At 37.2% G+C, this 121,965-nt stretch overlaps 19 protein-coding genes across 24 annotated transcripts; 14 read left to right on the top strand and 5 right to left on the bottom strand.

Moving 5' to 3' along the window:
* Positions 1-4,074: 4,074 nt before the first annotated feature.
* LEP (Integrase-type DNA-binding superfamily protein) lies at positions 4,075-4,868 on the top strand. Its single transcript, XM_059596623.2, has one exon. It carries the CDS (start codon positions 4,075-4,077, stop codon positions 4,768-4,770), a length of 696 nt encoding a protein of 231 aa, XP_059452606.1. The 3' UTR covers positions 4,771-4,868.
* Positions 4,869-10,492: 5,624 nt separating this feature from the next.
* Positions 10,493-15,664, top strand: KUP3 (K+ uptake transporter 3). Its single transcript, XM_059593644.2, has 9 exons — positions 10,493-10,626; positions 11,569-11,797; positions 11,907-12,152; positions 12,702-12,752; positions 12,881-13,141; positions 13,343-13,395; positions 13,707-13,821; positions 13,919-14,173; positions 14,319-15,664. Exons 1-9 carry the CDS (start codon positions 10,582-10,584, stop codon positions 15,401-15,403), a joined length of 2,340 nt encoding a protein of 779 aa, XP_059449627.2. The 5' UTR covers positions 10,493-10,581; the 3' UTR covers positions 15,404-15,664.
* Positions 15,665-16,410: 746 nt separating this feature from the next.
* LOC132180576 (Bifunctional inhibitor/lipid-transfer protein/seed storage 2S albumin superfamily protein) lies at positions 16,411-17,017 on the top strand. The gene is made up of 2 exons (XM_059593451.2): positions 16,411-16,747; positions 16,829-17,017. The coding sequence occupies exons 1-2, from the start codon at positions 16,426-16,428 to the stop codon at positions 16,969-16,971; spliced, it is 465 nt and encodes a 154-aa protein (XP_059449434.2). The 5' UTR covers positions 16,411-16,425; the 3' UTR covers positions 16,972-17,017.
* Positions 17,018-17,806: 789 nt separating this feature from the next.
* LOC132180575 (DEAD/DEAH box helicase) lies at positions 17,807-27,341 on the top strand. 2 transcript variants are annotated; one of them, XM_059593449.2, is made up of 14 exons: positions 17,807-18,645; positions 18,729-18,954; positions 19,194-19,439; positions 20,070-20,204; positions 20,599-20,723; positions 21,633-21,772; positions 22,139-22,209; positions 23,011-23,172; positions 23,753-23,839; positions 24,094-24,267; positions 24,656-24,700; positions 25,329-25,685; positions 26,424-26,834; positions 26,929-27,341. In XM_059593449.2, the coding sequence occupies exons 1-13, from the start codon at positions 18,035-18,037 to the stop codon at positions 26,523-26,525; spliced, it is 2,481 nt and encodes an 826-aa protein (XP_059449432.1). In that variant the 5' UTR covers positions 17,807-18,034; the 3' UTR covers positions 26,526-26,834; positions 26,929-27,341. The 2 variants fall into 2 exon arrangements, with proteins under 2 accessions (XP_059449432.1, XP_059449433.1); XM_059593450.2 differs by having other exon boundaries at positions 26,920-27,341.
* Positions 27,342-27,427: 86 nt separating this feature from the next.
* LOC132182255 (syntaxin-21) lies at positions 27,428-30,884 on the top strand. The gene is made up of 7 exons (XM_059595442.2): positions 27,428-28,024; positions 28,107-28,200; positions 28,307-28,452; positions 28,567-28,638; positions 29,134-29,291; positions 29,389-29,489; positions 30,654-30,884. Exons 1-7 carry the CDS (start codon positions 27,840-27,842, stop codon positions 30,717-30,719), a joined length of 822 nt encoding a protein of 273 aa, XP_059451425.1. The 5' UTR covers positions 27,428-27,839; the 3' UTR covers positions 30,720-30,884.
* A 1,337-nt stretch (positions 30,885-32,221) lies between these two features.
* Positions 32,222-33,436, top strand: LOC132181164 (plant viral-response family protein (DUF716)). The gene has a single exon (XM_059594251.2). The coding sequence runs from the start codon at positions 32,397-32,399 to the stop codon at positions 33,321-33,323; it is 927 nt and encodes a 308-aa protein (XP_059450234.1). The 5' UTR covers positions 32,222-32,396; the 3' UTR covers positions 33,324-33,436.
* A 1,421-nt stretch (positions 33,437-34,857) lies between these two features.
* LOC132181421 (putative trehalose-phosphate phosphatase J) lies at positions 34,858-38,279 on the bottom strand. Its single transcript, XM_088516469.1, has 9 exons — positions 38,058-38,279; positions 37,234-37,374; positions 36,933-37,004; positions 36,730-36,855; positions 36,379-36,429; positions 36,101-36,202; positions 35,922-35,999; positions 35,652-35,795; positions 34,858-35,330 (listed from the first exon to the last, which is right to left on the bottom strand). Exons 1-9 carry the CDS (start codon positions 38,175-38,177, stop codon positions 35,181-35,183), a joined length of 984 nt encoding a protein of 327 aa, XP_088372595.1. The 5' UTR covers positions 38,178-38,279; the 3' UTR covers positions 34,858-35,180.
* Positions 38,280-42,805: 4,526 nt separating this feature from the next.
* Positions 42,806-50,357, bottom strand: LOC132180685 (putative trehalose-phosphate phosphatase J). 3 transcript variants are annotated; one of them, XM_059593589.2, is made up of 10 exons: positions 50,017-50,357; positions 46,142-48,151; positions 45,319-45,459; positions 44,682-44,753; positions 44,460-44,585; positions 44,318-44,368; positions 44,030-44,131; positions 43,861-43,938; positions 43,588-43,731; positions 42,806-43,253 (listed from the first exon to the last, which is right to left on the bottom strand). In XM_059593589.2, the coding sequence occupies exons 2-10, from the start codon at positions 46,247-46,249 to the stop codon at positions 43,104-43,106; spliced, it is 972 nt and encodes a 323-aa protein (XP_059449572.2). In that variant the 5' UTR covers positions 46,250-48,151; positions 50,017-50,357; the 3' UTR covers positions 42,806-43,103. The 3 variants fall into 3 exon arrangements, with proteins under 3 accessions (XP_059449572.2, XP_059449573.2, XP_059449574.2); XM_059593590.2 differs by lacking the exon at positions 50,017-50,357 and having other exon boundaries at positions 46,142-47,817; positions 48,030-50,010; XM_059593591.2 differs by lacking the exon at positions 50,017-50,357 and having other exon boundaries at positions 46,142-47,769; positions 48,030-50,010.
* Positions 50,358-52,686: 2,329 nt separating this feature from the next.
* On the bottom strand, positions 52,687-54,423 carry LOC132180686 (uncharacterized; the record flags this gene model as incomplete). Its single annotated transcript, XM_059593592.2, has 2 exons — positions 52,687-53,554; positions 54,141-54,423. Coding segments are annotated over 2 exons (879 nt in total), but the record flags the coding sequence as incomplete, so codon positions are not given.
* A 1,731-nt stretch (positions 54,424-56,154) lies between these two features.
* ATMAK3 (Acyl-CoA N-acyltransferases (NAT) superfamily protein) lies at positions 56,155-61,988 on the top strand. The gene is made up of 4 exons (XM_059594690.2): positions 56,155-56,438; positions 56,557-56,677; positions 60,112-60,167; positions 61,509-61,988. The coding sequence occupies exons 1-4, from the start codon at positions 56,244-56,246 to the stop codon at positions 61,752-61,754; spliced, it is 618 nt and encodes a 205-aa protein (XP_059450673.1). The 5' UTR covers positions 56,155-56,243; the 3' UTR covers positions 61,755-61,988.
* An 873-nt stretch (positions 61,989-62,861) lies between these two features.
* On the top strand, positions 62,862-73,882 carry SUVH4 (histone-lysine N-methyltransferase, H3 lysine-9 specific SUVH4-like protein). Its single transcript, XM_059593860.2, has 16 exons — positions 62,862-63,550; positions 63,639-63,704; positions 63,895-63,951; positions 64,154-64,219; positions 64,808-64,862; positions 65,015-65,124; positions 67,588-67,764; positions 68,131-68,229; positions 68,939-69,037; positions 69,171-69,220; positions 69,306-69,394; positions 70,827-70,986; positions 71,126-71,231; positions 71,372-71,554; positions 72,351-72,605; positions 73,476-73,882. Exons 1-16 carry the CDS (start codon positions 63,134-63,136, stop codon positions 73,587-73,589), a joined length of 2,103 nt encoding a protein of 700 aa, XP_059449843.1. The 5' UTR covers positions 62,862-63,133; the 3' UTR covers positions 73,590-73,882.
* Positions 73,883-76,298: 2,416 nt separating this feature from the next.
* Positions 76,299-78,482, bottom strand: LOC132183377 (midasin-like protein). Its single transcript, XM_059596807.2, has 2 exons — positions 78,049-78,482; positions 76,299-77,390 (listed from the first exon to the last, which is right to left on the bottom strand). Exons 1-2 carry the CDS (start codon positions 78,451-78,453, stop codon positions 76,461-76,463), a joined length of 1,335 nt encoding a protein of 444 aa, XP_059452790.2. The 5' UTR covers positions 78,454-78,482; the 3' UTR covers positions 76,299-76,460.
* A 948-nt stretch (positions 78,483-79,430) lies between these two features.
* Positions 79,431-89,449, top strand: LOC132180469 (alpha-mannosidase At3g26720). Its single transcript, XM_059593306.2, has 29 exons — positions 79,431-79,840; positions 79,973-80,056; positions 80,183-80,271; positions 80,441-80,615; positions 80,756-80,875; positions 81,009-81,092; positions 81,186-81,257; positions 81,635-81,748; positions 81,909-82,009; positions 82,113-82,206; positions 82,310-82,477; positions 82,574-82,663; positions 82,921-82,986; positions 83,096-83,152; positions 83,670-83,889; positions 84,012-84,151; positions 84,414-84,482; positions 84,642-84,701; positions 84,826-84,897; positions 85,713-85,760; positions 85,888-86,007; positions 86,337-86,402; positions 87,128-87,240; positions 87,365-87,449; positions 87,815-87,925; positions 88,000-88,095; positions 88,199-88,246; positions 88,944-89,012; positions 89,089-89,449. Exons 1-29 carry the CDS (start codon positions 79,607-79,609, stop codon positions 89,302-89,304), a joined length of 3,081 nt encoding a protein of 1,026 aa, XP_059449289.2. The 5' UTR covers positions 79,431-79,606; the 3' UTR covers positions 89,305-89,449.
* A 614-nt stretch (positions 89,450-90,063) lies between these two features.
* Positions 90,064-102,861, top strand: LOC132182254 (putative alpha-mannosidase At5g13980). Its single transcript, XM_088516222.1, has 29 exons — positions 90,064-90,537; positions 90,629-90,712; positions 91,432-91,520; positions 91,705-91,879; positions 92,055-92,174; positions 92,371-92,457; positions 92,549-92,620; positions 93,316-93,429; positions 94,249-94,349; positions 94,440-94,533; positions 94,629-94,796; positions 94,900-94,989; positions 95,722-95,787; positions 95,881-95,937; positions 96,557-96,776; positions 96,897-97,036; positions 97,360-97,428; positions 97,551-97,610; positions 97,695-97,766; positions 99,018-99,065; positions 99,280-99,399; positions 99,789-99,854; positions 100,711-100,823; positions 101,119-101,203; positions 101,620-101,730; positions 101,821-101,916; positions 102,129-102,176; positions 102,289-102,357; positions 102,451-102,861. Exons 1-29 carry the CDS (start codon positions 90,337-90,339, stop codon positions 102,676-102,678), a joined length of 3,063 nt encoding a protein of 1,020 aa, XP_088372348.1. The 5' UTR covers positions 90,064-90,336; the 3' UTR covers positions 102,679-102,861.
* Positions 102,862-104,611: 1,750 nt separating this feature from the next.
* Positions 104,612-110,516, top strand: LOC132181143 (RING/U-box superfamily protein). Of its 2 annotated transcripts, none has more exons than XM_059594229.2 (9): positions 104,612-104,934; positions 105,462-105,508; positions 105,761-107,065; positions 107,776-107,864; positions 108,401-108,503; positions 108,645-108,749; positions 109,263-109,380; positions 109,799-109,966; positions 110,180-110,516. In XM_059594229.2, exons 1-9 carry the CDS (start codon positions 104,727-104,729, stop codon positions 110,332-110,334), a joined length of 2,298 nt encoding a protein of 765 aa, XP_059450212.2. In that variant the 5' UTR covers positions 104,612-104,726; the 3' UTR covers positions 110,335-110,516. The 2 variants fall into 2 exon arrangements, with proteins under 2 accessions (XP_059450212.2, XP_088372293.1); XM_088516167.1 differs by having other exon boundaries at positions 104,613-104,934; positions 109,799-109,975.
* A 601-nt stretch (positions 110,517-111,117) lies between these two features.
* On the top strand, positions 111,118-115,678 carry MGP2 (MALE GAMETOPHYTE DEFECTIVE 2). Its single transcript, XM_059594227.2, has 11 exons — positions 111,118-111,400; positions 111,514-111,590; positions 112,059-112,145; positions 112,232-112,309; positions 112,386-112,477; positions 112,581-112,782; positions 113,138-113,228; positions 113,629-113,687; positions 114,098-114,246; positions 114,487-114,568; positions 114,685-115,678. Exons 1-11 carry the CDS (start codon positions 111,274-111,276, stop codon positions 115,075-115,077), a joined length of 1,437 nt encoding a protein of 478 aa, XP_059450210.2. The 5' UTR covers positions 111,118-111,273; the 3' UTR covers positions 115,078-115,678.
* Positions 115,679-116,295: 617 nt separating this feature from the next.
* CCL (CCR-like protein) lies at positions 116,296-117,265 on the top strand. The gene is made up of 3 exons (XM_059594228.2): positions 116,296-116,580; positions 116,809-116,967; positions 117,054-117,265. Exons 1-3 carry the CDS (start codon positions 116,390-116,392, stop codon positions 117,127-117,129), a joined length of 426 nt encoding a protein of 141 aa, XP_059450211.2. The 5' UTR covers positions 116,296-116,389; the 3' UTR covers positions 117,130-117,265.
* Positions 117,266-117,775: 510 nt separating this feature from the next.
* Positions 117,776-120,604, top strand: LOC132183017 (Pentatricopeptide repeat (PPR) superfamily protein). 2 transcript variants are annotated; one of them, XM_059596405.2, is made up of 2 exons: positions 117,776-118,529; positions 118,659-120,604. In XM_059596405.2, the coding sequence occupies exons 1-2, from the start codon at positions 118,013-118,015 to the stop codon at positions 120,464-120,466; spliced, it is 2,325 nt and encodes a 774-aa protein (XP_059452388.2). In that variant the 5' UTR covers positions 117,776-118,012; the 3' UTR covers positions 120,467-120,604. The 2 variants fall into 2 exon arrangements, with proteins under 2 accessions (XP_059452388.2, XP_059452387.2); XM_059596404.2 differs by having other exon boundaries at positions 117,776-120,604.
* Positions 120,605-120,766: 162 nt separating this feature from the next.
* On the bottom strand, positions 120,767-121,637 carry LOC132183025 (uncharacterized). Its single transcript, XM_059596416.2, has one exon. It carries the CDS (start codon positions 121,509-121,511, stop codon positions 120,942-120,944), a length of 570 nt encoding a protein of 189 aa, XP_059452399.2. The 5' UTR covers positions 121,512-121,637; the 3' UTR covers positions 120,767-120,941.
* Between the last annotated feature and the right edge of the window lie 328 nt (positions 121,638-121,965).

The following is a 121,965-nucleotide window of genomic DNA, read 5'->3' as shown; positions in this document are numbered from 1 at the left end:
TTGTCCCCCGAGAAATACCTTTTTTCTTGTTATGTCTTTTCTAGTGCTACTCAATTTTTAATTTAGACAAATCTTTAGAATAACAATTTTGCGTTCTGAGCATTAAGTTGGGTACGTTGAAGTTTATCTATAAGATTATATTAGTCAATTTTAATTCAATTTATTTAATTAAACGGATCAGTTCTTTTAATCATAACCTATTTATTCCATATTGAATCAAATATGTGGGTTGTATAAAAATTAACTGCCTAATACTTTTCAAAGGCATTGAGAGTAGAATGCATTTAGACAAGCAGAAAAGACAAGATTCTCAAATATCTCTCCAAAATAAGATAAAGGAGTGGTTTCAAGCCCCATAAATCCAAATCCCAACGGAACTTTCATCAACCAGGGTATGCATAAGGTTGAAATGATAAAGAATTAAGAGTTTGTCCCTTTCTAGTCTTGGTAGGTTTTTGACCCATTGTGCTTGGGTTGGGTGCATCAAAATTCCTATCTCCCTGTCTTTTGTTTCTTCGATCTCATGCTTTAGTAATAAAACATCAAGCGCTATTGCCTTCTGATTTTTTTTTAAAAAAAAAACTTATTATTATTATTATTATGTGTTTTGTGAAGATGATATTAGTATATTATACCATAAGGTAACCCACTTATCATACAATTACTTGTTTTTTGTACTGGGAATTGAAAGAGTGGACCATATCGTAGGGCAGTTGGTCGAAGGCCAATAGATAAGTCTCACAATTTTTCTCGATACGCGACTAATATTGCCTTGTGGTGGTTATTGTTTTCTTCAAGAAAGGCTTCTATGGGTTGCAATGCGCTTCCCATCATATATATGTATGTTTGTATGAACTTTTATATTTCTCCTTGTAATCATGTATATGAGTTTGAATTATATTTTTAATTAAATATTTTACGTTTTGAATCTCACTTATTAAAAAAGAGTTTATGCTCACAAGTAAAGGAGAATATTATAATTTTAATAAATAAAAAAAAGAAAAAAGAAAAGAAAAAGAGGAAGGACAATAATAATAATAATAATAATAATAATAATAAAATGGCCCATCAAGAGAAACGGATAGCAAAAGGAAGGTGTTTGAGTTTGAAAAAAAAAAAAAAAAAAAAAGGGACGAAAAGCGTGGAACTTATCATTGGTTTTCTTTGTTGAAATTGGAAGCACATGGGTGAGCAATGATATTCCTCAAACACCTCACCTAACAAAGTCCAAATAAATAGGTGACATAATTGTACATAAAGCCCTTCAATAATCACCTCCTCAAAACATGATGCCAATTTTATATGCATCGAACATCATCCTTGTTAAAGCTAAAAGAGTTTAATCACCACAATCTCTTAATTAGCCTCTCTTCAAGTTCTTGATTAAATAAATAAATCTATGAAAAATTGCATGCAATGCATTATTAATGACTTCATCAGAGCGAGGGGGGAAATCTATATGGCTAAAGAGATGAGTATCATCATTGAAATGGGTATTATATGACAAGATGTGTTGGAATATTTATCAATGGCATGCGGGATATCTAAGCAGATATTGCCCTAATCATGGCCTTGCTTCATCATCTTGTTTCAATATTCTTGACACGAGACAGGCTATGGATGTGCTAACTCAGTAGTTAAAGTAAATTAATAATTAAGAGCATTTTTAACAGAAGATCTCATCTTTAATCATGGGGATCGTGCGGTTAAATTCTTCTTTTTTTTAAAAAAAAATTATAGTTAATGATAATTAATAAGTTATTAAGCCCAGAGAGAAATTTCGATGTGGCTCTACATCAAAATTTTAAGTGACTACGAGGGAAATATTCTTGTAGCTTCCGCCAAGCGGCTCGTCCTAGTCGAAGCTTTTATTTGGGAGGCCCAATAAAAGTTGACCATCTTTGGAGTTGGAGCGTTTTTCATCCTTGGAGGAGACTCTTTGTCAATACCCCTCATTAATTCTGACATTTATGATTTATCAGCAGTTTCTCCTCTTTAAGAAGTTGACCACTTTCAAGACTTCTATATAGGTCAACTTTTGTGCACACCAAGTAACAAAATGAGTCGCTTTCTACCGCGTATTTATAAGCATTTATATTCACACACTTTTTATTTCTTTTATTAGAATTAGGAGCGGTAAGAACCCTATGTAATTTTCGCTTTTTCTTGTATTAAATAAATAAGTCATCAAGCTATAGTAGAGAGAGATATCATGTCCATCCTTTTTCGTTTCTTTTTTATTTTCAGAGAAAATTATAGAGAGATGTTTTGATGTAATTATATGTATATGATGGTTTATCTCACAGGCATGGGAGGTCCTGGCGTCCGTAATGATAATGGGAATGTGCAGTTAATTAGTCTTTTATGGTTTTGGATGATACCAAAAAAAGTGATTTTATTTCTTATTTATATCGACTGTAGGGTCCATTATGAGCCTCCCCCCGTTCATGCACACTCCATATATAAGTTTTTTGTTTTTTTTTTTTAATTAAAAAAAAGAAGACATCACATGTAACTAGTTTGGACTGTAGCGTGTTCAGAACTCGAAATTCATGGAAAATAGTAATTAATTCCACTAAAGAAGCCTTGATTGAAGAATAATCATGAAACAGGGTATCTAAGAGAACATGCAAATCATGACCATTAACATCTCTAATCATGCCAACCCCCTTATCGAGCTTTCTGTTCTATTACACATCTTCGATCTCCATCGATCATTTGAAACTCATTTCTTTCACCTTTTTTTTTTTTTTTTTTTTGTGGCAATATGCTTGGATTTTTATTTAGTAGGGTAGATTTCTCCCTAATGCAAATATTACTCAGAGTCTAATTACCCATGCATCTTTCATATATATGTAATTCCATGTTTGACTATCAGAGAAAAGATGGATTTTCCTTCCCTCTTATAGTAAGAAATGATCGATCAAAAGAAAACTTCCATGAGGGCCGGCCGGGACCCATATTGCTTATTAACTTCACTAATCTCCATTAATTTATACTTGGTTAAAAAAATAACCCCAACTTTCCATCCAATAGTGGACTGATTATCGATCGGGATGTTGTTGTACGTAGGGGCCAAGCTGTATTATTCAACAAATTAATTAATTTCTTGTTACCTATTTTTTTGGCACAATGCGTGGGATTTAATCAAAGAAAAGTCACTGGATGAACGTACAAATGATTAATTAATGACCATCTTTGTATGCTTGAGAATAAATGGGACCACGTACAGTATATATACTATATATACCTGGATTGGATCCAAATATTCATACCGTGCAAAGACATGAAGAGATTTAGGGTCAAACTTGATTTTTTAAGCTTAAAATGCACATATATTTAACTTTAAAAAAAAAAAAAAAATCTAAAAGAAAATTTGAAAACCAAACCTTGCATGTACTTAGTTCTCAACCTAAAAGCTTAAAGCATATGAATTTAGACCAAACTAATTAAGCTATATATACTCACACATATATATATACACTTAATATATATTTAAGGGCGCCATTACAACTACATTAATAATTTGTTGCATCTTAGCATAATTTTTTCATACATGGCTGCTGCCTTATCTTGAAAAGTCCGTGTGATAAGTGGTGCATGCATGGATTCTAATAGTGGTTGTTCTAGATATATCACTGCGAAGCCGTTTTGCCCCCCCTCATCTTCATATAATTCCGTTGTTGTAGAGAATTAGCTAGAGACAGTACTACTTGGTCATAGACTCATATATATATATATATATAACATTTGGTGATCACCACGAAAAATTGTTTCTTCCCCCTTTTTTAAAAAAAGGCTTAAAAAAAGTGAACAATAATCCAAAGCCCTACATGGAATCACATGAAAAAAGTGAAGGAAATTAAATACTTAAGCTAGGGAATAGAATACATATGTATATATTATATAGGGGGCCGGGGCAAATTAAGGCAATCACAGTGATTGAGAAGCTGATCGAGTAGTCTTATATATATATATATATATATATATAAACAACTAAACAAGACTGAGAGCAACCCCAGACAAGGCCTCCAAAACAATCACTTGTTGATTTGTTTCACAAAGAAAGACATGATGAACCCATCTACGCCGCCCAAGACCAAAAAGAAACAAACGCCAACGCAAGAAACAACTACAGGGACAGGGGGGAGGTTTCTGGGTGTTCGAAGGAGGCCATGGGGAAGATATGCGGCCGAGATTCGAGACCCTTCCACCAAAGAAAGGCATTGGCTGGGCACCTTCGACACCGCCGAGGAAGCCGCCTTGGCCTATGACAGAGCCGCCCGCTCCATGCGAGGCCCACGTGCTCGCACCAACTTCGTCTACTCGGACATGCCACCTACCTCTTCTGTCACCTCCATTATCTCTCCTGATGAACCCCAACAAAACTTCTCCTCCCTCTTTGTCCCTTCCACTCCCACACAACCCCTTTCAAGTGGTTTTCCGGCTATCGGAGACCACCAGCTCTGGGCTTCCAGTTATTGTCATCAAGAACCCGTCATTGACAACAACCATTCAACCCATAATCAATATCACACTGAGCTCCCTCCTTTACCCTCCGACGACATTTCTGGATGCCTGAGTGTGCCGGAATGTGGTGATAATATTAATCTGATGGGGCCGTACTCGGAGCAGACAACAACGGGGTTCGAGTACATGGGGATGGAGTCAATGGAGTACATGCATAGCCCACTTTTTAGCAGGATGCCACCCGTTTCGGATACGCTGCCTGATGGTTTTGATTTGGGCTCTTCATCTTATTTCTTCTGAACCCTTCAATTCTACACGTACGCCGGAGTGGACCTGTTCATTCTCTTTCAGCTTATTTGGGTTTTTCTTTTCTTTTTCTTTTTTTGGTGTGTATGTTACGGTAATTAATTCGTGTTTATAGCATGGTACGTAACGCATAATTGTGCATTTCTTACTTTTGAGTTTCAGCTGATTCCGTATAAGATAGTGTTCCTCAATGTTATGTCTATATATATATATATATAGAAATAGCGTCATTTGCCATCAATGACATGGAGTTTTTTTTTGGGGGCAAGATAACAAATAAACTACAACGAAAGCCTCCTCAATAGCAATATATGATGCAATTAATAATAATTTCTCTTTTTTTTAAAAAAAAAAAAAGAAAAAAAAAAAGACTGAAAATAAGGGTGCACGCAATGACATGGATTGGTTTGAAAAGATCAATATGGAGCTGACTTGCCCCCAAAATGGATCAGTGTTAGCTAGGCTTATCTTTGAAGCCCGCCCGTATAAGAACTAATGGCTTGTGATTGCTTTAACTGAGGCCCGGAAGGTAGCAGCAGCAAATCCACCGAAACTCAGCCCATTTTGCATCCTTCCTCTTTCGGCCATTGAACTAATCCACCGCCCATTTTTAGGCGTGAGGTTGTGTTGTAGAAACGCCAGCGGTTTAAAAGCATGGACAGATGGACTGGAGTCTTGTATTGGATTGTTCCAATTTTATTATTATTATTTTTTAAGAGAAACAAAAACAATAGGAAACAAAATTAATTTGGGGAGGGGAGGGGGGGGGGGGGGGGGGGTGATCCTTCCCACTACAAATGGGAAAAGAGGGAGAATGGAATAAGTGAGTGAGAATGCAGCCGGAGTGAGCTCTAGTTGCAGCCCAATAAGCCACGTGATGGCCTCAAAAGTTTACACTTCTGTGAACTTTTCTTACCTTCCAAGAGGAAGATGAGAGAATCATAGGAATGAAATCGGCGACAATGTTCTCAATTTTCCAATCTTAAACTAGGGTCGGGTGTTGAAGCACCATGATAACTGTGAGAGAGTCCCTTTCCAAAATAAAATCTAAGATGTTGAGAGAGATAGCCAAAGAGACTCCAAGAGACATGGCCAAAGCCTCCCCATAAGTGGGGTCACATGGAGGCCTGATCTTTGAAAGAGCCTTAATTATTTTGCCACTTGAATCTCGGCAGACTGCACTTTGAGCAGAAAAAGCATCTATCACAAATGTGTCAAAATTAATCTTGAAGGAATTCGCTGCAAGAGGGATCCATTTTTCTGTAGGAAAAGATGAGAGCCCTTTCCAAGCCAAGAGGTGATCCAAAGAAATTTTTTTAATGGTCCAAGATAAAGAAAGAGCATCTGGAATAATTCCATCATGAACCACCTTGTTCCTGTTAAACCACAGCAAATCACAAAAAACAGAGGCAAAAATTTGAAAAAGGTGAACATCAGATATTTTTTGGTAAGCCAATAAACAAAAAAAGGGTTGAGAATACAATTCAACCAATCTGACATACTAAAAGTTGACCAAACTAAAGAGTCTAAAGGCCAGAAAGAATCTCTCCAAATGATCCTATCGTTAATCATTATCTTAACTTGTTAAAAAATATAATAATAATAAAATAAAAAACAAAAACAAAAAAGAGACTAATATGTATCGAGATATCATTATTGGAGAAACTAAAACCAAGAGAAGGGACGTACGACAAAGAAATGATACAAGACGGCTACCAAATACCAATAGCTGACGAAAGCATAATTGATAGACATTAGAGAATGTGGTACTACTGTAGCTTGATGTGGTGCTGGTGTGGCTCGATGAGAAGCATGGTCCTCCATATATTATGATGTTATCGACCTTTACAACTTTATTTTTTTACATTAAAAAAACAGATTAGTAGGTCAAAATGATTGATTATAATATACACTTTTATTTCTCTCAACACATGTCAGTTAATCCGGTGTCTTGTCATTGGTGAGAATTACATACAATATAAATACATGTCAGCTAATAAATTGAATTTTTTTTCAACCCAGTTAATTTAGAAGGAGATGGGTTGAGGTCTAAATCACATATGATATTTTACCATTTAGGCTCTATTTAGTTTGTGGAATAGGTATTCTATTAGGAAAAATGAATAGATATTATTGTGAATAGAAGATGTTGGAATTTCTCAATAAAAAAAAAATGTTGGAATTAATAATTATTTCAATTCTTTAGTTTGTTAACAACATACATGGTCTAACTGAAATTGAATCAAAATTATTAAAAACCCATCACATTATTAATTTTTTTTTTTTTCCAATTCATATTAGAAAAAAATAAAAATAAAAACCTAAAAAGCCACCCACAGAAGCTCCCGAGGTGGTCACACCACCCTCGAAGCAGATCTTACGAGATGCCACGGGGGAGGTCGTGCCTCGGGAGTGGTCTCACAAGGCGTCCAGGGGTGGTGCGACCCCCCCCCCCCCCCCCCCCTCTTCCTTGTTTAATTTCTATATTTTACTTTTTTTAAGTTTAAAATAATATATATAGGTATTTTGTGTTTGTGTAAAATGTATTCAATTCCTCAATGAATATCTATTCCTTTTATTTTTTTAGAAAAATAGTTATTTATGTGTGTATGAAATTAGTGATTCTCACAAAAATAATTATTTCTAAAAATAAATCATTACCAAACAAAATAATAATTATTCCATTGAAATAGTCATTATCTTTTAAGAGTCTATTCCGCAATTTAAACATGCCTTAATTTACCCTTGATTTTTCAGCTTTTTTGGGGCATCGTTGCGTAGAAGATCATGATAATGCTTGATCATTTGTTAGAAATGAAAAAGATGAGGTTCAAAATTTGAGATAAAAAAGGTGTGTGGATAGGGGATAATCTGGAATTAATTTACAAGTAATTATCTCTTTGTTCATTTATCCATTTGATAGTCTGGATTTTTTTTTTTTTTTTTTGTATGTCGCAGATTGAAAGGGACAGATTATATATAGGTGAGCGTGATGCACGTGGACGTGGACAACATACAGATTCGGAGCTACTATGGAAATAATGGAATGGAAGGTGCCAAGAAATTACACGCGTGCTACAAGACTAAACCTGCAGCCCCATCATATTACCTTTGGGCCCTCGTCCGCCTACCTCCAACGGCCCATAAACGCACACGTCACCCTTTTCTTAGGCTTTGCACTTATTTATCCCCTCTATTTTATATCCGATTAAATGACTTTGTTTTAATGTCCGTTTGGTCAGCAGAATATGCTCTTGAAATTAAATTACTATTTTTTTTTTTATTTAGTAATGACTTATTCTTATAAATAGTGATTCGTCATATTATTCATCTAAAAATAAGTGATTCGAAATATCTAATCACTTATATAGAAGAATAACTATTCATCTAAAAATAAAATAGAGAAATAACTATTCCTGAAATAATGAAATATATTTTCAAAAAACACTCATATTATTTTTTATTTTTTCAAGCTTTAGGAGTGATGCGACTACCCCCGTTGCTTATCCGGAGTGGCCTAGATTTGCAGTCACCCGGGCTACTTCTTTGGGTGACTGACCACCCCAATGGGTACTCACCGGTCAGCCACCCACTTTATTTTTTAGGTCTTTTTTTACTATTTTTAATGTGATTTGAAAAAATAAATAACGTGGAGGTTTTTCGTAGTTTTAATTCAATTACAGCTAGAGCATGTGTGTTGTTGACAAATTAAGAAATATGAATAACTATTTCATTCCGCTCTCTTCTATTCTCAGTAACAACTATTCTTTTTTTCTAATAGAATACACATTTCATAAATCAAATGAGCCCTAAGAAATTAAAATAATTATTCAATTTCACTATCTTCTATTCTCTGTAATAGCTATTTTAGTTTTTAATAGAATACATATTTTGCGAACGAAACGAGTCATAAGTGGTGTTTTATATTACATTTAAACCAAAATCACTTAAAAAATTAGAAATATAAAAAGAAGTGATAATTTAAACTAAATAATAATAATGAGATTGATTCATTTGAAAATTCTAATAATAATGAGATTGATTCATTCGAAAATTCTTTCCATCACCATGCGTTGGGTTGCCTTTTCCACACGCCATGAATTCGTGTGATGTGCACGCTCCTCTCAGATAAGCCACCACATTCCCGCGTCCAATGCGTGGCACTTGGCATTATGTGATGGTAATTATTCTTCTACAAGTAAGGATTATTGACTCGTGTTTGTTAACTTTGCACAAAATCACACGAAGCTGGTTAGGAAGAGGATTTGAAAGAGGAGGGTTGAGGATTCTTTGAGAGTGACCCGGCAAGACTACTCCGATGCTCAAATCCATCTAGTCAGGTTAATGTAGCATATTTCTAAGGATTAAGAATTCTTCTTGGTGGCTTATTACTAACTCGAAAATTTATTCCCCAAGTTTGTTAAAAGAGTAGAGAATCGGTTGTTAAGAATGCACTTGGATCCTTGCTAGCAGTTTGGGCCACAGGCCATTGGGCCTTATAAGCTCTAGTTGTAGGTCATCGGCACCTTAAGTCCTTCGGCTTTGGCCCTCCTGATGCTTCGGTAGATGACCTTTCAAGAGCTCGTTAGTAGCCAATCTAAAGAGCCAATCTCTCTTCTCTCTCTCTCATGCATGCACACATGCATAAAATTAGTAAGGTATGTCTAGACTCCAAACTATGTTGGTCGTGGTGTTGCATGTTCAAAAAAAATGTTGAACAAACTACGAACATTTTACAAACTGATGTAACATAACATGATTGGATATAAGATAAATTTGAATTTTGAAAAACCTAATCATGTTGTGCCACATCAGTTTGTAATTTTTTTTTTTTTAAAATGTGTTTATAAGCCTAACATTTTCCAACTACAATTTTAAATTTCAAAATTTGAACCATTGCTTGACAAGTGGTCGCACGTTAACTTTCCCACCTCCTAGGTGTGACGGATCACCTGATAATCGAAATAAGATCCTCTTGAGTTTAAATGAACTAGAAAATATCAAATTAGTTATAATGTAAGTGTATTTTTGTTCCATTCAAAAAGTAAAAAGATAAAAATGTCATTCACAATAATTAACTGAATATTTTTCAGTTCAAATGAACTAGAGAAAATCTTATTCCTGAGAATGGTAATTGTAGTGGAGGAGGACCAAAGGGTAATAAATAGGATTACATCATTTGAAAAAATAAGGATATTCCTTATTATTTTCTAAATAGAGAATAGATTATTTGAAAAGAAAACTATTTTGTTTGTATCAAATGAACGTTCTTGCCACTTGCCAGTTGAGCTGGATGATAACAATTGTGGAGCGACAACGAGGCAGTGCGGCAGCACCTTTTATTTATTTATAGATTTCTCTTGTTTGTGTTCCTATTTGATATTATATTCTTTGGGGCATTAATTTGATGGGCATTGAATTGTATTGTCGAAGAGTTACGTTCAGTAGCGATATAATTACACGTTGGAAAGGAGTGCAAATAGTCCTACACATGTCCGCCATATGTACATGGTGCGTTTTTTTATAATTTTCGAAGGTGGATGCCAAATTGCGTATCGGGTATTGCCACTTGGCTGGGTGGAGATTGGAGATTGGAGATGGCATTACACGTGGGCAAGGACACGCGCGTTTCGTCCGCGTGACGCGCTAACTAACTAAGAAGGGAATACCTGGACATTCTTTTTCAAAGGAGAAGGATTGAGATGGGAGAGAGAAATTGGGAATGATACTTGAAACTTTTTCTGAGCTCCGCATCGAACTAGTTCAAACACACGCATAGAGCGCACAGGCTTGGCTGTCTTGCCCATGGAGCCTGAGTCCGGAATTCCGGTTCCTCGAAGCCCTTCCCCTGTTCGGCTTCTCTCTCTCTCTCTCTTTCTCTCTCTCTCCAAATTCCTAGTTTTACCTTTGTATTTCTATTTGCATCCGGGAGTTGTTGTTGTTTGAATGTTTGATCTCGTTTATGTATTGCTTTTCTCATTTATCCGTCCTTCGTTTGATTTTCATTCTCGTATTTGTTTGTTCTGTTTTCTGGCTTCTTCTTATGTATGAACTCTTTGAAGGAAATCATATGCTCGTTGTTGTCTGGGATAAACTAAATGGATTCTTAATTTAAGTTTGGTTCAGCTGATTTATTTTGTCTTACACAAACAAAGAACACATGATTGTCTGCGTTTTTGTATAGAACGGTACGCGCTTCAGTAAGTGAGAACTGAGAATTTGAGATTCTGGTGATTTTTCCTGTAAGATATAGAACTTCTTCCACCTTTTTTGGCGGAGTCCAACTGGGTTATGGTCCATTCGTTTGGTCAACTTGTTATGGGTTTTGTTATTATTATTATTTTTTAATACAGTGGGTGACGTTAGCTTTCTAATATGATATGAACTATTATGCATAAATTACTTTTGACTTTGAGCATTGTTGTCCTGTTTACATTTTTTAGAGGGAGAGCTGAAACGTGTACTGTATTTGGTAGATTTTTTTTTTTTTTTTTTTGTGGGTTTGGGTGTTACTTGTTTTAGTGATCCTTTGATAAGTTATAGGCTCATTGTGCACTAGAATATCTACCTTGGCTTTGATGTTTGTATGGCAGGGACTCAACTCAAGTATAGTTGTTTAGCACCGTTGTCATCAGTAAACAACCAACTCTACTCTGAAGCATAAAATTTATGACTGGCTTCCCAACTTTTTTGTTTTGGCTTTCGGATATAGCATCACCTGTGGCATGATTCAGATGCTTTTTCTGAAACTATAATTCATTGAATTTTATCAAAAATTTTGTTTTCTTGCAGCTTTCATGGGTGAATATCTCCAAGAATCTAATATTAGCTTATCAAAGCTTTGGTGTAGTATACGGGGATCTGAGCACTTCACCTCTCTATGTTTATACAAGCACACTGCAAAAACATAAAAATGAGGCAGCAATATTTGGTGCCTTTTCCTTAATTTTCTGGACACTGACATTGATACCCTTGCTCAAGTACGTCCTTCTTGTATTGAGTGCAGATGATAACGGTGAAGGTGTGGCAATAAGTTTTATTTACTTGATATTATCCTTTCATTACGTCTAGTTCAAATAACCTTTAAATCAAGCCTCGACCAATTCTTATTACATTCCAACTGATGCCAGGTGGGACATTTGCACTTTACTCACTGCTTTGCCGGCATGCAAAGTTTAGCTTACTTCCCAATCAACAAGCAGCTGATGAGGAACTCTCAGCCTATAAATATGGCCCATCAACACAGGTTGTAGCCTCTTCCCCACTGAAGAGATTTTTGGAGAAGCATAAAAGGCTGCGAACTGCCCTACTTCTTGTAGTATTGTTAGGTGCTTGCATGGTCATAGGTGATGGGGTGCTTACTCCTGCAATTTCAGGTAAGGTACTGATAAGAAGTTAGTAAACTGGTCCCAACACGTTATTCTCATGTCCAGTGTCATGCTTGCTAAGGAGAAAGGGAAGATGTTCTCCTGCAGAACTTCCCCATAGTGTGCACTTAATTATCAGATCCATCCCACGGATATAGATGACTTGGTCCATTTTCTAGCACTGATCTAGTTTTAATTCAGATGGTTACAAATGTCTGGTTAGTTCCGTATTTCGCCTAATCTTGTTATGGGGATCACTCATCACTTAAGCAGCTAGAATTGAAGGTTGTGGTGCTATCGACTTTATGATATATTCACTGCTTTAATTCGTAGCATTAAGGTCATATTTCCCAGCTAAATGCCATTTCATAGATTAGTTGTTTCTCATAGTGGAAAGTGATCTATGTGCTCTAATGCCGATAAAGGATTATTCCATAGGATCTTCCATTAATTTATTGCTATACCTTGTGGGGATTAGAGATTAATAAGCTTAATCTTCTTTAACCACAATATGATTTTTTTTCTGTGGAATTAAGGAGTGTTGGGCATATTTTGCAGTTCTATCATCGGTATCAGGACTACAAGTCACTGAATCAAAGTTAACTAATGGTAAGCAGTCATCTTTATCTGCAGCAACTTGATGTTTTTGATTCATGATGCCTTTTGATAAATTTTTTTCAGGGCATCATTCACTGTTTTTTTTTTCCCTAACATATTATATTACTTATTGTTCGTAGGTGAACTCCTCTTGATTGCTTGTGTAATATTGGTCGGTCTGTTTGCTCTGCAGCATTGTGGTACCCACAGGGTAGCATTTATGTTTGCACCAATTGTGATCGTCTGGTTGTTATCGATTTTTTCCATTGGGCTGTACAACACAATACGTTGGAATCCAAAGATCGTGTATGCATTTTCCCCACATTATATTATCAAATTCTTTAGTCAGACTGGTAAAGATGGTTGGATTTCTCTTGGAGGGATTCTTCTTTCTATAACTGGTATGTTGGATCTAAGAATTGTTCGAATATTATCTAGCATGCATGATATGCTCACTTGATCTTTACATCAGATGGTGCAATCCATCTTTTTGGTTTATTAGAAACAAGTAGTTATTGCTACCTCAAAATACCATTGTAATTGTGGGATATCGCTAAATTTAAGTCACTATTGACTTCTTAGCTTTTTCTGTGTCTCACCAGGTACTGAAGCTATGTTTGCAGATCTTGGTCATTTCACTGCCTTGTCAATAAGGGTGAGTTTATTATTTGACCTGTGTTTAATGCACAGAAGATACAAAAAATTCCAAATGGGAGGTTGTGGTGATGGGTTTGCTTGCATGAATGAGGGACTCACTTGTTATATTCCCATTTGGCAGATCTCTTTATTGAAATCCAAATGAGGTCATAATTATTTGTTAAATCTTCGTTCTGTTGGATGGTTGGAAAACAAAGCACTTAGTGTAGGAAATATGTCTACATAACCCCAACTCAATTTTTTAGTTTGTAGGTTTCTTCATGTGGATTTAAATAAGTGAGAATCTTTACTTTATTTTTGCCTGTGCAGCTTGCATTTGCATTTGTTGTATACCCTTGTTTGGTAGTCCAATACATGGGTCAAGCTGCTTTCCTATCTAGAAATCCGAATTCCATTCCTAAAAGTTTCTATGACTCAATACCTGGTTAGTTCATTCTGACATTAAAAGATATTAGTACCAGAATTCTGCTCTTGAACTCGGCTCGGTCTTATTTTGCTTTCTATCCTTGCCTGTCTTGCAGATGCTGCATTTTGGCCTGTCTTTGTTATTGCTACCCTTGCAGCTATTGTTGGGAGTCAGGCTGTTATTACTGCTACTTTCTCCATCATCAAACAATGCCATGCCCTGGGTTGCTTTCCGCGAGTCAAAGTTGTGCACACCTCAAAACATATATATGGGCAAATCTACATCCCGGAAATAAACTGGATACTCATGATCCTTACTCTTGCCATAACTATTGGATTTCGAGACACAACTATGATTGGAAATGCTTATGGTAAGTCATTCTTTGAAAGAACTCTCTATCTAAGGCAATGTGCCATTTTTGCCGTAAAGGCAAAATGGAACAGTTATTTTCTAACTTTTTATTACCCCCATGACCCTCTTGTGATCTTGATTCACTTTTGGTTTTTGGTTCCCAGGGCTTGCTTGCATGACGGTGATGTTCATCACAACATTTCTTATGGCACTTGTCATAATCTTCGTTTGGCAGAAAAGTGTCTTTCTGGCTGCGGCATTCTTTTTCTTCTTCTGGTTTATTGAGGGCGTATACTTGTCGGCAGCTTTTATAAAAGTGCCTCAGGGAGGATGGGTCCCCCTTGTGCTTTCTTTCATCTTCATGGTCGTTATGTATGTCTGGCATTATGGGACTCGCAAGAAGTACACTTTTGATCTGCACAACAAAGTTTCGTTAAAATGGTTACTTGGCCTGGGCCCCAGCCTTGGTATTGTCCGTGTGCCCGGGATTGGCCTCATATACTCAGAACTGGCGACAGGAGTCCCTGCAATATTTTCCCACTTTGTAACAAACCTCCCTGCCTTTCATAAGGTGTTAGTTTTTGTTTGTGTAAAATCAGTTCCAGTCCCTTATGTCTCACCTGAAGAACGTTTCCTCATAGGCCGGATTTGCCCAAGACCGTATCGTATGTATAGGTGTATAGTGAGGTATGGGTATAAGGACATTCAGCGGGATGAAGACTTTGAGAACCAGCTCATACAAAGCATTTCAGAGTTCATCCTGATGGAATCAGTAGAACCACAGTTCTCAACCTCCGAAAGTTCTTCATATGACGGGCGGATGGCTGTTATAAGTACCAGAACTCTGGAATCAACCTCAAGCCTAATAATATCTGAGCAAGAGGATGTTGGTGTGAGCAACTCTATTCAAAGTAGCAAGTCTTTAACCCTCCAGAGTTTGCAATCTGTATATGATGACGAGAACCCGCAACTCAGGAGGCGCCATGTGAGGTTTCAGTTGCCTCCAAGCCCTGGGATGGATCCTGCAGTTAGGGAAGAACTGACGGATTTGATTCAGGCAAAGGAAGCAGGGGTTGCATATATCCTGGGGCACTCATATGTGAAGGCAAGGAGATCTTCCTCGTTCTTGAAAAAGATTGTGATTGATATTGGGTACTCATTTCTGCGGAAGAATTGCAGGGGTCCTGCTGTGGCGCTTAACATTCCCCACATTAGTCTCATTGAAGTTGGCATGATATACTATGTCTAGTCCTTTGAAGCAATTTATTGTTGTTGATCTTGGTGGTTATCTTTCCTATGGTTGAACAGGGAGGTAGCTATTGCCTTGGTTGGGGGAGAAGAAATGTATGCTTGATGCAAAGCATAGGATCTCTGGTATTTCATTACAAACCTTTCTTGCTTCTGCTGCGCTCCTTTCAACCTGTATAGATGATATCAACAGTCGATATGAGTTTTACATTAACGAGTTAATTTGCCTTTGGGCCGAATGCAACGACTCAGCTCCAACCTATTAGTAGTGCACTATGTCCTATGAATTTGTATAAGGGCACCTTTATCAAATGAATCCTTTCTAGAGAAATGCTAGAAACTACACTTCGATCCCACTATTGCCCCACCGTGCTATTGTGGCAGTATCATCATTTTTTTAAAAAAATACAAATAAAAAATAAAAGTGTTGTTTCTAGCATTATTTTTCTTTCTAAGGGCAAAGATCTAGCTGAGCGAATTGCATTCCCGCTCAACAACATTGGCTCGGTATAGTGCCAGCCAGGATTGTGCTAGTTCTACCCAAACCTGCATTTGGAATCAGGCCCAAAATGAAAATTATTAGTAAAGAAGATATTATAGTAAAAGTTGCAACACTTCAAACGTTTTTCTCCGAGGCCTACTTTTTTGGTTGATAAATGTCGTAATAAAAATGAATGCGACTATATAGTTTGACAACTTTTCTTTAAGCTACCCCCATTGCCTTAGCGCATACGTATCTGCCTGCTGCTTGCTGCTTACACGAGATTAGGTTACTGGGCTTGTTATTTTCTCTTGAAGCTAGGTAGCTTCACCTGTCCAACAGCAACAGTCACTATCACCGCCTTCTATCAACTCGGTCAGCCCCCTACGTCCCCTAACAAAGCAGTCACCAAATTACAAGAGTCAACTTGTCACCCACGAGTTGGAATGTTGGATCACCAACTTCCTTCATATTCAAACATCTCTCCCTCTCTGTTCGTCTGTTATATATGAGCTGGTGTTGATAACAAATTGAAGCAAAATATGGAGAAGAAGAAGCTTTGGGCATGCTACGGGATTGCATTTCTGGCCTTGGCCAATTTGGTGGCAGAGGGATGGGCTCAGGACACCTCTTGCCTTAACCAGCTTGCTCCTTGCTTAAACTACCTTAATGGAACCGAAGACCCTCCGGACAGTTGCTGTGATCCTCTGAAATCGGTGATCAAGTCCGATCCAAAATGCCTGTGTAGCTTGGTAAGCAACAAGGGCAGCAGTGAAGCTCAGCAGGCTGGCATCGATGCCAGTGAGGCCCAGCAGTTACCCGGAAGATGTGGACAACATGTCAACCCAGTCGCCTGCCTTGCAAGTATATACGCGTCTTATTCATTTTCCAAGTCCACCGCTCTCTGTGTTTCTTGCCTTGTTTAAACTTCTTTTTGTGTTTCAGGTTCTCCAGATTCGCTTCCAAATTCTGCAAGCATATGCTCATTCCCATCTCTGGCCACTATTCTAGCTGCTGCTTTACTCTTTATCAATAACTTCTCAGATTTTGTGGGCGCTAAACAGAATACTGACTTGACCACCCGATAATAGTTTTGTACGCGACTGTATTGTTTGTTCGTTTTTCTCATTACAAAGTGTATCTCTATCTGTTCTGATCCTAAATAAAGGTTATTTTTTATCTGTTAATCTGATTTTATTTTGGGGCCAAGGCCGACAATTTTTTATACGATCTACGAATTCAATATGAACCAAACATGAAATTAGCAAGTTATAGTTTAAGTGTTTAACCCATTTAATTAAATGAATTATAGTTGACAAATATGATCTTATATTCATACCTTAACACGTGATATAAAGGCTTACAATTTATGACCCGACTCGCAAACTTGAGATGTATCCAAAACAAAATCAACAAGTTAAGATCAAGAGGTTTAAATCATTTAATTAAGGAAAATGTTAAGTGCTCTTCTAGTGTTCTCTTGGTGTTCTCCCAACTGTGATGTGACTTTTAAAATCATCAATAGATTAAAAGTCAACAATAATAATCTTAAATTCAATGGTGATTTTAAAAGTCACGTCACAATTAAAAAGACACAAGAAGAACACTAAAAAAAAATACCTAACATTGCCCTTTAATTAAATAAATAAAATTAAAATTTAAGCCTCGAACCAAACCACATATACCATACAAATGGTAACCTCTACTTAAAAAGATGGGTCTTTGCAAACCCCGGCCTTGTTGTTGGGCCTCAGTGATGTGGTTTAAAGAAAAGCCCACAAACATTTAATGACGTGACAGACGTCACGTGGTTGTTGGTTGTTGGTGTGGTGAACAAAAACCTTGGGAGTCCAATCGCAAGTCTAAAAAATATCTATCTACACTCTCGTTGGTTACATGCATATCATACATCTTCCACACAAAAATCCAACTCACATTTCGTCTAAAACTAAAACCCCTCCAAAACCTCCAATCTGATTATCCTCTCTCTGAGCTTGAACTGTGTCTGTGTGAGTAGCTCAAGGCCGAAGCTCCCATTCCCATGGTCCAATCAATGTCCAAATTCTCTATTCCCTCCCTTTTTTTATTAACTTCCACACCGCCTTAAACTCTCTACCCATTCAACTTCTAACTTCTTCCTCTTCTTCAATAATGGCTTGTGTGCTCCCAGTACCCGACATTTCCGGACCTCTTGTCTTGAAGCTCAGCTCGTCTCCGAGGAATTGGACACTGTTCGGGGTCCGGTGCCGCCCTTTCCACTGCAGAACCAAACATTCTTCACTTTCACTTCCACTCACCAAGGCTGTCTACACCCAGGGCCTCTTGGTCTCCGGACCCGCCAAACCAAGAGAGAAGACGGAGCCCGACCCAGATCCCATTTCGGCGCTGAACGAGAGGATTCGCCGTGATCGCCGTGACTATAGCGAGCGAGATGCTTCCAGAACGGCTATGAACTCGGAGGAGGCCGAGAAGTACATTCGGCTGGTGAAGGAGCAGCAGCAAAGGGGCTTGCAGAAGCTCAAGGGTGGGGGCGGGAGCGGGGGCGGTGGTGGTGGGTTTAGTTACAAGGTGGACCCCTATACTCTTCGTTCTGGGGATTATGTTGTGCACAAGAAGGTGGGTATTGGGCGTTTTGTTGGGATTAAATTCGATGTTCCCAAAGGCTCTACGGAGCCAGTTGAGTATGTGTTTATAGAATATGCAGATGGGATGGCAAAGCTTCCTGTCAAGCAGGCGTCTCGTTTGCTCTATCGATATAATCTGTAGGTTTTCCCTTACATTCGAACATGAAATTAGAGTCATCACCTGCTATTTGTGATTCTATAACATTGTTATATTTTTGCAGCCCAAATGAATCAAAAAGACCCCGGGCATTGAATAAATTGAATGACACTAGTGTATGGGAGAGAAGAAAGAGTAAAGGAAAGGTAGCGATTCAGAAAATGGTTGTTGACTTGATGGAGCTGTATTTGCATAGGCTGAAGCAAAGAAGGCCTCCCTACCCAAAGAGTCCTGCTATGGCTGAATTCACAGCTCAATTTCCATATGAACCCACACCAGATCAAAAACAGGCACTACTACAAATTTTCGTTCATTTGCTTTGTTAAACGCGTTTAAATGTTTTGGGTTTTATTTAATTGTAGTCTGCAGAGACTGGTTGATGTGGAATTAGGTTTTCATTCCCCATCTTGGCGGTTGCTTCAAAACTGAAGTCTCTCTGTCTTGATTGTATAATAGATTAAAAAATTTCAAGTTTACAAAAATGGATGAATGCTGTTTCTTCCCCTCACAAATTACATCCTTACTACAGGCCTTTGTTGATGTGGAGAAGGATTTGATAGAGAGAGAAACTCCAATGGACCGATTAATCTGTGGAGATGTTGGGTTTGGTAAAACTGAAGTTGCCATACGTGCCATCTTTTGTGTAGTCTCAGCAGGGAAGCAAGCTATGGTTCTAGCACCCACAATTGTATTAGCCAAACAACACTTTGATGTCATTTCAGAGCGATTTTCTATATATCCTGATATCAAGGTTGGACTCCTGAGCAGGTTTCAGGTAGGTGAGGCTTACCTCTTGCAACTGAGCAGTCTTAGTATTCTTGGAGTAGTGAATTATATAACACTTGAGCCTTCATTGCATTTGCAAACCATACTTTTCAATCAAAGTTGAATTCCTCATGCTAATCGAGATGCATGTCAAAAGCTCCTTCTTATACTTCGAAGGAAAATATCCATAATCAATTTTAACATCGCATTTGAGTCTGTGTGTTATATGCATGTCATAAGCTCCTTTGCCAATCTGATTCTGATTTATGCAAGTGTTATATGCATCTCATAATCTCTAAATGGTTTCAGGACTATTATATTATGATACTATGCAATGATCTGTTGGCCTCATTTGCTATTAGATCTGTGTGCCATCAGTTCCAAAATGCTTTTTATGGATGATCTTTGTGACTCCAGAATTTTATTTAGACCTCTTTTGCATATGTAGCTCGCAGTTTGCATAGTAAACAAATAGCACACAAATGACTTACTGGAAGTTGCAGTTTTGAATTGCATTACTTGGTCTATTTGATTAGTCAAACAATCATGTATAGCATTATTGACCAATCATGAGTAGCATTAGGGGAACAGGTTATTGTTATTTTGGGTTGAGATTGACCAGATCTATGATAATATGCAGACCAAAGCAGAGAAAGAGGAGCACCTGTCCATGATTGAAAATGGTCAACTGGACATTATTGTTGGGACTCATTCACTTCTTGGAAGTCGTGTTGTGTACAATAATCTAGGTCTTCTTGTGGTCGATGAGGAACAGGTTTGCTTTTCAGTCTTTTTGTAATTGTATTTTGTGATGAATTTTAATTCTATTGAAAAAAAAAAGAACCAAGTACATTTATCTACTAACAAAGAAAGGATAAACAATTCAGGTCTGAATTTTAAAAGCTTTTGGAATTTTAGGAAAGATGAATAGAGATAATTTAGAAATGCCATCCAGTTGAACAAAGAGCACAAAAAAGGAACTCTAGTTTTGTTACATAAAGCTCTACTCCATCAAATTTGCTGCTGTTCATTTCCCTTCAAATACACCACATAAGGAGCAAATGAAATAACGTTGCAAGTTCCAAATAGTTCTCTCTGTAATGAACTTTCTACTTTGACCTACGTTATATACATTCCTGATAAACGTGCAACATTTATTTGCTTTTCAGAGGTTTGGTGTCAAGCAGAAGGAGAAGATTGCTTCATTTAAAACTTCAGTTGATGTTCTTACTCTCTCAGCAACCCCTATACCAAGAACCCTTTATTTAGCATTAACAGGGTTTCGTGATGCAAGGTACATAGCTTGTGGAAGACACAAGCCACAAGTATAAATCTCATTTCCCTTTAGTGCTTCTTCTGATATTAAATCCAGATGCCGAGTTCTATTTGTTTTGATGTAAATTTAGCATTTAGCTCATGGAGTAACATTACATATTTCTTTAATTTTTTAATCTGTTTTGTGATTTTTGGGCATAGAACCCATGTTTATTTAATTTGATTAATTTAACTTGTTAATTTATATGCAATGTAATCCCATTAGTGGTGATAGATTTTACTTTATGCTCCATTTCTTTGTCCTAGATTCAGCAACTTCACTAAATTTGCATTTGGGGATGTTTATGACATTGTAGAACATAATTGATATCATAAACTCCATTTACTTGTACTGGAAAATGAGTAAGACAGTGACACAAGAATGGAGTTCTAGATTCAGCAACTTCACTAAATAAGGATTTGGGGATGTTTTGGATTTTATAGATCCAATTTATCCTATAAACATTGTTACAGCTTCTGAATTTCTCATCTATGTCATAGTTTCATCAATCTCATGGATTTTAAGTCATCCGTTTGGAAGAGGAATGCACACATTAGTGGGAATTTTAATTATCAGAGGTAGTTGGGATTTAGTTTTGTTAAGATGAGTTGTCTGTATAAGAAGGCTGATGAACTTAATTTATTGTGTCTTGGAAATTTTATGAAGTCTACTACATGATGGGGCTTAAATTAAGATATGAAAATGAAGAATTAAGTTGTATATGCATTTTCGGTGTCCTGTTTGTCTTTCAGATGGATATAACCCTCATATGGTTGTTCTGCTGCATCTTAGACCTCACCCTGCTAAAATGATATTTAAGAGCAAAGTGTAACAGCTTTCTGGTTCTTTATAATGATGTTGTTGTAAGTTTAGTTCCTTTTCTTTCAGTTTGATTTCGACACCACCTCCAGAACGAGTACCTATAAAAACTCACCTTTCAGCATATAGCAAGGAAAAGGCAATATCAGCCATCAAGTATGAGCTGGACCGTGGTGGCCAAGTTTTTTATGTTCTGCCTCGTATAAAAGGTGATCTCCTATGTAGCAAATTATTTTGTTCTATTCTTCTGTGCTGGCTGGCAGATGAATATGTGTATAATTTCTATGTTGTTGCCATCATAGTTTATATGCACATATTATTCTGTGTATACTATAGAGCGCAGTAGAGTACTTAACCATATGTGTGTTGACTCAGTTGTTTTATTTTTTAAATTGTAGAAAGAGATGTCATTAGCAGAAGGAGAAATTTTATATAATTTTTGATACTTAATAATAGATAACAGATCGAGAAAACATAGAGTTGGAGTCAAAATTTGGTATCTCCAACTATTCTTCTATAGTTGCTTTATGTTTCAGTTTGTTGATACTAGTGTCCTTACCATTCTGATCTAACAGGACTTGAAGAAGTGATGGAATTTCTTGAACAGTCATTTCCAAATGTTGAAATAGCCATTGCACATGGACAGGTAGTTGGTTTGTTCTTTTTTAATTTATTATAATGAGTTGTATTTCTCGTGAATTTGTAAGGGAAGTTAGGTCCCAAGTCAGAACTTTAAGTTATTATCTATTCAGGTAGCACACTTGAGTTTTTAATAATTGATTAATGAACGAACTGAACAATGCCTTTATCGTATTGGAAATTGAAAAATTAGTATTTAGCATTTAAAGGTTGCTCCCAAGCTTAAAATTTAAGTATAGACATGGCAGCTGAGGATTGAAGCTTGCTGACTTTTGTAATAACATGCCGTTGATACATGTAAATTTTTTCCTGAAAGCAACTCGCTAGTTTAATAGCCTTTATATCTGACTTCAACTTCGAACATATTCAGTTTATTCAAATCAAGAGCTGCATCTAATCTTGCAACTTACCTGAATGTCCTTGACTTTTTTTTTTTTTTTTTTTTTTTTTAACTTGATACTTGATGAGTGTCCCTTATGAATTGGATGTGTGGAAGGCTGCAGTGCACATCCATGAAAGGTGCTTATTGCCAATGATACTTGGACTAATCTCCAATGATCGTATACCCTATTTGTTAATTGAGAAAGTTGTGATTAGTTTCTCGTGTAGTTGTCCTACTTCTAAAAAAAAAGGTTAATGGCAGCCATACACTAACTCCAGAATTTGATTACAGGAGCAAAGGTTTATATATTTGGGGAGAATGTATAGTTGACTGTATATTTTTTTTCATCTAATCATGTCATTCCTGTTCAGTGTGGCTATTTATTGTTTTTGGTTATTCATAATTTATGCTATGTTGTTACTGCAGCAATATTCAAAGCAGCTTGAGGAAACCATGGAGAGATTTTCACAAGGTGAAATTAAGATCCTTCTATGCACAAATATTGTGGAAAGTGGACTTGATATTCAAAATGCAAACACCATCATAATTCAGGACGTTCAACAATTTGGCCTAGCTCAGTTGTACCAGGTCCTGTTCTTTCTGCTTTCCTCTCATGTTGTGAATGTTTCTCGATTTCAGAATATTTTAAGTGAGAATCTTTCAATATTACATAAATGTTTTGAGTGAATCTTCTCTTGTAGTACAACTAATTTCGGTGGGGCTATGAGCCAGAAATTTAACTCGGCATGTTTGTTAATGACTTGAAATACTAAATGAAGGACATGATTGGTATAACAGTTTCCAAGACCCAAAATATATTTGGTATTATCGCAACACACACACACACACACACATGTATGTATAAATATCTTTGGACCCATTTGTGTGTTTGTGTATTTTCTAGGCCTAAATAATTTTTTTCTTTCTAGGTTTTTATTTTCTCTGCTCCCGCTTCATGCAGAAGCATAAATGTATGAGGAGACAAAAGGATGCTTTTGTCTATCTCCTAGCGTATGTAAATCTATATAGAAGATTTATAATTTGTGTACAACTTTTATCTTTTAAGTTGCTATGAGGATCTAAACTCACTGTAAAAGAGACTGAATTGTTTCTTTATTATCATATTTTATATCTAATAATGCTGTCATCATCTGTCTAATTCCAATAGTTGCGTGGAAGGGTGGGGCGCACGGATAAGGAAGCTCATGCACACTTATTTTACTCTGATAAGTCAGTACTTTCTGATCAAGCACTGGTATGTTTGTTGTTCTGAACTTGTTGCTTATTACAATATACACAGGATTTGTCCACCCTACCACAAGAAAAAACATGATTAATTTGATTTGTCCTGTTCCCTTATCTTCTTGCATTACAATAATTTCCAGCTTTGAGGATTCTTCTTAATCTTTTTAATGATTGTCACCATCTTCTAGGTGCATTAATCAACTCCAGTTTAGAGTGTTGCCTGAATTGCAATTTCTTAAAGGTTCACTTTTGTACTTTTGCTAGGAGAGGCTTTCAGCTCTAGAAGAATGCCGCGAACTAGGCCAAGGCTTTCAACTTGCAGAGAGAGACATGGGTATTAGAGGTTTTGGTACCATCTTTGGTGAGCAACAAACAGGTGATGTCGGAAATGTAGGCATTGATCTCTTCTTTGAGATGCTCTTTGAGAGCTTGTCCAAGGTATCTTCCAGTTCATTATCCACTTCTATGTATATTTGATTTTTGTGAGAAGAAGCATTCAGTTTGATTTGCTGTGTCACTAATTCCTAGCTTCTTGCTTCCACTTTGGTGTCTTTTATTTGCCTTGCCACCTACTGTGCTTTGTTCATCTAAACGTTTAAATAATGGCATATGACAATGCTTCAGAACTTTGTGGATGACCATACAAGCCATGCTAGTTTATATTGTGTTTGCATGTTTCTATGCCCAGATACATGTGTATGTGCATGCTTGCTTGTATGCTGAAAATAATTTATATTGGTTGACTTGGCTTTCTGAATATCTAGTATACTTCATTCACTTATTGTGCCTCTAATTTAGGATGTATACTGTTTCCATTGGTTCCCAGGTTGAAGAGCATCGTGTAATTTCAGTTCCCTACCAATCTGTTCAGGTAGTCCATGCTCTCAACTCTGAAAACTTTAGTATGTAGCATAAATGAAAAAAGTTTTGGAGGTTGATTCTGATTTAATTTGGTTCCTGATTTAGATTAAAACAGGATGATGTATATCTTGAGGGCTTTGCAGGCCATTCCTTAAAATTCTGAAGTTGTTCTGTTGAGCAGCCTCAGATAGTACCTTGAGATGTCCTGAAATATAACTAGGATTGCTTAAGTATCTTATTCGGAGGAGATTCTCAGGTTGGTCTCAGATTTTAAAAAGTTGAGTCCAAGCTTACCTACCTGGGATGACTATGACCTTTTTAATTGGAAATTTTTTCCAATTCATATTATGATTTTCCTTGTTCTAGAAGAGGAGATTGTATAATGTCTTCTTTCAAAGGATATCCATTTCAGTTGGTCTTGAATCACCTAAGTGAAATAATGGTTATATTAACATCTGTTATTCTATTTATAAACAGCCTAAATCTGTCTGCTACATAGAAGAGCATATTTAGGTTTCATCATAAGCTCAATTTCTGGTTTGGATGCTCATGCGAAGGCTAACCTAGTTGTAACCTCTAATGGGAATTGGTGCATATTACAGTACTTTGTTCAATAATACCCTTTGTATTTATGCCAGATTGATATAAATGTAAACCCTCATCTATCTTCTGAGTACATAAATTATCTGGAGAACCCTATGGAAATAATTAATGAAGTTGAGAAAGCTGCTGAGGAGGGCATCTGGAGTTTGATGCAATTTACAGAGAATCTGCGCCGCCAATATGGAAAAGAGCCTTACTCCATGGAGATTCTATTGAAGAAGCTTTATGTGAGGAGAATGGCAGCAGATCTTGGGATAAGTAGAATCTATGCTTCAGGAAAGATGGTTCGCATGAAAACAAACATGTCTAAGAAGGTTTTCAAGTTGATATTGGATTCGATGGTGTCTGATGTTCAACGAAATTCATTGGATTTTGAGGGCGATCAAATTAAGGTAATTTTTTTTTTTACTTCTTTTGGTTTTTGGATTAGTGATAGGTGGTTCTAGCGTTAATTTGTACTTGTTCTTTTTCCAGGCACTATATCCCCAATCAAGGAAATAATTTCCAATGTTCCAAATCTGTCTTTTTTTTTTTTTTTTTTTTTTTAATAGCTAAGAAATGTAGGAACCATCACTTTCATTGCTATGTAGGATCCAATTTGGTAAAGTGGAGTTGAATTTTTCAGTATTTTTTTATTTTTGGGGTGGTAAAAGAAGCATGCAGCATGAGACATATTTTTGGTTTCACTTATTTTCACTTATCACTGTAGCAATGGAACAAGACTGGAGGGTCTACTTTGGAAACCTAGATTGCAATTTGACCTACCTCTCTAATCCTTGATGATAAATTTAATTCAATTGCACAGTCAGAGGAAGGATTCAAGGAAAGGAAAAGTTTGCACTCAGATGTTATCATCTGGCTGTACGGTTAACTTTGCAAATATCCACTTTTTTTTTTTGTGAATAATTGATGTTGGTGTTCAGTTTTCCTCCATGCTTGTGTTTGATGGGGGCTCCTTACTCTGCCCCTCTCCTTGGTGCTATTATTGGTTTAACATGTATGTAGCTGGCACACACATCTATATTGTTATGTTTTTCAACTTATGCTAAAATTTTACCCCAAGTGTTATTTGGATTTGACAGTTTAGTTCTAAAATATTTCTATTTTTTGTTCTCTTTTCCTTTTTGCAGGCAGAACTTCTTTTAGAGCTACCAAGAGAACAACTCCTGAATTGGATATTCCAATGCTTGGCTGAACTTCATTCTTCACTACCAGCCTTAATAAAATACTAATTCTTTCTAAAGGAGGAAGGGAAAAACAATTTTGGACTTGCTCTAGTCTTTGGCACTTTACTCACTGTGTGCTTCAAGATTGGATATATCATATATGCATTGGGTGGGATCGTGGAAATTACAGTTGAGAATCTCTCCATCTCTGATGCTTTTGCGACCTGGGGTTGCAAGCTTGTGATGCCTTTGCATAAATCAAATGAAATTATACCAAGTCAGAACCAACTAATGCAACTTATCTGTACTTTATGAACATATTCTTCTGGTGATCTTGGTGGCCGGATCAGAACCAGCAAGTCATTCATGTCAAAGGTGATTCTTCTGTGTTAAATTTTGGTACGTTAGCAGATTGTTCAGTTTCTCCTAATAATTAGTGCACCTGAATGACTTACACCAGTTTTTGCAGGGGGGAAATTTACGTGTGACCTGCTTTACTTCAATTTGTACTTGGAGGGGAACTACTTCACTGTGAAAAGAACGCAGATTGGCTTGGGAAAAATCGATATATCCTGGACTAGTAGGATGTAGCCCTTGCATTGGGAAAGAAGTGTATACCGTAGTTGTTATATTATATAGAAGCATTGATTAGGGTAACCTATTGTGATTCATTAAGTCTCCATAGATTCTCCAGAAACGGAGGGTTCGTAACCATAGGTGCCTTTTTCTTTCTTTTTTTGGGGCGGTTTTTGGATAAATCATAGTTTTAGTTACGAGGGTATATGCTATTCTGTGTAATTAATTGGGGAATCATTGTTGTAGTAAAGCAGGTGAATTGTTCAAAAAAATATCAGAGTGTAGTGGCTGAAAATTGGTGGTCCACGTACATCACGTTAATGAGGCTGCTCATTGCACATGCATGTAAGAAGGCATCGAGGCTCCACCTTGATTAAGTGCTATGGAGCTCGGGCTCCACCTATGGGGCTCAGCCACCCAGACACCCTCTCAGCAATGAATAAGTCTCGTTGCACCCGATTTCCGTCCGAAAACAAATTTGGGCCATCTAATAGAATGGGTTTAGCAGTGCGTTTTCTCGTTGGAGAGCTTAAAATTGATTTCTGATAAAAATATATTTTGTTGGGCCCGTAGTAAACAAAGAAAGGAATTAAGGATGGAGGATAAATGGAGCTTACTATTAAAACTATGCCTGCCTCATGTTTGATCAATTGACCGTGAGTGGGGGAGCAAGAGAGAGAGAGAGAGAGAGAGAGAGAGAAAGATCCGAGTTCCTCTTAACTAACAAAATAAAGTCACTTTACCCGTCCAAACAGCGGGCTAGGCTAGACAAAGGTTACGGCCGGCCAATTCCAAAAAGTTTGAATGAGCTTCCAGGATCTGCAGAGTGGCGGCAAGCCGTCGTCAGCGGGTGTGGGTGTTCGATCGCAGAGCCCATCGCAGGCCGTGGCGGCCGGCATTTTCCAGATCAATACTGCCGTCGCTGCTTTTCGTCGACTCGTCGATGCCATCGGAACCGCTAAGGACACTCCCGACCACCGCCAGAAGCTGTCTGTATTTCTCTCTCCCTCTCCCTCTCTCTCTGCTTTTCTCTTCCTCTAATTCGCTTATATGGCATTTGAATTTTGGCAGCCATAACACGAGGCAGCGGATATTGCAATTGGTCAAAGATACTTCTGCCAAGCTCAAGACCCTGGGCGATTCCGATCGGGACATCTCTGTCAATGTATGCCTCGTTCTTTCTCTCTCTACTTGACTCGCCTTGAATTTGGATTCTTCCGCTATCTCCGCCCGAAACTACAATTCTCTAATCTTATTTGTATATATGCCAGCCCAGTAAGAAGTTAGAAGATGCCAAGATTGCCAGAGATTTTCAAACTACGCTGCAAGAATTCCAGAAAGTTCAACAGCTTGCCTTCGAGCGCGAGTCTACTTACTCCCCTGCTGCTGCTCCTCCATCTTCTTCTTTGTCGACAGCGTATTCTTTTCTCGTCCCTTTTACATGTTTCCTCATAAAATTAATATTAAAGTTGCTTTCTTGATTTGCGTTACTGAACTTTGGCACCGTCGTGTGTTGTGCGTTTGGGGACAGCTCTACCTCCGGCGAAGGATTGGCACTCACCGGCGATCAGGACAACCAACCTTTTCTCTGGGAACAGAAGAGGTAACTCTTGTTAGTATCTCAACACTGCATTGAGTTTTCTTCTTTTCATTTTTTATATTACTGGTAGAATACTAGAATGCAACTTCACGCATCTATATCACGATACTTTAAACCAGAAGAGGTAAGACTACGAATTGAATTCGCATAGACCGTGTTAGAATATATGCAGAATATATTCTGAATATATTTTGAATATATTTAAGTTGAACATATTGTTAAACTTAAAGTTCAAAAAGAATTTGCATTGCTGAACAATGTTAGCAATCATATTTGTTGTTTTATGCTTGTTCTTGTGGATGGAAGTAGGTTCTATAAACCAAATTATCCTTATTTTCTCAACCATGGTAATCATCCATCTTCTTTGAAAATGTATAATTAGTGTTGTTAGATTGGTTCATAGCTTGATTGTATCTGCCTAGTGAAGCCTTCTCTCAGACGTGGAAAGATTGGAAGAATCTTTGTTCACAATCAACTTTCTTATACACAAATGTGCAGGCAGGAGTTGCTTCTATTGGATAATGAACTTTCCTTCAATGAAGCCATGATTGAGGAAAGGGAGCAGGGTATTAGAGAAGTACAAGAGCAAATTGGACAAGCAAATGAAATATTCAAGGACCTTGCTGTTCTTGTTCATGAGCAGGGAGTGGTTATTGGTAAGCTGCCCACTACACAGAAGATGAATTATTCTTGTTGCCATCCATGGATATTTCTGCCCCTTTCTTCATTTTCTAATATCTTTTGTTACAACAGATGACATTCAATCCAACGTCGGTGGTTCCGCTGCTGCAACAACTCAAGCTCGAGTTCAGCTAGCTAAGGCTTCCAAAAGTGCAAAATCCAAGTCCTCATGGGTAAGCTGCTTAGCACATCAACACTATTAAGCTCAAGCATTAAAGCTCCAAAAGCCAATTTCTGGCTTGCCACACATTTTGTGGTTATGATTTTGTTAGCTATAGAAGAAGTATTCTTTTTCTCGCTGAGAAAGAAAACTTTTGAAGATTGTATTCTAGATTTGAACTTCAGTTCATAGTCATACAATATCCACCTGCATTTTACATATGGCATGAGATGCCCCGAAACTTTGTGTGCATGGACAACCAAACTGGAAGAATAATAGGGTTAAATTGAAGACATATGGTGGGTTCTATAGTTCCTGTAGTTCAGCCCATGGTCAGGAAACGGGAGAGAAATTTTCTGCTCTTAGCAAGGCAATCAGACTTCAGGGTATCCAATCCCATCCCTTTGGGGCTGTCCTATATTTATCATGTGGTGGTCTTAATTAAGTTGTAGAGTTTGTGATAACTGCATGAGCAGTGTCATTTCCTTACCAAGATAGTAGTATCTCGTGTTTCAATTGGTGGTTTAATCAGTGTGATGCTGTAGCTAAATCAAACCTTTGAATCACGTGGTCTCCATGACAAATAGTTCTGTTAAACATTTGAGGGTGGTGAACTAAAGGATGATTATGGTCTTTTAGCAAACGTACCGTATGAGTTCAATACTCATTAAGACTCTTTAATCAAATCTTTCCTACTGGATGCATTGTACCCCAATCCCAGAAATGCTGTCTTTACTCATTGTTGGGATAAAATAAATAGCAAAATTCAATAAAAGCCTAAGAAAAAGGACGGGAAAGAAAAAAGAGAACCCAAAGGAAGATATACTAGACAGAGTTTTATGATCAAACACCCATAATTGTACATCATGAGTGCATAATAATATGGTTTAACAATATGCTTCTTGACTAGTGGATTTTCTTGTTTACTAGAAGTGTATTAGGGTGGCACCCTTATTTTCTAATGAGATTGAATTACATAAATTAATATATATATATATATATATATATATATATATATATATATATATGCTTATTGAGATTCCTGTAGACATCATGTAACCTAATAATTTTAGGTAAAGTCTGACCATTTTCATTTAGAATATGATACTTCTGTCTAACTTCAATATTTCCTTCAAACTCATTGTGGATAACACTGTTTTATTCTGTTACTTGACAGTGTTGGTGGGTGATTGTAATAGTTGTGATTGCGCTGGTCATCTTTCTGCTCGTCCTTATCCTGTAGCGCATAAGTCCATATGGATGCTGCTTTGTGTGCTCTGCAGGATTATGTTTTTGTGTTGTAAATTTTTTTTATGTAATTTCCACTGCTCGCCACATTTGCCGTTAATGTCTACATGTATTAGAGTGGTATACTGTTTTTCTGGCCATCTTGTGGTTGAGGCTTTTTATTTTTTATTGTTTACTTTTTTGATGGAGAGAAAAAAGGGGGGGGGGGGGGGGGGGGGTGGGGGGTGTTGGTGGTGGTTTCCTTGTCTATGCACCTCATTTATATTTATGTTTGTGAGTTTCATTACTGCGAGTCTTTTGTTTTCATATGATATGCATGTATTTGCCAGGAAAAAAGTTTGACGTTATTGTCTTTTAAAGTTTTTTTTTTTTTTTTTTTTTTTTGGTGTATAACTTATTGTCTTTTAAAGTTGAATGTATATTCATTATTCTGGACGCATTCAAAAGCTAAATGGCACAGCATGATGGGTGATTGGTTTCATTTATATAATTATATGGAAGGTGTTGATGCTTCACTTGACGTAGCGCTCTAAGAGCTTAACAATCTGGCACGAATCCATCACGCAAAGCTTTGGCGAAATTCTTGGGTGCTGCTCCATAAATCCTTCCTTCTCTGAAAACCCAGAACAGCATGAGTAGAGATTTACGGCGTCAGACATTTTGCCTTCTTTTTTTATTTTTTATTTTTTTTTTATTAATGGAAGAAGATAAAATATTAAAGGGGAATTTAAATTTGAAGTATTAATACCAAATTTGAGGCATTAATACCAAATTTAGGATGATCGAATTTCTTTTGGGTAATACAATCCCTAAAAGGTTAATTTTCCACTCCTAGGTTTAGTTTTAAATTCAAAAATAAATTTTGAGGCATTAGAAACTAAATATTAATTCATAAAAATTTAACAAAAAAAAAAAAAAAAAAATCTAGCAGGACTATGAAGAGAGATTTTTTTACAATTTTTTTTTTTTTTTTTAAAAAAAATAAAGCCACATCAGACTTTGGCAGACACTTATCTGACTCTTGGCAGCCTGATAGCAGGACTCGAACAACATATATACTCTTTGGTGCTGGAATGAAGCTTGGGGATTTGGCTTACATGCTGTTATTAAAATAACAGCATGTATGTTGTAGTTTAATCAACGGTCAAGATTAAATTTTTTCAAAATTTCTTTTCATTTTCTCTCTCCTATTAAATGCTTCTAAAAGTAAATCAACTTTAAAATTTAATTTTGACCGTTGATTCAACTACAGCATATATGCTATTATTAAAATAACAGCATGTAAGTCGGTTCCGAAGCGTTGAGGGCCAAAATCAAGCTTTTCCAGCCACCTTGGAGGACCCAACATGTTAACATTTATGGAATTAAGCTGGATGAAGCGTAGCATGTTTGGATTGGCCAACTTGGTTATATCCAATGATGGGTAGTTGGGTACCCAAATGAGGGAGAAATGGATCCTGAGAACGTGCAGAGTGGGATAGATAGGTTGTAATTGGAAGAATAATAATGTATAAGATGGATGGGCCAAGAGCTGCGGAGCATTCTTTCTTTGCGGGCCGGCCTGTCTCTCAATTCTCCTGGGAAGATGCATTTAAGTTGACTGAGTAGTGAAGACAACGACGCTTGATTGTATTGTATACAAATCAAATCCGTGTCCGTCTGCCCGTTGAAAATGGCAGGCCTTGTTTACGAGATATTCGCGTCGTCGGCGTTGGTGTCGCTGGGGTTCTACCACCTCATCAGCACCACCCGCAACTACCTGAAATCCCCACAGTCCTACTCCGCAAAACCCTACCATCCCTTGACGCTTGCGTCGTCCTCGCATTTCCTCAAGCACCTTGAGCTCTACCTGCTCATCCTCTGCCTCCTCGTCGCCTTCGCCCACCAACTCCTCGTGTCCTTTGACCCCGATCCTCTCCTCAAGGGCCATTCCCCCGTCCACCGCCTCACCTCTCTTCAGTCCGCCGCCGTCCTCTTCCTCTTCCTCATCCTTTCCCTCTCCCTCCTCCTCTCCGACTCCCACTCCGCTCTCCTCCCCCTCCCCTCCGATCTCTTCTTCGCCCTCGCCTCTGGCCTCTTCTTCCTCCAGTACTCCGTCTCCTCCTCTGCCGCCTCCGTCCAGACCTCCGATCTCCAGGCCAGGTGCGACTCCATATCCGCCCGCGTCTCCGCCCTAACCGCCCTCCTCTGCCTCCTCCTCGCTTGCCGCCCCAAACTCTTCGTCGCCGATGTCTGCCTCGGCGCCGCCATGTGCTTGCAGGGTCTCTGGGTGCTACAGACCGGCCTCTCCCTCTACGTAGACGCCTTCATTCCCGAGGGCTGTCACCGGCTGCTCGACGTGGTAAGCGGCGTGGAGGGCTCCACCAAGTGCGAGCTCGAGGATTCCAGGTTGAGGGCCGTGGCCATTTTGGATCTGGTCTTCCTTGTTCACGTCATGTTCGTGCTGCTCATCGTCGTGGTCACCTACGCTGCTGTGGCCAAGGCCCTTGGCATCCGGAGATCGCTTGGGTCGTACCAGGCCTTGCCCACCACTGCCTCTCTGGCGGATAACAACAACAATCATATTCAGATGAAAGCTTTGACTGGCACCCAGGCTTGAATCTCTTCACTCCTCCTTGTCTACTCCTATTACGATAGTTGATCTGCATAGAGTTATGTATGTGAATACAGTCTATTTTTGTTTCAATATATTTGTCCTGACTCTTTATTTTACTATTAGCTAAATCATTCTCTAGATTCGTTGATGAACCAGTAATTCCTTCTCTTGCTGTCCATTCTGTTGTGTGTTTTTGTTCATCATTTAATGCTCCTGTATTTATCTCTCGGCGATACATTGGCCAACCCTGATTGCCATAATTATTTTGACCTTGCTTTGAGAATCTGCATCTCTATTTTCAAACTTCATTGTTTGAGTGGCAGCCCGTTGGGGCTACTAATGAGTAATGGGGGTTTGAAGAATGTAAATAGCGTTCTGGGTAGCCTATAAGGTGATGTATTATGTTGGAGCTTTCAGTCACGAAGACATGGTTGTTTTAAAGATTCCCAATAATTTGGGAGAGAAAATCTCCATCTTGCTGAGAGATTGCCAGCATCATCCTGTTCAAGGACTTCATTGGTGAAGACAAATGGTTCTGTTACAAAGTTTTAGCTGTTATCAACCATATCTGCTGGTTGGTCTGACCCTTTTAAATGCTAATGCATCTTCGAGTGCTTTTGCTTTTTGTGCTGTAGAGTGTTGATTTCATACATTACTTGTTAATTTGATCTTCATTGTGCTCACCCAAATGCTTGATGTAGGTGTCGCACAAACCTATCTTACCATTTCTCTCAATATATGCTTGCACTCTTTGTTATGATCGTCAATTTTCCCCAAAATAAACAGGGCTTCTTATGCCATTTCCTTGTTTTTGCATCAATTTTAAGTTGAGAGAAGCCGCTATGAATGGCTTTCATTAGTTGTCTTTCTTGTGAATGAGTGCACCAAAGTAAATTAATTCTTTACTAAATGCAGTCTCCGTCTTAAAGTTAATGCCACTGCTCTAATTTTTGTTTTATGACTCATCCCTTTTAGCATCATGAGACATTTCTTTGTGCATGGTTGGGTTATTGTCAGTGATCATCGAAGCCTTAATTCTTTTGGTTCTGCACATAACTCCTGATGGCACATCACTACTTTATGAGGTATATGAATATACATATATACTATTGTAGATTTCTTCATCATGAATATGAAGAAGATTCAGTGTGTGATAATTATTGTCATTTTAACCTTCTGGCATTGTTACGAATGGACTGACTTCTGAGAAACCTAGAAATTATAGGGATTGATTTTACTTTCTTTGAGCAATTGATTTATTTAGCATCGTATTTGCCATATCCCTATAGATTAGTCCCTTTCTTTTGTAGGTAAAAGGATGTAGCGAGGCCCAGGTTTCTTCTTCTCGTCCTTAATTAGTGTTCCACCCAATGCAGACATAAGATAGATTGATCAACTTCGAGCTTAATTATTTTCTTAAGGCATATTTGTAGTGAATGTTCTTGGATACCCCTTTTTTATGATCTCAATAGTTGCACTCGAACAAAGCACATCAACAGAACTGTTCTTACATAGAATAAAGAAGCTTCTTCAATGATGTAAACTCAAGACCATCTCTTTAATTTCCTTAAAATCAAACTTCAAGCTTAGAGCATCTCTTTAGTTCCCACATCAACTTAATAGGTTAGATTACCTAGTAGGCTGTAAAGCGAAATTGTCCCAACCAATACCAAATGACATTTATCATCTCTCCACATATTGAAGATTTGAAGGTGTTGGAAGCTGACTCAAGTTCATAATTTGACTTGGTTTCTTGAATTTCTTTAGTGTAGAAGGAAAGGATTTTTCTCTGCCAAATAAGTAATTTGGTGTGAAAGTTGTTCACTCGTGTGAGTTAGATATAATGGCATTTGGATTAGATTAGTCCGAAGAAGAGCTTCTTCTCCACCCCGTAAGCTTTGTCAAGAAATCCATGACCTCCATTGTATCACGTAAGGAGAATGAAGCATCCGTCCTTTTTGGCATGGACGAGACGACGATGGGAAAGCCCCTTCCAAGGTTCTTTATAAACTGCAACCATTCGTAAACATATCACATTAGCACGGACCCTATTTACACGCTTTTTTTTTTTCTTTTTTTTTTGTGGGGGGCGGTGTTGTGATTTTCCCAATCTGAATCACAAGCGATTATGGTAGAGAATGAGAGAGGACATGTGAATCCCGCACCTCAGGCTGTTAGGAAGATAGGATTTGCATCTGCCCTTTCTTATTCTTCACCCGAATTGTTGCATAATTCGAACAAAAATTTCATGGAATTTTTTTTCCCCTCTAATTGGGTTCAATCATTATAGGGATGCGACAATGACAATCATGTTAAGATCCCATATTTTACCTTAAAGGCGTCCTCATCCGTTAAGTCATCTCCTATATATAATGGGAGGACATCAGCATTGTAGGCATCAAACCCAAGGGTGTTTAGTAAATAGCCCAAAGCATGACCTTTGTTCCACTCAATATTTGGGCGTACTTCCATAACCTGTTAAACAAACCTTTGCACATGAGTGATATGAATTGGAAAAAGATAATTATTGCAATCAAATGCAAATAAAAACTTTACCCAAAAAGGACAAATCCTACGAATAAAGATATCTAGTGTACGTACCTTATTACCCTCTCCTGTGCGAAAGTCCGGATAAGATTTGATGACAGAGTCTACTATCTTCTTAACATTGTCAACATTCTACATAAAAAAAAAAAAAAAAATGTAATCTTAGCATCCAAGAAACTTTTAGAATTACTTTTCTGTGTTTGATTTTCTTTTACTGGAAATATAAGTTCTACCTCCTCATCTACACATCGGAAGTGTACAGAGATGCAGAACTTATTGTCCTCAACTATGGCACCTCTTATGCCTTTGGTCTTTTCTTGTAGTTTCTTCTTTATCTGCAAAAGACAACATGAAACTTTTAGAGAAGAAAAGATGAAAATGAATGACATTTTCATCATTCTATATATATATATATGGTATTTTAGAGACACTGTGCAATTCAATATTACTGTTATGTTTAGAACAATAAAGGATGAGAAATATGTAGTAGTAGATAACACAACATCTTTACCTTCTTTAGCTTATATAAGAATTTCTTTGCAGCGTAGAAGTTGATAAAACCCTGTAAATATTAGAACATGTTAAGATAGAAAAATAAGGATTCAAATGCATGCAGCAGTTCTTATTCAGCACAAAATTTTTAAAATGAGTAATGTTAGAAATTACATTTTTATCCTGTAGTTTTTCTACAATGCTAATGTGACAGTCTCAACTAATTCTTAATTTTTTAATTTTTTATTTTTTAAAAAAAATACTATTCCAATGATTGATTAGAATTGTCAAGTTAATATTGTAGAATAGTTGTGAGATAAAAATGTAGTTTTTAACTTACTCTTTTAAAATACTGCAAGTTAATGAGTACCTGTTCGTCAGTAATATGAGTTTGATCCACAGATGTTGCGTTTTTTAAGAATCCTGATGGGATTGATATATGCATCCCATGACTTCCAGCATAGCAGAGATCCTTTAGTTTTACAAATTCAACTGCCTAAACAGTAAAGATGTATACAGTTTATATAAAATATACGTGGATCATTTGCTAGTTGTGTACAAGCAATAATATACCTTATCTCTAGACCTTCCAGTCACAATTGTGGTAGGGAAACATTTAGCAACTTCATCTACTGCTGAGCGCATCTGCACGTAGCCATAATTGTCTTACCAACGAGTATGATATTGTAGCAAGAAAACACAAAATCACTTTGAAAAAGTTGTGTGCATCTTTGGAATTCCTTTTTACTTAACTTTTATTTTATTTTATCAGTTTTACTCGAGTGGAGTTTATAAGATTAACAAATAAATAAATAAGCTATCAAAGAATAAAATGGAAATTTAACTTTGGCCTCGTCAATCGTAAAATGTTTACCTCGTCAGTCATAAAAGCTTTGTCAGGGTCATTGACAATTGACGAGAGAGTTCCATCATAATCCAAAAATACAACTATTTGTTTTCCCTCGGCTATCTTCATCATTTGTTCAAAAGTGTGTACCGCAGATGGATGGTTTGTCTACAATCAATCCAAAAAATAGACAAATAAAGACATAATATTGCTTTATGCATGCAAGAGAGCATAAATATGCATAAAACTTGCTATTGGCATACATGAAAACATTATCTTACTCAGATGATGAAATTAGGTATAAAGAAAAAGAAAAAGATTTGATGATATATATCAAGCATAACCAGATGGGGATCGGGGATCCTGTCCAATGGCATCGTGTGAGAGGTTATTCGAACTCTACTTGCTCAAACAATCTATGTAAGAGAGCTAAAAATGCTCAAACAGCCTCTCAGATGAAGCTATCCATTGCATTGCATTAGATCTTGGTCTTGCATAATCTAAATATAGTATAAATAAAAATACGACTCACAAGACCATATATATATATATATAGTAGTAGGCCATCAAAGACCATATTTACATGCCAAAAGAAAATATGTTTTTTATAGTAATGGATGCTGGAGCAAACTAAATAGGTAGGAGCTCAAAAAGCCTCTCACATGAAGCTGTCAATTGCATATGAATAGTCCTGTATAATCTAACTCAATATAATATAAACAAAAATATGACTCACAAAACTATATATATAGCAATGTAGTAGGTCGTCAAATACCATATTTACATGGCAAAAAAAAATAATAATAATAATAAAAATTGTTACTGCAATCATGTCAGAAGTGTAAGCTTACCAGCCATTGATCACTACAAGTAACCACACTTGCATCTCCGTAGTCATCGAATTCTCTTTCAGAGATGAATTTTGACCATTTTGGGTTCAAAGACCATTGAGGAGGCTGTATGAATCCCATTGTTTGTCTTTGTCTAGTAGAAACTGTTGCAGAAACAATGTAATTGTCAATTATTATAATTTGAAAGGCAACATAAATGTCAATGGAAATAAATTTCTTCCAAATAATTCGTCAACCCAATTTATAAATTTGTCATGTGTCACTTAACATGTGAAAAACACATGATTTTTTAATTAGCATGTGAGAAGTCATGATTTTTCACATACTTAAAAGACACATGACAGTTTTATAGATTGTGAAATATATATATATATATATATATATATATATATATATAACTGCTAGGTAACAAAAGTGGAACTTGACTCTATTAATGTGGCTGAAGTTCATGCTGTATAATTTAATAGGAAAATGACCCACAATGAAAGCAGTTGCATTAATCTATCTTTAATTACATAATAGTGTCAAAAGTTCACAAATCTTAGCTTCAAAATAAAGTTGAAAAAAAAAATTGCAATAGCAAGAGTAGTCTAGCTTTTTCATCTCTTTTTTTCCCCTCTAGATCATGAAAAGCAAGAAAGTACCAATCAAAATTATAATAAAGGCCTCAAAATTTTGACAAGTTAACACAGGTGATGGACATTCTAGCCCAAAAAAAAAAAAAAAAAAAAAATCCATATCTTCAATTTCTTATGAAAAGCTAATTGAATTGGGTTGGGGAGAACATAAATTACTTTTGTAAGACATAAAACGCATGATACGTAGCTTTTTGAATATATATATATATATATATATATATATATATATATATATATGAGGGACATTTAATAACAAAACGAAACAAAAGAAAACAAAACAAAAACAAATTAAAAACAAAAAAGATGTAGAAAGCAAAGGGAAACAACCTTTGGTAATTGATATTTGGAGTATCAAGTATTGTATTATATATGAGCGAGAGTGGGAGATCTAGAGAAGGCGACTATGAAGGGAGTAGGAGTCGGCTCAGTCCGGTATTATAATTTGAGAAATGGTACAAACCCATAATTTAATTCTACAAATATCTAGGCGACTATCTTACTTAATTATTATTATTATTTTTTTATATAGTTTATATATAAGCCCAATAAAGTTGGCTTAATTTCGCATTCTTAATTGCAATGGGTCTATGTATACACATTTAAATGAATAAGCCCAAACCCAAAACACATTCTTTCTTACAAATTTGAAATTACATTAGCTTTCTTAAAAAATAAACACTTCAAATCAAACTCTTTAAATCTTTCTCTACTTCATTTAATTATTCTTCTTTATTCTTACCCCCCTTTTTTTTTCTCTCTCTCGATCTCTTTGCAGCATGCATAAATTCACACCATTTATATACAAATAATGGTTTTGTTGAAATCTGAAAATAACTTGGTTGAGGTAATTGGTTGTGATTGTGTTTGAGTTTGTGCTGGTTTTGGTGTTAGAAAGGGACACACACACATACCATATATAGAGAGACCCGGTGTAACGCATAAAATTATATCGATCGATCTGTTTTTCTCTTTAAAGTACAAACATAAATCATATGCATATCTACAAGTAATTAAAGTCACCTTCCCATCTGAAAAACCATCCACAAAATCAAATTGGTTAAACTGTAGAACTTTTCCCATTTCTGTATCTACATTTTCTTCTTGTTTCTCCTTTGAAGTAGTTGATTGATCTGTATATATAGTAGGAATCGATATGATAATGGAACTGCTACCTGCATTTTGCTTTTTGGAAGATCTGAAATAATCAAAGTACGTTCGTTGTTGTATTTAAGGTGATATATATATGTTTGCACTTGAATCAATCCGAGTCGTTCAACCAAGAAGGTGACACCTCTAATATTATTCCAGGAGGCCAGGCAAATCCACATTATATATATATATATATAACCTCGATGTCAACCCTAAAGAACCAAGCTTATTTTTTGTTTTCCCTTTGCTAGCTGTACGTCCATGTCAACCTAAACAACAAGATTGCTCCATGAGCATGTAGTCATCAACTATTGCATCAAATAAGCAAACAAACTAAGCATGTCCACTGTACTGTAGTTATCAACTCAGGAGATGAGGGAAATACCAACGGCAAAACTCAAAAGTACATGTATAAGAACATGATCAGTATGTACGTACGTGTAAAAGCATACGCGACGACGTGCACGTACATCACATGCAATGAGAGAGCGACAGAGAGACAGAGCTAGCATAAAAGAAGCAAAATGACAATTAAGTCGATCGAAAACAAATGGGTGGGGTTCATTAATTAACATTCACAAATCACACTCTTTCATTTATTTTAATCATAAAGTAGGTAAAGAAATTAGCTAGCTAGCCTTTCTGTGCAAAACGTACAGCTGGTCCAAACACAATGTAGTACTCGATCAAGCATGCACATTCGTGCAATCGTACTCGCTCAGGAGATCAGTGCTAGCTATATATTGAACAGTACTCTTAACTTAAGTAGGCCACTAGAAGCATATATATTCAGGCACTTGGTCGGCACATCTTGCACTTGACAACTCACAAGTAAGCATGCAATCATATATACAAGAAAAAATATAATAGAGAGTCGCTAGCTCTATATAATATTTACTCGATCAATGCCTTATTCCACTAGCTAGCTTATGCATCAACCATTGCGCGCAAATACAAAACGCTGTTTCTATCCTAAGATGTAAACCCAACTAAAGTAACTCTTTATACAGCTATATATGCAGGAAATCTATATATAAGAATCTCCCAGCTTCTCTTGCAAACCAATTATTATTAAGCAGCAAAACTTACCCCAAGTTTCCCCTCAACTTTCTCAGGAACCAAACAAAACCTTAGAAAATGCATGTGAATTATCAGAATCATCACCCAAGCAAAATAACGACAAAAACCCATAAAATTTCAAACAATTACAGCTTATACCCATCAACCAAACCAAAATCAACAGCCCCAACAACCAAGTCCCTAGCTTCTAAGTTATATATTAGTTAACAATCTTAACGAACCCAACAAAGAAAATTAACCCAAACCCACTAGTACTCCAAAGCAAACAAACAAAAAAATCCTCAACCAAACAATCAAAATATTCCATCAAACTATCAAACACCCATCAATTAAAAACCCAAAAATAACCAAGAAAAGACAACAAAACAAAAGGACTACCTCGGTTTTTGTTTAAGATCAAATCTGGGGAGTTTCAGAGACGTTACCCTCCACGTCCAGAGAGGGATAGAATTAAGGAAACTGGAGATCGATGACAGAAAAATTAAGTTAAAGCAAAACCTACTGAGATTGTCGTCGGTCCGCTGGGAGATAAAATAAAAAATAAAAAATAAAAAGTAAATCAATCTTCTCTCACTGATAGAGCTTCTGGTGACGACGTCTTGCGGTGTTGGTGAAGAGCAACAATGTTGTGGCACAGGCGAGCTCACTGCAGAGGATATTTTAAGGAGCAAGTGCACTTCTGCTTATAAGAAGCTGTAAGAATGCTTCATGAGTTTTGGAGTCGTGCATATGTCCGTTCAAGCTTTTTGAAATTCCCACTTGCCTTCTTTCTTTTTCTGTTCCTTTCCTTTCCTTTCCTTTTCCTTTCCTTTCCATTTATCGCTAATTACAAAAAGCAAACTTTAAACAAACTTTTGTCAGTTTGTGGAAATTGGAAAGTGTGGATGAATCATGAACCCCTCTCAAGGGCCCCAATTTCAAACATGCATACGTTTTTTGAATTAGGATGTTTTAGCCCATATAGATCAGAAAAATTGGGGCGTTAGGCCTAGGCCCACCTTCATATGGTAAGTGGGCCATACAACTCTCTTTATGGGCTATCAAAATTGCACTACAATTTGAGCAGCCTAAAATTATAGGGATACTGACTGTATGATCCATTTGGATCCATCGATGGGCAATTACTTAGATTAATGAACCTTTTTTTACCTTGAATCGATTTCAACTTCTAAAGGAAGCTTTGTGTTGGGGAAAAGCTTTTAACTGCCTGATTTCATACATTACTTGTTAATTTGATCTTCATTGTCCTCGCCCAAATGCTTTATGTAGGTGCCGCACAAGCCTATCTTATTACCATTTCTCTCAATATATGCTTGCATTCTTTGTTATGATCCTCAATTTTCCCCAAAATAAACAGGGCTTCTTATGCCATTTCCTCGAGAGATGCTGCTATGAATGACTTTCATCAGTTGTCTTTCTTGTGAATGAGTGCACCAAAGTAAATTATTTCTTTATTAAATGCATTCTTTGTCTTTAATGTCATGCTATAAATTTTGTTTTTACTCTGAAAAATGCAAAGTATTCTCCTTATGTTCTCATGGTATTATTCTTCATCATGAATATCCAAAGGATTTCATTGTGTGATATTTATTGTTATTTTAACCTTTCTTGAGCAATCAATTTATTTAGTGTCGTATTTACTGTATTGCTATAGATTAGTCCCTCTGTTTTGCAGCTAAAATGAAGCGGTTAGGCCTAGGTTTCTTATCCTCTTGTCCTTGATTAGTGTTCCACCCAATGCACGCATAAGCTAGATTGGTCAACCTCGAGCATAATTATTTTCTTAAAGCATATATGTAATGAATGGTTATTGGACACCCTTTTTTAATGATCTCAATAGTTGCACTCACACGGAACACATCAACAGAACTGTTCTTACATAGAATAAAGAAGCTTAATCTGCAATGATGCTCTTTAGTTTCCTAACAAATCAAACTTCAAACTTAGAGCACCTCTTTAGTTCCCACATCAACTTAATAGGTTTGATTACCAAGTAGGCCGTAAAGCTAAATTGTCCCGACCAATTATTAAATGACATTTATGCGCTCTCCACATATCATGAAGATGTTGGAAGCTGACTCAAGTTCAAAGAAGGAAGGGATTTTCTCTGCCAAACAAGTAATTTGGTGTAAAAGATGTTTGCTCGGGTGAGTTAAGATATAATGGCATTTGGATTAGATTAATCCGAAGAAGAGCTTTTTCTCCACCCGGTAAGCTTTGTCAAAAAATCCATGACCTCTATTGTATCACGTAAGGAGAATGAAGCATCCGTCTTTTTTGGCATGGACGAGACAACGATAGGAAAGCCCCTTCCAAGTTTCTTTATAAACTGCAGCATTTGTATACAAATCACATTAGCATGGGCCCTATTTACATGCATAATTTTTTTATTATTATTATTATTATTTGTGGGGGGGGGGGGAGGGGGTTTGGGGTCTTGATTTTTCCAATCCGAATCACAAGCGATTATGGCAGAGAATGAGAAAGGACAGGTGCATGATCCACTTGAAATGAATCCCGTACTTCGGGCTACTGGGAAGATAGAATTTGCATATGCCCTTTCTCATTCTTCACCGTCACCTGAATTGTATAATTCGGACTCCCCCTCTAATTGGGTTCAATTGTTATAGGGATGCGACAGTCATATTAAGATCCCATATTACCTTGAAGGCATCCTCGTCCGTTAAGTCATCTCCTATATATAATGGGAGGACATCATCATTGTGGGCATCAAACCCGAAAGTGTTTAGTAAATAGCCCAAAGCATGACCTTTGTTCCACTCAATATTTGGGCGTACTTCCATAACCTGTTAAACAAAACTTCACAATGAGTGATATGAATTGAAAAAAGATAATTATTACAATCAAATGCAAATAAAAACTTTACCAAAAAAGGACAACTCTTACAAATAAAGATATCTAATGTACGTATGTACCATTTTACCCTCTCCCGCGCGAAATTCTGGATAAGATTCGATGACAGAGTCTACAATCTTCTTAACATTGTCAACTAACTACATAAAAGAATATGTAATCTTAGCATCCAAGAAACTTTGAGAAGTATTTTTCTGTGTTTGATTTTTTTACCAGAAATCTAAGTTGTACCTCGTCATCTACACATCGGAAGTGTACAGAGATGCAGAACTTATTGTCCTCAACTATGGCACCTCTTATGCCTTTGGTCTTTTCTAGTAGTTTCTCCTTTATCTGCAAAAGACAACATGAAACTTTTAGAGAATAAAAGATGAAAATGAAAGATACAATTATAGAGACATTTCCATCACTCTATTACATGGTATTTTAGAGACACTACGCAATTCAATATTAGTCATGTTATGCTTAGAACAATAAAGCATGAGAAAAATGTAATAGTAGATTATACAACATCCTTACCTTCTTTAGCTTATATGAGAATTTCTTTGCAGCGTAGAAGTTGATAAAACCCTGTAAAGATTAGAGAACATGTTAAGATAGAATTATAATGCAAGCTGGTTTCTAGTGTTACTCTTTCAAAATACTAAAAGTAAACGAGTACCTGTTCATCGGCAATATGAGTTTGATCCTCAGGCTTTGCGCTTTTTAAGAATCCTGATGGGATTGATATATGCATCCCATGACTTCCAGCATAGCAGAGATCCTTTAGTTTTACAAATTCAACTGCCTAAATGGTAAAGAAATATACATTTCAATCAGCTCAAATGCACGATACAGTTTATATAATTTACTAATTGTGTATGAGCAACAGACAGCAGTATACCTTATCCCTAGCCCTTCCAGTAACAATTGCAGTAGGGAAACATTTAGCAACTTCATGTATTGTTGATCGCATCTGCACGTCCACATAATTGTCTTACCAACCAGTATAGATGGCAAGAAAGCACAAATCACTTTGTAAAAATGGCAAAAAAAAGCTGAAACGTTTTGTTTATTACCAAATGAGATATAGAGTTATTTTTTTAAATAAGAATTTTTGCAATTAGCTATTCGAATTGCACATAATTTAGCAGTCTCTTTGTAGAGGCAAATAGAGTGCAATTTAAACAACCAATTATTGGGGTTTTCCATCTGCCAATTTTTGTTTTTTTTCAAAAGTTGAAATATTATCAAAAAGAATATATATATATATATATACATACCCCCACCGAATCCAAATGGCCATTAATGGGACCTCAGTGAGATTTTTTGGAATATGCAACATCTGAGAAATCTTCTCCAATAATAGAAAGAATTTTTCATATAAAAATTGAGTGTACATTTTTTTTTAAAATTTCCTTTGTTTTTTCAGTTTTAATCGAGTGGAGTTTATAAAATTAACACAAAAAAAAAAAGTAATTAAGGTACCAAAGGATAAAATGAAAATTTAATTTCAGCATCTTCGGTTGGGCAATTTTTACCTTGTCGGTTATGAAAGCTTTTTCAGGATCATTGACAATTGGTGAGAGAGTTCCATCATAATCCAAAAATACAACTATTTGTTTTTTCTTAGCAATTTTCATCATTTGTTCAAAAGTGTGTAGCGCAGATTGATGCATTGTCTGCAAGCAATCCAAAAAATAGTCAAATAGAGACGCAATATTACTTTATGCATGCAAGAGAGCAAAAATTTGCATAAAATTTGCTATTGGTGTACATGAAAACATAGTTTTACTCGGATGATAGCATACATGATTGAATCAGGGTCCCGTGCAATGTCCTCATGTGAGAGGTTGTTCGGGTCCCACTTGCGTAGGTGGGCTCAAACTACCCGGACAACCTCTCACATGAAGTTGTCAATTGCATATGGACAATCTCATTGTATTGGATCCAAGTCCCGCATGATCTAACTCAATATAGTATAAACAAAAATATAACTCACAATACCATATATGTATATATAACAATGTAGTAGGTCATCAAAGACCATATTTACATGCCAAAAGAAAATGTGTTACTCCAATCACATATGATTGAGCAACCTAAGCAGATGGACCTAACAGCCCAAACAAGTTCTCACATTAAGCTGTCAATTGCATATGAATAACCTCATTGCATTGAATCCCAGTTCTGTATGATCTAACTCAATACAGTATAAACAAAAATATGACTCGCAAGACCATGATATATATATATATATATATATATATATATATATATATATAATAGGTCATCAAATACCATATTTATATGGCTAAATAAAATATGTTACTGCATTCATGCCAAAAGTGTAAGCCTACGTACCAGCCATTCATTATATGCAACAACACTTGCATCTCCGTTGTCATCGAATTCTCTTTTAGAGATGGGTTTTGGGTTCAAAGACTGTTCAGGAAGCTGCAGAATTCCCATTGTTTGTTTTGTCTAGACTAAATTATTGCAAAACAATGTAATTGACAGTTAGCATAATTTGAAAGGAAACATAAACATCAATGAACATACATTTCTTCCAAATTAAATAATTTCTCATACTCAGTTTATAAATTTGTCGTGTATCTCTTAACATGTGAGAAGCACATGATTTTTTAATTAGCATGAGAAAAACACATAATTTTTTTAGTAGTTCTATTAAAAAACCATGTGTTTTTCACGTGCTCACGATACACATGACAGTTTTATAGAGTATGAGAAAATTTTGTCCAATATCAAATATCTTGATTCTTGAAGCTAGTATCACTAATATATATCTCTGATAAATTTACAATTAACTGCTAGGTAACTTCACTTTATTAATGTGGCTGAAGTTCATGTTGTATAATTTAATAAGAAAATTCAAGACTCTTAGCTTCAAAATAATGGTTTTTTTAAAAAAATAAAAAAATACAATAGCAAGAGTCCAGCTTTTTCATTTCTTTTTTCCCCCCCTAGATCATGAAAAGCAAGAAAGTACCAATCAAAAAATTTAATTAAGGCCCCAAAATTTTGACAAGTTAACACGGGGTGATGGACATTCCAGCCAAAAAAACAATCATATCTTCAATTTCTTATGAAAAAACTAATTGAATTGGGTTGGGGAGAGCACACTGTACATAAATTACTTTTGCAAGACATAAACGAATGATCGGTAGCTTATTGAATATATGTGCGTGAGAGAGAGGGACATTGAAAAGAAAGAGGACCCAAAGAACTAAATTAACTAAAGTCACCTTCCCATCTGAAAAGCCCATGTGGCTATAATGAGGACCTGAAAAAGCATCCACAATGTCAAATTGCTTTCTTTAAAGTACAAACATAAACCATATCTGCAAGGAATCCGGCTTACATGCTGTAGTTGAATCAACGATCAAGATTGAATTTTAAAGTTGACTTACTTTTATAAGCATTTAATAAAAGAGAGAAAATGAAAAAGAGATTTTGAAAAATTCAATCTTGACCGTTGATTTAACTACAGCATACATGCTGTTATTTTAATAATAGCATAACAGTATGTAAGCCAAATCCATCTGCGAGTAACTAAAGTCACCTCCCATCTGAAAAGTCCATGCGGCTATAATGATGACCTGAAAAATCATCCACAGTATCAAATTGCTCAAGAAAAATGCTTCTTTGCATTCTATCGTTTATTTCCGTCTATTTTTGTTGAATTGACATGCTCTTTTAACTCTTAAGATGGACAGCTACGGAAGCATTTCTGTAACTACATTTTCTTCTTCTTTTTTCTTGAACTTGACTCTGTAGGGATGGTTGAACTGCTTGTAGCAGCTGCCTGCATTTTGCTTTCTGGAAGATCTGAAATAACTAAAGTTGTTGTACTCGAAGCTGGTATGTTTGCACATGAATCGATCCGAGTCGTTCAACCAAGGAAGTGACACATCTATTCCAGGAGGCAAATCCAGATTATCAAATTGGGATTGCATACCCATCATGTCAACCTAAACAACCAAGCTTATTTTTGAGTTAGCTTTGCTGTCCATGTCAACCTAAACAACAAGATTGCTCCATGAGCATGTACTCATCAACTATTGCATCAAATAAGCACACGCGACGACGTTCACATGCATGAGAGAGAGAGAGAGAGAGAGTTCCAACATAAAGAAGCAAAATGCATGATAAGTCGAAAAGAAGTAGGTTCATTAATTAACATTCACAGTACTCTTTCATTTCTTTGAATAAAAAAGGTAAAGAAACTAACCTTTCTGTGCAAAACAGCTGGTCCAAACACAATGTACTCAAGCATATATGCACATTCGTGCTGACACAGGAGCGATATTCATGTAGGCCACTATAAGGATAATCAGCACTTACTCGGAACATCTGGCACTTCACAATTATCAAGTAAGCATGCATGAATGATACAAGAAACAATCGTGGGTCGCTAGCTCTAGAATTTTTATTGGATGCCTTATTCCACCTTATACATAAACCAATATTGCAAATAACCCCGTTTAAACACAACGCATAAAGTCACACATTGTTGTCTATGCACTTCTCAGAATTAATACATCTGAAATTAAGCATGCTTACTGAGTCTCTCCTGCTCTCAACTCATCTTCATATGGCTCCATGATAAAATAACAAAAGCATTGTTTGGGGTTGAGAAAGTTGAGGGAAAAAGGTTGGAATGGGGGAGAGGTAAACCCAACCAAGAGCATTCACAGTAAACTCCCTATAAGGGAGTCTGATCCTATATGTAGGAAATATATTAAAAAAATTACAAAAAAAGTCTCACGGCAAATTCCTTAAATGGTTCCTTAAACCATCATATGCTAGTAGAACACAATACACTGTAGCGATCCATATGATTATTATAATCATAAACAAAACACTCTCTCCTCTCACATCTTTTTATGCACGTCTCCATTATTTTTCTCCGTTCTTCTCCGTCCTCTTCTTTTTCTGCACTTCATCTGGACACAAGCCATTTGAAGATTGCAAAAGAACCCAGATGAAAAAAAAAAAAAAAAACCAGTAGATTGCAAAAATCAACCATAGAAACCAAAAAAAGAAGACGGTAGATTGCAAAAAAAAAAAAAAAAAAAAAGGAACCAAAATCAACTATAGAAATAGAAACCCAGTAGATTGCTTGCTAGTTGTATAAATTTGGTCCCTACCGCTCCATGTCTCAGCTTCCACCAGCTCCAGATTCCAATTCCATGGCTTCCCATCTGAAGGAGGGGCTGGAGAAGATGGAGGTGTGACTCCTTCCAAGAGCCATAGCCAAGCAGAGAAGCGGCGCAGGGACAGGATTAATGCACAACTTTCAACTTGATGAAACTAATTCAGTAGATTGCAAAAATCAACCATAGAAACCAAAAAAGGTAGATTGCAAAATCAAAAAAATAGAAACCAAAATCAAAATCAAAATCAGAACCCCTCAAGAAACCAAAATCATTATAGCTTGCTTGCTGGTTGTTCCTCTTGATCTATGCTTGCTGGTCTGTGGTTGTTCCTCTTGCTTGCTGGTCTGTGGGGGGATGAGAGTGAGGCAGAGAGTGAGATCGAGAAAGGGAGAGAAGTGCGGCTGGGGCGAAAGAAAAGAAGGAGATGAGAGTGAAGAAGTCAGGGAGAGAAAGAAGACGGAGATGAGAGAGATGGCAAGAAAAAGAAACATGTTTTTAGAATAAAAGAAAATATTATTTTAATAAAATAAAAAACAAATATTTTGAAGATATAGAAAATGATTAAGGAAAGTTAGTGTGATGTATTATTTTAATATGATCCAGTAAAATTAGGTTAAATTCTTAAATATAAGAAAAATGACGGGAATCCTCTAAATAACCCTTTGTACAACTATCCAGGAAATCTATTAGAATCTCCCTTCACTTGCAAACCAATTAAGCAGCAAAACTTACATCTATTTTCCCCTCAACTTTCTCAGCAACCAAACAAAACCTTAGAAAATGCATGCGAATTATCAGAATCACCCAAGTAAATTAACGACAAAAACCCATAAAATTTCAAACAATTACAGATCATACCCATCAACCAAACCAAAATCAGCAGCCCCAGCAACCAACTGACCAACAAAGAAAATTAACCTAAACCCACTATACCAAAGCACACACACACACACGTACAAAAAAAATCCTCAACCAAACAATCAAAATTCCATGGAATTATGAAATAGCCTATCAATTAAAAACCCAAAATTAACCAAGAAAAGAAAACGAAAGGACTACCTTGTTTTGTCTAAGTTTCTTGGAGATCAAATCTGAGGAGTTTCAGAGGCGTTACCCTCCACGTCCAGAGAGGGACAGAAGATTAAAAAAAAAATCAATCTTCTCTCACGGATAGAGCTTCCGGTGATGTCTTGCAGTGTTGGTGAAGTAGCCCCAGAGAGAGAGCGAGCGAGAAGAGGCAGAGCAAATTTCTTGTGGCGCAGGCGAGCTCACTGCAGAGGATATTTTTAAAAAGCTAGCCGCAATTTGGTTAAAAAGAACGCTCCAACTCCAAGAGTTTTGGAGTCTTGCTTCGCGTCCGTTCATGCTTTTTGAAATTCCCACTTCCACACTCCCACTTGCCCTCGCCTTTCCGCCTTTTTTTTTTAATCACTAATTACAAAATCATCCCTTTGTCAGTTTGTGGAATGTGGGAGGTATGGACTAAGGTAACCCCTCAGATATACGTTTTTTGAATTAGGATGTTTTACAATTCGGACAGCCCATATAGATGGGGACGTGGGTTTCACCTGTTAGGCCCAGGCCCGCCTTTATAGGGTAAGTAGGCTTTACAATTATAGGGATACTGACGGCATGATCCATTTGGATCCATCAAGGGGAATTACTTAGATTGATGAGTTTTTTTTATTTTTTTTACATGTTCACAAAAGAGGAAGATGAAGATTCGAACTAGTGACCTACACTTCATTAGGCATGGTCTGAACCGATTAAGTTACGTCTTGAAGACGATTGATGAGTCTTTGCCTTGCATCGATTTTAACTTCTAAAGTAAGCTTTGTGTTGGGGAAAAGATTAAAATTTTAATTAATTAAAATTAGGATATTACAAATTAAGATAAGATTAATTAGGAGTTCTTAATAATTTAGGTGTCATCTTATTATATTCTATATAAAGACTATTGTTATTAATAAAATAATCAAAAAAATATGGTAGTAGGGAATTATTTCACTCAAATAATCCTCTTCAACGTGTGGTTTCCAATACAATGCCACAAGTTTACTCCGTGTCCACGCAAAACCTTGTCATATGTGCAATTACACAGTACCCCATCGCATTGGATTCCGTTCTAGCTAGGTCTCGTAATAATTTGAAATTTTGAATTGTGTGACCCATTGCTCAATTTTGTTTTCTTCTTTCTTGGTTTTGCTAAGTAATTTTGTCGTGACACATGGACTTTGAGACTCCTACTTGTGTGAGTGGGGGGACACAAGTTTGAAATTTTCTTCAATCTACTATAATAAGTAATAAATGTCGTTCAACATTTTTAGGTACTTAAAAAATTAATGTTTGAGTTCTTAGATTAGTGTAATAACAATATAACTGTCAGTTAAAATATTAAAAAAAATATGTGGGATATGACACTTATCATTTATTAGAGTGGGTTGAACCAGTTTAAAAGATATTTCTGTCCGTGAGTGAGAGGCCTCAAACTATACTATTTATAATAGAATGGGATCAATGAGAATAGGAATAAAATCGGATACGAACATGAATGACAAGAAATCTCAACAGCATCAAAGTGTGATATATCAAGGCAAGTATATTCGAAGAATAGGAAGCAAATTCAAATATTGCAGATTTCTTTGCCAGCTTAAAGGGAAGAAAGACGAGATCGATCTTGGTTATGAAAAAAGAGAAAATCTTTGATATATAAATATGTTGGGTTAGTGAGTTACAAAAATAAACGGCTATGCTTGAATGGTTTCTGCTTTTACTGGAGACTCATTACTTCCTGCAGGTGGCATGAATTATGAAACCGAATCGCAGGCTTCGCAGCAACGTACAGCCGCAAATATTGAAAGCGAATTTTCTGCTTTATAGGCCTCCCACGCCTCACTCACTCAAAAAACAAAGAGGACGGGTCCTCTGGTCACACGACTCACACCCACCGTAAAAATTTGTGTATATATATATATATGTAAGTGCCAACTTTAGCTTTTCATCACGTGAAGAAGCTTCTATAGATTCTTATGTCCTCTCGAGCCATCTCTCTCCCATCCCCTTCTCTCTTTACTTTTCTGAACTTTACTATGAACCTTATTCTTCTACCGTTTCTCCATCAATTTCCCTTATGATGGGTGGCCCTAATGGATAATGGGACGTTAATTTTTGTTATTAGATTGTTCAAATTTTCATAAAAAAATTATAATCTCTTTTTTAGGTGAAGTGGTTGTGGACTTATATGTTTTGACTTTCGAGTAGTCTATGTGTTATGTGATCTATTTGGTGACAAAAAGGTGAGCTCTATAATCTTTTCTTATAAGTTACCAAAATTTATGCAAAAATGACGGTCCAATAACAAAGAATCTCAATCCTAATTAAGGAAATTAGGACTAGAAGGGGACCAACGTTTTTTTCATGAGCCTATACCATGATGTGCTTGAAAGTTGAAACCCCAATATTAATTGAAGTTAGATCGATATGGTCATGGTTTTACTTTTGCATGGTCCACACTCCATACCACTATTTCAACACTTGGCCATAAATTTTGACGAGAGTGTTTACTAAATGCCATTACCAATATTGTCGCTATGCAGAGATTATTATTTGTCAAATATCAAAAACCGCCAGAAGCATAAAAGTAAAAGAGACGTACTGCTCTTGCAAACCAATTGATGGATATCCTTATTCCTTTCAACAAAGCCTCCGCGTAATCAAATGCATAATTAAGCTAGCAGACTTCCCTCTCTCTCAATTGGTTTCATATATATATATATATATATATAGACCAATCTCACAACCATATATATATATTACATGCATCCTTAATAATTATTACTTATAAAAATGCAGAAAAGTACTGTTCCCTCTCTGAACATGAATAATTTTTCCGAAAGGTACAGCCTAGAGTTTTACATATTTGAATCAAGTATGAACCTGAACCATAATGTTTCTTGGCATTATTTTCAACCGCCAAATGCATGAACCTTATAAATGCGTAATTATCTATTCCCCTGGCATGGATTATTATTATTATTATTATTATTATTTTCAGAATCCCTCCCCTGTTGGAAGAAATGAGAGCTCGAAGTACTGTAGTTTCCCATCTGGGAATTTAGAAGATTTTCTGGTTGTACTTGGCATATTGAAGAAGTTGATGAAGGCATTAAACGTTGATGGTCATGATGAAGACCTGAGACAGCATAGCGTAACTCGTTATCATCGTTACTATAAAGCAGCTGTGCATATTGCAAAAGGTTCGGAAATATTGCTTCAGTTGACAAAGGACGTGGAAGAGGATGAAGATCAAGCGGTGGCAGCGGAGAATAATCAGGAGGAGCAGGAGAATCTTGGTGGGTCGCCAAGTAGGCAATCTCAGCCGCCCCAGCGCTAGGTCCTTGAACGCGTTCAGGAAAGTTGAGTTTAGCTTTTGTGCCCTTGAATTCTAAAGCTGCTGCATCGTAAGCAGCAGCTGCAGCCTCCGCCGTCTCGAATGTTCCCAGCCAAACACGAGCTGCCTTCTTTGGATCACGGATTTCAGCTGCCCACTTGCCCCATGGTCTCTGCCGTACACCTCTATAATGCCTTCTCACGTTCCCTGCAAAAAATTAAGGCCTTTGTTTAACAAATATGAATGCAACAAGGATATATAGATTGTAATTATGAAATAAACAATAAATTAATTCAACAAAATATTCGCTAATGAATATCATAATCGCCCAATTTCTTTTTCATAGCACTTTTAACTATTTTTCTTTTTCTGCAGGTTCATCATCAATTGAGGTTTTTTCATATTTGTGCTTCAAAAAACAAGAAATCATGCCACATGCAGAAACTATATATATAAGGCCTACTAAAAATTGTATAGATTATATTGAGTCATTCATATACATCTTAAAAAAAGAAAAGAAAAAAGAAATTCCCGAAAAAGACATATATAGGCAAATTCATCTTGATTCCGAGATACCCAAAGAAGTAGAGAATTTGCTAATTAAATAGCTTTCTTGTTAGAGTGGGTGCTTCGGCCAAGAATCGATCCGGACCACCATGACTATCAATATTAAAGGCATGAGAGATTACAATATTATAAGAAATAAATAGCAGTCATGCTTAGAAAAATTAATAATAATAATTAGAGATTACGTGCGCAGTATATATTTTAGGAGAAGAAAATATTAACTTACGTTGACTATGTATGAGTTCAGATGAGGCAGGCTCCGTCATGCTCGACACTGACCCAGCTTGCACCTGAGCTGGGCTGCCGTCCCCGGTCCCAATAACATGCGCAAAGGCTGAGATATCTCCAGATGATGAATATAGAGAGAAGAGACGATCCTCCTTCTTCTCTTCTGATACATCAGAAGGAAGAGATCTCTTGCCATGCCTTCGATCCACCTTGTCTGGCTTAGTTTTGGGCTCTAGTTGATCATGAAAACTAGCTACTCCAATCCAAGCTGATTGATTGGTTGATTGATTGATTGATTAGTTTCTTCCAGTTCCAGCTATGGCTTCAAATTAAAGTTGAAACCGTATCAAAAGGCAGATCTAAACTCTAAAGCTTATTATATATGAAGATCAATAAAACCAAGAAAAATAAGAGAAAAGAGTGTTGGTGGTGGTGATCATGTTAAAAGAAGAAAAAGAAAAGTGAAAGAAGATAGGAGATGAAGAAAAAGGAGAAGACAAAATATAGAGTTGCTTGTAGGGTTTTCATTGCTGCACGTTAAAGTCAGGTTTTATTTGTCTCTTGGAGGTGCCAGCAAGACGATGAAATGGAAATATTTAGATTAGCAAATGAGGGAAATGATTGTCTACAATACAATGTACTTTAGGAAGTGTACACCACCACTTCTGGACCTTTCCTTCCATCAAGCTTAATTAGACGTACGCCTTATTTTACAATTAATCCACGTGAATTACGTGAATTGCAATTTGAAAGGTGCAATGTATTCTCCTAATATAATTGGTTGCACCGTCAATCTAATTACAGTTTATCCCCCGGGAATTATATCTTAAAAAAAAACTTAATTAATTTTTATGTTAGGTTCAATTATAAACATCTTGTAGCTAGATCATAAGTAAGGAGCAAATTAATGTTGCAAGCTTTGTACGGTAATTGGGATCTTTTGAAATTGTTTGTCTTGAACGTACAACCAACCGAGCATGCAATTGAGAGAGTAAACCTACGTATTCGAGTAGGTTTCAAACTGTACAAATCCTATAAAAAATCACTCACATGCATGCATTTACAGTTGATCATCGAATTAGAATAGGCTATAATAATCGAAACAAAAAATTGCAATCAATTCCGATCTTGCCTGCTCTTTTAAATTATATGTATGATTGAGGTGTACAATACATACGATGCACTTTACACAAGGGGCAGTATACTCCGAGTCATTAAATCATATAAAAAAAAAAATGTAGAAGAAGAAATTTGGATCTTGGCATGTGGACGGCAAAGGTTGATTGAGCAGCTAGCACAGGCATTCGTCAGGAACCAGCCTGATCTGATGGCTAGTAAATAATATCAAGTTGGTCTCATCCATGTCGGTGCCTGGATCCCTGTCTCCATCTCCTTCTCTTTTGATTCTTTTTATATATCCCTTTTTGTATAGGGGAAACCATGTAGAGACTTCCTCCTAAGTTTATAGACTTGCTGGGAAGCTAGAAACTTAATTTGTCATATCAATTGTTCCTCCTAATTAAGTTTTAACTTTTAAGTGACCCCAACCCAAATATTAAGTGAATTCAAGAATTTGAAATTGGGGTTTGATTTTTGTTGTGGTCACTTGTGCACAAAATATAAATCGGCATATTGTACTTTCCGCTTAATATTATAGAATTATTTCATAATTATTATATGTAATGTAATATCAACAGCCTACACAAAAGGGTATATGGGCTCTCATTTGTTCGGACTGCATTGTCTAGATAAATAAATAGGTAAGAGCTCATTTATCATCTTACACGAACATGCGGGCATAGAGTCGGGTCATTGCATTCTATCCAAAAATTTGTACAATTATATATAATTTCGTTTCTTTTTAATTTGGTCAGGTTTTCTCCTTATCTATTTTTGGGCTTTCAAAGCGTTTGTTTTTCCCATTTGTAAGATTTTCACACATGGATAAGTTCTCCTTCCTTACATGTGAAGGCCTATTAAGAGCCCAAAATCAATCTCCTTTCTCATAGCAAGCCCAGCTCTTCAAAACCCTTCGCAGACCCCAACACGCACACACGCGAAGCACAGGGACAGAGAGAGAGAGAGACACTGAGAGGGGAGAATGGAAGGGAAGAAAGAAGGAGAAGGAGAAACGGGGAAATCAGAATTCGGGGCATCGGAGATAGAGTACGTGAGCTATGGGGGTGAACACCACCTACCCCTTATCATGTCGCTTGTCGACCAAGAACTCAGTGAGCCATACTCCATCTTTACCTACCGTTACTTCGTCTATCTCTGGCCCCAACTCTCTTTCCTGGTACCCTTTGCTCCCACTTCTCTTGGGTTTCTTTCAAAACCCAAAATTTTTCTTTCTAACGTATTCTTTTTTCTTCTTTTGTATGTGTGCGTGTTTGGTTTTCTTTGTGTGGGTTTAGGCTTTTCACGAAGGGAAGTGTGTGGGGACGGTAGTGTGTAAGATGGGTCAGCATCGGAATACGTTCAGAGGATACATTGCTATGCTGGTTGTCATCAAGCCCTATAGAGGCAGAGGCGTTGGTAATTTTCTAATTTGTGGCATTGATGATTTTCAATTTAATTTAATAACCTTGATTAATTTACAACTTATCCTGTTAATTTTTGTAGCCTCTCCTTTTCATGTTGTGTGGTACTTGAACTTTTTAGGTTGTTTGATTTGTGGTTGATAGTGTGATTATGTATGCATCGAAGAGTTTGATGCATACATAACCCGTTCGATGCGCTTTTCAGCTTAACCCGTTCTTATGATTTATGGGAGTTTAAGGTGAGCTTGTAAGGAGGAGGCATAATGAGGAATGAGATGTCCATATGCTTGACATATATTTTTTTTGATAAGTAAAAGGCATTATATAAAAAGCGCAAGGGGCGCAACCCATGTACACAGGAAGTATACAAAAGAGCCCACTACACGAGCTTCAAACTGAAAAAGACGCACATAGATCGATAAACTCCGTAAGCGTTGTAGCTTGCGAAGAAAACCCCATGACCCTCCAAGAGTAGAGTGTTTGGATCACCCTTTTCTTCAATTCTATAATTCCCATTTCACGATCCTCAAAGCTCCGCGCATTCCTTTCTCTCCATAATGACCACATTACACACAAAGGAGCCATCCTCCAAATGTACATGACTGTCCGCTTTCCCCTTTGCCCTCCCCAACTCCCCAAGCATTCCTTCAAACTCCCAGGCATCACCCACGTTATACCAAAGAGTTGGAGAATCATGTTCCATACCTCAACAGCAGTTTCGCAATGCACTAAAAGGTGATCAATAGATTCGCCACTCTTCTTGCACATACAACACCATTCCGTCACAATGATGTTCTTCTTCCGTAGGTTGTCCAATGTTAGAATTTTCCCCATAACTGCCGTCCATACGAAAAAAGCCACCCTTGGTGGAGCTTTACTCTTCCAAATAAGTTTCCATGGACCATCCACCGGGGCTGAATTTATTTTCACCTTGTAGAAAGACTTCACCTCAAAAATTTTCCTCTTTGAAGGCATCCAACAAATTTTATCTACCCCACCTTGCCTTACTTGTTGGGAATACAGCAATTCGAAGAATCTCGAAACCTCTTCCAATTCCCAATCATGGACATGTCGAATAAATCGAACATTCCAATAGATAGCTCCATTTACCCTCTCCATATTCTCCTCTACCCATGCCTCCTTTTCACATGCAATATTGAATAAAGCAGGAAACAAATTCTGTAGTGATGCCTCCCCACACCACACATCCTTCCAAAACAACACACGAGACCCGTTTCCTACCTCAAATCGCACATGTTGCTGAAACTCATCCCATCCCTTTCGGATACTTTTCCACAATCCCACCCCATATGACCCTCTTACCTCCTTGGTACACCAATCACCCCTCATCACCTCATATTTTGTCTCCACTAATTTCCTCCACCATGCATCTCTTTCAAATGCAAATCTCCACAACCATTTACCCAATAAGGCTCGATTAAATTGTGTCAAATTCTTTACCCCTAATCCCCCCGCCTCCACAGGCATACAAATGTTGGACCATCGGACCAAATGGAATTTGAACTCATCTCCGACACCTCCCCATAGAAAATCTCTTTGCATTTTTTCGAGCCGTTTCGCCACATTCACTGGGATTTGAAACAACGATAAATAGTATGTGGGTATACTAGATAGCGTACTCTTGATCAACGTTATTCGCCCCCCCTTGGATAAATACATTCGCTTCCACCCCGCCAATTTCGTCTCCATCTTCTCTATAACCTTATTCCATATAGCAGGGTCCTTACTATGAGCCCCCAAAGGCAATCCCAAATAGATAAATGGTATAGAATCCACACCACAACCAAGTATATTTGCCAATCCTTCTACATCTTCCACCATACCAATAGGCGCAATTACAGACTTGGATAAATTTATTTTCAACCCTGCAACCGCTTCAAAACACAACAACAAACATCGCAAATTCCGAAGTTGTTCCATCTTTGGCTCACAAAAAATAATAGTATCATCAGCAAAGAGTAAATGCGACACTTCCATTACCTCATTAAGCTGCGAACCCACTGGGAAGCCAGCCATAAGCTCTCTCTCCGCCATTGCCTTCATCATCCTACTGAACGCCTCCATCACCAACACAAATAACAAAGGGGACAAAGGATCCCCTTGTCTCACTCCCCGAGAACTACCAAAAAAATCTGTCGGTGTTCCATTAATGAGCACTGAAAATCTTACAGTAGAGACACAATGCCGGATCCACGCTCTCCACCGTTCCCCGAAACCACATTTCTCCAACATATACAATAAAAAATCCCAATTGACATGGTCATATGCCTTCTCCAAATCTAACTTGCAAATAATACCTGGTTCCCCAGATCGAATCCGACTATCCACACATTCATTTGCCATTAAAACAGAGTCTAAAATTTGCCTGCCAGGTATAAAAGCATTTTGGGTATGTGACACGAGCTTCCCCATGACAGAATTCAACCGACTAACCAACACCTTTGAGATTATCTTATACACCCCGCTTACCAGGCTAATAGGTCGAAAATCCCTTATGTCCACCGCTCCAGCTTTTTTTGGAATAAGTGCTACAAAAGTAGCATTAATGCTCTTTTCGAATTTACCACTTTCATGGAATTCCTTGAACACCGCCATCAAGTCCTCCTTAATAACCTCCCAACATTTCTGATAAAACGCCATGGTAAAGCCATCCGGTCCAGGTGCCTTATCACCCTGCAAATTCCTCACCACCGCCCAAATCTCCTCTTCCTCAAAATCTCTCTCCATCCACAACCGCTCCCCTTCCTCAATAGAGTTGATATGTTCTATCAGAGGATCTAATAATGTGGTTGGTCTCTCCTGGCACTGCTCAGAATACAACATTTTATAAAACTGCACAATATGATCTTGTATAGCTGCCGGATCCTCTGTCCTTCTCCCACCCACCATCATTGCTGCAACTGTGTTGTTTCTTTTGTGTGAGTTTGCCAACCTATGAAAGAACTTCGTATTCCGATCGCCCTCTTTTATGCTTGACATATATATAATGATTTTATATTTATATTTAAGTTGCTGGTATTCTTGAAACCTACAAAGAACGATCCAATTGATCAGACACACAATGAGATCCATACGGTTTTGCACTTCTTGAAAAATATAATCTGTTTTGTTATTCTATTCTAGGTAATGAAGAACTTGTTACTCACAACTCTTGGATTCAAGAATTCCTGTATAACTTAAGCGACACAATTAGAGCTTTTTTCAATTCTTTTATTAATTGATGGGGATGAGAATGTTTGTTGTAATAGAAAATGGTGGTCTATAATACAAAATTGAGGCTACTAGTTTCTCTATGCAGTAATGTGTTCATTTGTGATAGACTCTCTCTAAAACCTTGCTTACCTGCATCTTATTGGCTATATTATTGTGTTCTGTTAATATTTAGGTTGAGATTTCCTCATATTGCAGCTACGGAACTTGTTAGCAGATCTATCAAAGTGATGATGGAATCAGGTTGTGAAGAGGTATGCCAGCATGGATTCTAAGGTTATATTTATGTGTTTATTATTTTATTTCCAAATTACTCCCCCATTATCGAATTTCTGAAGGTGATGAAGATTATGGAGTAACCGACTGATTTCAAAAGAATAGTGGAGCATTATTTTGCCTTACTCCTACATCTTATTGCCCTTACGGTGTGCTGGTCTTCCTTTGTTTTTTAACTGATCAGTATATACATCTGAATAGCATATTTTTCATTGACATCTCCACCTAGCCATCCTGCACTACTTATATGTAGAAGATCCTCCTCAATCCCTCACCTTTCTCGTAATCCATTAAGTGTAACAAATTGGTACTTGAAGATAACCTTGCTCTTCAACCCGTGCCAGGAACCATTACCAGAGTAGAATTGCATATAGTCCATTATGGTTCCCTTCATGATTGAAACCTATAAATATCGAACTATTCATTGTATGGGATGCGTTTACAATTATCTCGTATGGTATGCGTTATTGTTCCATCAGATCTTGCATTATGATCTGTGCCCAAGATCATTTTAATTAATTAATTAATTTTTTTTTGTGTTTAAGTGATTAATACAATTGCCCAGAAAGACATTAGCTTAACTTCATTTCATAAAGGTGGTAGTGCTAGAGATTACCTGCAAGCAAATCTCATTTGCTTTACTCATATGCTGCCATCTTAGTCTAAGCCAACACTATCCCTATGTTTTTGTAACTCGGGACTCATCATGATTTGCCATTCAAAGACCAGTTATAACCTTCTGACCAAATAAGGATATGAAGCACGAGGTTGAGTTATGCTGCCAAAGTTAGACTGAAGAGAGAAATATAGAGAATTTTTTGACAAATTAGATGATAAAAAAGCTGGAATGGGTTTCCTTAAATATTCTCTTTGAGTGCACAGGTCCATTCAAAAGATAAATTGAATGACTTGGTTCATGAGATATGGGCTTGCCGCTAGGGGTGGAACTAAAATTTTTGGTTGGGAGAGGGCAAAACTAAAAAGAAAATTTGTTTGGGCGTAAAAATTTGATTTTGAAAGGATTATAAGGTTTTTTTTATTTATTTTATTTTTTTTATTTTTATTTTTATTTTTTAATTTTAAATGGGGAACACATGAAGCCGGCCCCATGCCTCAAGCAAGGGTGGTTCCACCCCTGCTTCCTGCCATGATGATGAGTGCTGATATTTCCTTCTTTGGCACTAACATATTGCATATATATATATATTTTTTTGTAAGATCCATGGTGTTATTGGGTTTGTCATTTTCTTTCAATTGTTAGAAGGGAACACCCTGGCTCATGTCTGTATTCTTCTTCTCTTTTTCAATTTTTGGTGAAGGTAACGTTGGAAGCAGAAGTGACAAATAAAGGAGCGCTAGCCCTGTATGGCCGTCTTGGGTTTATTAGGGCAAAACGGCTCTTCCACTACTACTTGAATGGAGTTGATGCTTTCCGTCTGAAGCTGTTATTCCCTTGTCCGGAGTTATACCCCTCCCTGCCTATGATGGCAAAGACAGAAGACAGTCACTGCCATGACGATCACATACAACCTGAAGAACGTTCTGAGCTACATCAACACTTGTAATTTTTTTATTTTCCAGCTCAGTGTATGGTTTAACCATCACAAAGTTTTGCATTCCATTTCTAGTCATTAAGGAGGTAATTATAACTTTTATCTCCTACATCATTTCTCTACAAGATGTATACTATCTTCGGATCAATCCCTTGCAGTTGCTCATACATGATTATAACTTCTTTTTTTGTTTCAAACAGTGTTTTGATGTGTCATAAATATGAAAGTAGTTTTGAGTATTTTGTATTTTTAGTTGTTTATTAATGTTTTTGTTTTGAAAAGAGAAAACAAAAGGGTGAAGGAAAAAGTATTGTTAAACAAAGCTTAGGTTTTTTTTTTGGTTTTTCTTTTTTTGCTAATTGTTTTAGCATGCTGAATTTGGAAGCTTCAGTCGTATTGCAAAGACTAGATTTACTATTTTACTAGGGGAGTGTTCAAGCTTGGCTCGTGAAGAACCTAGCAAAGTTCATCGATGGAGAGAAGTCGGCAGATTTTCTTTTGGGTTTTAACATTGGCGGAGGAAAGGGGACTTGTAGGCCGTAACACATGATAACCATACTTGTTATTGTTGTCTTTGCTTATTTCTTGTTAGTTCTCCTTTCCGCCCTAAGTAAAGTTTTTTTTAAAAAATAAAGCTCTTAGAAAAAGTTTAGAAAAGAAGAAGAAAACCAAAAACATGTGAGAAATTAAACGTTAAGGAGAGGAAGGGTTGAAAAAATGAAGAGAGCTTATAGGAGAGGGACAATATCTTCTTCATTTCAAGATAGTATTTATCCTATGGTCATTATTTAAAGTTGATAAATTTAAAGGTATATATAATTTTACATAATTATAATTTTTTAAATATATCTACTTTAAATCTAATAATAGAACTATCATTTATTTTAAAATAGAAATGATCCTATTACATAGTAATGCTATGGTATGATTTTTATTTTAAAAAATGAAATGATTCTTAAAATTATTATAATCAATTTCAAATTCAATTAAATTTTAAAAGCCACGTGATTGATTTGAGGGGAAATGAAAGTCCCAAATACAGCATTACCGATTTACCATTCCAAAACGTCTTGGAGAATTGCTTTTATTTTAGAAACCAAACAAGGGTATTCCTCCTTTCACATCAACACGTCACGGAGCTCAGGGAATTGCTTTTCTCTCGCTCGGGGCGAGCGAGAGAGAGAGAGAGAGAGACAGAGAAGAAGCGAGGGAGATGAAAAGACAGAGCGGGAGTTCGAAAAAAAGAAAAAAGAAAAGAAAGTAAAAATAGAAATAATTGGCATCCACTGAAGCTGGGAAGCATTAAACCCCTTTCAAGCTACTCAGCCCTCTCATCAGTCCTCACCTCCAAGCCCTAACCAAATTCAAACTCCCTTCTCTCACGAATTGCGATGATGGCCTTGCAATCGCAGAAATGCGTGGAGAACAGCACAAAATTCGAAGCACCGGAGTTCTCGAGAAGAGAGAGCGTTAGGATAAAGGATAAGCGGATAGCCGAGAAGGAGCTCCGGGTGCGTCAGAGAGTAGAGCTACTAAATGAGCAGCCAGACGTTTCTGGGGAAGGAGGCAGACGAAAAAGAATCAAACATTGCTACTCAAGGAGGGCTTCCGTTAAAAATGCGCACGGAGAGGTGGAGAAGATCTCCGAGGGTTTCGGGGCAGGGGACAAGCCGATGAATCTGAGCTTGGAAGCGGAAAATAGGGCTGTTAGTGAGAACGGTACAGCGAGTACACTTGAGAAGAGTGACTATGCAAAGGTGAAGGAGACGCTGAGAGTGTTCAACAAGCACTATCTCCATTTCGTGCAGGTCAGTCTCTTCTCTTTTTTGATTCGGCTATCAGTCTGTTCTCTTTTGATTCGGCTATCTCCATTTTTGTTTCTCATTGTGCATGTAGGAAGAGGAAAAACGGTGTGGCAAAGTGGAAGCTGAAAGGAAAGCCTCCAAAGCTTCAAAATCTAAGGTTAGCGTCTAAGTGCTTTTCGTGCATTTTTCAGGGTGCCTTATATATGAAATAGATATTGATGAGATATGAATTGTATGCATTTTTCGTGCATTTTGCTCTAATGTTGCATTTGGAAGCTTTATGGATTTTAGATTGATTCTTTGCTATCATTTTTCCTATGCTATGCTTAACATACGAATCTGAACAGAAACGGGTTGCACGAGAAGAGAAAAATTCCAAACCCTCAAAAGGTTCAAAATCTAAGGTTAGTGTGCTTCACTCACATGTTTTTAGTGCTTTTGATGCATCATCATGGTGTTTTACATATGAAATTGCTCTTAATGAGATATGCTTGTTTCCCACCCTTTTTGCTCTAATGTTGTATTTGAAGCTTTATGGATTGTATATTGCCATGCTCTATCTGCTATGGTTTTTCCTACGCTATTGTAACGGACAAAATTGTGCAGATACAGGCTGCACCAGAAGACACAAAGAACAGGACCAAGCGACCTGATCTGAAGGCTGTATCTAAGGCAAGTCAAGATTGGAAGAGTTAATTAATGGTTCTTTCATGGAATATTGGTACAGATGGAATATTGGTACAGATTTCTATAAGTAATTTACCATCTGATAATACATTATAAGCTCCATTTCACTTATTTTGACTGCTAAACTCGGCCTTTTTTGATTTATGTTATTTTCCTGATGGACTTATGTTGAATTCTTTCATCTTGTATTAGGTTTACCCATGATTTAGTTCATTATTTATTTTTGATTGGATTGCATATATCCCTTAGATGTTTTAAGTAAATGCTTACATGCCTTACTAAATAGTAGTTTGAACATTCTGATTGCTGTTAATATAATAATACTTTTTTCTCGTCTAGTTGGCGCTAGTCTACTTTGCGTGGAATATGTAAAGTAATATGGCGATGTTATGGTATTGAGAATGGTGATGATAATGTGGCAATGATATTAGTTCTTGTGTCCATCATTGTTATATAATAATTTTTGGAATGGTAGATTGTGTTGGTTGTGGAGAATATGATTGTGAAATCTTTGTAATTATCACATTCTGATGTAATTCAACCATTTTTCTTCCAAATGGAACTATCTGGCAGATGATGGAGGCTAATGAAATCTTGAACCCTGTGAAAAGAATTGGTGATGTTCCAGGTTTGTTGCTTTTTCTTACATTGCTTTTCTGGTTATATGTGTTTTAGTAGCAGTTTGCTTGTTTATCATCCTATAATATTTGATTATGACTTTTGCACTATCAATGTGAAAACCATTTATTAAGAGGTGTTAATAAGTGCTCTGGATGACAGGAATTAAGGTTGGGCATCAGTTCTATGCACGGGCTGAAATGGTTGCTGTTGGTTTTCACAGTCACTGGCTGAACGGGATTGATTATATGGGGCAGAGTTACAGTAAAGGGGTAATTTAATCATGTTGCTCCTTGATTAGGGATGTCTAAGAATGCAATCAATTGGCAGCCAATAAATTTTCTTCCTGTAAATTTTCATTTTTTATTTGAGTTGGAGTACTGTTCATTTTGATTGAATACATGATTGATATAAGCCAATAAGGCCTTCTCATATTAAATACTCTTCTGAAATTTATCAGTCAACGCGTGGACGAATAAGTAGTTGATTACTTTTTGTTTACTTGTTTGGTAGTCACAGAGGTGGTACTGGAATGTCCTTTATGTTTTTCAAAGCCTTGTGAAATGATATTGCTCAAGCTAATTTGCAGCTCATAATCCTTACATTTCTCAATAGCTTATGGTTTATGTACCTAAAGTTGGGAGGGCAAAGCATTGCAAAACAGCAATGTGTCGTCAGCAATGTGTCAATAGCTTGAGGAGTATATTTTTATTATTTGAAGCTGTTGCCGGTCTGAAGGTCAATTTGGCTAAGTCGGTGATAATTCCGGTGGGAAATGAGGAGCAAGGGGGTATGTTAGCAGACATTCTAGGGTGTGGGGTTGCATCTCTTCCTATCAAATACCTTGGTTTGCCGTTGGGGGCTCCTTATAAGGCGAAGCATATTTGGGATGAAGTGATTGAAAAGATAGAACGTCGGCTGGCTGGTTGGAAAAGGTTGTATTTGTCAAAGGGCGGCAAGGTCACGTTAATCAAAAGTACTCTTGTGAACTTGCCTACTTACTATTTGTCTCTCTTTCCTATTCCGGTTAGCGTTGCCAAGCGCATAGAGAAACTTCAGCGTAACTTCTTATGGGGTGGGCTAGGTGACGAGTTTAAATACCATCTAGTGAAGTGGTCGAAGGTGTGCACTCCAATTAAGGAAGGCGGGTTGGGGATCAGAAATCTGGTGGACTTTAACCGATCACTTCTAGGAAAATGGTTGTGGCGCTACGGTTTGGAAAGAGACGCTTGGTGGAGGGGGGTGGTGGATGCGAAGTATGGTAGCTTATGGGGAGGGTGGTGTTCCTTGGAGTGTGGAGGTACTTTTGGGGTTGGGTTATGGAAGAATATTAGGAAGGATTGGGATACTTTCCAAGGCTTTACGCGCTTTGAGGTGGGGGAAGGGACTAGGGTTCGATTTTGGCATGATGTGTGGTGCGGTGATACGGCTCTTAAGGAAGCCTTCCCTGGTCTCTTCAATATGGCTTGTGAGAAGGATGCCTCAGTAGCGGCTATCTTGGAGGTGAGTGGTGGCAACAACCTGTGGAATGTGACTTTTTCTAGAGGGGCTCATGATTGGGAGGTGGACGTTTTTGCCTCTTTTTTCCAGTTGTTGCAGTCAGCTCAAGTGAGACCAGGGTGTGAAGATAGGTTGTGGTGGAACTCCTCCAAAAGAGGCCAGTTTAAGGTCAAACTTCTTTATGCGTCTTTGGCTGGTTCTAGACGGGGGCACTTCCCTTGGAAGAGTGTATGGCGTACACATGCTCCGCCGAGGGCAAGTTTTTTTGTGTGGTCGGCAGCTATGGGCAAAATTCTGACCCTAGACAACCTAAGGAAGCGGCATGTGATCGTGACAAACAGGTGTTGGATGTGCAAGAAGGATGAGGAGACGGTGGACCACCTTCTTCTCCATTGCGAGGTAGCTTACGCTTTGTGGTGCGCCTTCTTTGGGCGGTTTGGATTGTCTTGGGTAATGCCGAGACGGGTTTCGGACCTGCTCGCTTGTTGGTGGTCTATGGGAAGGAGAGGGAGCGCTGCGGTTTGGAAAATGGTGCCTACGTGCTTCTTTTGGTGCATTTGGAGGGAGAGGAACAATAGGTGTTTTGAAGATCTGGAAGGGTCTTTGGAAGATTTACTATCCTTATGTCTACACACTTTGTATCTATGGACTGTAGCGTATATCTTCCCGGTGTCGATTAGCTATAATGACTTCCTTGTTCGCTTTTCTCTTTCTAGCTAGGTGATCCTATTGTATACTCCCGGTGTACTTTGGGGCGCCTTTACGCTTTCAATAAAACTGGCTTTTACTTATCAAAAAAAAAAAATGTACCTAAAGTTTTTAGTGCCTCTTAGGACCATTCTATCTAGGGATGCTAAGCTATTTACCACCTGCAAACATAGCATAATTAGTTGAGGCTCTGTGTTGGGAACTAGAGATCTTAGTTTCAACTGTTCCACAGTACTAGTGCTAGTGATTTGCAACTTGATTGTATGCATATAACTATCAAAAGAAAACAAGGCCAACCTATTTACAGTTTTCTTGGTGTATAAGTTTTTCTTGTTCTAGCCTAATGTGTGTCATGTTATCTATTGTGTTAATGCTGCTTTTCTGTAAACCAAGGATTGAATAATTAAAGGCTATTCCTGACTGAGTAGTCTTTCTTCTTGTTGATGTAGTTGAAAATTTAATGTTCTTCCACTTAGTAATCAGAATTAAACTAGAATTGATGAGGAAGATTTTTTTTTCCTAAATAGGAGTATAGGAACTACACGTTCCCAGTTGCAGTTGCCATTGTTTTGTCCGGGATGTATGAAGATGACCTTGATAATGCTGATGATGTTGTGTATACTGGTCAAGGTGGACATAATTTAACTGGCAATAAGCATCAGATCCAAGACCAAAAGATGGAGCGTGGAAATTTGGCACTCAAGGTGTGTATTTTATAGCTCTCCTAAGTCCTTTGTCTATTGTTACTTGTAAAAAAAAGTGATTGTCTATTGTTACCTGCTATGGTACTTTCTGATCTGTTCTCCTTTTAACCAGAAGCTCAAAGTGATATTGTTGTCATGTTGACCAGTGAGAGTGTGTGGATCAGATCAACACACTCTCACTAGTTGTTGATCCATTCTGCTTTTATTTTTAATTTTGTTGGGTAAGTCATTCTGCTTTTAGCCCAGAAGCTCTAAGTGATATTATGAGCAAGAATCAGTTTAGCACAAGAATCAGTGAGTGTGTTGAATGCCTTCTGAATTTGAAATCATATTAGTTGACGTGTACTGCTCTGTGCTCAATGGCAGAACTGTGTGGAGCAACATGTGCCTGTTAGAGTCATTCGTGGCCATGAATCTAAAAGCAGTTACACCGGTAAAGTTTACACATATGATGGATTGTACAAGGTGATTTTCTAAAACATTCTGTATAATTCACTTGATTTATTAAGTCCCCATTGACCTCCATCTTGCATTTGTGTCATTTTACTCTTGATTTTAAATAGTTTCTTTGCTTAACATATCAATGTTCCATATATTTGCAGTTAATTTGAAGACTTAAATAATGAAAACAAAGATATTTCAACAATGGATTTACTTTGCTATTCCAATATGCATTGGTACAATATCTAACTTGGGATTGAAACCATTGTCTCTGCATAAAATTTTATTGCTTACCTTAACTTTGTCTTTAATAGAGCTAGCATTTGATTGTCTTTTGTCTAATCATGGTTCTTGCATAGACAACGCATAGATTTTGCAATTTTTTGATTTTAAAGATAAGAGAGATAGAATGAGCTATTTGACAGTCAGAAAAAGTAGAGAAAGAAAACTATCATGTGTGAAGGGAATCAAAGATAATCTTTTTCAGCTCTACCACCAAAGTATCTCTATCTTTGAAGTTCCTTACATTCTGCTCTCCCCAAATACACCACATTAAACACAAAGGAATTCACCTCCAAACTTCCAGAATATTACAGCTTCTTTAGAAAATACTCATTGATTTAATTCTGATTTTTGTAAATTTCTTAAAACTCTGGTGATATGTGAATTTCCATTTTGTAGTGTGCGGCTAGAACTATCTGTTTCTTCTGTCTAATGTGCTTTCTATTTACAGGTTGTGAAGTACTGGGCAGAGAAGGGTCTTTCTGGATTTACCGTGTTTAAGTATTGCCTAAGGCGGCTTGAAGGGCAGCCACTATTGACCACTAACCAGGTTTATATGTTTTCTTTCATTGTCTGACAGACTTTACTATTGTACATTCGTTATTTTAGCTAGTTTTCCTTTTGCTGAGAGCCAATGAGCCTTTAATGACTCTTTACTTCAAAATGTTTCATTCTTGTTGCAGGTTCACTTTACTCGTGGGCGTGTACCTCAGTCTGTTTCAGAAATACGTGGGTATGTAAATATCAAAGAATCAAAGATTTTAATTGCTGAATTGTAAATTTAGATTGTGCTTAATATGTATTATTTGCTGGCTAAGGTTGGTTTGCGAGGACATCACTGGTGGTCAAGAGGTTCTTCCCATTCCAGCTACTAATTTGGTTGATGATCCACCTGTTGAACCCACAGGCAAGTTGAACTCTCATCTTTGGTACCTATAGGATGAGCAGATATCTTATATAAGAGTTTGGGAATGTTTGCTTGCCTATACTGTGTCTCAGTCCCTTAGTTGACTTGTGCATGGTTTCATATTTGTTCTCTGCTAATGATCATGAGATTAGATTCGCTAATTGATTTGTATGTTTAACAAGCTCGTTTAAAGATCCTTAAAATAATGTTTTTGCTCATTTCTATATTTTGGCAAAAGCAGGTTAAATTTCTTTGTGTTGAGGTGTTACTGAATCCAACTTTGCTATGTTGGGTTGAGACTCTTTAGTTTCCAAAATTGTCCACCAAAGACATTAGGCTGGTAAGAGAGATCATGTCAAGGAGAGTAGCGTGTCAAGGGTATTGAGATGGGCGGAAATATTGAGCTTAAGGTCAAGCTCCACTTTTTGTAGGTCTGAAATGCTTGATGTTGTTGCTGAGCATGTTGCATGAAGCTTGAATGAGCATTCTAACAAGCCCAGCACATTCTTCTGTTGATGTTTATTACAACCAAAATGAACATCTCTAGGTTTTATTTGTCACAAAAGTAACTATTTTATTTTTATTTTTTTTCCCCCTAAGCCTGGTCTTGAAGTTGGTTTGCTAAAGAAAACCAACTTTTACATTTGTTCTATAACCTCTACAATCAATCCTTGTTTTATATTGTATTAATGATTTTTCCTTCTCATTTTTTCAACCCATAACTTGTGCTTTTAATGATATTTGTCGTTTACTTGACAAAAAAGAAAAATATTTTTTGTTCATTTTTTCAACATCTAGAACTAATGTTATTCCTTTTTATGTGCATAAGTGTCTTTTATTCTTAGAGCCCGTTTGAGATTGCATTTGAGAAATGGAGCTTTTAAGTCAAAAAGAGCTTTTGGGCAAAAGCTTCATTTTTAAGCTTTTGCCAAAAGTGTCTTTTGGCCATTTTTAGGGCTTGTTTGAGATTGCGTTTGAGGGGCCTAAAAATGCTTTTAACACTCAAAAAGTCTGTTTGGTAAAAAAATTAAAAGCACTTTTAAGGGTCCGAAAAGCTTAAAAATGGCTAAAACGCGCTTTTTGGCAAAAGCTTAAAAATAAAGCTTTTGCCCAAAAGCTCTTTTTAACTTAAAAGCTTTATTTTTCAAATGCAATCTCAAATAGATTCTTAGACTTTTTGAACATTTAAAAGCGCTTTTAATTTTTTTACCAAACGAATACTTTTTTCTTCAAACAGACTTTTTTAGTGTTAAAAGCATTTTTAAGCTCTCAAACACAATTCCAAACAGGCCCTTAGTAGCTGTGGTATTCATGTATTTTTATATTATTGTTTGCTTTGTTTATTCTCTTTTAATACTATTCTTCAGATTAAGTGTTGTACTTTGTTTATCATTAAGTTCTGTGCTATGCTTGTTACATATGTTACTTTCAGGTTTCACGTATTGCAAGTCTATTCAAGTTGTGAAAAATGTTCAGCTTCCCAATAATGCTTCTGGATGCAATTGCAAAGGAATGTGTGTGGACCCCAAGACCTGTGGTTGTGCTATGCTTAATGGCTCTGACTTCCCTTATGTATCACGTGATGGTGGAAGGTGAGAAGCATTTTTGCTTATTGTCTTGATTGAATTTGCTGACTTATGTTTGAGGTGGGAGGACTTTATAAGCCTGAGTTTTAGAAAATTTATCTGCTAATAGTTTGTTTAATGTCCTTCCATATGTTGCATCTCCCAGATTAATTGAAGCCAAGGATGTTGTCTTCGAATGTGGTCCAAAATGTGGCTGCGGACCAGATTGTGTGAACCGTACTTCTCAGAGAGGCCTGAAGTATCGACTCGAGGTTGTGTTATTTTGTTTTAGTACCTAACTGCTTATTACTTATCTTAGAGTGGTCAACGTATTTTAACTTATACATATACAAAAAGAAAAAAATATATATATTGTAACTTATACATGAAAACCCATTTGTGGTGTCAATAGGTTTTCCGCACTCCAAAGAAAGGGTGGGCTGTTCGATCTTGGGACTTCATACCTTCTGGGGCACCAGTTTGTGAGTACACGGGAACACTTATGCGGACTCAGGATTTAGATAGTGTCTCAGAGAATAATTATATTTTTGAGATTGATTGCTTGCAAACAATGAGGGGCCTTGGTGGAAGAGAGGTATTCGTTCTGTTAATCTAGTAAATCTTGCATTATGATTCCTTCTCTATTTCAAGCAGTTTAGTAGCTGTTGTGTGCTTTATAAAGTGACGAGGAATGTTGGCTGTGTTTGGGAAAGGACTCGAAAAAAAAGGACTCTACTATTCCTCTTAAAATCAACCATAACATTTTTACTTTTTACATCACATCAATTACTTTTTATTACTATTCAAATAAAAAAATCATTACAAAACAATTTTTTTCACTTTTCATACAAAATATTTTTACTTTTTTTCTCACATCAATTAAATTTGCTACAGTTTCAATCCATTTCATTTTTCAAGTCTTTAGGCAAACACCGCCGTTTACAAAATATTTTACAAAAAAAAAAAAAAATTCTATAAAGTGATGCAACACAACATGATTGAAAAGGAGATGAATCCAATTTTTTTTTATCAAATTGTATTTGATTAACTAAAGTATGCTTGATAGATTTCAATTCTTAGTTCTTATTTATCAAAAAAAAAAAAAAAAGATTTCAATTCTTAGTAGATAGGTGGTACTTAAAATGAAATTTGTAGACATTTGTCCCTCACTTGTTCCTATTCCAGTAGCTCTAACAAAACCATGTTTTTTAATTTCAAAGAAAAAGATATCATTACTTTGATTGATGGGAGTTCTGTGGTAAATAACTAAATATGCACGGTTTACAATCTACTCACGTATGTCAGGCTTGATCTCTATTAATGAACTCACTTATTCTTGTTCCTTTCATGGCACGCTGAATTTATTTTGTCCCATATATTTTCCTTATTAGAGGCGATTTCGGGATGTACCTGTACCAACAAGCATTTCTGAACCAACAGTCATTTCTTCAGACAGGCCTGATGATCTGAGATCTGAAAATGTACCAGAGTTTTGCATTGATGCAGGGTCCACTGGGAATATTGCGAGGTTTATTAATCACAGCTGTGAGCCTAATCTTTTTGTCCAATGTGTTTTGAGCTCTCACCACGACATCAAACTTGCTCGAGTAATGCTATTTGCGGCAGACAACATACCTCCTTTGCAGGTTTTTCTCTCTCCCTTTCTGTGCATGTGCGTATCCTGGAGCCTTTATTTATTTATTTTGTTTGTCAATTATTACATCATTTTGGATGTTGAACTTTTGGATGCTTAGCCATCTACCATTATTTGAAGAAAACGTGAGTGAGGGAATGAATGAGTTATGGATCTGGCAGGCCTGCCCCTGACCTGCTGGGTTGGGTGGTGGTTATCGCTCCTTGTCACCTCTAGACTGAATGCTTAGCCATCTACCATTATTTGAAAAAGGTGGTTTTGATCTTTGATTAATGTCAATTGATACAACATTATGTATCATATGTGGTTGATTAATCATCATTTTATGCTCATGTTGACAACATGGATTTGGAAGGCAAATTGTTGAACTACTAATGATTAATCCATGCCTTTACTGAGCTGAGAAAGGGCTAGTATTGAAATTTGCATATGCAGCAGACAGATGAGGCTGGAAGAATATATAGATATTTGCTTGCTTTTGTTAATATGGATGTGTGCTAGATATGCTATTCGGTGGTTGGACTCCAGTTATTTGTGGAGCTGCTAGCAAAGTGGTAATGTTCATTGATTGTCAACTTTGTTATTACAAAACCCCTAGGTAGAAAACGAAGTGTTCACATTCATTCATATGTAAACCGTTGTTTGTTTGACTTGCCATGATTATTCTGTTTAAGCAGAATGTCTCTTGGGTGAAATTGTCACTTTGATATTTCCCAGGAGTATTTTCTTTGTATGGGAACTTCATATTCTTGTCTGACGTATGGTTTAATTTGTATCTTATATGAATCTCTCCCATATGTTGCATTGGTAGGATATCTAGGTTTGAAGCTTGAAGTAACTAAACATTGTTCTTTGCTTGTAGGAGCTGACATACGACTATGGCTATGCGCTTGATAGTGTCTCTGGTCCGGATGGAAAGATACAACAGATGGCCTGTTACTGTGGTGCAGCAGATTGCAAGAAGCGCTTATTCTAGGTGCTTAATTCTGATCAACACCTTACCTGTTGACATCTTTTGGCCAAATGATGTTGGCCTGCACCAACATTTTAGCGTGCACTGACCTTTGTTCACCGCCTTCAACTGATGTTACCTTCTACATCCTGATTCCCTTGCATCAGTTTGACTCCGTGGGTTCCCCTGGAGGTGCCTATAATATAGTAATTCTGTAACTGAAAGCAATTGTTTGATATGTCAATTTTTTTGGAAATCAATGAAAAGGCATGATAATAATTTATAGTAATGCGGTCACATGCAGCATGTTACTTTCATATTTTTCTTCACTCCTTGCTGATAGGGTTGCCAAATTTATTGCATTAACCTTTAACATCTGCGCTGCTCCTGATATACAATTACGAATTATAATTTATATGCAAATGGTATTTCTTTCCTCTTTTGTTTATCTGATTGCTGCTGAACACAAAATACCTTGCAAATTCATTTTTATTTACCCATTCTACGTTAAATCTATAGAAGGCAACGGCCCTTAAGCTATAGTACAACCAAAGCCACGATCAGTTTGTACTCTAAGATTCTTTTAACTTTTATCTTGCATCTTGCTGGGATTCAGAAGTTGCCTTGATGGCTCGGGCATATGGTCTATTACCTCGTGGTCAGAATAGCTTGGGTGGGCTCCGGAAAAAAAAGAAAAAAAAAGCTGGGGCTTATTCAAAATTGAGAAGCAGCTAGCTTTGCATTTTCAAGCGTTGGGATGCCGAGTGCCGCCTGTGGAAGGATGTTGTATTCATTTATTTTTCACTCTCCGCCTGTTGAAGAATGTTGTATTCATTTATTTTTCACTCTCTTACGTCGATAATGATTATAACCGCTTTTTCTAATTACTATTATGTCTAGGCTTAACCTTGTATGAAAGGAGGAAAAAGATCTTGCCACCAACCAACTTTTGTAATGGCAACGTGTCGAACAGGCTATTGGTAATTCTTCTTTTAGTGCAAGTGGAAGTGGTATTTCTTTCTTCTTTGGATTGAGAACCAGTGACAATACCTATTGTCCAGTAGCCAAAATCACAATAACATATAAGATAAACAAATAAGGAGTTGGTGTGTGAGCCACTCAGGTGGCCATTTGTGGGAAGTGGAATCACTCCCTTTTGCCACTAGGTTAAGTGTCATGGGTCAAAATTTTCAAACCAAACAAGCCATGTGATGGCCCTTAGCAAAGCACCAAGCAGTGCCAAGGCAGCCAGCACACCAACAGAGGTTAGGGAAAGGTAATCACAGCACAACAAAATTTTACAGGAGCAACACCTCCCAACTTTTACACTCAACCAAACCGAATGTACAAAGACACTGACCAGGGCCCTTACAACTCAATGGAACTCTTAGCCACAATATAAACTCAGCCACGAAGGCTTACAATAGAAAACCAGAATACAAATCACATGCACTCAGTGTTTTCCTCACAGCAGCTCCCTCACAAGACTCAGTCACAATGCAACTTTCAGCCTACTTCAATGAGAGCCCCAGCAGCCCCTTTTATAGTCATCAGGAGGGAGAGCTTTGCTGCAGTGGACTGCCACTTGGTTGTAGCCCACAACATGGTGCAACATGATCACTTTCAGCAAGCAACCAGCCACCTGGACCATACTCCATGGTCCATTTGAATTCAGCCAACGACCTTGCTTAGCTTGCTACCAAAAGGCAGCCCTTCCAGGCTCTCTTGCAAGCATCCAACTGCTCCATTGAGGCCCAACAAGCTTCTTGTCACTTGTTCAAGTCCTGTAGGCATGGTAGAGCACCATTCTGCCCACTGTAGCAGGCAATCATTAGCCATGGGGCTTGGCCAACGCCCCACACAAGCCCACTGTCACACTCAAGGTCATTCTAGCATCCCAACTTCACTACAAGGCAATCATTGAACCCTGGCACAACAGGTCTTCTCTAGCAAGGCAAGGGCACCATGTGGCTGGTACAGCAAGCCACACCATGCCCAGCCAAACAGCACCATCACTTGGGCAGGGCAGTGCCACCACGTGGCCATTGCTTGCAGGCACATCCATCATTGCTCAAAGGCATCTTGGGCGCCATGTGGCCCCTCTTAGCAGCATACAGCACCATGGTCCAGACAGACAAGCATGCAAGGGCCTAGGCCACGCCCAGCCCACTCAAACAAGCTATCCCAGCACCTATGCACCCCATAGCAGCTCTTGAGCCAACAGCAATACGCCCAAGCATCTTGACAATGCATGGGCCATTGTCCAACCAAACCACCAACCAGGCTAGAACAAGTCCAGTCTTCATCTTATTAGCCCAAAGCATGCCTCCCTCATGCCAGGGCATGGTGGACAGCAAGGATGTTTGGCAAACCCATGCAGCCACCATGACAGCCATGTCACGGCTGTGACATTAAGGATGGTGAAAGGGTGCAGCTACCCCTAATGGCCGCCTCGGTGACTTGTACGCCCCATCCCTTCGATGCCAAAGAGGGTAGTTTGGTGGGCACAGTGGTTTGTATGCCCACCCTTTTGTTTTCTTTCCAATTTGGACTGTTCATTTTAGGAGTTTAAATAACTAATCCACATAAAAAGTATTGCATGGATCTCAATCATCTTCTTGGTGTAGTTACGGTGTTGATGTGAGCGGTACACACACTACCTACGTTGCCAAGTAACCTGCGAGTCAAATCTTTTGAAACCAACTGGACCTGAAATCGTTCATTACAAATGTCACAGCTTGAACGGTGGTTCAATCTGGATTCTGTCACGAACAAAACAAAAAAGCTTTCAACCCTAAACAAGTATACGACATTTGTTCTAGTAAAGCGAGAGAGACATCTGCATACAAAACATTGACATTCAACACAGAAGGAGAAAAGCTCCCCATCAGGCAATCAAACATTAGACTCATCCAACTCTACCCTGGATTTCGTCCTATACTTTCGGCTCACTCTCTGTGAGCTGTTTCTTCCATCAGCTACAGGTTCCGTTACATCTTCTTCCATTGCACAAACTTCAGTTTCTTCCGTACCCCTATCTGCAATTGCAATGGGGCCTCTCCTATGCATAAACTCCTTACCACCATCATCCTGGCTTTGCTTCGAGACTGTAGCATTTTCTTCCATTATAGTATCACCTGCTCTCCTCTTTGGTATAAAGGTGACTGATGGAAGATCATTGGAAAAATCATCTCCCTGTGATTCCATAGAATTTGACCTCTTCATCAGCTTTAGAAAGTCCATATAGGCTTCCTTGTTAGATTGTTCATCCATGTCACTCGACGAATCAAAGCTGTAATGCGTGTATTTCGAAGGATTTCGTATATAATCTGGAACTGCAGAAGAATAGTCTCCAGTTGAAAAGTTAGCCTCATTTGAAACTGCAGCCTTTTCCACTGAACTGGTATCCATAGTGTTATGATCTTGATTCACTTCAGAACCTTCATCACAATCATCCTTACATTCGGGTTCGAACCGGACACGTTTCTCTGACTTGGAGTCCAAAGGGACATCCTTCCTCTTGAGAATAGATTTGGGCTTAGCAACATGCTCAGACGTTTTCATTTGAGTATGTTCTCCGTCTGGTGAATCTTTCTCAGAGACCCGCAATGAATCAATGCTCTTAGCTGCTTCTGCATCTTCTTCGAGCCTAATCTTTGCAGCCAGGTGATTCGCTCGTGGGTCTCTAACAACTTCCTCAAAGGAAACAGGAAGCTCGTTGCAAGAGTCTACATCTATACCATAATCAGCTATATCCCTCAGATACAAGCGTTCCCCTGGCTTTTCCCTGCCAACAGCCAGTTTATCATATCCGTCTTCCTCTTCCTGCCCAAATAATCAATCAAATATCAGAATAAATCTATTTTCACTATACACACACAAACCCAGCACAGTCATACACGTTTTCCACTTGCCTTCAGAAAATCTAGAACAACTTAATCCATGTAATATCAAGACCTTCAAGTTCTAAAACCTCTAGTTCGCACAATGACAAACCCATCACTCTTACTACATTCTACAAATCACGTATACTATTAGAATATTAATTAAATAAATTAAATTCATTATTTTCGGTGAGCTTAAACTTGTGCCATAAGAGGTAAGAGATGATTTAACATGGTTTGAATTCGAACATTGATCCGTAATTCTCTTCTTTTCAAATGAATGCCTCACTTATTGAAAAAAGTTTGGGATCACACGTAAGAAAGAAAGAATGTTAGTTAAATGATTGAATTCTGTAAGAAGAAAGAGTTTGGACACACAAGTGAGAGAGGATTAGAATGTTAATTGAACGACTAAACCGTTTTTTAAGGCTTTGTGATAACATGTTTTTTCTTGAAATTTGCCCTTTACCGATTAAAAAAAATATCTATAACAATTTAATCCACCTAATAGGGTTTTCGCACAAGCAAAATATTGTTACAGTACAAATCAAAACATTTATACAGCAGACAGAGAAAGAACAAAAAAAGAAAAACCAAACCTCGTAATCCAAGGTACAGTCTTGGCCAATACCAGACTTAATGTCCCACTGTTCCTCGTCATAGTCGTCCGGTTTATTCGACTGTCGCCGCCGCGGTTCGTCGTCGTTGTCCTCCTCCTCCTCCACATCATCTTCGTCAAGGTCTTCGAGGTCCTTCTCCAGCTCATCCCTCAAATCCACGGGACTTATTTCCTTCTCCGACCCCTTCCCTTGGTTGCCAAAGACAAGCTCCAATTCGGATTCGGGGATGGTCTTGTCTCGTACCCATTGTCTCCTCTCGATTTCTTCGTCCGTGAGGGACCAGAGAGACGAAGACGGAGTTGTTTCTGTAGTTTCTGATGATGATGATGAAGACGCTAAGGAGCCGAATATTTTGTCTACTCGGACCTTGAAACTTTCTTCCATAGCCGCCTCCGGGAGTGAACAATAGAACAAGCAACGAATCGGGGTTTCAACTTTTAAGATTGATCTTTTTCTTTTAGGGGCTACAGACTATGCCGGCCCACCAGAAAGCCCATGATATTGAGCTGCTGGGCCGTTGTTGTACACTGATGTGTCGTTGTATGGGAACCAGGCTCAAACCAATCTTTTAAATTAAAATAATAAAGAAATAAAAAACAAGCTCAAATGATTACGTCAAACCTAAAGAATAATTTTGTACATTATCTTATCACGGAAGCATCTTATCTTATAATCTTGATAATAATGAGTGTTCGCTAATTAATTATATACAACATTAAATTTATAAATTATATCATTTTATGCTAATTAAAAATATATTTTTTATGTCTGTCCTATTGCAATTAGATTTATTTAGTCTTAATGATTTACTTGTAGTAAATTCTTTCTACACCTTATAAATATGAACGAGGATTCTTTCTAGTTTATTTGAACTGAAAGACAAAAATACCTATATACTATAATTAATTGGATATTCTCCAATTCATTTGAACTTGAGAGGATCATGATCCTACAAATATAGGGTCATGACTCATTTTGAATCACTTGTAAATTGATTTGTGTACTTCACGTACTTGTTTATTCTACGCATGTTTTTTTATAATAAGATTTTAGATTAGATGCATAAATTATCTAAAACCTTATTATAAAAAAACATGCATAGGTAGGACCAGGTACTGTTTTGCCGGCCTTAGATATTACAAGTGAAGTACACAAACTATTTTTTTCATCTTATTTGTTTAACTATAGAGTTAGAGATTTTTTAAATTTTACTGTAAAAATTGTTTGTTTTTACTTTTTAGGCAGCAAATATGAACAAGTTTTTACTGGGAAGTAACAATTTAGGCAATAAATTACTAATATTGAATTTGGCTGTTAATATTGAATTAATGATGCCGATCTATCATAATTAAACTCAACTTCTAAAGAATCGGGCTGTTGTTTAAGGTTGTGTTCCATGAGAAGGTGGTCTGGTTAGAAGACTTGTCCAGTGTCTATCTTCCGGACAACCGTCGTTTTCATTGTCACTCACGTGACGTACCCAGTTCACGGCTCTTCAAAGTGAAGAAAACTCGTACATTTCTAGTTCAGAAGTTTCATGATGTCCCGTGCATTTCCAAGCTCCAGAGCGATGGCGATCGCCATGTTCATCCTTGCCATCATTTCTTGGGCGGCAATCTTGTCATCGGAGTCCAAGTACATAGCTTACAACATCACCCAGAGAATCGTCCCCGACAAAATCAACGTTCACCTGGTCCCTCACTCACACGACGACGTGGGTTGGCTTAAGACCGTCGATCAGTACTATGTTGGCGCTAACAACTCCATTCGAGTACACTACTGCTACTACCACTTTCCCAATTCACACTCTATTCCAATTTTTTCCTTTGTCTAATTGTATTGATCCATTTTTTTTAGTTTTTGTATTTGCTAAAAGAAATTAATTTTGGGCTTGGTGGAGTAGGGGGCGTGTGTACAGAACGTGTTGGACTCTGTAATTTCGGCTTTGTTGGATGATAAGAATCGGAAATTCATTTATGTTGAGATGGTATAATTCTCTTCTTTTCCTCTTCTTTAATTGTTTTTGTTTTGCTGTTGAGTTAGTAGCAAAGCTAGGAATTTTACAGTGCACATGAAGGATTGTGGGGTAAACTGGTGTTGAAAAACTTTTCAGGCGTTCTTCCTGAGATGGTGGAGACAGCAAAGCGAGGCTATGAAGGTCAAAGTCAAGGAACTTGTCAACTCTGGTCAGCTCGAGTTCATGTATGATTTTCATTAACTAATTGATATGCCAGTGCTTTGCTTTATGAGTTGTAGTTTTATCATATATGAGAACGTGAAATTGTTGTGTAATTTGATGTAGGGGTTTGTGATTATGTTTTTTCCCATATATATATATATTTGTTGGTTTATTGGGTTCTTGATTTTGAAGAAATGGGGCTATGTGCATGCATGACGAGGCTACTCCACATTACATTGACTTGATTGATCAGACCACTCTAGGGCATCAATTTCTCAAAGCCGAATTTGGTAAAGTTCCTAGAGTTGGTTGGCAGATCGATCCCTTTGGGCATTCTGCTGTGCAAGCTTACTTACTTGGTGCAGAGGTATGCATTTGCCCATTGCAATCTGATAACGGTTATGCATATAAAGCATCATAGAATTGAATCAAGGACATCATCATGTGGTATGTTTTAATTATATTTGTGGGCATTATCTTTCTTATGTACTTGAATTTCTGTTGCAGTTAGGATTTGATTCTCTCTTTTTTGCTCGAATTGATTACCAAGATAGAGCAAAGCGACTGAACGAAAAGAGTCTTGAGATTGTTTGGCAGGGTTCCAAGTCCCTAGGTTCATCTTCACAGGTTAGGGACATGGTGTAGTATTCTTTTGGCCATTCACATTGTTTGACATGAGAATTTTCTGCTTGTTTTGTGCACTCTGCTTTGATGATATTTCATACATCCTATTGACTGCTGTTGCAAACTACATATGCAGATATTCACTGGGATATTCCCCAGGCATTATGACCCTCCTGATGGTTTCACATTTGAGATAAACGATGTTTCCCCTCCAATTCAGGTTTTTTTTTTTTTTTTTCTTGTAAACAATACATCGGATGCCCCCTGAATTTTCGCTCTTGAGCTCCTATTGACATGATATTTTTGATTGAAGGATGACATTCTCCTGTTCGACTACAATGTTCAAGAGCGAGTCAATGAATTTGTAGCCGCTGCTTTAGCACAGGTAAAACATAGGAATGATTACCTCATTAATATTCATGTTCCTTCTGCTTTGAATAATTTTTTCTGTCTGCACCCATGAGCGACCCCCCACCCCCCTCCGCATGCGGGGGGCAGAGTAGATTGAACGGTTAACTTTGAATTAAGAACCTTGTTATTGGGATCAGCATGATTTCTAGGTTCCATTTCTTGAAGCAATGGAAATTTGGAGTTCGAATCAATGTTAGTATGTATGTTGATACTTGCAGATTTAAGATCCAGTTGTAGGGTCATTTTATTGTGCTATCTCATGATTGAACTTAAAATGCTTCTCCAACTGTACATTGAAAGAAGTCCCTCTTTCCCCATGAAACTTTTATGGACTTTGTTCTTTTTTTCTAGGCTAATGTAACCAGGACAAATCATATCATGTGGACCATGGGGACTGATTTTCGCTATCAATATGCGAATTCATGGTTCAGGCAGATGGACAAATTCATTCATTATGTCAATGAGGTACTTCATTTTTATAAGCCTTCTTGGAGATGACTATACTAAGGACATGGATGTGTGTATTTCATTCTATTACATGGATTTATAGGTTTATGCCATTTCCATTACTGTTTTAAACCTTGGGTTCTAAATTTATTAAAAAATTCTTTTGGAACAACCTCAGGATGGGCGTGTCAATGCATTGTATTCAACCCCATCCATCTACACTGATGTAAAATATGCAGCAAATGAAAAATGGCCTCGCAAGACTGAAGATTTCTTCCCGTGAGTTGACATCATAATTTTGGCACTGTGCTTGTCTTTTTTTTTTTAATTACTATTGTTGTTATTTCTGAACTTTGCATTTAAAAAGATAAACCATATTCAGGTATGCAGATCATCCAAATGCCTATTGGACCGGTTACTTTACAAGTAGGCCAGCCTTTAAAGGTTATGTCAGGATGATGAGTGGTTACCATCTGGTAAGACCTTGGTCCTTTTTCCTTCACTTAAGTGATCCTATTATGTCCTGGTAGGCTCTCTTGGTAGTTCTAAACATGTAAAGCCTTTCTTGTTCTACGATAGGCAGCAAGGCAATTGGAGTTCTTCAAAGGCAGGAGTAATTCCGGGCCTAATACTGATGCACTAGCTGATGCTTTGGCACTTGCTCAACATCATGATGCAGTTAGTGGTACAGAAAGACAGCATGTTGCTGCTGATTATGCAAAACGATTGTATATGGGCTACGCGGAGGTGCATCTTAGTTTGATACCCAACAATATAATACGATTGTTGACATTGGAAAGTTTTATCTGAAAGTCTAATGCTGTCCAGTATAGTTTTCTGCAGGCTGAGAAGTTGGTTTCCTCTTCACTTGCTTTCTTGGCTGACTCGATATCAAGTGCTAGACAGGGGAATCCGGCCACAAATATTCAGCAGGCAATATACTATGTTTTTGTTCCTTACTTAAAAGTTTGTATAGCTTGTGGACTCTGTTTTATGTTACAGCAGAAGAATCGTGTCATAGATTATTCTTTTTATTGAGATTTTTGTATGTCATAGAAATCTGTAGTGAAGAACCGTTTCTTAATTGTTTTTTTTTTTGATAAGTGAAGAACCGTTTCTTATTTGTTAATCATACTAGAGTTAAATATTCTGCTGATTCCTGTCACTTGGAAATTTTTGGTACGTGGCAGTGTCCTCTTCTTAATATAAGTTACTGTCCCCCATCAGAAGCAGTATTGTCAGATGGGAAAAGCTTGGTAAGGGTATCATTTTATTTTTAATTTTTTTTTTACTTTCCCTTGCATTGAAGATTAGAACTGGATCTTGCATACTGATATATCGTCCTGTGTTCTATCTCCACTGTAGGTTGTTGTTGTTTATAATTCCTTAGGATGGAGGAGGGAGGAAGTGATACGAATTCCTGTGAGCGCTTATATTCTTTAGTCTTTCCTATGTAATTGAATTTTTTTTCCCATCAATGCTTCAAAGCCAGCACTTATTATCATGCTCCACAATTTTTATCACCATGTTGTTCAGATTTTTCTTCATCCTTTGTTCATCTGATGGAGATTATATACATGCCAAGTTGCTTTTTTTTTAGCTTAATGATTACTTGCTCATTCTGATCTCTGCACATTACTGATATTGTTCATTGCTCCTTGCCACTTAAAGCACTGTAAATAGCATTGCTCCTAAATGAGTCAGCAAAGTTTCTGATTTGACATTATGATAACTTGCACATGACATTAAGTCCAATTTTTTTTTCAGTAATTTATGCTATTACTTTATATGACAATCTAGAAATCAAGCTCAGAGTTTCTATATGTGCTCATAATACTGAATAGCAGTCATTCTCTCAGAAAAAAATGGCAGTCATTTAAATTTAAAATTTTTGAAGTTTACTCATACTATAGCTGACTGCAAATTGAACTTGCTACAGGTTTCTTCTGAGAAGGTTTTTGTTCAGGATTCTGAAGGGAGGGAAATTGAATCTCAACTTCTACCTTTATCAAATGCTACTTTGAGCATAAGAAATTACTATGTCAAAGCATATATAGGTAAATCCCCCAATGGAGCACTGAAGTATTGGCTTGCCTTTTCAGCATCTGTACCACCTCTTGGTTTCAGCACTTACGTTGTCTCAATTGCAAAACAGACAGGTTAGTTATATATTTTCATTTCTACTCTATGTTCCTAAAAAAGTAGGAACACTTGGGAAACTGCTGTTCCTGGTTACTGACATACAATATTTTGTTCCATCCTCCCACTTGCTGAAATAAAGGTCCTAGTTCCACCATCTCAATGGTATACAAACCAGATGGAAGCACAAATGATACCATAGAAGTTGGGCAAGGCAGTTTGAAGCTATTTTATTCTGCAGATGAAGGAAAACTTACAAATTATGTTAATAGCAGAAATATGGTATGCTATGTTGTGGATGATTTAGTTTCACAGTGCTCTATTCTATTTTTGTCGATGTAACTTTTTCTTCACCCTGGGATACTTGCATCCCAATTTGCTTTGAAGACTATGTTAAGAAATTAAACTTGGCGATTATAGTTTAGTTATCTTGCAATCATGGGTTGAGATTCCTTTTCTTTTTCTCTATATGTTCTTGAATGACGAATGTAATGCTTTCATTTTTATTTTATTTTATTTATTTTTTTCTTTTTTAATTCTGAAGGTCACAGCTTTTGCTGAGCAATCATACAGTTATTATTCTGGAAATGATGGAACTGATAAAGATCCTCAGGTAGTCAAATCTTTGTGTACATCAAAGCTTAAATATGTCCTGTAAAACATCACTACTCCACCGTTATTCTATTGCTTGCATTAAATTTCTGTTTGCTTCAAATGTAGAAAGAAATTGTAAGATTTATCACCATTGTTATATATTTGCCTGTTGTTGAAGGCTTCTGGGGCATATGTCTTTCGTCCAAATGTTACATTTCCGATTAAATCTGAGCACCAGGTAATCATGTTCTTTTAATACCCTCCAAATACTGTATTGATTAATAAAATATCTATCACTGTAAAGCTATTGCTTACAAAAAATTGAGTGCTTAAATTCAAGTCAATATGTATGTTTGTTTCAGGTTCCTTTAACTGTTATTCGGGGTCCTGTACTAGATGAAGTACACCAACAACTCAACTCATGGATATCTCAGGTTGCTTACTTGTCAAAAGGACACACACACACACACACACACACACACACACACAATGCACCAACTTTTGTCATGAACCTTTCTATTTCTGCTGCAAAAGTATATATTGCATTGGTTTGATTTTGTCTTCCAATAAAATTATATTGAAAAATATTTTTCTTGATCCAAAATAACTTCCTGAAGGCATATATTAATAGGTTGGTGATGGTGTCAAAGGCATGAAGATGCAGCTGCATTTATTTTATGTTATATTGATTGAGTCTAGAGTGAGGCATGAAAACATATGTTATGAAGGTGTTCTTGCAGTAGGACATGTGTTGGTAGAAATAATAGATTGAATATAGACATGGATGGAATTGGTTTTGCCTAGGTTGTGGTGGATGGTACTAATAACAGCTGTAGCAGGCCTTGGTTGATGGTTGACATGGATTGGGTTGGTAGTGTACGGACTTTTTGTTTTGCATGTTTCTTTGGGCTGGCTGGCAAGTGTTTGAGAAGTCTGCTCTGAGCCGGCTCAGGCTTACTTCTATGGAGTCTGCCTTTAATTGATTGAATTTCAGGAGGGGTCACTGGTGAGTCTAGTTAATTAGGAGAGGCTAACAGTTATGTATAGCTGTCTCAGGATAGCCACCATTGAGAATGCTGCATGTGGGCATTGCCGATGAAAAAGTCTACCTAGGTGGTCCTTTCACCAGTGAATTTTTGGCTATTATGTCTAGTAATTTATGTGGGAATGTACTTTTTTTTATTATCTTTTTCCACCCACGAATTTTTTGCCTTCTACTTCCATAATATAGTGCCTCTTGTATGCACAGATTACCAGAGTATTCAAGGGAAAGGAGCATGCTGAAGTTGAGTTTAGTGTAAGTTAACCCCTCTTGTAAATTGATTTTTTTTGGGGATTTTTTTTTTTTTTTTGCTTCTTGTGGTTATTATATGGCTGAGAAATCACTTTGATGCTTGATGTGTTTTTTTTATGTGCATGCACAGATTGGTCCTATACCTGTGGATGATGGCATTGGGAAAGAAATCACAACTCAAATTAGAACAGCAATGAAGACCAATAAGACATTCTACACTGATTCTAATGGACGGGATTTCATCAAACGTGTATGTCAATACTTGATACCCGCTGTTTCTATGATTTGTTCCTTTGCTGCTAAGATTTAGTTGCGTTAGTGATAATTGAGATGCTGTGAAAGTTTTAGAATGTTACTTGTATCTTCTACATGTTACAAGCAACAGTTATTGTCTTCTTCTTCTATTTTTTTGGGGGGGGGCGCTCTTTATGGCCATCATTAAGGATTAAAATTTCAATGGCAATTTTTGGAATAGATACATACAGGATAAGCTTGATTAAAAAAGTCCCAACTAGAGGATTAGTTGCAGTATTAACTTTCCTTTCGGGGCTTAACATGATACTTCTAATTCATATGCAGGTTCGAGATTTCAGGACAGACTGGGACCTGCAAGTGCAACAACCAGTTGCTGGAAATTATTACCCAGTAATCTTTTTTTTTGCGTCTTATTCCTTTGATTGATATAGAATGTTAGAAATATATTGATATATGTGCATTTTTATATTCACATTCCAGCTTGTGTCACTCTCATTTCCTATCTTATATTGACATTCTCGTCCATTCTCCAAAATAAGCAAGTCTTTCAAGACATCTTCACTCCATGTTTTTCTCTCCCTTTCTTGGACAAAAGGGGCATAGTTCAAAAGCAAGTGGTTACTTAAGTTAAATCTTTTAGTTTCTTCTTTAGAAAAGAAAACGCATTTTGAAACTTGATGTTTTATCTGTTTAGAGTTTAGCTGTCCTGTCTCCACTCGTCCTGTATATCAGGCAGAATATTTTAATGGAAAGTAGTATCTATTGCAGTTTTGCCTCCCAGATATTCAAGGGCTGTCTTGGAAGCCCCAAAAGCGAATCAGCTACCAGTTTTGAGTTCCATGTGGCATATTAAAGCTGTTAAATTGTAATTTGGTTCACCTTTTCCCTAAAAAAAGGCATTATTTGGAAACTAAAAGCAAACCAACTTTTAACAGGTTTGCTTACTGCCTTTCTAAGGAATATTGGATTTAATTGGAATGAGCCTCTTTTTAAAGTGTGCAAAGAGATCTCTCTATAAATTTATCTTCCATCCAATTGCAGTTGTTCATTTTATACTTTAATAGTTCATTTGCTTAACAAATTTTTCTGTTTTTACCCTTCTCCATCACTTCCAGATCAATCTTGGAATTTATGTGCAAGATAGCAACACGGAACTGTCGGTGTTAGTGGACCGCTCAGTGGGAGGAACCAGCTTAGTGGATGGTCAAATAGAGCTGATGCTCCATAGGTTTCTTATATCTCTCACTGCTTTCTATGATAATCGTACTTTTATTTTATAATTATCAAATTCACCTGTATAATTGGGATTTCTTGGATTGTCATGATCTCTAATATACCTCTCTGTTTCATAGGAGGCTGCTTCATGATGATTCAAGAGGTGTTGGTGAGGCATTAAATGAAACAGTTTGTGTCCTAGATAAATGTGAAGGTTTAACTGTAAGCATACTTACCATTTTACTTACAAGCACGTGATGGTCTATCATCAATATTTTTCCACCTGATAATGTGGTCAATTTTCAAATCTTCAAGAAGGATCTCTACTATTCATAGTTTTTGGCTTCAGGCTGTCATTAGGAGCCATTGCCTTCAAGGCTTTACTTTAAGCAAAGCTATTATTCTTTCTTTCTAATGGTTTCTTATTAGTTAATAGACCATCAGATTATTGGTTACCGTCCTGTTACAATAAATTATAACATTGTTTAAAGATGAAACCTGTTATGTGAAACCCTCTCTCTCTCTCTCTCTCTCTCTCTCTGTGACACTGAGCTGTAATCTCTTACTTATCTATGGCCAAATCGCAGATTCAAGGGAAATTTTACCTCAGAATTGATCAAGTAGGAGAAGGTGCCAAGTGGCGTCGCACAGTTGGCCAGGAGATATATTCTCCACTTCTCTTGGCCTTCACAGAGCAGGTGAAAGAGAAATCATGACTTGACTTGGTGCCATAGGGCCACAATGCTTAGGTGATCAGTTTTCCTTTTTGTAGGATGGAAATAATTGGATAAGTTCCCAAGTACCTACTTTCTCAGCGATTGATCCTTCCTATGCTTTACCAAACAACATTGCTGTGATTACCCTCCAGGTAATGGCCAAATTCCTTACTGAACCATTTCTTGACAGTTGGCTCCTGTTGATGTTAAGAAGAATGAGATGATCATAAATATCTTTGTTTCTTAATATTTCAGGAACTTGAAAATGGAAAAGTACTTCTTCGATTGGCTCACTTGTATGAGGTGTGTCTATCTGCTTATATATCTGAAACTGGTGGCTCTTTTTGAGTAGATACCGTCTTAAAAGATCTTCTTGGATACCCTTAAGCATTTGACGGACAAATTTGAGAAAATTGGTTTGGTCTTTAGGTTGCTGTATTACATTGCTCTTCATGTAGGTTCTTTCTATTGTGGAGTTATGACATACTTTCTCAATCTAACCATGATTGGATGTCAGTTTCTTTTTCTCCAACTTTATTGCTTTCACATGCATATTCAACTATATACACTTGTTGATGTGTCTGGAAGGTGCATGTATCTGCTATCTTCTGGTTTATCTTGTCGTCATGGTCAGAAATTTCATTTCATACCCAACATCATTTGTAGGTTTCTTTGTTCCGCTTTCTAGAGAACTGTTTTGCAATTTACTTTTGAGGAATCTTGAATTGGATGTCACTGGACGTGGAGGTACTAGGTAGTGCTCTGCAGTATACTATAATCAAACCAGAGTAGCCCCATGGATCAGTTGCTTCTAAACCAAGTCTTGCAAAATGAAACCCCTGGCACTGTTTCTACTGTTTTATGCCGACTTGAATATCATCCGGGACTATTGTGTTTCTTGCATGTGACTGATTAATATTCAGCATTACGCTTCACATGTACATCAATACATACATATATTCTAAGCACATGACTTGGTGGGTTTTTGGTGTATGCAAAGATTGGAGAGGACAAGGACTATTCAGTCATGGCAAGCGTGGAGTTGAAGAAGCTGTTTCCAAACAAGAAGGTAAGAACAATAGGTGCTTGACTAAACTGGTGTTGCCATTTGCAAACAGGTTGTGATTTTTATGGTCTGTTTTCAGATCAGTAAAGTGACAGAGATGAGTTTGTCTGCCAATCAAGAACGGGCTGAGATGGAGCAGAAAAAGTTGGCCTGGAAAGTAGAAGGCCCTGCTGAAGAACCGAAGGTGGTGAGAGGAGGACCTGTTGATCCTGTGAAGCTAGTGGTAGAACTTGCCCCAATGGAAATCCGCTCTTTCTTTATTAACTTTGATTACCTCCAAATGTTTGTTTCCTGAAAGAGAAGCTTCGGCCTGTGTTACAATACATTGGGCTGGCCCACGTGCAGCCCCCTACTCTGTACTAAATAATAAATCTATAAAGGTGTTGAACCTTGGATAAGAGGGATGGAAAATTTTCAATGAATCAACATATGCTGCTTTATTTGGGTTGACTAAACGGATAATGATTTTGCCTGAAGAATTTGTTGATTTCACAATGTTTTTATTTTTTATTTAATTAACAGTGAGGAAAGTTCAAACATGTACACAAAACTGGAGCTTAAGACAAACAGAGATTAATGGGCAGTCCAATTAATCCTTGTGTTTTTGAGTGGTAATCAATTTTTCCAATGTTGGCTATCTGAGTTAATGTGTAATGATTTAAATCATATTTTTATTTTCCATTATTGATGCAATAACTCAACTTTTATATTGGCCCGAGTAATACTATAAATTACATTTTTTATTTTACAATTATTATACAACTTTTTTTAATAAAAACGGATCTAAGGATGGGTTAGAACTATCAAAATTGGGATAGTTTTTAGAGTTTTTCTTAAACTTTACATATCAGTCTAAAAATGATATTAAAAATTCTATTTTTACCTAATAATTATCTTATAATGTGACGTGTCATACCAACCACCTTGGTTTAATTAAGATTAAAACTTATCTAAATTGGGTTTGATTTGACGTTGGCCAGTGGCTGTCCTCCCCACTCTCCATTTTCTTGAAGTAAAAAAGGCGTAGACAGAAAACCGTACCTTGACCTTAAAGTCATGGCAGCTCCACTTAAGTTCTTAACAACTCTCTCCTCCCCTGTACGGGTTGACCCAAACTCTCTCTGAAACCTTTCTTAAAGACACTTGTAATTTGTAAAAGCCTCTTCTTACCCATGCAAAGCCCACCTTTTCTGATCACTCACACATTCTTCAATTTTCCACTTAAACAAAAGCAATTAAAGCCTGTGACTGTGAGCAAAAGTGAAAAAATCGCTCATCTAAATTTGTTTCTCTGCTCAAAGACATTCGAAAGTGAATTGGACTTGTAATGGGGATCCTCCAAGCGTTCTTTTGCCTGGTTTTTTTTGCTGGGATTCTATGTACAGAATCCAACTTCATGGTATACAACACTTCGCAAAGCATAGTCTCCGGAAAGCTTAATGTCCATTTGGTTCCTCACACCCACGACGATGTTGGTTGGTTGAAGACCGTTGATCAGTACTACGTTGGCTCCAACAATTCCATCCAGGTCTCTCCCTCTCTCTTTCCTCCTTGTCTTTGTTTGTGGGTTTATGAATTTGATTGAAAATAAAAAAAAGTTGTTGTTCCTGGCTGTGTAGGGGGCTTGTGTTCAAAATATATTGGATTCTCTAGTGCCTGCCCTGTTGGCTGACAAGAACCGGAAGTTTATCTATGTTGAGCAGGCAAGCTATCTTGGTCCATATTTCTCATTTTCGTGTTAACAAATTGAACCGTGTCTGGTTGCTGATCAAGCTTTGGGAAAGAAAAAGAAACTGAAATTTTAACCTTCTGTCTACTGTCATAATTGGAAATCGAAACATTTTACTGGGAAGGTTTCAAGTTACTATTTCTTTTCTTTTCCCGTCAAACAAACAAAGTATCAAGATTTGGTTGGAGAAAAATATGAAAAATGAAAAGGACTATGATGGACTTGCATATAGATGTAGGAGAATAGGAACTGAGAACAGGAAAAATTATAAACGAGGACCCTTTTAACGGCCTTTCAATTATGCCCCATCCTGCCAATGCTCTCTTTAATGTTCTCACAGTTAAGACTCTAATATTGCGGCTCGTTGTTACATTGTACTACAGTGTCTTGGAATAGCAAGGACAATGTTGCATCAAATGCCTAGTTTTTCATATAAAGGACCTAAAATTGTAGATACTGACAATTGGTTGATCTTTGCCAATTTAGGCGCGAAGACTCTATAAAGAAGTGCCAATGCAATTATCTTGTCATATACATTGTTGGCACCATTGTATATTAGTTTATGCCTATGTGACATAGATTATCTCCTGGTCATTAGATGATGCAACATGTTCAATTGTTGCTGCCTACTGATTTCATCTTACATTGCAAAAATATTTGTATTTGATTTTTTCTCTTGTTTCATCAATTCAGGCATTTTTCCAACGATGGTGGAGAAATCAGAATAAGGCAATGCAGGATGTGGTCAAGCAGCTAGTGAGCTCGGGGCAACTAGAGTTCATGTAATGTACAATTCTAAGTTAACAAATAATTCATGTAATTTTTTGTTTTCATACATTTCTTTGGGGTATATGGGTTAAAACATTCTTCTGTTTACTGAGGTTGATGCAATGAGAAATATTGAGAGTGTCATCTATTTTACCAAATGTTGTGTTCTTAATTCTCGTTCTTTCCTTTTTATTGCAGAAATGGGGGTATGTGTATGCATGATGAGGCAGCAACACATTACATTGATATGATTGATCAGACAACACTTGGGCATCGGTTTATCAAAAGGGATTTTGATGTTGTTCCAAGAATTGGTTGGCAAATTGATCCCTTTGGACATTCTGCAGTACAGGCTTATTTGTTGGGAGCAGAAGTAAGCTTTTTTGTATATTTAGTTTCAAATACATTGCTTAGTTTATAATATTTCCCTTCCTCGTCAAACAAGAGACAATATGGAAAGTCATAATTAATCAGTAGCAATATGACTGAGAGAACTTCTATATGCATATATCTCCACACGCATTGGTCAATCTCTGCTATTTGTGTAGGTTGGATTCGACTCACTTTTCTTTGGTCGGATAGATTACCAAGACAGAGCTAAGCGCAAAAATGAAAAAAGTCTTGAAGTTGTCTGGCAGGGTTCCAAGAGCCTTGGTTCATCTGCTCAGGTGAAGAGCAATTTTTTTTTTTCCCTTCTTCTTCTTCTTCTTTCTTTTTCTGGGTTTTACTCAGCTGTTTTGAATAGCATTCAAGTGAATAATCATGCTGGAGATATTTCCTCAAACTCGGGATTTGGTGATTTCAGTCTTGTTTCTTTTTGCCTTTGCATTGTTGCTAAATTTTTGTTGGTTTTAAACTGTGCAGATTTTTGCTGGTGCATTCCCTGAGAATTATGAGCCTCCACCTGGTGGTTTCTACTTTGAAGTCAATGATGTTTCCCCAATAGTTCAAGTAAAAATGATCAAAACTTGTTAATTTTCTATCAGCTATTTGAGTATCTGCTTGCCTACAAAGTTAAATTTCATTTCCTCTTACAATGAAGGATGACATTAATTTGTTCGATTACAATGTTCAAGACCGAGTAAATGACTTTGTTGCTGCTGCAGTATCACAGGTAAATGGGGAAAGCTCTTGACTCTGCATGTAAGGAATTATTTTATCTGCTTTCCCATTGTGCCTTTCCTTTTTAAACCTCTTTTTTTGGGCAGAATTGATTAGGCGGCATTTGCTTTCAAATGATCCTCACTTCCTCAGTTTTTATATATGCATATTTCTTTTCTTCCGCGGTGGGAACTCCTGTTATTATTTGAATCTTTACTTTCTTGCTAAACTTATATAGCTGGTAGGACAAATCATCCACTTAAGTTTCTGCTTGAGGCTAGCTCAAACATAATATTATCGGTAATCATGCTATATGAATATCCATATACAACATGAACATTGAAACAAAGTTTCCTTTTGGAACTTTTACCACCTTCAATCTCTGTGCAACTGTTGCATCATAATGGGGGTCGCCTTGTCATGTTTTGGTGCTCCTTTAGATTTTCTGGAAGAGCAAAATCTACAATAGTTCAGAATTATCTGTAGGAGTTACAGCTATTTCAGGAAATATTTCTTATGCATCAATATGACAATAGACTTTGGCAAAAGCAATATGGTAAGTTCTTAAAAAATACGAAGAGTTGCATTCTTTTGACTTGAATAAGATCTATATTTGATTAACATGTCCAGCAAGCACTCAAAGTAATTCGCCCTTCCCATTCACAAGGGACCTCTATTTGTTGCTGATAGCAATTGTTTCTTTCTCAGGCTAATATAACCCGAACAAACCATATCATGTGGACTATGGGAACAGATTTTAAGTATCAATATGCACATTCATGGTTCAGCCAGATGGACAAACTCATACATTATGTCAACCAGGTGACTGATCGTTAAAACTGCAAAGATGGTCTCTTATGGCTTTTCATCATCACTATCATAATCTTGTACCTTTCTTTTCTCTACAAAGTCCTTAAGTTGATGATTATTTGAGTGATCATTCGTTAAGTGAGAATCTCTATGATCATTATGCTTCTCTCATGGTTTTTCAAGAAAGACAAATTAGATTATTAGACGACTCACTCCAACTGACGTATAATGTATTACTGATATAGGCTGCTGGTAATTATTGTAGAAATAATGTTAAGAATCTTCTAAAGGGCATGAATGTGTTGATGAAGCATTAGTTTAATTTTTTGGTTGCAGAATTCAAACATCTTTCAGGTTGAACCTGAGGCATAAATGGTAGGAGGCATACTATTTGTGGAAACACTTTATTCTGCTTATATTAACGTTAAAAATTTAGAATTATTGCATTTGGGAATTTGTCATGCAAATACACAATGTTGGTCGGTATTATGTTAGCCTTACAACTTAGTAGTAATGCTGTGCAGGATATTATTTTCAAAGCTGTATCAGAATTTGCATTTCACATGTCCCATTTCTTTTAACCATAATTATTTATGTTTGGCCAATTGTGTATGACATTTATCGAACTTGTTAATAGTCCTACTAAGTGAGCTGATAGTTACATCTCCTGAACATATGCCTAGATAAGTTGTAGTTCATACAATTATCTTCCTCTTTTTTACTATATTTAATTTTCCATGTATGTCAGTAAATAATGCCTCATTATTCACATCTTTCATCTTATGTATCCAAAATCTATTGTTTCTAATTGGGTTGATCGGGTGCTTCCAGGATGGACGTGTCAATGCTCTGTACTCTACCCCATCCATGTATACTGATGCAAAATATGCTACAGATGAGTCCTGGCCAATCAAGAGTGATGACTTTTTCCCGTGAGTTCAATGTTTCGATGTCATGTAACCTGTTTGCTTGTAGTTTCCCACTCAACATTTTCTTAAAGTTTGAGGCATGCACTGTACCAGATATGCAGATCGTGCAAATGCGTACTGGACAGGATACTTTACTAGTAGACCAGCCCTCAAGCGCTATGTCAGAATAATGAGTGGCTATTATTTGGTATCATTTATGTGATTGTTTTAGTTTATATCATGGATATGATTGTCACAGTCTAAGTGTGACAGTTTTAGATTTTGACATTTATTTATCTCTAGGCTGCAAGGCAGCTAGAATTTTTCAAAGGGAGGAGTAAATCTGGACCCAACACAGACTCACTGGCAGATGCTTTAGCAATTGTTCAACATCATGATGGAGTTACTGGTACAGAAAAGCAGCATGTGGCTAATGATTATGCAAAACGCTTGTCTATGGGGTACACGGAGGTGCGAATTTGGCTTGACACTTAAACTGTATGATTTTTCTCGAAGTTTTTTTTCTCTCGATTTTGGTCCGAGTGTCATCCACTTGTTCATTATAAATGTGCAGGCTGAGGAATTAGTTGCATCTTCACTTTCTTGCTTGGCTCAGTCCGCATCAGATACTGGATGCGGGAACCCAACTATTAAGTTTCAACAGGTAAAATATCATGAGCCTTAAGCTCATGAGCTCTTTCTAATTTCATTGCTTGAATAGCTCATTTTATCATGGAATTCGTATAGCCATCTGCAGTACCTTGATTTACCTTTTTGAACTCTGTTCAGTAGATCGCACTTTTGACCTCTTGAGCACATTATAAGTTTTTCTCTTGTTAGAATGATACTTTATGACTTAAACCTCTATAATTTGAATGCATCATGTCTAAAATATGGTAAGGCTTTAAGGGATCTTTTATCTTTCTGTGCTATTATCATCATTGGAATTGATCCCTTAGTCTTCTTGGCATTCTTACAGCCTGAGTAATGCTGTAGAGCTTTAGGGGTATCTCTGTAGTTTCACAATTATATCTAATGAAACTGTGGGTTAGAGAACTAGTCTTTCTATTTATCCTTTTCACCATAATCTTCATTCTTTTCTTCTTAAACTTCTACTGTAGGTTACACATTGGATCTTATATTTGTAAATTTCCATTTGTCTTTTTGTATATGTTACATAATGTCAGCTTCTTTGTGGCATAAATGGTTATAAGATGGATGTTGGTGATTATTGACGTACATAGCAAGTGTAAGGTTTTTTTTTTAAAAAAAAAAAATTGAAAATCAAGCAAAAAATGTTTGGACGTGAATTATTATTGTTTTCTTTTTCTTCTCTTATTTCCTCTCTCTCTTTTTTTTATTTTTTTCTCCTTATTTTGTTCTTTTCTCTTCTTAGTGCCCACTTCTGAATATAAGTTACTGTCCTGCATCAGAAGTTGATCTGCCTCAAGGAAAAAGTTTGGTATGGAAAATATTCCTTCTTCTTGCAATAGCTATGACCTTTTATATTCTATTTTGATATACACCATTTTATGGTGTCTTCTCATCACTGCAGGTAGTTGTGGCCTACAATTCTCTTGGATGGAAGAGGGACAATGTAATTCAAATTCCAGTGAGTACTTGTACTCTTATAAGAGTGCCTCATGTCTTGAAATTTAGAACAATGTTGCACTAATTGGAAAACCTCGTAACATATCTTAGTGTTAAAATATTAATTAAATGATGAAATCAATCATTTCTTATCAACTTAAACTTTTGGGCAAGTGGTGATTTAGCACTTTTTTTTTTTAATAATCTAAAGGTGTTGACTAGTCATGCAGTATGTACTAGAGAAGTTACACTGCCTACATGTATTGGATCTTCAATGTAGTTGAGAAACCGTGTACTTACCTTCTCCATCATGCCAATCTAGATAAACATACTCAATTTCATGAACCAGAAATATTTGCACAAAGAGTTGTTGAATGATGTAAAGCATGATAAACTTACAGCAAAAAGAGACTTTGTAGTTTAGGTGGCTCAATAATACAACTAAATAGACATTTTTAGGCCTAAAGATATAATCACTGTGAATCCACTATTTTATGTGTATGAAACACTTTCAATTTGGACAGGTGAATGCAAGGTTAGTAACTGATGAGTTCATTGATATCCTAAAAATGAAAGATGTAGAACTGAAAATATATTGGAAGAGTATTATTATTCTACTTACAAGATCTAATTTGCCCTAGGTTATCAATGAAGATGTTACTGTTCATGATTCTGAGGGAAGAGAAATTGAATCGCAGCTTCTTCCTTTAGCTAATGCCTATGTGGGATTAAGGAACCATTATGTTAGGGCATACTTAGGTCGAAGTCCAACTCAGACACCTAAGTATTTGCTTGCATTTAAGGTATCAGTACCACCACTTGGTTTCAGCACATACACTATTTCGAGCATCAAAAGGCCAGGTCTGCTGTTATTTTTGCAATACACATTTTTTACATTAATTTTGTGAACCGAAGAAACATAAGATTTATTCTTCATGTTATCTACATAGGTTTTTGAATTGTTTTCCCTCTTGGTTGTAGGTGCTAGTTCAACCAGATCATCTGTATACACGTTTAAGAGAAGGGAAGAATCTGCTGTTGAAGTTGGTCAAGGAAATTTAAAGCTGACCTTTTCCACTGATCAAGGAAAAATGATTAATTATGTTAATAGCAGAAGCTTGGTATGTAATGGACCTGGCACTTCATGATCACTTATTATTGAATTTTATGCTTACATTTTCCTTCTCCATGAATTTCTTTGAATTTATGTTTTCTTGACTATGACTAAACATGAGATTGATGCTATTGTAATTAATGTTTTGGTTGTTGCAGCCTTTTTAACAATTTTTTTTTTTTTCACAATTCTCTCTGCTCTGCCCGCCTCACCCCCCAAAAAAAAAAGAAGAAAAAGAAAGAAAAGAAAAGGAAAAAAGAAAAATAAGCAGATTGGAAGCAGGAAAGTAATTGATTTTGTAGCTAATGCACTTAATCATAACTTTTGAAGGTTGAGGAACCAGTCAAACAATCGTATAGTTATTACTCTGGGTATAACGGAAGTGATAAAGATCCTCAGGTAGACATAAAGTTCATATTGTGTTGCAAATCTTTCTTATTTTCTCTTTTCATTATGTTTTGAAATCACAGACATAAGAATTGAAATAGTTATTAAAGTATCTGTTTGCAATTATTTTTCAGAATTCTGGGGCATATGTCTTCCGTCCGAATGGCACATTCCCCATAAAGCCTGAAGGACAGGTGTGTGATGCCTTCTGAAGTACGTTCTTCGTTCAAATAAAAATCATGGAAATTCCAATATAAAGCTGTTCTTAAAAGTTTCAGGTTGCTTTGACTGTTATGCGTGGACCTGTAATAGAAGAAGTACATCAACAAATCAATCCATGGATATATCAGGTGCCTTGCTTGTCATGGTTGCTGTCCATGTGTAATGTTTTTCTTCATAAACCCTTTTCTTCTGTTTCAGCTCTGTGAGCATCATTATTGCATGCTGAAGACAATGAAAGTATGTTATGAATTAACAGCGCATAGTTGTTTGATGTAGGACAGATTTGAGAAATCTGTCTAAGTGTGCTTATGGTGGGCTTTGGGGTAGGAAAAGTGATGATCTTTGGATTTGTTATGTTGAGGAAAATGTTTTAGGGTTTGAAGATTGAATTAGGTGTTGAAAAGATCATATCTCGGTGACCTAGAGTTGCAGGAATTGAGAATTAGGGTGCAGGAGATTCTGTACAGCAGTTAAGATGGTTCTTTAGGGCTGCATTGAAGGGCTGTTTGATGGCTATTGAATAGGGGAAAATATAGGATTGTGGGGTTTTGATAGCGCAAGGGAAAGGGACTGATTGGGGCTTGCAAAGAGAGAAGAAAATGGGGAATTTTGTTCCTGTTCAGGAGCTGTGTGATACAGTAATGTGAACAGCTACAGTGCACTAAAGAAGAGAAAGAAAAGCAAAGAGCACTCTATTCACTCCTGCTTCAAAACTCAAATCATTTAGTAACCATTTATGAAGTATCCGAGTTTTTAGTCCATTGAAGCTTATTTTTTAGACTCTTTTACTCTTTTTTAATTTACTAGAACTAGAACTAGAACTCCTATTTTGACCAGTAAACTAAAGACCAAAAAAAAAACCCAAATAAAAGACTGACCTGGACTGAAGAAAATAAACTCAAGATGCTTACTCAATGGCTGCATTGTGTTCTTGTTCTTGTTCTTGTGTGTAGTTTCAGAGATTGGAAAGAACTAATTGTTCAAGTGCAACAAACTATGAGTGCTTTTGTGACTTCAGGGAACTATGCTGGAGTAGTCTCTTTTGGTTGAGCATGCCATCATAGGACTCATACCTTCATGGAGAGATGCTTTTAGTAGATGCATTATTACATAGCTTTGCTTTGAATTCGTGAAATGTGACAATAGCATGAAAATGTAGAGCAGAGTTTGTTACCATTGCCATAAACACCTCTATGTTGCAGCTCTGACTGTGCTTATGAGATAATTGTGAAGGAGCTATGCCAGAAAATTTTTATTGAGTCTGGGCAATTGGAAGGATTTTTAAGTGGAATCATTATCTCTTTGTCTGACAAAATCTTTTATATTTTCTACTTGACATTTCTCTGTTGCTAGTGACGTTACATAAAATGTTTTTGCAGATTACCAGAGTTCACAAGGAGAAAGAGCATGGTGAAGTCGAGTTTATTGTAAGCTTTACTATATAACTCATAGAGATTGTAGCTTGTCTTTCATCTTTTTTTTTTCAACCTTTTCTCCCCTTATCGGGCTTTTTTTTGGGGGTGGGTGGGTGGGTGGGAGGGACATGGGTTTCGTTTGTTGAGTTGTTGGAAATAATGTTCGTCTCTGCATCTCATTTTCTGAACAATACATGGTGGGTCTTATGAAAATATCTGAAATCAGGTTGGACCTATACCTGTTGATGATGGAATTGGAAAAGAAGTTGCTACTCAAATTACAACTACGATGGATACCAACAAAACATTCTACACAGATTCTAATGGACGCGATTTTATCAAAAGAGTATGTTTTCTACTTGCCATTATAGACAATATCAAACATGTTAGTTTGAGTACATCATGATGCTATGAGTGGTTGCCAGCTTGAACTTACTCAGGTTTTTCCTCTCTTCTTCATGTTTTTATATACTGGAAATTTTGTTGTTTTGGCTGGAAGATAAGTTAAAAGAAGCAGTTGCCTTTATACAATGATTTTCTTTTTCTTCTTCTTCATGTTACTATATACTGGAAATGGAGGATAAGTTAAAAGAAGCAGTTGCCTTTATACAAGGGTTTTTTTTTTTTTTTTTCAAATTATCCTCTAACGTATGTAGGCACTTCTTGGAGTTATGACTTTATGGTCATTTTCCATTGTCCTCACTAAATGATTTAAATAATTCATCTTATTTGCAGATTCGCAATTATAGAACAGACTGGGACTTGGAAGTGAACCAACCTATTGCTGGAAATTATTATCCAGTAAGTTTTTTGCTTCTTTCAAAATAAATCTATTACCCAATTTCTTGGTTTACTTAATAAAATTGATCTTTCTATAATAGTGGTGTAATCATATGTCCTTATTCTCTCTAGAGATTAATTTTACGTTCCCAATTTCACTATGGCTTAGGGCTTGCTTGGGATTGCATTAGAAAGCTTAAAAAGTACTTTTAATACTTAAAAAGCCATGCCAAACAACAATTGGCATGTTTGGTAAAAAATTTCAAAAGTACTTTTTGGACTTTTTTACTCTAAAAATGGCAAAAAAACATTTTTGGCAAAAGCTTTTGCCAAAAAATATCTTTTGCCTTAAAAGCACTATTTCTCAATCTCAATTCCAAACAGGCTCTTACTCTGCTTGGAGTGGCTGTTTTCTTGGTGAATATGTGAGTTGTGCTTGTTAAATATTGGTTTTACTACTAAGCTTAGTTTATTTTACTATTTATTATTTATTATCATTTGGGTATTACTTAGTATCCTCTGGTACTTTACTTTTAGGGGGGGGCTAAAAATTTCCTTTTGGGTATTATTGTTATTATGAGGACAGGCTTCAACTTCTTTTTTTCTTGTCACAATTACAAGTCCAATAGTAGTACTTCAAAATCTAATATAGTGTGTTCTGCCTATAGCTCACATATATTGATGGTGTCTCTTTCGTGGGCAGGATAAAATGAGTGTGCTTGTATTTGATGTTTTGGTATAAAATGTTGTATTTAACTCATCCATACATTTCTACAAAAGTTTAAGCCCTGTTAGTATCTAGTAGTCACTGGAAAGTTCAATCGGTAATTGTACTCCCACCTTTTTGCTTGACACATCATTTATATTGTCCTTTCAGATTAATCTTGGGATTTACATGCAAGATAATAGGACGGAATTTTCGGTTTTGGTGGACCGGTCTGTAGGGGGATCCAGCATAGTGGATGGACAAATAGAGCTGATGCTCCACAGGTATGCTTTTAATCCGATCATACATATTAAAAGAGTGAGATTTCAATGGTGTGGACACCTCCTCTGTATGTGCCTTTCCTTGTCCTCTTCTTTGCTTAGAATATGTTCTATTTCGGAAGGGAGTTCTGTATTTAAAGGGATGATGTAGCAACTAACATTTAAGGCAATGCATAATAGTTGTGCACATTAATAGTGTCACTTAGATGGTAATGCATAAATTTATGATAAATCTTTTCAGTCACCATACATTATCAGAATCATTATTGGGATTCCTCTCATTTGTCTTACTTTACAGGAGACTGCTACTTGATGATTCAAGAGGTGTTGCAGAGGCATTAAATGAAACAGTCTGTGTTCTTGATAAATGCACGGGATTAACAGTAAGCACATGTTACCCCATTGGAATTTTTTGCAGCAATTAGCTGGCAATTTTGTTTTGATGTCACCGGTGTGTTTTAGTGGGGGAATTTTACATCTTCCTCAGCAAGTATTCTCAGAAAATTCCTGGCTATTATCCATATTATTAGAAGCCAAACAGTGACATCTGTATCAAGGATTTCATATGCAATTATGCGGTCAATCTTATTATTTTCCATTAACTATAGCCTTCAGTATACGAGTTAGTTACTTCCGTTATCTGTATAGTATTTCCAGGAATTTTTCTTTCATGTTGCCTTTTGATAGCAGCTCATGATTGCAATAATTTTTTGCATTGAGCAACTCTTAAGTTTTGTCAATATGAAGTATTTGCTGGAACTATTAGCATTCAATTTTCACTAATGGATGACGTTTCCAGATCCAAGGAAAATATTATTTCCGATTTGACCCCCTGGGAGAGGGTGCTAAGTGGCGTCGCACTTTTGGCCAGGAGATATATTCTCCACTCCTGCTAGCCTTTGCTGAACAGGTGAAATTGAAAATGAAAAAGAAAAGATAAAGTTGATTTATTTTAGTCTTGTGAGTTAGTTAATAAAAAAGTAAATTCCCTTCTTTGCAGGATGGTGATAACTGGATGAATTCCCATGTAGCCAGTTTTTCAGGGATTGATTCCTCGTACAGTTTACCTGACAATATTGCTCTAATAACTCTTGAGGTGCTCGGGGATTCTTAGAGTTTCATTATTGTTTATTGTTTAAATATAGTTTTATTTTAGTAAAAATATACAAGAAACATAAATATGAGATTGGTATTTCCTCATCAGACATCCATGTCAAAATCCTTTACAGCGGCACCAAATATGTCCTGCTTGGGATTTCCTTTTCTGTATTCTAGCACTGATTTCTCTTTTTTCCCTGAATTACGTAGGAGCTTAATGATGGAAAAGTTCTCCTTCGGTTAGCGCATTTATACGAGGTTTTACTTTCTCTCATGTCTGCTCTTGACTACTTCATTTGTTTATGCATTATTCAAGTGCTCCTTCAAATGTTAATTTTGTCTATTTGAATGGCTTGTCAAACTATTCAAGCTTGGAGAGGACACGGACCTTTCTGTAACGACAAGCGTAGAGCTGAAAAAACTGTTCCCCAGGAAGAAGGTAGACGCAGCGGGCTCATAACACTAACCAGCCATCTTTGTTAATGCCTATTTAGTTTTCTCTCAAACTGTTCTACTTCTATGTTTGTTTCAGATCAGTAAAGTGACCGAGACAAGCTTATCTGCCAACCAAGAAAGAACAGAAATGGAGAAGAAGAGGCTTGTTTGGAAAGTAGAAGGCTTTTCTGGAGAAGAAGTCAAGGTTGTGAGGGGTGGACCTATTGATCCTGCAAAACTACTTGTAGAACTTGCCCCTATGGAAATCCGCACCTTTGTTATTGACTTCATTCCAGTGTTCCACGATGGTGTGGCTTATGCCTAACAATACGAAAATGCACCATGAAATCCAGTCCTTGCTTGCTCAGAAGACATTTGCTTTGTGTTCCTCCAAATCCTCTCAAGCTCCACTTCTGTTGTATTAAATGATTATGGTCCCCGAGATTAACTTCTTTTGCATTAAACGCTTGCCCACGGGTGTCAATAACAAGACAATTAGCTCAAGCTCTATGCCATACGTGTATGTTGTAGTTAGGTTGCAGGGACTAGAAAGTGTAACGCAATGAAGTTACATACTGTATATTATCAGAATGTCTGATGGAATCATGTTGTTCGTGAAACAAAGTTGTCAAGTTAAATGAGCAATCTTAGTTAGTATAAGTCTTTACAAATTAATGGGTCAGTCTACAAGGCACTCATGGGTTGTTACGTCAATCACTAAACAATTAAATATGTTATTTTTTTTTTACACTCATTCTAATTGACCCATGAGTTTGTTAAGAATTGTAATAAAAGCTGTAATATCCTAAACATTTTTCTAAATATCAGATGAGTTGATAATGGTCATTTTGTTAATAATCAATTCTCACCATTTTACCATTCATCACATGCTCTTTTGTCGAAAACAAAGTGAAAACTTCACATGTACCTTCGAAAATAAAATGAGTCCAAATCTTCTTTAAAATAATCATGTTTGTGAAGGTTGCGTTCAACATTCATAATGATGATTTGATTCACACAGATGCATGCATGAATCATATTTATTAAATGTCGAGTGATGTTGTAAACTATATTTATATTTTATAACTATCTAATAAAGATGATCCGGTAATTTCAACCAATTTTTAGATCAATATTTGTTAAACCAAAAAAATTCATGAGAATTTAGAAAAATTATAAGATAAAAATATGATATATAATATTACTCTTAAATGTTTCATAATGAAGAATGTTTTCATGTTATATTGGAGAACCAGGCATTTTTCATTTAATGTTTTTTTTTTATTATTGATTGAGTTTAACTTGTTTCTTGTTCTTGCATGAATATAATACAACTAGACATAAACACATTTCTTAAATATAGGATATGACAGGTACGTATTTGCATATGACTCTATTATGTTCGTCGGATTCAAATAATATCATATTGGTGTGTGAAAATCAATGAGTTTGATTTTTGTCGTTGATGTGTTAGAAAATATTAATTAAATAATTAATAGATCATATTTATGTTAATTTATATAGTCGTCTATAATTTTTTTTGGTATGACACAAACAAGGATAGAATTACTCACGGCCTTAGGATACTTGCCCCAAAATTTTAAAATTGCTTCTAATTTTTATTTTTATTTATATTTATTTATTTATTTATGATATAAACCTTTCAAAATTAATATTTTGCCCCCTAAAAGGGCCCTCCCCTTTTTTAGTTGCGGAAATTTTAGTTCTACCCCTGTGTACAAAGGTACCTATAAACTCGAATTGACATTGCATTTCATTAAAGAGAATTTTTTTTTTTTTTGGACATGTTCAAACAAGAGAATGAGGGAGATTCAAATTAATGACCTCCGCTTCACTAAGCGTGGTCTACAGCCAATTGAGCTACCCCTTGAGGACCCCATTAAAGAAGATTAAGGAGTAATGTTATTCATTAAAAAAAAAAAAAAAAAAATCTTTTATATATATATATATATATATATATATAAGTTTATTCTTATAGACGAAAAATCAAAATGGGGTGTAATTGACAAATCAGGAAACTGGAGCTAGGGGCCCTGGCAGGCCCAACCCCGAACGAAAAATCAAAATGGGGTGTAATTGACAAATCAGGAAACTGGAGCTAGGGGCCCTGGCAGGCCCAACCCCGAACGAAAAATCAAAATGGGGTGTAATTGACAAATCAGGAAACTGGAGCTAGGGGCCCTGGCAGGCCCAACCCCGAACCGACGATATTCGGTGTAAGATGCGGGAGATGCCCAAAGAAGAAAGGATCGTTTTAGCATATAAAAAACGCGTGGGAATAATGAAGTGAGAAAGCGTAATTGCTGAACCACCGCGCGCACCGACCATCTCACAGTACCTTCGCAGATTTTCATGTCCATCTTGCCCAACAATACCCAAGGTTCTACGACGTCGTCTTCCTCCTCTGCACTCCCTCCAAACCCTAATTCTCAACATGGAACCGCAATACACTCTCAATCTCAATCTCAATCTCAATCTTCGTCCTCTCTTTCCCCCCAAATTAGAGCACTTCGGATCTCCGACTCTCAATCTCCTATCTCTATGCCCCACAATAATTCAGGTGAAAAAAATTCCCAAATCTTTTGCTTAATTACTATTTTGATTCTTGTTTTGAAACAAACCCTATAATTTCTGAAAGTGTTTTGACTTGTCCAAAGCAAAGGGAAATTATGTGTTTCGGGCTTGTTCTCTGTGATTTAAGAGGGGGAATTAAATTACTGAATTGAGCTGAAGAGTGTCAGCAGATAAGATTGTTTTCTTTTTACACAACTTAAATGGTTATCCTATGAAATAAAGAACATAAAATTCAAAAAAACCAAAATTTTAAGCTGGTTTATCTATTGGTGGTCTTTTTTTGCGCCGGTTTATTTGAGTTCCCTAGTTCGGTAATGGGAAGAGTAGAATTGCTTTTGATTAGAACCGAACCTATGTCAGAGTTCTATCTTTTACTAATCATTGTACTTTCAGTTTTTCTTTGGGTAAGGGGGTTTGAGTCTCTGTGAGTAGTTTCCATCTGCTTGATGGGGTGTGATATGTGAGTGCTACACGTTTGTGCTTTTAACATGTGTAATTAACTGTATATGTCAGGGCCGTTGGCTGCAGCTGCAGAAGATTCTTGTGGATCTTCCAAAAAGGTATACTTGATTTGATTTTCGTATTTTGAACTTTTGTCTCTATGAAAGGTGTGTTATTGTACAATGCGTATGTAGAATAGGCCTCTTTGTGAGGTGTGACCAGTAGCCAGTTGGTCTAGTATGCTTTTAGGAACAACCAGGAAACTGGAAGCAGTGGTAAACTCACAAGCAGTGTTCGGGCTGTTTTAATCTTTTGTAGTGATTGTGGAAAAGCTGAAATTGGGCATTTTCCTTTTTTCCCCTGTTCTCTAGGTGACTGAATTAGAGACACCAAGTGGTAAGGAGACTTTGCCTCACCAATATGGTGACAAGAATTCCCAGTGTCACTCAGGTGGACAAGGGGTCGGATCAGCCCAGTCAATGGGGAAGATGTCAGGAACCGTTGTTTCTCCTCAAAACCATCAAAGTATGGGGTCTTTAAGTTCCCATGGAAGCGCTATGCATTCAGCAGGTAGAAAAGCCCAGTTGACTAATGCTAACCACTTGCTGAATTTTCATTATGACCCCATTCCTTGTCCTCAACATCAACCAAGGGCTCCTGCACCAAGAAGGCAGCGGAAGACGAAGCCATACAACAAAGATCTATTTCTCCAGGCAAATTACAAATTCATGGTGTTAGATTCAGGAAATTATACGCCGGAATCGATGGATCCAGATAAAATGTTAAGGTGGGAGGATATAATATGTGTTAGGTATTCAACCCCATTTCCAGTGCAGTGTCCAATTTGTTTGGAGTATCCTCTATGTCCACAAATAACCTCATGCGGCCACATATTTTGTTTCCCATGTATTCTGCAATACTTGTTAATGGGAAAGGAGGATCATAAAGGTGACAGCTGGAAAAGATGTCCGTTATGTTTTGTGATGATATCACCAAAGGATTTATACACCATCTATATTGAGGATGTCAAGAAATATTGTGTTGGTGATAAAATTGAGTTAATGCTTTTGACTCGACAAAAGGGTTCAATCACATTGTCGTATAAAAACAAACAAGACATGGATATCGTGCCTTGTTGCAACGATGAAATCTGCGATCCCTTTTCTAAGTTTACATTTACTTCAGATGTAGATCTCTCAGTCAGAAAAGCAATGTCCGATCTAGATGGTTGGTTAGCAAGAGCAGATTCAGGGCTCGTGAATGACTTAGAGAAGCTTCCATATGTGTGTGCAGCAATGGAGCAATTAGAACAGAGGAAGAAGTATTGGAATGATCACCGGGCTTGTGAGAGCAATAGATCATGTAAAATTTCTGATTCTCAGGCTGCATCTCATGTATATGCATCAACTACATATGCTACTCATACTGATTATGAGGCGTGTGGTTTTGGACGTGGAACTCTATCTACTGATGTAAATGAACAAATTGAATGGTCTGGTAATTTTATATCGGATAAGTCAAATGAAGGGGCTCGGTTGGATCAAACAGCTGATGAGAATGAATTGTTGGAAGGGCAAGACACATTTCTATCTTCTTCATATGATGAAAAGAATCTGCAAAGGCACTCAAATGACTCTGGAGATGCAAATGACAACAATTCATACAATTTCTACCAGGTTACTGATATTCTCATATCCTTTTCTTCTCCCTTTGTTTTCAAATTTTATCTATCAGTGAAGAAAAGAAATGTTTCAAATATAGACTAATTAGTTGTATAGTGAATTAGGTACATGCTGTGGGGCATATGGTATGGAACTAGTAACTTGTTACAATTTACGTGCTAGATTTTATAAATCTAGCTTTCATGATTTACAGAGTTAGTAGCTTTCATGTTTTCTCTTGCATTAAGGCTTGAACATCTGCAGGATCTTCTATCATTAATAATATTATAATATTACTGTGCAAGTGTGGGGAAAGTGGGGTAAAAAGGCAAGTAATTGCATCTAATTGTTTTCTCTATTTGTGTAAGGACTTAGTTTATCACAAAGCAAGAGGTGCTTTGTTTATCATAACCTTTTGTGAATGACTAAAATGCTCTAACTGGAAAGGTGTTTCTCACTTGCAATTGTTGGTTTTACAAATGCCAGTTACCATAGCGAAGATTTTTGACTAGCTGATACTAGTGAGAACCTTAGATTGTCATTGATAGTACTGGCAATGATACCTTTAGCTGGGTTTCTGTTTATGCTCCTTTTACTGCCCTTTCAAAGTTACTAATGGCTGTTTGGTCTCATTTATCATTAATCATGTGTGCTGATCCTACGTTTTTTTTTCATCTGATTCTATGATATTTGACCTTTGTTATAGTTGCTTGTGTATGTTTCAGGCAGCTGATGGTCAGCACTTCATTCTTCATCCCTTAAACATGAGGTGTCTTGTACAACATTATGGGAGTTATGATATGCTTCCACACAGGTTTGAAAAAAACTGAATTAAATTCCTTCCTATATGATTAGGAGCGTGAGCGTTTGGAAATTAGTTTAAAAATATTATCAAGAGTTTTTCGAATCCTCCACACAACCCCACCCCACCCCAACCACCCCCCCCCCCTCCCCCAAAAAAAAAAAAAAAAAAAACCACAAAAATCACCCAAAGAGAAAAATAAAATAAAATAGAAAGTGTGTTTGGAAAGAAGCACTAAATGAAATTTTGTAGTTTTATTTGCATTTGCAAAGTGAGGTCCTATTGTATTCTATCGACCCTTCTTAATTTAAAACTCCTATTGTTGTATACGGACCTATAAAGTATCTGTCCCACTGTCCTTGATGGAGCTCACGATGAAATACAACAAACTGGTATACTACATAGGAAAGCAATTTGTAAGGATTTCTTCATGGGCATATTAAGCTGAAAATAGTTAGAAATTACAATATGATGTCGCTGAAGTCTAAACTATTTTTGCTTACTTTTGTCTATATAGGTGGCTTTTTGACTCAAGTTTTTAATTGCAGAATAAGTGGAAGGATTTTACAGTTGGAGACGGTCACTCAGTCAGAGGCCATTAGGAGGCGCTATCGGTACCTAAGTCATTTTTCCTTAACAACAACATTTCAGGTACCTTTTTATTATTATTATTATTATTATTATTATTATTATTTTAAATATTCATTTTATTTGCTTATTTCTATTGTTAGCCACCTTATTTCTTTTCTTTTCTCTCTCTGTTTTTTTTTTTTTTTTCTTCTTCTCTCCCAGCTTTGTGAAATTGATCTGAGTGAGATGCTGCCTCCAGATGCACTGTACCCATTCATGGATGAAATAAAGAAGCGTGAAAAGCAGAGGAAACAACTTGCCAAGAAGGTTTTATATCTTTTTCTGTGTCATGCTTATGTTTTTTGCACTTAATCAAACTCTTTTTTATTCTATGCTAGACTAAATGAATACATTTCCATTATACAGCCATTTACCCTGCTAATATTCTAGATATATTAATTTTTTTAACATGAAAAGTCATAAGGTAAGGAGCTTAGTGTAGGTCAATGTAAAACGTAAAGGTGGTCAATTTATCAAAGGAAACCTCACAAGTGTGTTGTTCCGTTATTTTAGGGTCATCTCTGGAATTTAGGACAGCATATTTAGCTTTCATGCACCTTGTAGTTTATGATGGTGCAAGGATTTGGTATCTTTGTTCTCAATCTCTACTGTGTTGTGCTTTCCTCTTTCTTGTGCACACATACCCGTGCACACATGAAACCTTGAGAGAAAATCTGTAGCATTGTTGTGTTGTTGGTTTAGTTGATCTTTCAAGAAATTTTTAGCAGTTTAACATGACTTGGTCCATGCTTTTAAAATTATATATTGTTGCATTTCTAGGAACGAAAGGAGAAAGTTAAGTCTGAAGTTGCCGATGCATATACCATGTCCATAATTCCCAGTTTTGGACAGTTCTCTCATGATGACTCGCCCACATTTTCCATGGATGACTTTGAAGGTAATCTGGTTAATTGTTGGTTAGAAAATATGCAGACTATACTACGGGTGATGAAAAGAGTGAATATTTTTCCTTTAAAGCTTTCTCTTCTTTGGAAAACATAAAATTACACAAATTTTGGGGTTTACTATAAGCTTCTGTAAACATTTTTTTCCCTGGGAATCTGAAACTCTATCTTGCCTGAAAGCATATTTTTCCTACTGGTTCTATAGGAAAATCTTGCAAGATTGGTATGTTAATGTCCATCTTCATGACCTTCCCACAAATTAGAAAGTTTGTGCTTTGTGGATGTAAATTTCAACTGGGGTTCCTGGTGGCTGTGTTAAGCTGCAGCATTACTTTTTCCCCCTCTATGAGTGCAGTGTACATAATATTCAATTGTTCACTTCTTTATTATTCTCATCTTCACCTTGTATAGCTTTGGGAAGTTCATCCGTGACATCATCGAGCCCTCCACTTGTTGGGGAGAGGAAACTGTTCTCAAATGTTACAAGGCTTGGTTTTGCTGCTGCGCACGATTCTCCATCTTTGAAAATTCAAGAACCCAATTCTGTGCCGGACAATGGAGTGACAGCTAAACCTTCTGGTATAAATGGTATTTTCCCTAATGCAACTAGGATGTGCTTATGCTTGAGATTTGAAAGTTATGCAATCACTTGTCTTCATAACTTATCTAGTTGAAAGGATGGATCATTGGTATAATAATAAACTAGCTTCTTGTATTTTCTAGTTGTGCTGTTAGAAATCTGTTTCTGGAACATGTTCCGTGCTCTGATTTGCGAAGCGTTTTGTCTTGTAGGATTGAAGACTGCAGGGACGCCTTCATTTGCTAACATAATGTCCAGAGCAAAATCTGTTGAAACCTTGGATGCACCCAAGATGAATGAGGTGGGGAAGAAGGGGAAGAAACCGAGTCGAGTGCTTTTGTCGACGGCAGGAGGTCGGCGCTATTGATTACTTAGATGCAGACTCTGAAAACTTCTTTTTGTTAATAAAAATGGTGCTTCTGTTTATGACACCCTTGGTTAACCTTTGATCTCAAAAGGATATTATCGAAAGGAGTATTGAATCCTATACCTTGTAATTTCCAGCACTCGTATATTGCTTAAAGAAAGGTGCTATGTTTGATCCGAAAAGTACAGTCGTTCCCTGCAACCCCAATATAATTGGACAAAAATTAATTAAAGCAACTTAACGTAGGAGCACATAAGCACATAAGGCCAAATCTGATGCAGTTTACGTTGTAAGTACAACATTCGAAACTCATGATAGACACTCTTTATCTCATGGACATCGACCTAAGCACATGTTTCTATGCGAGGTGTATGAATGAAGGGCAAGGAAACCAATGAGAAACTTCTCTCACCCTCAAATTGCCTAGAATTTTTCAGGCAACTGACGATTGGGAATAATTTTATTATCGGTTATTAAATTTTGTTGCTTTTTAAGTTTTACTCATTTCGTATATTTCTAAATTTTTTATTTCAATCCAAATAATAGAATTACATAACTTTGAGTAGCCGATTATTGAAGCGGTTTTTCCTTCTTATCTTTGCCAAGGTTGAAACAAGTGTCCCAATATCCGAGGAGGTATCCTATTTTTAATAAGCTGAAAATTTCAGTATATATTAAAATATAAATTTTTTTTATTTTTTTTAGTAATTTAACTTTTTGATATAAATGGAGATTAAGAAAAAGAAAAAGAAAAAGAAAACTGAGAGAGAGAAAGAGAGAGAGAGAGAGGCTAGCACATAAAAATGACGGCGTCGTTTGCATCTTGCCGAAAACAGAAAAAAGAAAGCCTCTTGCTAGATTCTCATTGCTAAATAATCTCTCTCTCTCACACGCCCTCCCTCCCTCCATTGAGTGTGCGCGCGTTTCTGGTTATTCTCGATGAGAGCCCACAAGGCATCATCCTCGAACAACGGCAACAACAGACGACCGACACTTCTCCATCTGGTGTGCGCTGCTGTTATCTTCTCTCTTCTCGTTTTTGCAATCCAATCCTCTTTCTTCACAGGTTTTTCTCACTTTTCATCACGTTTACTCTGCAATCCCAAGCTTGGACATTTTCTATTTCTTTCTTCTTCTATTTTTTGTTAATTTTCCGAAATTGGTAATGTGATTTTCCAGGTGATCAGAAATCAGATCTCAACAGAGAAGAAGTTCGGGTTTTGTCAGAATTTCAGTCCGGTATTCAGCAATGCGTGGTGGGCATCATTTCCTTCCCACATTTTTCTTTAGAAGTTCCCATTTTGTTACTGATTCCTTTTGGGGTTTAACTAGCCGTGCTTAAGTATGCTCTCATCTGTTTGTATCTTCTATTTTGATACATGGGTTTCTTTTTATGAACTACCTTTTCGTATAAACTATAGCTGATCGATTAGATTTAGGCAAGTAAAGTTCATGTTTTTGGAGTAGTCGGATTGTTTCAGTTTCAACTGGCCAAGTTGAGTATGATTCGTATGAGAACTTGATATATTTTGATCTGGAGCGGAGTTGGCTTATTACTTTCTTGTGTTTATATTTTGTTTTATGACTACTGATTTGATAAAAGAATTACCGAGTGAAATCAAAAAATTTGAGGAAAGAAGTGCAATTTTTTATTATTTTAGTTATTTATGTATGTTTTATGCCCATATATGTTAATTCTGTACTAAGCTTGGAATTGGTTGTAGGCAAACAAGGGGCTTGGACTCACTGCACACGTTATTGACCACTGCAAATTGATTCTTAAATTCCCCGAAGGCACCAACAGCACCTGGGTCTGTCTCTCTCTTGCTTGCACTCTTTATGATGCATTTTGCTATAAGCAGCTGAGTGCTGATAGTTTTAGTTATAATAATTGCAGTACAATGCACAGTTTAAGGTATATGAGCCCTTGGAGTACACATATGATGTTTGTGAGGCGATTCTATTGTGGGAACAGGTCAGATATTATCCCTATTTATCTAGGTAATTATTTTGTTGAGGAGAGTATAGGTACTGATGATTTTGGGATACAGTATCGTAACATGACTACGGTGTTGACAAGAGAGTATCTAGATGCTCGGCCTGATGGGTGGCTAGACTATGCAGCGAAAAGGATAGCACAATTGTATGGTTCTGAACAATCACATGTTCTGGTTTATTTGTGTCATTTCTTATTTAGTTTGTCAGAATATCAAGTCTTTTTAATGCCTTTGTTTCCTTGGTTGCAGGGGAGCAGATAAATGTTATAATCGCACCCTATGTGAGGAACACCTCAATATGATTTTACCAGCAAAACCCCCTTTCCATCCCCGGCAGTTCCGCACATGTGCAGTTGTTGGAAACTCAGGAGATCTCTTAAAGACACAGTTTGGGAAAGAGATTGATAGTCATGATGCTGTTATACGGGACAATGAGGCTCCTGTTAACGAGGTGATTTTTTTTCCTCTCATCAATGGATGTGACGTTTCTGCTCACATTCTAGTCATATTTTATTAGGTGGTTACTTGGCAAAGCTGAGTCTGTTAGCGCGACAGAAACAAATAACGATTTTGGATAAAATGGATCATTTTTTTGTTTCTTTTCAGAAAGCACTTTGCTATACATAGTATCTATTACTCACTTATCCTTTCATAGATATGTCTGAGTCACCAATGAGCTCCAATTATGATACTTCCTCCTTTCCTTTTTTCAGTGTCACCAAAATGATTTTGAGCATAATAATGTAGGTGATAGTCGCACTTAAGTTGTTTTTGAGATTACTCATCTTGTTTTATATGTTGTATAGAAATATGGCAAGTATGTTGGTTTGAAGAGGGATTTCCGACTTGTAGTGAGGGGTGCTGCACGCAACATGGTTCCCATTTTAAATGGATCTAGTAAGTTAATTTTTTATATGTTGCGTAACAAATAATGCTATGCAGTGCAATTTCTCCTTTATTTTTCTTTCTTATTTCTAACATGTTTTGGGAACAAGAGCTGTGTTGCACTTGCCTTACGACATTGGCATGGTAGTCTGTCGTGTCGTCTTGTCCATTGTTATTGTTTGTAGCTGGTTATTAATGTATTATGATATATTTGAATATCTAGATTCTTAGCTCCGACTATCCTTCATCCAACTTCTACAGAAAATCTCTTATCATTGCTCAATCTTTTCACTGCAAATCTACAAGTCATATATTATATGTCTCTAATTTTGGTTCCCTATTTAGTAAAGTTACTGAAGCCTGTTGGTGCATGACTCAGAGTATCGTGACTTACAAATGTTTTCTCCTGCAGCTAGTGAGGTACTTATAATTAAAAGCGTGACGCACAGAGACTTCAATGCAATGATTAAGGTGAAAATCTTCTCTCAGAAGGCTGTTACATTCCTTAATCTCTTGGAGGTGGTTCAGGGCTATATGTGTATAAGCTAGTAAGATTTAACATTGGCCATAATTATAGCATACCCGAAGAAAGAGGCCATGAGTCATTGATTAGATGAGTGCATGATCGAATTATGCTTCTGTGTTTTGTAATTTGTGTAACCTGTGCTACCTCTGTGCTAGAACATTCTTTCAGTTTGCCATGCTAAATACCTAACTGCTGGGATGAAAGTGTGTACTATTTTGTTTCCATAAAGTTCCTTGACATGTTACATTGTCATAGTTCTTGTTTTGGTGTTGTTGGACACTTGTTACACACTGAACCACTAATTGGAAGTCTCCTTTAAAGACGCTGTTAACATTTTGGATTGCTTTTGTTGCAGAGTATTCCAAATCCTGTTTATCTCTTCCAAGGTATTGTGCTGCGTCGAGGTGCCAAAGGAACTGGAATGAAATCTATAGAACTAGCCCTCTCCATGTGTGACATTGTTGACATATATGGTTTTACTGTTGATCCTGGTTATACTGAATGGTCAGCTCAATTCCGATTTTCTGTGTTCATCATCAATTGAAAACCTGCTTATTTTCTTGGTGTTTGCATCAGTATCTCAACTTATTGTTATTGTTTTTGGCCACTGCCTTCTATTCTGGCTACATTGATTCCTTTAAACATATCAGGATCTCATGAGCTGCAGGTTTCCTTATCTACTTGCAATCCCGTATGTTGCTATCCTTTCACTTTTGCTCATATATTTCATAATCTTTCTGATAGGACGCGGTACTTCTCTACACCTAGGAAGGGGCACAACCCACTTCAAGGGAGAGCATACTACCAGCTTCTAGAATGCCTTGGTGTAAGGATATACTCTCCCTTTCTCCTTTTACTTCTTTCTTTCCCTTTCCCCTCTGAAAGAACAAGCCCAGACGCACCAATTATTATCTCCAAGTGACTAGGGTTTATGACTGTCAGGTTATTAGGATCCATTCTCCGATGAGATCCAGGAGGAAGCAAGACTGGTCAGATGTGCCTAGTCGAGATATGATAAGCAGGGCTCACGCTGCAGCCTTGCGTTTAAAGAGGAGTCAAGCTGGTCAGGTGGATGATTTGAGTCAGTTTGGTAGTTGTAAAGTGTGGGGCAACGTGGACCCTGACAGCAATGGAAGTGTCTCAGGATCTCCAGACATGAGTGATGTCAGGAAATATTCAAATTACAGTAAATGGGAAGTCATGCCTTTTGAGAGTTTAAGGAAGGAAGCCCAGGATCAATATATACAAATGCAAGGTGTCTCCTTATACAAAATGGATGGCAATAAACTGGATGATCTAGTATGTGTGAGGCATTCTTTAAAATCTGAGGTATAACCGCTGCCTTCTATTGGTCATTCTTTGTAGTCATGCACATCGGTTGGTCGAGAGCAAGGCCTAACTGGGTACCCCAATATTCTTGGACAAGGATTGGGTTAACTTACAGTTTTCTCATGACTTGCTTTAATCACACCTTTGAATGCATCTATCATTTACTCTCGACAAATGTTATCGGCAGCAGTGGCAATGTGGGATCTCAGCTCCTGCTCTTGCAAATGAGATGGACATTATGTGCCGTTTCACTGATTGGATGCTTCTTGCCTCATGGAGATTCCTGTATGGATTTTAAGAGTTGAGTTTATGAAGAGACAGATGTGATTATAGGTTTTAGGTTTGCTCTTTCAGTTGGGCTTAAATACATGTCACTACAGGTAGAAATTTGTCTGGTAGAAGGTATAGTAGTATGTCAAAAAAAAAAAAAAAAAGAAATTATGACACGGGTTGGTTGATCATTATTGTTGTCTCTGAAACTTGTATTCTTTTCTTATTATGGTGGCTATCTCAAGCTAGTACTTTGTATCTTGCTTTGTAAACGTGCTTATTTTGGTGTAATGATGCCTCTCGTACAAATATTTTCAACAATGAAATGGATTTAATCTCTCTGAATATTGGCATAGGCCAAATCATTTCGGAGGTTAGATATAACTTTGCATACGTTTTTTCCTTCCAAGACGCTCTTGGCAGTTAGTTTTAGATCTTAATATCTAGGATCAAGATCCCTTATAATTGGGTTGATCAAATTGCATGCAATTAGGACAGTCTTACAAGAGATGGGGCTGCATGGCTCATTTGTTTCATGCAGCTCGGAGTGCGGGGCCACTTGCTTGGGCAGGTAAACCATGCAACCTCCTCTCTATAGAATTACTCAAATTGTACGCAATTCAAACGACTAATTATAATGATGTTTATCTTATCTGTGATTTTTTTTTTGTCTTATTCAACTCCGGGAAAAGGAAAGGTTGACAAAAAAATAAAAAATAAAAACACACAAAACAAATGTGACAATGTCATCATGAAAATTACATTACATTACATGTGCATAGACTAGGCAACACAAGTAAGATATTTTCCATGATCATAGAAAAAGTCCAAGAGATCAACAAATATCTCCAACATGATGTGATTCATGTGAACAGGCTAAAGCTTATCCATATCTTTTCTTAGATGGTCCCAAAGTGAACCAAGTGAAGTAACCTTATCCGAAGTCGCAAGAATCTTGCACCGTGGAGGCCAACATATCCTTTATATGTAGAACTAAGTCCCTTGCGACGCTTCAAATTCAAGCCCATATTACATCACACCCCTCAAAATGCAGGCAGCTCTAAGCATTGCTCCGGCTCTTCTCCCTTTGACACCCTCCAAGAACTTTACCCAACTCACCAGTTTTCCTCCCAGGTTAACCGGCTCACTTGCTGCCCGCTTTACCCCAATCAAAGCAACTGCCGTTGGCCGGCCCGTGCCCCATGATACTACCACAGTTGATTACAGTTCTGCAACCTCGTAAGTTCTTATCACCTTTCATCTAACTTTTTTCAATCTTCCCCCTCTCCTGCTTTGGAAAAAAAAAAAAAAAAAGACTTTTTTCAGTCTATTACAAGCAAAATCTGAGAAATCAATAGTGTAGTTTCCTGCTTAGTAGTTGAAAGTTGTTGATCTCAGTTAGTTTAGTGTTTGATGTCAGTGTCACATGTAGAGATGATGATATCCAACTCCTTTTCTTTTCTTCAGTGTATTTCCTGCAGAAGCCTGCGAAACTGTAGGTGGGGAAGCCTGCTTGGCAGACATATACCCTGAAGTAAGGATCCAACCAGAGCCCAGAAACGGCACAGAAAGAAATGCTTCTGAGAATGTTGAGAGAGAATATCTCGAGTACAATGATGCAAAGACGTAATATAATATTTCAAGACCAAATGTAGGATTCATGCCAACTGCAATGGCTTGACTTATGTACTAATTGTATCTATGTTTTGCAGGGTTTTCCAAGGCGAGGCTTGTGATGATCTTGGAGGAGAATTCTGCGACCCCGAGTATCAGAATGGGGTCTACTAGAGGAAAGCTTTGTTTAGAAATATAGAAGGATCTTCTGATCAACTTGTAGATTTGAATATATATGCTTCTACTTGCGCTGTGTAACTGCATAAATTCCTCAATAATATACTTAAGCTCAAAGCTATGTTACTCTACAGACTCTTTGTTCAAACAATTTCAAAGGGAAAATATGATCAAATCGCTTTGATGTGGCAAGAACAACTTGTCCTCATAGAGATTGTGTGGGGAAAGTTTTCAGGATTGAAGTCCCCAGTAAATGCTTCTTCTCAACAAGTTGTGGACTTGCCAATTGCCATAGGCCTAGAAAGTAGAAAGTGGCTTTTATTTCTCAGCGATTTAACTATAACACCGCCGACTTAAATATATTAAGCCGAGATTTGGAATAAACTCATATTACAGTAGTCTTTGATTCACGCAGCTGGAGAATGGTAAGCCAAAAAACAAGACTCGTGTGAGGTGTCTAATGATGAATAAAAAACATATCCAACCAATGAACCTACTTTATCCACTCAGCAATCAGCATTATTCAGCAACTCTCTGTATATATCTCTCTTCTTACAAAAATTAGGAAAAAATGTAAAATTAATCCATATAATACTCTACTTTTTTTTTCTTTTTTTTTTGGGACAAAAAGCCGTCCAATAACAAATACGTTTCCCTTAAAAACATATCATTAATATCCCCAACACCGCAAACCCCTCGAAAACAGAACCGCCTGATTTTGAGAACAAGAAGACCCATCTCTGTTGGTCGGGTGGTTTTGGTTGCTTCTAGAAGAAGACCCAACCACTAGGCCCCGCTTGATAGGGGACTACATACTAGGCCCGAGAATTGGGTCGGGTTCCTTCGCGGGGGTCTGGTGGTCTAGCTTAAACTTCTTTCTATGAAACCATATAGAACAAACGCACTTCAAGCCCTTGCTTCTTTAAGAGTGTGTCCACCTCCAAATCCGCCTGTAAATGTTGAAAATTTTATCGATGCCCGTATTATTAAGACGGGTTTCAATCCGGAAACATGCCGTTCTAATTTCCTGGTCAAGAATATTCTAGAAAGAGGTGAATTGTCCCAAGCGCGTGAGGTGTTTGATCAAATGCCTCATAAAAATACATTCTCAACAAACATGATGATTTCCGGTTATGTGAAATCAGGCAACCTTTCTTATGCTAGAGAGTTGTTTGATGGAATGGTTGAACGTACAGCAGTGACATGGACAATCTTAATTGGTGGATACTCGAAGTGTAATCAATTTCGAGAAGCATTTAAGATTTTTTCTGAGATGTGTAGGTGGGGGACGGAGCCGGATTATGTGACCTTTGCTACTCTCCTATCCGGATGTAGCGACTCGGAGACCGCAAATGAAGTAGTTCAAGTTCATGCCCAAATCATCAAATGGGGACATGGTTCGACTCTCATGGTTTGCAATTCCTTGGTTGATGCTTACTGCAAAATATATCGCTTAGATTTTGCTTGTCAACTCTTTCAGGAAATGTCTGAAAGAGATTCTGTCACTTTGAATGCATTGATAACAGGGTTCTCAAGAGATGGGTTGAATGAAGACGCAATAAAGCTCTTTATGGAGATGCAACATTTTGGCTTCAAGCCTTCAGATTTTACTTTTGCCGCGGTTCTATGTGCGGTTATTGGGTTAGACGACATAGTACTTGGGCAGCAAGTTCATGCTTTTGTGGTGAAGACCAACAATGTTTGGAATGTGTTTGTGGGGAATGCTTTGCTTGATTTCTACTCGAAGCATGGTCGTGTGCTTGAGGCAAGGAAACTCTTTGACGAGATGCCAGAGTTGGATTGTGTTTCATACAATGTAATCATCACCAGTTATGCATGGGATGGGCAACCGAAAGAGTCTCTTGGTCTTTTCCGGGAATTACAGTTTACTAGATTTGATCGGAGGCAATTCCCTTTTGCAACCTTGTTGAGCATAGCAGCCAATACTTCGGACTTGGAAATGGGTCGACAAATTCATTCCCAGACTATTGTGTTAACAGCAGATTCAGAAGTTCAGGTTGGAAATTCTTTAGTTGACATGTATGCCAAATGTGATAGATTTGAGGAAGCCAAAAAGATATTTGCAAATTTAGCCCACAAAAGCACAGTTCCATGGACTGCCATGATCTCAGGTTATGTTCAGAAGGGATTACATGAAGAAGGCCTAAAACTGTTCAATGAGATGCATAGAAACAATGTAAGTGCTGACCAGGCCACTTTTGCAAGCATCTTGAGTGCTTCAGCAAATTTAGCTTCACTCTCACTAGGGAAACAGTTACACTCATTTGTAGTTAGATCAGGATTTCTATCAAATGTATATTGTGGAAGTGCAGTCGTAGATATGTATGCCAAAAGCGGTTCCTTAAAAGATGCACTTCAAAGTTTCCAAGAAATGCCTGATAGGAACCCAGTCACTTGGAATGCCCTGATCTCAGCTTACGCACAAAATGGAGATGGTGAAGGCACTCTTAAGTCATTTGATCAGATGATCCAGTCAGGTTTCCAACCGGATTCCGTTAGCTTCCTGAGTGTCTTAACTGCTTGCAGCCACTGTGGGCTCGTTGATGAAGCATTACAATACTTCAAATCCATGACTCAAGTTTACAAACTTGCTCCCAGAGGATTACACTATGCGTCAATAGTTGATGTGTTGTGTCGGAGTGGACAGTTTGATGAAGCGGAGAAGTTGATGGCGGAAATGCCGTTCGAGCCTGATGAGATTATGTGGTCATCAGTTCTTAATTCTTGTAGAATTCATAAAAATCAAGAATTGGCTAAGAAAGCAGCAGCCCAACTTTTCAATATGGCAGACCTCAAGGATGCTGCTCCTTATGTTAACATGTCCAATATCTATGCAGCAGCAGGTCAGTGGGATAGTGTTGGGATGGTGAAGAAGGCAATGAGGGAGCGAGGAGTTAAAAAGGCCCCTGCTTATAGCTGGGTTGAAATCAAACATAAGATTCATGTATTCTCAGCGAATGACAAGTCCCACCCACAGATGGGGGAGATCATGAGAAAGATTGATATGCTGGTGAAGCAGATGGAGAAGGAAGGATACAAGCCTGACACAAGCTGTGTACTCCACAATGTGGATGAGGAGATCAAACTAGAGTCTCTCAAAAGCCACAGTGAACGCTTAGCAATTGCATTTGCTCTGATCAGCACACCAGAAGGGTCGCCCATACTGGTGATGAAGAATCTACGAGCTTGTACAGACTGTCATGCTGCAATCAAGCTGATTTCAAAGATTGTTGCAAGGGAGATTACAGTCAGGGATTCAAGCAGGTTCCATCATTTTAGAGGGGGGTTTTGCTCCTGTGAGGACTATTGGTGACTTTGTAAACACCCAAAAAGGAAGAATTATTTTCCTGTAAAACGGGCCAACGATTACAGAACCCATTCTCTGCTTGAAGCACCAAGATTAGAATTGTTATGAAGAAAAAACGTCCTTCACGTTGCATTAGCACGACTGCACGAGACTACTTACATGCTTGAGGTGGATTCGTCATGTAGACTAAATTATTCACATCAGGGAGTTTTTTTCTGTTCTCGACAACATTTGACAGTGCGTCTTCTTCCTTCCAAAATTCATTTATTACAGTGATTTTTCCCCATATTGGCTTCTAATTATGAATTGAATATTCAATGTTTATTTTGTTTTTGATTCCTTCCCAGATTTGCATATAAAGATTGAGCCTTTCATCTCCGTACGTATTAGCATAATATTTGGTCGAGTTCTTCGTTGATCACAAGAGAAGAGCAAATGCAAGATTTTCAAACAAAATCATAATTAAGCTTAAAAAAAGTGACTACTGGTTCTTGCTCTTGCTCTTGTTGAGTATATCGTCGGGAACAACCTTGAGGAGCTTCCTCTGCTTGGATTTGGTGATCTTCTTCAATGTCTTGGGATTGGTGATCTTCTGGAGTTTGGTTCCGGACCTCAGAATGTTCTCCTTCTTCTTCTTCTCCCTCTCCTGCCTCTTCTTCCTCTTCTCCACCTTGTTCTGCCTTATCGCCTCCTTCAGCTCCGTTATTCTCTCCTTGTACGCCTTCTTTATCTCCTTCTGCTTGTCCCTTTCCTCGAAGTTCGTGCCCTTCAGGCTCACCTTCGATGCCGACGCTCTCTGCTTCCTCGCCTGCTTCCACTTCCGGCCGGAGACTGTCCCGGATATCACCACGTTATAGCTAGGCTTGTCCGGGTTCTCCGCCGACGCAACCGCCCATCTCTTCGCCGCAGGTGGACACGTATCCGCCTCCTCTTCTACCTCCATGGGGGCCGCAGCTTCATTGATCAGATTCTGGGATTCCTCTCGCTTCCGCTTGTAGGTCTTGCCTCCGAAGCCCTCGTCGAGGCACCGGAAATCGATTGTGCACGCCATGACTGGGTTTTAGGGGTTTTCGTTTGCAGAATGAGGCGGTGGGAAGGCTTTTCTATTTATATATTGCTTTGGCAAAATGGGCTGGTGATATTGCGCCGGGTGAGGTCAGGTCCATAGACCGTGGTTGACACATTTATAATTTTGTGCTAGTTTTACCTTTAGCACATCCATAATGCTTTTCAAGAAAATAGGGGTAGCCAAGGAAATAAAGAAAAAGGAAAATATTTTCTCTTACCCGCAATTAAATATTGGGGCAATAAGCATCAACTCTTCTTATTGGTTTAGCAGTTCTATGACATATCAGGGAAATATTTAAAAATCTTTGAAAGTGTTAAGACAAGTTCTCTCTCTTTAGCCCTCACCCCTTTTTGTTAGGGTTTCATCTTAGCAGTCATTGGAGGGGGAGAACCTTTGTTCTCCCCTGGTTCTCCCCCTCCGGCCCTCCTCTCCTCTC

The sequence above is a fragment of the Corylus avellana genome, chromosome 5 (genome assembly GCF_965113065.1).
Source record: "Corylus avellana chromosome 5, dhCorAvel1.hap1.2, whole genome shotgun sequence".
NCBI lineage: Eukaryota > Viridiplantae > Streptophyta > Magnoliopsida > Fagales > Betulaceae > Corylus > Corylus avellana.
This window is presented reverse-complemented; position numbering and strand designations above follow the sequence as displayed.

Bases quoted from the DNA above. Each gene is read 5' to 3' on its own strand.
- SUVH4 (XM_059593860.2), top strand. From the start codon at position 63,134: ATGATGGCCTTGCAATCGCAGAAATGCGTGGAGAACAGCACAAAATTC. The intron at 69,395-70,826 runs GCAAGTTGAACT...TGTTACTTTCAG, and splicing joins TCCACCTGTTGAACCCACAG to GTTTCACGTATTGCAAGTCT. The intron at 71,232-71,371 runs GTTGTGTTATTT...TGGTGTCAATAG, and splicing joins GCCTGAAGTATCGACTCGAG to GTTTTCCGCACTCCAAAGAA.
- LOC132182255 (XM_059595442.2), top strand. From the start codon at position 27,840: ATGAGCTTCCAGGATCTGCAGAGTGGCGGCAAGCCGTCGTCAGCGGGT. The intron at 28,025-28,106 runs GTCTGTATTTCT...GAATTTTGGCAG, and splicing joins CCCGACCACCGCCAGAAGCT to CCATAACACGAGGCAGCGGA. The intron at 28,639-29,133 runs GTAACTCTTGTT...ACAAATGTGCAG, and splicing joins TTTCTCTGGGAACAGAAGAG to GCAGGAGTTGCTTCTATTGG.
- KUP3 (XM_059593644.2), top strand. From the start codon at position 10,582: ATGGAGCCTGAGTCCGGAATTCCGGTTCCTCGAAGCCCTTCCCCT. The intron at 11,798-11,906 runs GTGTGGCAATAA...AACTGATGCCAG, and splicing joins TGCAGATGATAACGGTGAAG to GTGGGACATTTGCACTTTAC. The intron at 12,753-12,880 runs GTAAGCAGTCAT...TATTGTTCGTAG, and splicing joins TGAATCAAAGTTAACTAATG to GTGAACTCCTCTTGATTGCT.
- LOC132183025 (XM_059596416.2), bottom strand. From the start codon at position 121,511: ATGGCGTGCACAATCGATTTCCGGTGCCTCGACGAGGGCTTCGGAGGC.
- LOC132180576 (XM_059593451.2), top strand. From the start codon at position 16,426: ATGGAGAAGAAGAAGCTTTGGGCATGCTACGGGATTGCATTTCTGGCC. The intron at 16,748-16,828 runs GTATATACGCGT...TTTGTGTTTCAG, and splicing joins CCCAGTCGCCTGCCTTGCAA to GTTCTCCAGATTCGCTTCCA.
- MGP2 (XM_059594227.2), top strand. From the start codon at position 111,274: ATGAGAGCCCACAAGGCATCATCCTCGAACAACGGCAACAACAGACGA. The intron at 111,591-112,058 runs GTGGGCATCATT...AATTGGTTGTAG, and splicing joins CCGGTATTCAGCAATGCGTG to GCAAACAAGGGGCTTGGACT. The intron at 113,229-113,628 runs GTAAGTTAATTT...TTTCTCCTGCAG, and splicing joins TCCCATTTTAAATGGATCTA to CTAGTGAGGTACTTATAATT.
- LOC132181421 (XM_088516469.1), bottom strand. From the start codon at position 38,177: ATGGGATTCATACAGCCTCCTCAATGGTCTTTGAACCCAAAATGGTCA. The intron at 37,375-38,057 runs GTAAGCTTACAC...GATTGATTGTAG, and splicing joins CTTGTAGTGATCAATGGCTG to ACAAACCATCCATCTGCGGT. The intron at 36,856-36,932 runs GTATATTATTGC...TTTACTGTTTAG, and splicing joins CTGGAAGGTCTAGAGATAAG to GCAGTTGAATTTGTAAAACT.
- LOC132180469 (XM_059593306.2), top strand. From the start codon at position 79,607: ATGATGTCCCGTGCATTTCCAAGCTCCAGAGCGATGGCGATCGCCATG. The intron at 80,057-80,182 runs GTATAATTCTCT...AAAACTTTTCAG, and splicing joins AATTCATTTATGTTGAGATG to GCGTTCTTCCTGAGATGGTG. The intron at 86,008-86,336 runs GTATGTCAATAC...ATTCATATGCAG, and splicing joins GACGGGATTTCATCAAACGT to GTTCGAGATTTCAGGACAGA.
- LOC132181164 (XM_059594251.2), top strand. From the start codon at position 32,397: ATGGCAGGCCTTGTTTACGAGATATTCGCGTCGTCGGCGTTGGTGTCG.
- LOC132183377 (XM_059596807.2), bottom strand. From the start codon at position 78,453: ATGGAAGAAAGTTTCAAGGTCCGAGTAGACAAAATATTCGGCTCCTTA. The intron at 77,391-78,048 runs GTTTGGTTTTTC...TTATTTGGGCAG, and splicing joins ACTGTACCTTGGATTACGAG to GAAGAGGAAGACGGATATGA.
- LOC132182254 (XM_088516222.1), top strand. From the start codon at position 90,337: ATGGGGATCCTCCAAGCGTTCTTTTGCCTGGTTTTTTTTGCTGGGATT. The intron at 94,350-94,439 runs GTGAGTTCAATG...GCACTGTACCAG, and splicing joins AAGAGTGATGACTTTTTCCC to ATATGCAGATCGTGCAAATG. The intron at 99,066-99,279 runs GTAAGCTTTACT...ATCTGAAATCAG, and splicing joins ATGGTGAAGTCGAGTTTATT to GTTGGACCTATACCTGTTGA.
- LOC132180575 (XM_059593449.2), top strand. From the start codon at position 18,035: ATGGCTTGTGTGCTCCCAGTACCCGACATTTCCGGACCTCTTGTCTTG. The intron at 22,210-23,010 runs GTAGTTGGTTTG...TTGTTACTGCAG, and splicing joins TAGCCATTGCACATGGACAG to CAATATTCAAAGCAGCTTGA. The intron at 23,840-24,093 runs GTATGTTTGTTG...TACTTTTGCTAG, and splicing joins TACTTTCTGATCAAGCACTG to GAGAGGCTTTCAGCTCTAGA.
- LOC132183017 (XM_059596404.2), top strand. From the start codon at position 118,013: ATGAAACCATATAGAACAAACGCACTTCAAGCCCTTGCTTCTTTAAGA.
- CCL (XM_059594228.2), top strand. From the start codon at position 116,390: ATGCAGGCAGCTCTAAGCATTGCTCCGGCTCTTCTCCCTTTGACACCC. The intron at 116,581-116,808 runs GTAAGTTCTTAT...TCTTTTCTTCAG, and splicing joins GATTACAGTTCTGCAACCTC to TGTATTTCCTGCAGAAGCCT. The intron at 116,968-117,053 runs GTAATATAATAT...TATGTTTTGCAG, and splicing joins GAGTACAATGATGCAAAGAC to GGTTTTCCAAGGCGAGGCTT.
- LEP (XM_059596623.2), top strand. From the start codon at position 4,075: ATGAACCCATCTACGCCGCCCAAGACCAAAAAGAAACAAACGCCAACG.
- ATMAK3 (XM_059594690.2), top strand. From the start codon at position 56,244: ATGGAAGGGAAGAAAGAAGGAGAAGGAGAAACGGGGAAATCAGAATTC. The intron at 56,439-56,556 runs GTACCCTTTGCT...GTGTGGGTTTAG, and splicing joins GGCCCCAACTCTCTTTCCTG to GCTTTTCACGAAGGGAAGTG. The intron at 60,168-61,508 runs GTATGCCAGCAT...TTTTTGGTGAAG, and splicing joins TGGAATCAGGTTGTGAAGAG to GTAACGTTGGAAGCAGAAGT.
- LOC132180685 (XM_059593589.2), bottom strand. From the start codon at position 46,249: ATGGGAATTCTGCAGCTTCCTGAACAGTCTTTGAACCCAAAACCCATC. The intron at 44,586-44,681 runs GTATACTGCTGT...TTTACCATTTAG, and splicing joins CTGGAAGGGCTAGGGATAAG to GCAGTTGAATTTGTAAAACT. The intron at 43,732-43,860 runs GTACATACGTAC...TTTGTTTAACAG, and splicing joins GCGCGGGAGAGGGTAAAATG to GTTATGGAAGTACGCCCAAA.
- LOC132181143 (XM_088516167.1), top strand. From the start codon at position 104,727: ATGTCCATCTTGCCCAACAATACCCAAGGTTCTACGACGTCGTCTTCC. The intron at 105,509-105,760 runs GTATACTTGATT...CCTGTTCTCTAG, and splicing joins CTTGTGGATCTTCCAAAAAG to GTGACTGAATTAGAGACACC. The intron at 107,865-108,400 runs GTTTGAAAAAAA...TTTTAATTGCAG, and splicing joins TATGATATGCTTCCACACAG to AATAAGTGGAAGGATTTTAC.